The sequence below is a fragment of the Lepisma saccharinum genome, chromosome 14 (assembly GCF_977018435.1).
Source record: "Lepisma saccharinum chromosome 14, izLepSacc3.1, whole genome shotgun sequence".
Lineage (NCBI taxonomy): Eukaryota > Metazoa > Arthropoda > Insecta > Zygentoma > Lepismatidae > Lepisma > Lepisma saccharinum.
Window position 1 is genome coordinate 26,259,148 of NC_139242.1, and position 127,961 is coordinate 26,387,108.

Consider the following 127,961-nt stretch of genomic DNA (forward strand, 5'->3'; position numbering starts at 1 on the left):
AACTTAACACTGTTGATTAAACATGACTAGCCTTAAAATAGTTTCCCAGATTTGTAGCTAAAAGAGAACAATTTTGTGTCACGGGTGAGACGTACGAAACTGCCTCTTCACTTAACAAGAAATTTATTTTAATTCCTGTGAATTATCAAATGATAAAAAATGAATTATTTATGACGATGAGAGAACGTAGCGTAATTGGTCTATGAATATTCTAGTGGAGTTGAGGGGGAAATGTAACAGTTAATGGATAAATTAAGTGTTTTTTGGTGTCGCGGGTGGGACATAATAGAAAACAAAAATAAGTAAAAAAGTTAAAATAAACTAACAATATTTAAAATACCTACTAACTTCTAAGTTAATTATGTATAATGCTTGAATTTTTATGCAAATGACAATCTCACGCACGAGATAGGATAAAGTTACAACATTGCATTTAATTTTAAACATTGAGGTTCATGGACACTTTCACATGCAATGCCCAATATTTATCAATAGTGCTCCCTTCATCCATTGTGTCTTTGCAGTGGTAGCGTCGTTGCCTTTTAATCAAGGGCTCCCGGGTTTGACTTAAAACAATCAATCAAACCATTGTGTCTTTGAAACAACTGAAGAAAAGACCGACAGAAAGCATGAATAGTGTAGCCACGTGTTTTGCGTCAGTCTTATCTGTCAAACCCCAGACTTACTCTCTGGTCAAACTTACATTATCATGCAAGACTAACAAGACGTTACGTGTAGACCAGACCTGACACTCTATATAGCATTCTTAAACCCGAAAGTTTGCACAAACATTTTATGAATGTTAAATAATTCACACCACCTGTCATCCAGATGCGTTGCTTCGGAACGTGACGCATTAACATGCAGGGGTTCCCATCCCCTCCCCAAGACCTATGACGCTAGTAGTAGGTAAATACGATAAGGACTGTTGGTGTTTAATATTCACAATTTATTTGCACGTATTTAGAACTCATTTGCATAATTTAGAATAAATTTGCATATCATTAGAATACTTTACATTTATGTATTTGCATGTTTATAACTTTTATGAATATATAATTATTTATTTTATGAAAAATATGTATATAGAAGGTAGTTAGAGGTACTAAACGCTATGCATATGGTTTTATATTCATTACTGTAAAGTATGTAATGTATAAATCGATAATATTAATGTTTATAGTATTGAAAATAAGGGTTTACGGTTTATGAAACGCTATGAAAGGTGTTAATGGTTCGAAAGAAGACGGTCCCGGTACTCGATCCCGCGATATGCAACTGTAATAAATGGTTTTATTGTACAATGTATGTAATAATCTTATTATTGTATGAAAGACACTAGACAGAATACGGTCTCTGAATCTGAACTCCGCGCAGGTAGACGAGAAAAGAATTTGGGGGATGTGCGATCTAGGTCAAATGACGTCAGAACGCCAGAACAAAGAAATAACCCGATTGACCAATCAGAACCGGTTTTTCCAAGGTAAACTAGAACACAAGAATAGGAGAAAGGTATGCAATGCTGGAGGGCAGGGGAGGGATTGAACCAGACAACAAAGGATGTCTGGGAATGCGCAGCAAGGGTCAAATTTTTGAAACTGTGCGTCGCTTGCATGCTAGAATATCTTTCTGTCAAAGTAGGCCAAGGTTTTCTAGAACACTAGAACAAAGGATGATGGGAAGGGGTTCAAGGTAAACTAGAACGCAAGAACAGGGGAAAGGTATGCAACGCCGTAGGGCAGGGGAGGGATTGAACCAGACAACATAGGATGTCTGGGACTGCGTGATCTAGGTCAAATCTCTGAAGCTATGCGTCGCTTGTAGAACCGGTTTCCGCCGCCAATTAATATTCCGCTCAGGCTTGCCTCCAAGGTACAGGACGCTTTAGCGCGGGGATTAGGCTAGAACGCTTGCATATCAGAACAGGTTTCCGTCTAAGTATTCCAAGTTCTTTTTCACAAATCTTTATTATTTGCAATAAAATACATTACACATTAATATTTTTATTATTGTACCAACATACAAGTCTTTGAACATTTCTGAATGCGCAACCTTGTTCAGCTTGGGGAGAAGTATCAGAATGATACTTGCACAATCCTCCTTGAAACATATACAAATTCTTAAGGGATGGACAGTTTACAGTTTTTAAATCAACAATGTTATCAATATTAAACAAATCTTTGATAATTTGGGATTTTCCTTTGCAGAAAAATGTACCACCTTGACAGTTCAAGTTCCAAACTGCCCTCCGGACATAGTATATTTCACATCCACAAGGAATATCATACATTAATGCATGGAAATTGTCTTTAATCCAGCGCGATTCTTTGTTCTCTTTGAAATAATCTGGAACACTCACAAGCGCATAATACACAGTGGCCAAATTTGTAGAACTCACACATAAATTTTCTGTTATAAATAAATCCTTGTACATCAATAATGTATTGCACCATTTTCGCTGTTATTAGCCAGTCTCTCTTTATTCAACTCTCACAAAAATACTGTGCTACCATAACTAAGCTCTGCTAAGCGTATAGGATCTATAAGAGTTTTCACTAGTTCGATATTGTTTGAAATTTCACATAACACACTATAAAAAGCTTTACCTATTCCGTCTGTACCTCGTGTACCGTCAAAGCATCCGCAACATCCTCATGGTTAGTAATATAAAAATCAAATATATGTTTTGTGTTATCCAAATCCTGTAAATAATACTGGATTCTCTCGCACATCCACTTAACACATCGTTGGCATTTATTCAAACAGCGTTCTCCTTGGCAAATAAAATAACGTTCAGAGAGTAAATCTTCATCTTTACAGCATACGCACTCACACTCGTAGAAATGGTTAACTACACAATCGTGAGCTAGTTGGTTGCCTTGTTTAGAATAACATCCCCAGCATATAATATACTTGCCAGGTGTATACCTCTTCAAAGTCTCCAACACATAATCCTTATAGATATAATTGGAAAAACATGGACATGATGCAATTATTTGACTCATGTCCTTGTCGGTTACTTTGTTGGCGTTATTTCCAGTAATAGATCCTTCCACTCACAGGTACACAAATAAGAACACCTGAAAAATAGAAACATAGTTGTAGTACTTGTTTATATTACGCATATTCATTTCTGTATTTACTTTTTCGTTTCTTTGTTTTCTGGATTTATATCTTATTTCAAAAACTAGTGGAGAAATATACATTCCAGTGGTAAAATCTCTTGCGAGGTACTCACCGCAGTATAGTTAGCCTTGTTTGTGAAGCTTGAAGACGCCATCTTTCACTAATGGTCCCTTTCTGTCACACGAACAAAATTAGAAGCACCTGAAAAATAGAAAAATAGTTGTAGTACTTGTTCACATTGCGCATATTCTTTTTGGTTTGCATTGACGTTTTCTTCGTTTCAATTTTTGCATTTACATATTATTTAAAAACACACTACATAATAAAAATCATTTACCTTAATTATACGTAGCTTCTCTTGAGTTCTTTGTCTGAAACTCACGGCCAATAATCACAGCTTGCTATCTTCTCTGACACAATGCTTCACAAATACTTCTCAAAATAGCTTCTGCTTGCTTTTACGCAGTTTTTATACCTCGTAAGCAAAACTGACGCTTTCTCTGATTGGTTGAAATAAAACCAACGCGTTTTCTATTTGGATGAAATAAAACCGACGCGTTTTCTGATTGGTTCCAATATTCTTAACATTTGTTCATCCAAAAACCTAATAGTTATCATCCAAATGCATTAACAAATACACCCTGAAAATAGTTTGAAATATTATACACACCTTAGAACTTTGTAATATCCTAATATAGAAATACAGAACCAAAAATAGCATAGTGGAAATCCAGGGGCGGCGCGTGCCTTTTCAGGCAGGCAGGGCAAATTTTTCTTTTGGGTGGAGAGGGGGGAGTTAATTTCTATATTCCTCTCTAAGGTTTTTGAGAGGAGTTCCTTGACATGGAGTAAGTAAATTGTTCGAACAATTTGGAATAAAATGTAACATTCTGATCGAGATATCTCTCCAAACAGCATTAAATACTCACTACGTAGGAATACGAAAAATCAGCAACATATGGAACAAATTACATGAATAAAAAAAACTCGAATACTGACGTCGGAACCCTATATGCTTGCAGTAACTAAACTTTGGGTAGATACTGGAATGATTAAGAAAATGTTACACTGCAGTTTCTCTTCCATTGTCAATGAATTGAAAGGCGTAGATATTAAAGTTTCTACATGATTCAATGTCATATTCATCAAGTATCCACTTATATCAATGACTAAGTAGGAAGATGATGCAGCGTTAAGTTCAGTTACAACACTTTACATTGGCCATGTACCCCCCAGAAGTTCGTTTATACTTACGAAGATATTCTGCATGTCAAGTTGCTGGAACACAGACACAATTACACAAATAAATAAACACGTACAGTAACTATAAACTAGCAAAAAACTAATTATTTCATAAGTGACCAATACGCACACAGATGGAACGCAACGCAAACTCACACACTAACTCAAATCCAAATCCGTATTACAATGGGAAGAAAAGAAAGGTGGATCTTTTTGAAAATACTAGGGACTAGTTTGTGCAATAAAAAGTGGTGTCAAATTTTCAGGTCGCCGGAACAAGCGCGAAGAAAAGCATTCGAGGGATTTTTTTCTATGTTATTGCTGCAGGCTGGAAGAACAGATAAACTGCCTGCCAAGCATTGGAAACACTGAACGGTGAACGAGGCAAACATGAATGGGCAGGGCACCTCGTTCTCTGCCCAGAGACGGCTACGAATTTTGCGCTTTTCCATTGTGAGGGGACCGTCCCTTGCCTATGCTGTAAATGTTTGGATCAGTCAGTGACGTCACGTCTCAGGGCAGAGCTGAGATTGGACTCTCTCCAACAGGACGGAGAAATATATTAACCTCGCACAGGATGCATACCCTGTAAGTCTGGTTGCAGCAACGTAGGAGTTGAGGGAGTTAGTTACGCGTATATACCGATCGTCTCTTCAGCTGAAGTTTTTATGTTAAAATTGTTGTGGGGCAGTGCCCTAGTTGCCCTTTATGTAGCATCGCCACTGTGGAAATATGAAAACCGAAAACTATAAAATAACTTAGTTAAAAATACTTTTTTCTTTAGTTTTTAGAAAAAATAAAAAATAAAACTTTACAAATTAGTGAATGTGAGACACAAAACACAATAAATAGAAAATTTAATACAAAGATTTAAAACAAATCTCTTTGTAACTCCAAATTGCAATAAAAAATGTTGCCTGAATAGTTAAAATTGTGTTAATAGAATAAAAAATTACATAAACTTGTGAAATAATAAATTAAAAATTGATACAATGTCTTTGTGAGTAAAATATAACAAACAAAATGTTGCCTGAATAGATGAAATTGTGTTATTTGAGTAATATTAAGCCTAAACTTGTAAAATAAAAGGGTAGAACTTGGCAAAACATACTTTTGCATCCAAAATACAATTGAAAACTTTCTTGAATAGACTAAGTCGGCTTGCTTTGGTAAAATAAACGTAAAATTGAAAAATAAAAGAGTAAAACTTGACGAAACACACTTCGTGTGTACAAAATTTAATTCAAAACACATTTAAAATGTGTTATTTGAGTAAACTTGGAGAATAATCCTGTTAGCTTGGAAAATATATATCTGTGTGTGTGTGTGTTTGTGTGTGTCCAAAATGTAATAAAAAACACGTTCAAATTGTGTTATTTGAGTAAATATTAGGCTAAACATGTGAAATAAACAGATACAAATTGAAAACTCACACTTTGTGTGTCGAAAATGTAACTAAAAGTCTTTCCTAAAGAGATGGAATTGTGTTATTTGAGTAAAAATAGGTATAAACTTGTAAATAATAAGTTAAAAGTTGAAAAAATCTCTTTGTAAATGCAAAATATCCTGAATAGATGAAATTGTGTTATTTGAGTAATAATAAGCCTAAACTTGTGAAATAAACAGATAAAAATTGAAAACTCACTTTGTGTGTCGAAAATGTGACTAAAATACTTTCCTGAACAGATTGAATTGTGTTATTTTGGTAATAATAAGCCTAAGCTTGTGAAATAAACAGATAGAAGTTGAGAACACACACTTTGTGTGTCGAAAATGTAGCTAAAAATCTTTCCTGAACAGATGAAATTGTGTTATTTGAGTAATAATAAGTCTAAACGTGTGAAATAAACAGATAGAAGTTGACTAAGCGCACTTTGTGTGTCAAAAATGTAACTAAAAGTCGTTCCTGAACAGATTCAATTGTGTTATTTTGGTAATAATAAGCCTAAACGTGTGAAATAAACAGATAGAAGTTGAAAACACACACTTTGTGTGTCGAAAATGCAACTAAAAGTCTTTCCTGGACAGATTGAATTGCGTTATTTGAATAAAAATAAGGATAAACTTGGAAAATGTTTAACATAAAGTCAAAGTTTGGTAAAAAGATAAACTCAATATTATGTTAAATAGCACACAGTAACATACATTTACTACCTAAATCAATAATCAAAGGGTCCTAGGTTCGATACCCCGTGATAAAAGCAAATAGTGAAAACTGTAGGCCCAGTCCCTGATAGCTCTCCCTTCTTCATAGTACAGATAAAAAACCCTTACGCTTCGTTCTCCTTGTTCAAAATAAAATTCTCGCTCCAATCTAATTGGGTATCCAAAAATCCTTTTATCTTGTGTTCTGGGCAAACTTGGCCTACTTAGACGGAAACCTGTTCTGACATGCAAGCGTTCTAGCCTAATCCCCGCGCTAAAGCGTCCTGTACCTTGGAGGCAAGCTTGAGCGGAATATTAATTGGCGGCGGAAACCGGTTCTACAAGCGACGCATAGCTTCAGAGATTTGACCTAGATCGCGCAGTCCCAGACATCCTTTGTTGTCTGGTTCAATCCCTCCCCTGCCCTCCAGCATTGCATACCTTTCTCCTATTCTTGTGTTCTAGTTTACCTTGGAAAAACCGGTTCTGATTGGTCAATCGGGTTATTTCTTTGTTCTGGCGTTCTGACGTCATTTGACCTAGATCGCACATCCCCCAAATTCTTTTCTCGTCTACCTGCGCGGAGTTCAGATTCAGAGACCGTATTCTGTCTAGTGTCTTTCATACAATAATAAGATTATTACATACATTGTACAATAAAACCATTTATTACAGTTGCATATCGCGGGATCGAGTACCGGGACCGTCTTCTTTCGAACCATTAACACCTTTCATAGCGTTTCATAAACCGTAAACCCTTATTTTCAATACTATAAACATTAATATTATCGATTTATACATTACATACTTTACAGTAATGAATATAAAACCATATGCATAGCGTTTAGTACCTCTAACTACCTTCTATATACATATTTTTCATAAAATAAATAATTATATATTCATAAAAGTTATAAACATGCAAATACATAAATGTAAAGTATTCTAATGATATGCAAATTTATTCTAAATTATGCAAATGAGTTCTAAATACGTGCAAATAAATTGTGAATATTAAATACCAACAGTCCTTATCGTATTTACCTACTACTGACGCACTCCCCCCAAAATGGTAGAATATACCCCTCCCCGCCTTACAACTAATTATTTACTCAAATTATTTTGGCGAGCCAAAATTTGCGGAACAATATAATAGACATATTTAAACAATATATGTTTACTTTAGGCTTTTTTTACAATATAGACATTTACATGTATATTACTTTGAGTTTTGACATTTATTGAAATGACATTTTACATAAATGATGATAACTTCTGACTTTGAAAAGTTGTTGCAGCAAACTTATTGATACTTTCCTCATTTTGCACAACTTTTAAAATTGTTACTGTGATTCCTTGACTAACCTTGTCACCTTCCCCTTACTTTCCAAACCGATACTAAAGGCATGAGAGGTGAGGTTTCATTTCAACACCATCACCACGGGTAGGTATAAAAACTGCATACAATAACCATAACGAAAAATCAATAACAAGTAAATCAACGAAACGATTGTGAAGAAATTTATAGAATTGGTAGCTAAACTATAAAATTTTGTCCCCCCCAAAATTGCCATGACGCAGGCGCGTCATGAATCCCCCTATGGGCACCCCTGTGAACGTGTAACGTCGTAAACTGATTTCCGACAAAATGTGGGGATACGACAAGTGTCACGTGCCAGTCCCGACAACACAATGAGAAATGCAAGGAAGAAATGTTTCCCGAGAGCGACGATAGATGGCAGCACTCCATATAAGGAAAAACAGAGTTCATTGTAGAAACTAGGAGCGGAGAAGAGCGATGATATATATTATAGTAAATGCAAAATATATAAAGAAAGAGTATAAAAATTATAGAAGGAGTGAATGAAATGTTGTATATAGCCAATTAAGATAATTAAGAATATGCTCGTATATGAAACAATTAGGAAAGTTCATAAGTGAGCAAATGAATCCAGAAATGTATCTCTCTCTCCTTTTTGATCTTCTGACGAGGAGAATATCGTCAGCTTTTGTATTTGTCCGTCCCTCAGTGGCGCTGTGGTCAAATTAGACGCCCCGAAGCACTTACGGTTGCGCTTCTTCTTAGACGCACTGGGCCATAGGCAGCGCTTGCTGTTAGCGATCCTGGGCTATTCCCCTTTGGTCGTTACATAGGAGGTGGCGCTATTGTCAGTTTAGTCGACCCTACTCTTTCTATAAGTATAGCTTGTATCGTTTGCCAAAGAAACTGGGAAAGCGAGCGCATATATGTAATAAATAAGATTACGATTTAAAAGGGGAAGAAATAAATTAGAAGAAGGAAAAGAAGAAGAAGCCTTTTCCCAAAATAGAAGGAAGGAAAGAAGAAGCCTTTTCCAAAAAACAGAAAGAAGGAAAGAAGAAGCCTTTTCCCAAAATAGAAAGAAGAAGCCTTTTCCCAAATCAAATAAGAAAAAGAAGAAGAAGTATTTTCCAAAAACAGAAAGAAGAAGAAGCCTTTTCCCAAATCAAAGAGAAGGAAAAGAAGAAGTCTTTTCCAAAAACAGAAAGAAGAAGAAGTCTTTTCCAAAATAGAAGGAAGAAAAGAAGAAGAAGCCTTTTCCCAAATCAAAAATAGGAAGGAAGAAGAAGCCTTTTTTTCCAGAAATTACGAGGAGAAAGAAGAAGAAGATTTCCTTTTAAGAAGAATATAACCGACGTAAAGCAGCACACACACACACACACACACACACACACACACACACACACACACACACACACATATATATATATATATATATATATATATATATATATATATATATATATATACGAGCTTCGCTATATATTTTCTCTCTATTGTGTATAGTTTCCAGAATATAGATCCGCATTTACTATATCCTCTTGGCTATAAAACGCTTTCTTATTTGGAATTCTCGAATAAATAACCTATCCCCTGAGATTAAGATATCTGTAGCCGTGGTAAATAACATTTAAGTACGTACCCCCAAAGGGCGTACCACAAGCCAGCATTCAGACGGTGAAATAAGCAATACAACATACTTATATATTGCTCTGGATAAGGTGCCATATCAATGAGTATAAAAAACGCAGCATGAATAATGAAAACATATTAAAACTAATAAGAAAAAGTTTACCAAAAATCTGGCCAATTCGTTTTCTTCATAATTTTATTTGTGTAAAGTCTGGAATTGGTTTTCCAATGTCAACAGGTTTCTTTCATTATCTAAGGCAGAATTAATTTACAGAAATAATGGAGTTTAAGAGGATGGCCACCGGGGTGTATTACGTGGGAGTCAACCTCACTTTCACGTAGTAATCGGTTATCAATATGTTTATTCATCATTAAGCATTACACTAATGCAATAGAAGTCGTCATTGGTACAAATATACCGTGCGTTCATTTCGATCTGCAGCCGAGAGATCGGGAGAAGCGTGGCGGGCGGCGCTGACGGAGATGCCGACATTTGCGGCCTGTAATGCCCGCTTATTTTTATAGACATATGCAGACATTTATATAAATATTGCAAAACGATCACTAACCTGTGTTATAACACGCAAAAGTTCTTCTGTAATTCATCCAAGTTCTGCTCTTATATGCACAAATAAATACGCTTTAGAAACGATGTTAAGAGCCACAGATAATAAAACATTTTAATCATAGTTTTGACCAGTAACGTCCTGCTTAAGTTTATATCCTTCAGTGGCGTATCCTGGTTTTAACTAGTGGGTAATCTCCAACACTTGATTCATCCACCCACTCCTGAAGTCTCCCTGCAAATTTACCTCAACATCCATACAGGATTTATGAATATATGTGATAAAAATGTTACCTTATTGTTGCGACCTTTGTCGAATAATTGTTGTGATTGCACTTGCAGTTAATCTACGTTTAGAATTTCAAATAATAAAACAAGAAAATATAATAAATCTATAAGAAAAAACCTGTAACAAAGAATATGAAAGGAATGCGGTAGTGAAATAAAAACCCTCAATATTAATTGAAGTCTAAAATTCAAGTTACCCCAGTTTCCAGTTACTCGTGCATTCCCGATTTTTGTTTGTATACATGGAAGTTTAAGTTCAAGACCTGTGTACAAGAGATGTTACTGGCCTACCTACATTAACTATTTCCAATTTCTCCGGAAAAGATCCCGTTGCAAATATTTTCACACGCAAATATTGTATTATATCCATTGCCTTTAACTTCAGTAAACACAGCACTAGCACGAATACTAAACCACTAACAGCTAAACAAATATTACATTTTCGAATCGCTAATAGGAAGAACAGCACAATGCCACCTACAACACGCATTCAATTCCCTGCGCCAATCTTCTATTGTGGTTCCTTACTCCTTGACTCAGAATTAAATTCCCTATGGATGCTGAAAAATTCCCTTTCCCAGCTTTAAATTCCCTGCGATGCGCAAGGTTTTATAAGTTGGAATCATTGCTTTTTTTGTTTATATATTTTATTCATACATCTTTTATCTTTATGATCATTATTAATCTAAAGGGGGGAAAAACAACTTAAATTAACTAATTTATGTGTACGTATACATATATATAATTTATTTCTGATAGCTTTCCCTTTTAAAAATTATTCATTTCTGTGAAAGAAGTACTCTCACTGGTTTTGAAGGCTACAAAGAAAGTAATCACGCATTTTAAAATACAAAATTGAAAAAAAGTAAGCATATAGTTTAATTACTTCATTAATCCATTGATTAAATTGTTATTTGACGTCGCTTTTCTGCCACTTTTGGTTAATCACTACGAGTGATGATATGACATTGATGAAGGGACATTTACCAAGAACTCCCAGGCCGGTATTCGAACCCTGTAGCTCTGGCGTCGTAGGGAGCTGTGCTAACACTCCGCAACGGAGGTCGGTGTAATTTCTTGAATTTCTAGTTCAAATTTTAATTTATTTAATTACCTTCATTTTCAATATTAAAGTTTTTTTTTCCTTTTACAATATCTGTTGAAATAGCAGAGATCAGTAAGACAGAAGCAAATGTAAAATGAGAATTAACATAGAATTGGTTCGCAAATGTTGTTCAGATTTCCCTGTTTCTCGCGCATTTTCAGATGTATTTTCTCTACTTTCTTTTTCAGTACGCAATTTGTGAACCCAGAATTCTGTTTTTTTCCCGAGAAATTTCCCTGTCGTAAACAACACAGCTCCTACGATACAAAGGCCATCGGGGAAGAATGGCAGAAGAGGGCGCCACTGCCAGCCGAGGGAACGCGGTGGAGAGTGCGACCGATGGACTCTCTCCAGAAGGAGCTTACCCTTGCCACGGAATAACCGCGCCTGAGAAGCAGTGTTTCCTTCCCCTCCCGTCAAGGGATTTAAAGGGAGCCGGTGGAATCTCACCCTGACGTCACCAGATTCCACCAGCTGGAGAAAAAGCCTCACGGACATTCCGCGGCAAACGGTTGAAAACATTTGCGCGCTGGAAGCAAAGACAGTAGCGTACGCAGGATTTCGTCAAGGGGGGGGGTTATTTCTAAAACTTTCTCCAAATTCACATTGCCTCTGATTTATTATACTTTAATTAAATAATAATAATCACAATTAATTAATAATACTTATAATTAATTAATTAGGTGAATTACTACTAATACTACTACTAATACCACTACTACTATTATGTAGTAGAGATCTACATAAATATACCATTTATGAAAACAATAGAAAGAAATTACTTTCTAATCATTCAATTTTTATCAAATCCTGGGAGCATTTTTTTGTTTTTGTTTTTTGTCTGGTCAACGAGGTGAGACATTTTAAGGGTGAAGAAAATCCATAAAACAAGAAAATATATTAAAATAAATTGAAATAATTAAAGTATGGAACTCATCCAAGAAGCTGCGGTGGTCTGGTCGGTAGAGCATCTGACAATCACGCGAGAGATCCGGATTCGATTCCCGAAATTGGTTGGAATTTTTCCGGCTTCTTCCCCGCATAAATGTCCCCGATAATTCACATCTGGATTGTCTCACTGTTCTTACCAACAAAACATTTTCCAATAGTTAAGCTTATTGTCGTTTGAATAATTGTCTAGTCAACAAGGTGAGACATTTTAAAGAGAGACATTCAAACGTGCTGCGGTAAATAATACAATGGAAAGGCAGACTGGTGACTGTATTCTTGTCCGCCTAGCCTTTGTCTATACATTAGCCTCTAACAACGAACCAAGAACTTTCTTTAGTTAATTCTCATTGTTCACACACAAAAAAAAATACATGTTCGTTGAACACTGGCGTGCGTAGAGGCATGGCCGATGGTTAGAGGCACATACTTTTGGTAAATAAAAAAGCAAAATTTCAGTATAAAAACAGAGTCAATTTCGGGTTCAAAAGCTGTAAATAAAATTAAATTTCGCTGTTATAGCGGTGAAAAAGCGGTATATAAAATGACATTTTGGTTTTAAAAATGTGAATATAATCCCAATTGATTTAAAAACTGCACTATTACACAAAATAAACATATCCCTTCTATTAGCACATTAAATCATTACCAGAATATTAAGTTTATTCCTGTATAGAGGAGTCCATTTTTGCTTTTCAAATATTTACAGCAAAATTAATAAATTTTCCGTGAATTGCATAACACACAGGATACTTCAGACTTCAGAAAGTGTCGCGTCGGTATATAAACGGTAAATTTCGTGTTTAAGAGTCTATTTCGCATTTTGCAGTTCATTTCACATCATTTCGTGACAAAACAGGGTACGAAAATGCACCTCACACCTTTCAGAAACCTTAAAAATTAACATTGCAATGTGTTATTTCAAATTTCGTTTTCTTTTTGTCAAAAACGAAATATGCATGCCTCTACCGATGATGCTACAGCCCCTACCAAAATATTGAGAAAATCAGAATTTTCAAATAAAAATCCGTTAAGAACTTTAAAAAATCAAAATGTGTAAATACGAAACCTCTTTTAAAGTGAGTCCCGATTACCATTTTTGTCTTTGAATACAATTTTAATAGACTGAAAAGCTCCAAAAATACGAAATATTTTATTATGCATCCTGCCCTCCTAAACGAAGCCATGTGTTATCCACATTTACTATTCCGGCCCCTCCCCCCCAAAAAAAACTGCGTACGCCAGAGTATTGAACATTGTTGCAACTGAAATACCAAACATTTTATTTCTCTTTTAAATCATAGTTACCCTCATATTTCACTTTCAAGAACTTGTGCTTATTTTCAAGGCATCACTCTGAAAGATGCGTGTGTTTGGAATGCTGTGCTTTTCTCCATGCTACATGGAAATAATAATTCAAATTATTATTATTATTATTATTATTATTATTATTATTATTATTATTAGTGGTAGTAGTAGTAGATGTAGTAATAGTAATAGTATTGTCCCAGATCTTTGACTGTGGTAAATTGGCCATTTAAAATTTTTTCCACAGCATTTTTAATAATATTTCACAAGCTCAAGGGGGGGGTTTAAACCCCGTAACCCCCCCCTTGCGTACGCCACTGAGCAAAGAAATATGTGACGAAGATTGGTTCGGAAAAATATTGTGAAGAAATAAAAAAACAAGTTTTTAAAAAATTATAGCCGGGTCATCTCCGATTACCTAGGTGACCCAGAGTATACGCCGCTGATATCCTTAAAAGATTTTTGTGCCGATGGGGATCGTTTGGAGGTTTTGAATGTGCAACACTGTATCAAGATTACGCTGTAGAAGAAACCGTTAAAAGTCAATAGTGTTCGTGAGCTTCCTTGCAATCCGAAATCTCCGAGCTCGAGTTTTTTGTTCCTTCGCGACTAGATGAAGACAGAGTTGTAAATATAGTGGCGAGCAATGTAAACCAAGAGCGTGTTAATTTCGTACTGTGCGCAAGAGTGTTATTCTTGTTTACTTGCAGTTACTTGTTTGTGTTATTGTAGTGTGTATGTGTGACGTGTCAGTGAGACGATTGGAATGCCAGCCGCAAGATTCACGTTAGAACAAAGATTTTTTTATGTATGACACGTACCTACGTGAAAACAAACTCGTGTCGAGACGTGTGTAGGTAATTTGTACAGAAATTCCCATGCGTTTCAACTCCACACAGAGATACGGTTAGACATCTTGTCCTTAAATTACGAGAAACTGTATCGTTAAATTTTAAAACACCTAAGCAAAAACGACGGATTCTAACCGAAGCAAAACTCGATGATATTGGTGCAGCGTTAGAACGTTCTCCAAACAAACCTCTACGCCGTGTTTCACAAGAGGTGGGCGTGTCAAAATCATCGGCACATACAGTCACTAAGCTACTAAAATTAAAACCATACTCTTATAACACAGGTTAGTGCTCGTTTTGCAATATTTATATAAATGTCTGCATATGTCCATAAAAATAAGCGGGCATTTCAGGCCGCAAATGTCGGCATCTCCGTCAGTGCCGCCCGCCACGCTTCTCCCGATCTCTCGGCTGCAGATCGAAATGGACGCACGGTAAAACATAATACAAGAATAGTATAAACATACACATATAAAACATAATACAAGAATAGTAGAAACATACAAATGTTAAACATACCTAATACAAGAATAGTATAAACATACAAATGTTAAACATACCTAATACAAGAATAGTATATACATACAAATATAAGACATAATACAAGAATAGCATATATATCTAAATATAAAACTCAATACAAGAATAGCATAAACAAGCCTATATAAATAATAAAAACACAGGGTGAGTATGGAGAGGATAGTATTGCACATACTAAAAGTTCTAGAAATTTAAATCTTCTTTTGAGTGCAGAATAAATTCATCTATTGAGTAGAAAACCTTTTCTCTTAGCCAGTCTTGCAGCACTCTTCTAAATTTTTCAAGAGGTGCATGGTGGGCTGTCCCTGGCAGCTGATTGAAGAGTTTTATTCCCATGTGTTTGTAATTATTTTGTACTTTGCTTAGCCTGGTTGGTAGTGTGTCCAACTTATCTTGTGTTGTGTCTGTGTATAGAGTGATGTTGAATTTATGAATATTTTATTTGATAAACGTTAGGCATGGAACAGTAATTATTTTATATTGTTTGAAAAGAGGTTTGCATGAAACAGATTGGTTGAATATTCCAGCCATCTTTCTTACTGCCATTTTCTGCCAAATGAATGCAGACCAACGAGGTTTTGGTGCCTAGAGTCGAAGCCAGTATAATACAGCGTCCGTGTGTGTGTGTGTGGGGGGGGGGGGTTGTTCATCTGTGTTCATCATATCACCATTCATCCCCGTTGTCGCGATTAGGACGATGGAGATAATTATAATAGGTTGTGGAAGAAATGTGACGTTAAATAAACCAAATCAATCAATTTAGAAAAGTAATATATAGGTAAATACTTAAGCAACAAATGTCACAAATGATGAAATTTAAACACATTTTAGTAGGATGCCCCTTTTCATCTCCAAATTTACTTTCCCTCCAAAAACATAAAATTAAAACAAACTTAGGTTATGCCAGAGATGCTGTCCAGAGGCGAGACTTGGCACTTGTCTCATTTTTACGCTCACTTCCATCTTACAGTCTTGAAGAACAAGTCAGTGTCGAATTGATTTATTCACAGACACATCCCCAAAATCCAACATGCCCCTAAAAGTTTTTCACAAAGGACCAATTTATGGTCATTTTGGCTCTACGTAAAGTTAATTTTACACCACAGATGAAAAATTCTGTAAGAAAAATACCTGTGTAAAAGTGTCATAATTATATCGCGTTTTACTGCATTACTTTAGCGGCATATAGAGGTCATCCAGGCAACTTCTCTTTCGTCCAATATCCTCGATCGAGTTCATTGCAGTGTTTGCCTTGTTTGTTACTGTATTTTTGCCTTAATTTTGCCGGAAACTAAGGGTCCCGCGCTGTATGTATAGCCAGTGGCGGCGATTGGGTTCCAAAACCGGGGTGCAAGGTGCCAACAGGGCTGGCGGAAAGGGGGTGGGGGGGCGAACCGTGCCACCGCCCAGAGCAGCAAAAATTGAAGAAAAGAAAAAAATAAGCCTACGGAAAACTTGAAAGTTATAATAATTATATTATATTATATAACTTGGAAGTAAATATATGGCCAACCCACCGTTTTGAAGAAACATATCAGTGGTCTCACTTGAAAACCACTGAGGGGCAAGGGGGCAAGCAGATTCGATGCCTTAACTCCGTTGAGATATCAAGTAGGACAGGTCTATGATGCGCTCCTTCAAATAATTGGCGACAATAAAACTGTCCGAATGGTCGCACATGAGGCTCAGTGTATTGCAAACCAGTTGTGTGGCTTTACATTCCTTTGCTCACTAGTTATCTGGTATGACTTTTTACTCCACGTAATGTAATGAGCAAATGTCTTGAAAACGATGTTAGATGCTGTTATATTTCTTGGAAGTATATCAGCGCTTTGAAAAAGCAGGAGTGATGAAAAATTTCAGTTTCTAAGACGCCACTTGGCAGCCTGGTAGAGCCTCCCTCCCTCCACTCGTGGAGGCGTCGGGGAGCGGCGACCTGTGAGTCCCGGTTGATGAGAAAGAATTGGCTTCGAATTTAGATATAGATGATCCAAAGATAGGCAACATTGTACAGGGCCGAAATCTAAAGAAGAAGCAGATTCAGTAGGACGAAACTTTTGAAGATCCACAAAAAGGGTACAAAGATGATTTTTATGACCAGATCCTAGACGATTATTGTAGCTCTAAGAGGAAGATTTGAGCAGCTTAAACATCATAGTGAATTTTTAATTTCTTTTATGATATTAGTAAGCATAATGACATGCCATCTGATATTTTTTCTGAAAAGTGTAGAAAACTTGCTGGAATGTTAACATATGAAGGCTACTGAACTAAAAGATGAACTAAAAGTGCCTTAAACTGATAGAGGGTCATGATTTTGAACCTAATGTGAGTGTAGAACTTCGAATTTATTAACTTTGTCGGTAACCGTGGCAAGTGGCGACCAAAGTTGTTTTTTTTGGGGGGGGGATAATAAAAATACCATCTTCGGTCAATCATGTCTGAAACACTCCTGTTTCCATTTTATGCAAGATAGCTTTATACGATAAATAATATTACATGCGAAGGTAAAGTTCCCTGTGCATATAGCACCATGTCATGAAGACACATTTAGGGGATGTGGGGCTAGGGCCACACACATTCTCGATCTCGGTAATTTTGGAGGTGATGTGATCAGCACCACTCCCAGGCCGCCTTTGCCCCCAGGTACCCCAGAGCTGCTTTATGCGGGGACAACGCAGGAAAAAATTCAGACAGATCATCCACGCGGGAGATCCGGGAATATTGCATGTAATTATTTTAAGAATCCAATCATATATCACAGACCTACCACGGTAAACATATGAAGTCAAGCCTTCATTTCTTTGCTAATACTGGTTACATTTAAGATAAGTCTGACTACCATGCTCAAGGTCCCGGGTTCGATCCCCGGCCGGTTCAAATCCGGGAACTTTTCTAACGATGGAAGCGGCCCCGGCGCCCACCCAACGTCGAATAACATGGGTACCTGGGGGAAACCCTGGGGGGTAAAGGCGGTCAGGGGCGTGATGCTGATCACATCACCCCCACTCACGACCGGATCAAGAAAGTGTGGGGCGTTACCCCCACACCCCCTATACGCCAAAACTTGGGTGCCAAAACTTGGGAGGGGGGAGGGGGCGAAAGTGGTGAAAAGTGGGGGGCAATTGCCTACCTCCCAATCACCGCCACTGTGTATAGCTGACTGCGAAAAGCTGCAAATCTGAAAAGTCCTTGTTCTTTTGTTAATTTTATAGACATTATCGAAATGAAACCAACTTTCTGATTTCTGTTTTTTATTTATTTATTTATGCAGTTTTCACAGTCAAAAAACGTCTGTGTGTGTTCATGCATTCAACACTTCTGATCTGATAATATATCCCCCACCAACACCCTAACGACGCATCACTATATGCAGATCAGCACCTGAAATGGAAAATATTAGCTGGGGGGATGTTTGGTCGAGTGTTGCTCCTATGGTCACAGCTATGGTTTAATATGGCAACAGCAGTGACGGTGCCAACCTGATATAAGTAGGGGGGCTACAGATTTTCGTCTCAAATTCTCGGGGGCTAACTAACATGGGCGTAACTTGGGGTCAGAATCCTGAAAGTTTTCCATCCCATAAAAATAGTGTCCAACTATTTTGTTAAATAGCTGTTACATTTGAGAAATATTAAAAATTACACTTCATTTCTTTCTTCGTCAGGTCCCAGGGGAATAACAAAAATACCCTCGCCCCCCGTCAAACTACTCCCATGCTGCTAACTAATATCGACTAAATGATACTTATTTAAAATTTAACTACGGTATAAATTTACCAATGACAAATTTTACAGTCAGACGCAAAGATAAATCATATGTAAGATCAGTTCCATCTGCTTCGAAAGTACTTTTACGCGCGAATGTTTTATGCCAAATAAAATACCATAATTATATTGTTTTCTTTTCCTAAGATATTTCTTAGTGCAACAATATCACATACATACTATTCATAACAGTATTAAATACAGCCGGCCCCTGTGGCGGAGTGGTTAGCAAATCGCGCTACGACGCCAGGGCTCCCGGGTTCGAATCCTGGCCTGGGCATGGATGTTTGTGAGTGTCCATTCATCGATTTCATAATATCATCCATCACTCATCTTCGCAATTAGCCAAAAGTGGCAAAAAAAACAAAGTAAAAAAAAGCAAATCAACCCAAAGTACTAGATACACTACAAAACTACATCCACTCTCAACTCTGGAAACACTTGCGAGTGTGAATACTTTTTTGCTGAAATGGGAAACTGAACCACAGCAAGAAACTACCATAAAAATATATAGCTATGTTTATGTAAGCAGATACAAAGTTATCTACAATCTTGTTTCAATTGAAAAAAAAATGCAAGCTTTTTCTCAAAGGTTGGAATAGATAGAGCACTCAACCTCTTGTTACCAATTCGATTACGAAGGTAATACTTGTTTTGCCGCAAACTAGAAAATGTTCTTTCACATCCAGCTGTTTATGAGGTATGCACATTGCAATAACACAAAGCATGCACAGATGCTAATCGGAACAACACCTACAGCCTATAGTAGAATGCAAGCCACCTAATAAAATGTGCTTCCAACAGGACTCGAACCTGGGACTACTTGATTACAAGGCGGCAGTCCTACCGCTAGACTACCGGGCAGGTCCGTAGCTAGAGGGGGCAGGGGGGGCAACTGCCCCCCCTGAGAGCCTGCCTTGCCTACCTATGAAAAATACAGAACATATTCCTACCTGGGATTCTCACTAATCTTTACAATTATATTCTGTATTACTCTAGCATCATAACAAAGACATTTGTTGATTTTGTGATTTATGAAGGTGGATTCCGTATAATGTCATATCACGATTGGGGGGAAAGAATTCCCTTCCTGCTTCAGAATTCGGGAAATGATTTCGCAATTTTCAGTATATAGTAGAACAGTTGTGACATTTTGAATAGTCTTGTATTAAAGGTGCCTAATGTGTTTAGATGTTTTTCTTGGATGTGTTGCTATGAGGTTTGAACTGCATTTTTTTTTTTGTTTCGCAAGTCTACCTTTTGGTAATAGCGATTCATGTGATAAAGAGAGGGAGTGTTTTTGTTACTTAGCGTTGCTTTTCTGCCACATCTAGCTAATCGTGACAATGAGTGATGACGTGAAATTGATGAAGAGACACTCACAAACAGTGTTGCAACCACAGGGGGCAGGGACATTGTCCCCCCAATCTTGGACGGAAGTCCAATCTAGGGGGGGGGCAAACATTGAAGTAAAGAAACATGAGTAGCAGAATCTAAGAATAGCAGGACAAATGGATACTCAAGATGGAATTAGTTTTCAAGTGTTTCTTGCACTTTTCTTCCAGACGGCTAAGGGCACTTGCAGGGGCCACAGAGGGGCAATTGCCCCCTCGATTTCAAATGTTATACAAATTAAAGTACATTTTGTAAAATTTTCTTGCTCGCTTCGCTCGCAATCAAATATCTGCTATTCTTATAGTCCAAGTTCAGAGCTATAGCTAGGGGGCGGCGCAAGTCAGCCTTTGGAGCCAAAACGATCTAAATGGGGGGGGGGGATGTTAAAGAGAATGCCATGGCGTCCGTTATATTAAGCCTGAATCACACGGAACTGGATATCCAGTAGGAATGCTCTAGTTGACGCTGGACTGGCTACCCATTTGCTAGGTTTCGCCTCACACGGTACTTGTTACACCGTACTTGTCGATAGTCTTTCGTTCCCATAATGGCGGCCGCGCGAGATGTAAACAACGTATCACTTCACACTTTTAAAATACGATAACTATTCAACCGAGAGGAATATCGCTTCGTATTAAATGGTTTTAGGTAGAGAAAAATGGCGCTGATAAAATACATACTTTACAACGTTTACTATACACGTATGGAAGAATATTTTAGCTTTTTCAATTGTAAACATGCCTTTCGTGCTGTATGCACTCGGAAACCACAGACAAAAAATGCTACTTTGCGAACTCACAGATTATCTTCACATGGGCAAACTTTGCTCTAATTGGGTGTTCCACAGAATCTAGTCGAAGAAAGTTGTCCTATTCCTCAAAGGTTGGAATTACTACCACAACACTTTTTCCTTGTCTTCTTCTAATACGTAGCGTAAAAGGTAGGCATGCGTATGTGCTAATGCAACGTCATAACAATGACGTCAGACTTGAACTTAAATGTGGATCTTGAATCTTATGGGCCAAACAACACGATTCAGGAGCTCTTGTTTTAAATGGCGGCGTAGCAACATCATTACTTAAAAAATTGAACGAGGAAAGAAGTCATTTATTGTGAAAGACTGCCCTCAAAAATAGACACAATAAAATTGGAAATAATTAATTTAAAACTAAAGATTGCCTCACATTCGGTACATTTTAAAATTGTATCAGAATTCTTAGATGACAGATTAATCAACACACTTGAGCAACAAACTGTTGTGGCAGCAATACATTCAAACCTCTCCTGCAACGAAGTTTTGTGGCAGCAATACATTCAAACCTCTCCTGCAACAAAGTGTTGTGGCAGCAATATATTCAAACCTCTCCTGCAACGAAGTGTTGTGGCAGCAATACATATCTGTTTCGTATCATTCCCACTAAATGCTTGCCACATGTGGAGAAATATTTCATTTTAAACTTTATTTCTACATATTTTCAAGAAGTTCTGCCATGATTTTGTGAAATAATCGTTAATTTTTAAGGAGCGTCTCCCTTCAACCCAGAGTGTTGTGGCAGCAATGCATACTCGTTTATCATCTTTTCCACAACATACATGCCATACGTTTTGCAATACATCTGGTTTAAATTTCGTATCTACACTCTTCAATGACTTCCGTAATTTCTTTTATTTTTTTTGTCGGATAAAATTTATTTTTTGAAACGTCTTCCTACAATGAAGTGTTGTGGCAGCAATACCCTACCCGTTTCGTATCTTTCAAAACTAAATGCATGCCACATGAAGAGAATATTTCATTTGAACATAATTTCTGCTTTTAAATGGATTTTCTCAAGGTATTATGATATCAATTTGTGGAATAACGAATATTTACAAAGAGCGGCTTCCTTCAGACCACTTCAGCAACAAACTGTTGTGGCAGCAATACATCCAAACCTCTCCTGCAACGAAGTGTTGTGGCAGCAATACATATCCGTTTCGTACCATTCCCACTAAATGTTTGCCACATGTGGAGAAATATTTCATTTTAAACTTTATTTCTACATATTTTCAAGGAGTTCTGCCATGATTTTGTGAAATAATCGTTAATTTTTAAGGAGCGTCTCCCTTCAACCCAGAGTGTTGTGGCAGCAATGCATACTCGTTTATCATCTTTTCCACAACATACATGCCATACGTTTTGAAATATATCTGGTTTAAATTTCTTATCTACACTCTTCAATGACTTCCGTAATTTCTTTTATTTTTTTTGTCGGATAAAATTTATTTTTTGAAACGTCTTCCTACAATGAAGTGTTGTGGCAGCAATACCCTACCCGTTTCGTATCTTTCAAAACTAAATGCATGCCACATGAAGAGAATATATTATTTGAACATAATTTCTGCTTTTAAATGGATTTTCTCAAGGTATTATGATATCAATTTGTGGAATAACGAATATTTACAAAGAGCGGCTTCCTTCAGACCACTTCAGCAACAAACTGTTGTGGCAGCAATACATTCAAACCTCTCCTGCAACGAAGTGTTGTGGCAGCAATACATTCAAACCTCTCCTGCAACAAAGTGTTGTGGCAGCAATATATTCAAACCTCTCCTGCAACGAAGTGTTGTGGCAGCATTACATATCCGTTTCTTAGCTTTTCCACTAAATGCATGTCACATTTGGAAAAATATTTTATTTAAACTTCATTTCTACATCTCATAAGGGATTCCTCAAGGAATTCCATAACTACTTTGTGTAATATTGGTAAATTTTATAAAGCTCCTTCCTTCAACCCGAAGTGTTGTGGCAGCAGGTGCATATTTGTCACTTATCTTTCCCACTGCATGCTTGCCGTATGTGAAGAAACCTCTAATTTAATTGTCATTTCTATGCTTTCTAAGCATTTTCACAAGGAATTCTGTCATTATTCTCAAGGAATAATGAATAGATCTTAAGGAGCATCTTTCTTGAAACCACTCCAGCAACAAAGTTTGTGTCAGCAGTTAATAATCATGTCTTACCATTCCCATTGCCAAAATTCCACAAAGCCTCATCGAAATGTAATTTCTATCATTACAAAAGATTCCGTCAGTAGCGTACGCAGGATTTCATCAACGGGGGTGTTATCTCGAAAACTTTCTACAAATTCACATTACCATTGTTTTATTATACTTTAATTAATTAATAATAATAATAAATTAATTAATAATTCTTATAATTAATTAATTAGTTTAATTACTACTAATGCAGCTGCTATTTATGAAAGAAATAGAACAAAATTACAATTCTTTTGTTTCAAAATAATTGTCTAGTCAACGGTTATTTGTATATGATAAGTGAGACATTTTAAGTGTGAAAAAAATCCATAAAAACAAGCAAATATATTAAATTTATTGAAATAATCGAAATATGAAACTCATTCAAGGAGCCGCGCTGGTCTAGTCTGACAACTTCCTGGGATATCCGGGTTCGATTCCCGGAATTGGTTGGAATTTATCCAGCCTTGTCTCCGCACCCAGCCTATGGGTATCTGAGAGCAACCTTGGGGGATGAAGGCTGCCGGAGCATGGTGCTGATCACATCACCTGCAAAATAGTTCGAGATCAAGAATCTTTGGGGCCCACCACACCACTATGTGTGACTTCATGGCACGGTGCTATATACACGGGGGAATTTACATTACCTTTACCTATGGAACTCACCCAGGGTGAAGATGAAGCGTGAGAATACATGTTGCTAAATTCCACTGAGTCTATGTTTTCGTTGTAAAGTAAGTTTATAGACATTCCAACACATTTATCCCTTCTAGGTGATTCACAAAAGACTTCTTCGACATTATTTAATGATGTGGATGTAGACTCAGCATCACTTGAGAGTTCACAAGGGGATGTGAAATCAGTACCGGGAAGAACGTTTGCAATAAGGACGAAGCAAGGAATTTTCACAATTCTCGCAAGAGTCACTGCGCGACTTTTTGCAAAAGAAAATTGCAAAATTGAACTTTGCGGCCGCTTAGATTGTGTTTGGAATGTTGTGTTTCTCTTCATGCTGCATGGGAATAATAATCCAAATTATTATTATTATTATTATTATTATTACTGTCGCAGATCTTTGACTGTGATAAATTAGCCATTTTTAATTTTTTCTACAGCATTTTCCATATTATTTCAAGAGCTCAAGGGGGGGGGGGTTTAAACCCGGTAACCCCCCCTTGCGTACGCCACTGGATTCCGTCATTATTTTGAGTAATTAATGTTTTTAAAGAGCATCTTCTTTCAAATATGGGTAACAACTATTTTAATAGATATTAGAATGAGCAGCCTAAAAAAAAAAAAATCTAGCATATTTTGTATTGCTTTTTGACACTAGTCGTGAAACTAAAGTCTATACTCAGGGCAAGATTTGAAGCAAAAACCTGTAACAACCGCCATATTAGCCAATTTCATTCATTAATTTAATGTCATGAAATATTTTACTTATCACTGTCAATTCTTAATCTGTGCAAATATGTATGTAACCTGTGTGAACAGGTACTAAAATTTTGGACATGTTAATTTAATTTGGACTGATGTGTGCAATTACTGTCGGATTAAAAATTATAAATACTAGAGTTTCGAATCCAATTAAAAATTATCCAGTAGACCAACATAAAAATGAGATATCAAAATTTAGATTATTCAATTGTGTTAATATATGCTAACCACTTCTTTTTTTTTTTCAAGTATGCCTTACATTCTTAATCGTCATGAGAACAAATAAAGTGCATTTTTTTGTTTTGCAAACCATTGCTCTCTTTGAAATTGTATAAATAATCGTGATGAAATTTTAGTACGGTGTAGGCAGAAAGGTTTTAAACAAAATTCTTAATTATCAGATTTTCAAAGTTTGTAAAAATAATGTTCTTATCAATTTTGCGAAACAACTTTTTCTTAGTATTGGGTAGTTGTACAAAGACAATATTGATCTTGTTTGAAATTGTTAACATCTGTTTTTAAAATCCATTATCATTGTCAATTGACAATGCGAAACTGATTTTATACAGTTTTTATTTATTAAATTAGGCACACACAGGAGATGTACTACGTAGATTTTTGAGTGAAAGATGCAGGCTTGACCAGGACTCAAACCCGGGTCTCTGGCATACTGTGCCATTGCTCTACAACTGAGCTACCAAGCCAGCCTGGCATTGCCTGATTTATCACTGTTGCTGTTTTGCCTGTGTACAGTGTTTCAAAGGCAACAGATCCCGTTGCAGTAGCTCTTGCAGAGACGAATACACACAGGTAAAACAGCAAAAAATACAGCGATGCTAGGCCGGTAGAGCAATTGCATGGTATGCCGAAGACAGGGTTCGAGTCCTGATCGAGCCTGCCTTTTTCACTGAAAAATCTACGTAATTTTTATTCAAGATGTACAGTCATGGACACTGCCGGCTTGTAACGATTCCATTGAAAGTCAATGTATTCATTACAAGGCAGCAGTATCCGTGACTGTACATGTAACATTGTAACACCGCTCACAGTGACCCCCACAGTTTTAACAACCCAATCTATCATGGCACCAAGGCAGCCAAACACTAACATAGAACTTCTTGTGGACATACCTAGGTAGCACATGCAATGTAAATTCCGTTAAATTATACAGTTACACCCCCTCTCACTTAATCTTGATGAATGTACAGAACCACTAAGGTTTCTTGGCAATTATATTCTTATATGACAGAAAATTTAATGATGTTTATAATTGAACTTTTGTAAGAGGTGCGCATCATTCTTTTCGCTTTTGCATAAATTATAATCTACTGTGCTGTCATTCATTGTTAATAATGTGCAGTAAACTTGTGAATGAAACAGTATGTAATTGAGATTGTTGAAAATATGTGCATTTGTCACTATTTAAAAAAAATATTAAGTACTTACATACATGACTGAAGTGTGCCACTTATCAAGTTACACAAGCTCCTGTGACCAAGTATTTCCCTGCAGAGGCCTTCACAAAGATTAGCCTTTGTCAGAAAAGTAACAGGATTGATTTTTTTTCAAACTATGATACTGAAAGATGCACAATGGATGTTATTTAGTCACCTTATAGGTGATGTGAATATAAATGCCCTTGGCGAGTTTGGATTTAATGTCTTCAAATTCCATATTTGTATATAAGAATTGGTGTTGCTTGTATAAAAATATCAACACAATGTCTCTGTAAAATTCATGATATTACATTTTGATTTGATCAACTTAAGAGAGTTTTTCTGCTCACAAGTATAACTTTTTAAAAATAAAAGCTGTTTAGTATTCATCAAGATATTCCATCAATCCAAAAGATGGCTGTGTTATCATACATGCTGAGAAGCACGTATTGCTTCTGAAACCTCCAGAAATGCTCGCAGTTGAGTACAGATATTGGAAGGGATTACTTTGACAGGACCAAAGAATCATTAGTTGGAGAGTTCATTATATGTATAATTACTTTACAAAATCAGTCCTGGAACTATTATGGAAAAGGGTATATGTTCCATAAGAAATCACTGCTTGTCAAATGAATGGAATTATTGCACACCTTACTGAGCAGCTGTATTTTAACGTACATTTTAGAAATGGTGACAAAAAATTACTATTATCCCATCATATAGTATATCAAGGATAAATTGTGATAGTGTGTGAATTAATGTGAACAATTTGTAAAACAGGCATTGCTATTGTAGCTCAATTTTAATTATTATCATAATCGGTTTCAGCTGGTACATATGCAGCATGCAGCTTACAAACTCCATAACAACCATGCTTTCATGTGACACTTGTTGCACACATTCGCCGCTCAGTCACTAATATTCAATCAAGTCACTGCACAAATATAACAATAAGCAGAGTTACCCTTGCACCTTGTGTGTCATGAACACACATAGTTGGATGCAGAAGAGTCATATGCTGGTCACATTTAGACCTCACGATACACATTTATTTGAATTTGGGTGAATCACAGAGCTACTTTATGCACCAACAAGGCTGGAAAAACACAGACTTTAGATCACTGTTCCTTGGACTCCTGTTTGGCAACCAGACACCCTAACTGGACCACTATGGCTCGATTTCAGAATAAATGCATGGGAAAGACTGTGGCAACACATTTGTTGCAGAATACACACTTGATAAAGATTTTCATAGCATCTTACTATGTCCTGCACTTTTTTAATTTCATTTGTGAAAAAAATTGTGGAATTTCAATTTTACATTTTTCCACATTTTGTCTCCTTTCACTTTGGTCCCCTGAAAAATGTAAAATCGAGATTCCACCATACATACAAAATGTTTGAAGAGCCACAGTGATGAATAACTTAAGAAGAAACATTTGAATGATAAGAAATCCAACGTTCATTACCAAAATTCAAAGTTGTGTATTACAATGACAGCATTGAAAATGCTAAAAATTCTAGTTTTGTAAAAATGATGTAGTTTCCAAATTCATAAAAGGTATTAGAGAAGTTTTGGGGTATCTCCAAAGAACAGTCTTTCCAAGATATATATCTAACATTTTTCTATTTCTAATAAGAGAAATTCATAATTTATGGGCATTGCAACCATATTTTGAACTATTGGTAATACCAATGACCTACGATTTGTTTCATATTGAATGAGAAAGAATTGATGATGTCAGTCTTTCTCTCACGTTCCTCACCCTGGTATCAATTACAAAGGGCCCTAAGTGGTTCATTAGATCCAGTAGTTGACAACTAACTTAAAATTCCATGTCATTCACATGAAAAATCAGCTTCAATTCTTTGCCCAATACATAGCCCTCGTATGTTACATTGCATTCAGAAATCTGATTAGTCCAGAAACATGTATATTGCAACACACTGTAGATCACAACACCACTTATATCTTAACCACAAAATGATTCCCCGAGCTCTGATAACCACTTTTAGATTAAATATTAATTTACTCATTCATTTGTGAGAAACTGTAATGGCAAGCAAATGAGACGATACAATATTGAATGGAATTATTTCAACAACTTACTTTCATGCTGTATGACATTTATTTTCTTCTTAAAAACAAGTTTGTTTCAAGCATACAGTAGGTGCTATAGGTTTCATCTCTCAAAGTATGTGAATATGAATATCAATTGAATAAGGTTTATAAATAAACAATATTAATAAGATTAACACTACCACCAAGTTTGTGGAACACAAAGGTGTCTCTTAGGAGAAGATACCTGAGTACCTCACGTGTACATTTCCTTAGGGATTCCAGGTCTGCACTTATACATGTCATTCTGCTCTTAAGAACAATCAAACAAATCCTTTAAATTAAGAAATATTAACATTTATTACAATTTTTAAAAAAAAATACTACAAGCAATTTTATAACATGTTAAAAATGTATTCCTCTTCCAAAGATATCTTTGTCGGGTTGTACCAGGAGTATGGTTTGGTGTGAGTGAAATTCTTCATGAACCAATACTGAAATAAAAAGTTAAAATACTTTAAAATCCAAACCACATAAATACATTGTATGTATTTTTTCTTAGAACACATCAACTTATGGCATGTACAGCCACGGACACTTCTGGGTTATAACAATTCCATTAACTTTCAATGGAATCGTTACAACCCAGAAGTGTCCATGACTGTACAAACATAGACACTTGAAGGTTCTATCTATTCGATGAATCAGTATGTACAAATAATTTTGTTGACCTTGGATTCAGAGCTTGAGTTACTTGTCTTTAGAGTGAAATATACAGCAGAGGGAAAGAAACAATACAGGTGGTATGGTGAAATCAAGAACAGCATATGTTTGCGATTGCCGTAACTGCTTCACCATACGGATATTGTATGAATGCAGTAGACGTTATTTCTTGTGAACCCTTATATTTGACGAATACACATGATTGTATACACACAATAACAAATACAACTAAATTGTGTTCGCGCAACACACATGCACGTCTTAGTTGAATGTTTGACTGCAGCTGAATGAGAGTCTTGAGGCAGTGTTGCCAACTGTATACGCTGCTTCACTGGCATGCTGCAAGTCCCACTAAAACCTGAACATAAAAACGCAATATCATCATCATGGCAAGAAATACACTAATATGAAAGTAATACTTTTGATTGATTTATTTAGTTTATTTTACTTCACGTTTTGTGCCTATTGGCTAATTTGCGAAGATGTGGATGAGTAATGAAATTGATATTCAAAAACAACAAAGCCCGAGTGGGATTCGAACCCAGGACCCTTGGCGTTGCAGCGCGAAGTGCTAACCAGTCGGCCACAGGGTCCAGCAGTAATACTTTTGGAAATACTTATGCACAATAATAAAAACATCTCTAGTAGAGCGGGCATGTTTCGGTCTTGAGGGCCTACATCCTTGTCTGGGTGATAATTACAATACAAAAATGTAATATAAGAATATACATTGATTAAATGTAAGCTTAATGGATATGGATTCAATATAAAAATATAAATTCCATTTAAATCTTTGTCTACAATAACAGAAAGGGATTAGCTTCTACAAATGTTGAGGAAGCCCTCTTCAACACAAACTGAATCTCATTTAATTTTATACAAAAAAGAATAAACGGCCTGCCATTACTTTGCCCATCCTCACATAAAACTGCATAGAGAGGAAATCCTTCCATATTTACTTGATAAGTGACATCAACAAATGAAATATCAGAGCACTTTTGACATATTTTTCACACATGAAAGGTGGATGACATTGGTTGGAAATTGCCATCACACCATGCTTTGAGATCTTTTACAAATTCTTCAAAAGACCCAAATTCGGATTCACTTTTGAAACCACTATCACCATTCAAAGGAAAGTCCTTCATTCTACTTTTACATTGTCGGGAATTGTAGATCTTTACTTTAAACTGCCCGCTACAAAGAAACATGTCGGAGAGATCTTTCATTATTTTTAATATCCTTGCAGGTAGCTTTAACAGAGAATTTAGAGCCATATAGAAATACAGCTTGCAGCAAATATGGAAGGAAGACATCAATTTCATTAAACATAAAGACTTCCAGAAATAACAGAAGGAAGCAAGAAATGTTACACAGAAAAGGAAGACAGGATAAAGAAACACAAGAAAAACAAATACTGCATATAGCCACAGGAATAATTAACAACACTACTAATAACAGATCTTCACCTTTGTTAATCCTATATATGGGATACATATATGAAGAGATGAAATCCAATTCTTGAGATATGCGGAGGCAGCTGAGGCTTTGAAACACTATCTTAGTCATAAAATTTATTGTGTGAGGGTTGACTGGGGAGTAATAGAATTCAGTATCATTTGTGTCGAATGAATCATTGGAATAGTTCAAACAGGTAATGAGGGCACCTAGGGAAGCTATATTCATCTGCTTTGCACTAGAAAATATGAGAACAAATTAGGTACATCATTTTATCTCATGGCTCAAGGATTTCAATGAACAGCAAATTATTTACAATGAAACTGATTTGTATGAGTTTCTCAGTATTGCTGTCTTTGTCGTGCAATGCATTTATTCTAGCTGTAGTAACATTTGCACATGAACTTTGTTTTGTTAGAAGTGACCAGAAATTGTTTCAAGATAGCCAGAGGAACATTTAACTCCAAAAATGAATTTTTAGGTTTTGTTCAATTGATCTCCTGAAAAGATCTATTTGGAGTGAGATCAATACCTCCATCTCTTCCACTTACCAGTAGTCATGTATCTACAATTTACTAATTTGACATTGAATACCAATGCGACACAAACTTTTCACAATTTTTCACATGAGTATGACTAATAGAGCTGAGCCAATACCACTTTGAACAGATATCCGCATCCAAACAAAAGTTCTCGGGTTACCAGCTAGGGTAAGCTGATGTTGGCTTCCAACGTTTCAAGCGTATACATTGCTCTCATCATCAGGGAATATAGAAATGGAGGCCAGTGTAGGGTAATCCAAGAACACTCGTTTGAATCACGTCGCCAGGAAAGCTACAATTCCGAGATATCCACATCTATGCCAAAGCTCTTACTGATTCCCAAGATACCAATGCTTTAAAATTGTAGCAATTAAAGGCTATTCAAAATGTTGATCAATATTAGTGGGTTTAGTTTTCCACTCCAATTACAAGCACCAATTTATCAGAGTTTTGTCTAAAATTATTGAAAAATTACATCAGGCTTTCAAGTAATCACAGTTTCCACACAGATTATTGGTGCAGTAAAGTTCATAATTTGCATAATTTTCAAGATAATTAGATAATGGCATAAGTGTTACATGGCATTCTTGCAGAAAACCATGCAAGACCAAATGTTGGAAAAGAATCGGCCAGTATTAGTGAATAAAATACTTTATGATACCGATACCACTGGTATCAGTTGATACCGATACATTAGCATTGGGATTGGCTCAGCAATACTTATTACTTAGCTATAGTTCTTTAGATTGGTGACACTGGTAAAAAGGTAGGCTCCATCCGGAAATCTTCCACCCTCGAATTCTACTACATTTCTAATCTTTTTGTCCAAAATGAAGTTTCTTAAGAAACAGTGTTTTTAACTAGCGCGGAAGGAAATTTTCAGAGATCTACGTGCTACGAAACTTACATTTTTTAAATATTAAAATTCCTTACCTACGTACCGTCATTACGGTTTTCAGGGCTTCCATCATGGATTCAGTCACATATCTTTTTCTTCCTATGACTGACTTGTGGAATGGGATAATTTGCGATATTTAATTTTTTGGTACCTTGAGTGAATTGTCGAAAAATAGTGTTGGGCAGGTTCCAACATGCCTTTAAAGAGACTCTATAGAAAAAGGTGGGGCTGCGGAAGTAGTAGGGGGTGGTAGGTCTATTACCCCAGGGGCGGAGCCTGGAATCTGTGGCCAATTTTTATGGTTTAGGCCTGAAAAAGCGACTGTTATATATATCCATCGATACGGGTGTGGGTGGCTGCTACAAAACTAACATGGCTGCAAGTAGACTTCCACCTCGCAACTTTAAACAGCTTTACACTCGTAAATATTTGTTTCCACGATACACAGAAACAATATGCAACACACAATCTTGCTAAAAAAAAAAATTCACTACCGAAATCGAGGGTGCAGGATTTCCGGATGGACCCAAAAGGTATGTATGGGGTAAAATATGGAATACTGTTGACTTTTGGTCACACATGCAACTACTATGGAAGTTGTGCAAAGTGATCTGAATACGAAGAGCAGAAAATTCAATAAAATATATAAAATTCAAACTATGAATATGAGTTTATTCTTGACATAAGGTAATGTCCTGTGAAGATGGAAATACCATATTCCAACTTAAAGTTGTCTACTGCATGCGGGAGAACACCTGTAAATTATGAAATTTGCATAAGCATTGTTGACAGATTTATTCAAGTGGTATGACATACACATTTGTATGACAAGTTTCATCCATCTTGGCAAACTTTGTATGTGTAACAAACAAAAGATGTAAATTTAACAATCACAGTAAAAATTATTCCTACATACAAATTATATGCTGGATTACACACTAACAGCATTTTATGAAGAAAAACTCATAATGCAGAAAATTGTAAAATTCTGGAAAATATTATGTAATTTATTGCTTTATTGGGATTTAGAAAAATTTCTTCACATGACATAATTTGCAATAGCAACTACATACATCTCATTGCACAATAAAAAAAATCCTCATTTCTATAAAGTAGAACCTTGTACTTACAGCCATTGTAAATTCACAAACTGACAATGGTTCATATATAGTGTCTAGAAGAATAAATACTCAAAGCAAATTCTACATAATTGAAAAAGATAAGCACATTAGTTTATATAAAATTTATTTTCTGAACTGCATATAGGGCCTTCCCGATGGCACAGTGGTAGCATCGTCGCTTTGTAATCAAAGGGTTCGATACCCGGTGGAGGCACATAGTGGTTCGGATCCCACTTTAAACTGTAGGTCAAGTCCCGATTAACCTTACTGTACTTAAAGTGGACTTAAAACACCAAATCAATCAATCAAACTGCCATATAAGGCAACAGATCACTATTTCAAAGCATTTACCTGAATCAGTTAATTGTTATAGCATTGCTTCTGACAAGTAGACTAGATATGGGACAAAATAAAATTTGAAGGAACATAAAAACAAGCATTCAAAGCTTTAACTATTTTTTCTCTCAACAATAACAACCAAGACAAACTCCCCTTCAGTGAGACTGACATTAACTCTAAAAATCCCCCATGAGACAGTTTTGAATTATATTAATGATTAATTAAAAGTTCAGTAGAAATTATTGAAGTTGCACACACAATTCACAGAAAATAATGCTGAACATTTCTATATTGAGCACCCAGCTGTGTTTAAATAAACTTATTTCCTCCTCCCAGAAATTTTACTCATGGACGAGTCGAGGCCTACACTTTCTGTATAGCTAGTTTAGTCTTGCAGTTGTTATCATAGCTACAGAATCTAGCGAAGCAAATTATCTGTTAAGCAGATAAAAACTCAAGTGTACAATACTGTACAGAAAAAAACTTACATTATGAAGCTGTGGGAAAACTGTGTAATGGAAAATTAAAAATAAAACCCAAGAAAAAATCACCACATACTGGGTCCCATGTTACAGTAATATGCTAAAAATGCCACTCAAAAAATGGGTAAGACTGAATTCAAAGCATGTAATGGATGGATGGACATGTTTTGCAAAAATAGACCATTATTGAACAGCATTAATTTGCCTTACAGCAGAATGATTCGGATATGCTTAGTGTGGTTTCTCAGTCTAAAAGCATTTGCGGAAAGTCAAGCAGCCAAGAATCTAAAATGTGTTCAGAAAATCCTGTTTCGCTACTGGTAAGAAATTTGTTGTGTCCTATTCAGTGCAATGTTAGCATACGCGAAAAATTCTGTATGGGAGTACAGCACTTATTTAATGTAATCTCAGTTTTTATACATAAATATATTGGTCCCTTCTGATTCAGTTTAAGGTGTGTTCCACTGTATTTTCAATAAGTAAGGCTAAAGGTAGGCAAACACAAAGAATATATACCACTATATTTTCATGAAACACCAACACATACGAAGTCCAAATATACATGGAATTGCAACTGTCATCAAGCTTAATCCACAATATGAAATAAACAGTTAAAAATTACAAACCCCATGAAATCAAATTAATTTGCAAACATAAAATATCTAAGAACATAAAACTATTAGATCTCATGGTAAAAATTATGCCTAAAAATAAAACCTGATAGTGTTTCAGGATCTTGAGAGGTTCATTAGGTCCAGTTGATTTGCTTTATTTTACTTCACTTATTGTGTCACTTGTGAAGATGGGGATGACTGATGATTTGATGAATGGACACTGACAAACACACATGCCCAGGCCAGGATTTGAACCCCGGACCCCTGGTTTCGTAGTGTGATGTGCTAACCACTCAGCCATGGGGTCCACCCATTAGATCCAGTGGTTGACAACTAGTTTAAATTGTTCTATTTGTCAACAATCCTAGACATAATCGAACTATTACCACAGAGAAATAAAATTTATAAATTTAATTTCTCTGTGCCATTACTCTTCATTATTATACCATGATTTCAAAGGTGCATATCAATTACAGCAAAATAAAAATATTTTTCAGGTGTTTTTGGTATTTTCACCAGGTGGTAAAAGCTAGTTCTTGACCTATTTTCACCAGATTTTAAGCCGCATGTGTATGATCTGCAACCTGGCCTAGCCTGCTGCATGTATGTGTGTATTCTTTAGCTATTGATGTGTGTGAAGTTTACGGCAGTGTGTATTTATTTTTCGTGCAGGTGACAAGTACTTTTTTCTGCATGCCATGGAGTTGGAAAATTACCGCAAGGTGTTCTCATGTGGACTGGTGCCGCTAATATGTCACATGACATAAGTATGAAAGGGTATGATGTTCTTAATGCTTTCATTGCTAGGTTAGGCAGGTTAGGTTTACACCTAATCATGTAATTTCTGATCTTCAGCACTTTCTGCTATTCTCACTACCTGGTGACAGTAGTAGTCACACCCATTTTTAATTTCAAATAAATTCTTAGCAACAAGTTCATCAACACTGCCAATGAATATAATAAAATAAGATGAAAGACAATGATTCAGGTTATTACTTAATTTTCCTGGTGAAAAGAGCAACATATGCTGTTGTCAATACCTGGTGAAATTAGTCCTACATGCTATTCTCACCACCTGGCGAAAATACTTGTGGAAAAAATACGAGGCTGTGTGTTAACCCATAAGTGGTCTAGGGTTCGAGGTAAGTGGGTCATACTCTCAGTAGCTTCTTATCTCCTTCTGCCCTCCACAGTCCCACAGGTGATATTCCGTTTGCGTTTATGTGTCCGCAGGAAAGGTTGTACTTGTGTCACTGTTACCCACCACAACAATTTACGTTTGTGCAAATATACAGTGCTGAACATATGGAAAGAAATTAATTATCACCTATTTCATACGAAAGTGGGTACGAGTTTCATAGATCGGAGACACATTAAAATCGGATATTTTGTGTTTTGCATGGTTCGTACTTACCAATTGTGTATTGCGGAACATAGTTCAAGGTGCCATTATGCTTTTTACACGAAAATACAACACTTTTTCTACTAAAATAATGCATTTTTCTAAGTGCTACCGAACGCAGATAATGTTTTGATATCACTTACTTTGCGAATATTGCTTCTTTTGTTTTCGAATATCAGTGTTTCCAACCTTCTTCACCGAAAAATTCCTACTATCGTGTTCGTCACGTGTGCAAATTGTACATTATGCACGGGTAGCTGACGGATAGCCCCACAAACCATTCCGATAAGGTTAGGTTAGGTTAGGCAAGCACAGTTAAAAAAAAAAGAGGTTGGAAACACTGACATGATTTCCCGGTCAAATAGATACCACGATGAAAGAAAATACCTCGACTAACGTTGGAAACCTTAGAGAAACTCATTTCCGTAAGTAGTTTCTTCTGTAAAAATGAATAAATGTGTGTCCGATGTATGAAACTGTTACCATTATTATTTGAGACAGGCAGAAACGGTGCATTTATTCACATCATCAAACATGGTTGCTATGTTTGTTTATGGGGAATATTCGCGATAATTAACAACGTTGTTTTACAAGTTCTACAACTCAATGTGCAATTTAAACACGCTACCCCCAAATATTATGTGCATATACGTAAGTACGACTGCATATTTAGTGAGTATAACAACTAGTAAAGTAATTACAGAATATCTCTATATTGTAAATTCTTACCAAATATAAATTACCCTTCGAAAACGCGTGAGTGAATAAGTCAAACAGATTAGGATAGATGGAATAGTATATCCGCAATGTACACTAGAAAATAAAACGTTCATATTATACAAAAATAATAATAGTATTACTCACATATATTTGAGGACCTGCAAAGTAAATAAAACTTTGATATAATGCAAAAAAGAATAGTATTACTCGCTTATGTTTTAGGTCCAGCAAGAATTTTATGTTATTTTTTTTCCTGAAGGATCGTTGATTCTTCGTGTAAATTCCTCTTCTCTAAACAACGTGGAGCTCCAATTCCTAAAACGACTTCTTTCTTGTTGCTTGTTACCGGCTCAAACAAAACACAAGTGAAGTTCAAAGATTCATTTACGCTTCCAGCAAGGCAGTACGTCATTAATGCAAAGCAGAACGTCATTAATGTGTCCACCAATGAACAACGAGTACGCGTCAACCAATCGGATGGCTTAAATCTGGTGTGGCAGCAATCACTACCATAAAAATCTGGTGGATTGTAAGGGGGCTGAAGCCCCCCCCCCAGCCCCCTGTAGCGCCGTCTCTGCCTAACAATGAGACAGCAGGGGGTGTGTTTTGCGATATTTTTTTTTTTTGCTAACTGGGGGGATACCATCATCCTGCAACCCCCCTCACTTCGAGCATTTATACAAATGTTATTCCTTTCGTCTCGTTGATTGATACACTAGAGCATTTTGAGGATTTATTGTTAGTTCATACTGACTCTGCCAACTCTGACGATGTTATTAGATTACGTTGTCAATAATCTGTGCAGTCAATATGGCAGCCTCCGTAACATATGTGGGAGAGTCAGAGAGAGAAAATATTTTATTTTCTCCTTGCTCATATTGTTTATGTAAGATGTAGAGACTGGTGATTATAAATAAAACCATAAATATGGATTTGAAGCAAAAATTCAAGTCTTTCATCAACAAGCAGGTAGATAAATGTATTTGACTTTCTCGTCTGCTGGTTTGTTTTCTTTTTAGGGGAGGTAAGTCCACGAAGGTAATTATAGGACGTCCCAAAAATTGTGCGTTCGGTAAATATTTTTCTGGCGTTTCTTGAAGAAGTAGTCAATAACTCCACAAGTACACCATTAAAATGTTGTAAAAAAAGAACATAATATTTGTTTGGGGGAATAAAGTAGAATTTATACATATTTACACCCAGGAAAAAATGAGGGGGTTAAGAAAAACAATTGGACAATACTCGATGTAGCTGTGAATATCTATTCTAATCAGTGATAGAAACATTTAGTAGTTCTGAAAGAATAATACAAATTATAAACAGGGTGGTATTTGGCATGTAAAGTGAGGAGGAAGTCCCTCCTGGATACTGCATCTCCCCCTCTGGTTTGAAATGTTAACCCTTGGGGATGATATATAATATTACGATGCTTCGAAACATGTTATTGGAAGTTTCCCCTTCACTGGAAAATTTTCAAGTACCACACAGGTTTTTATAAAGTGAATATTCCCAGGTTTGAATCCTGGTAAGGTATGGATGTATGTTTGTCCCATCATCTTTTATATAAGATGGCAGCCAAATTTTGACTTACGTTGTCTATCGTCAGCTGATATGCTGTGTCGTCAACTGATATGCAGTGTTCCCAAACTTATGAACCGATAAATGCTGCACAAACTATTCACAAAAGGTTTTTAAGCGAAAATTGATCCACAAACCATTCACGGAAGGTTAGGTTAGGCAAACATAGAAAATTGAATTGGAAAAAAAAACGCTCACACGTCATCTTATAAAACTACTGCGTGGTTGTTACACTAACACTTATTAACCAAAAAATGATTGTTTTTAATCCACAAACCATTCACGGAAGGTTAGGTTAGGCAAACATAGAAAATTAAATTGGAAAAGAAAATCCCGCTCACACGTCATCTTGTAAAACTACCGCGTGGTTGCTACACTGACAGGGGGTTACGTAATCGACTGCATGGAACATGGTAATGGTGGCATGAGCTATCGTGCAACGGAGATACATGAATGTCAAAAAATTCCTTATTTACAGGCCGAGTAACTTGCACAATTCGAAAAAACACTTTTCCCAGCTTCAGAGTCTCCACAAGAACTAAATTCCCGTAAGTACTTTCTCGTCTTTTCTCCTGTAAATTTCAAGAAATGTGTTTCCGTTATATCTAATTGTTTCCCATACTTTATTTCACTAAACAACACTACAGCTTTTTTTTAATGTTTTTGAAACAATTGTTGCTTTCATTCATTTCAGCAAGAAATAGAAAATAATACTAGTTAAGTATATTAACATGGCTGATTATTATTAAAACCACTCTTCTCTTCAGGGAATTCAATTGAAATCTTCTCCCTCGCCAACTTCCGAGGGATATTCCTTCAATGTTGCTGAATCTCAGCCGACTGAACCTGAAGAAAAGGTAGTTGAACCTCAGAAACCTCCAAGACATGTTGAAGAGTCTCTTGCAGATCAAGATATTCTGGAGGATATTGAAGATGTTTATTTCACCAGTGGAGATTTTGATCCCAGTAAATATGAACTCCAGGTATGTGCTAGTGAAGTATTAGCAATCTCTGAACGGTTCTTAAAGGTGTAAAGTTAATGTTCAGGATATATGTATATATTAATGCATCCTCAGACTTTACTCACAGGGTTTTTTTCATGATAAATGGTAAATTGGCAAGGAATGTAAAGAGTATTGTATGTGTGAAATTTCAGCCCTTGCCGACCCATAAGACATGGGCATGACCCATGTCTTGTGCAGGGTACAAGCTGGGACCTGGTAGTTAGCAGAACACCTTATTATTAAGTATTTGATTTTGAATACCCACAAAAAACATATAATAGTGTTTCATTAAATTTGGGCTTTCTAAATTGGACAGCAAGATCTTCGATTCACAGTTGTTAATTTTTTTTTAGAAAAATATATTTCATTTAGATCAGAGATCATGTAAAATTACAAATTAGCCCTATTTTTCACTGGAGAAATGACTTTATTATTATTTTGCAGAAATTGCCAGAGGTTGTTGATCGAAGTGTCATAGAAGATGTGTATCTCAGGCTAAGACAACAGCATAAGGTTGTTTCAAAGAAAGTTTTGGAACTGATTTTGCAAAATCAAACACCATGTACAAAGGAATTTATTAGGTAAATATAGTTCTGTGATTTAGTTATTATCCCATGTACCTTAATTAGCAAGTAATTTCATGAAATGTGTTTTCATTATGATACGCTGGTTTTGATTATATAAGACTATTAATGTACATCTTGAGCTCCTGTTTTTCTTCAGATAATTTATCTTCCACAGAATGCATCAACATTTTGTCCAACCTTTTTCTTTGTAGACTTGCACTTTTCTTGCTTGCTGCTTTCAACATACCAAAGTACTACATTTATATATGTATACCATTTTTACATATTTGATCCTTCAAATATTTAGCAGTTACACATAAGGCACTGCATATTGAATGTCATGTGTGGTCAATACATCAAAGATGTCCAAAAGGTTCACAGCAATGTGTCTAGTAATATTTTACCTTGCTTTTCATGATTGGATTGATTGATTTAGTTTATTTTACTTCACTTTTGTGCCACTTTAAACCAAAGCGGATTGATTTAAATCAATATTTCAATGACATGATTTTTTTAAAAAATACCACTGATTACTATAAATAAATAATTTATAGAATAATGTACATAAGGATTTTGTAGATATCAGAATCACTTTTGGTGTAAGTACATTAATCTCGTACTCATCTAATTGTGTTTATTAAGCTCTGGGAAAGGAAAATAAATGAAATAAAATGCATGTACTGATGGTGTGAAGCTCATATGAAAGGAAATGTAAACACATGTGTGTCTCGATTTAAAATTCAATAATTTTTGTAGACAAAAATAGCAAACATTTTGTGTAGAAAAATATACAAAATACTAATCATGTTAAACCATAAATGGATGGCTCAGTGCCACAGGTGACTAAGTGCCATTAACCAAGTTTCAAATAAACGAAGGGTAAAGTTAAGGTGAAATTTAAAATTCTGTGTGCTTTCATCGAAGTAGATTAATACGTATTCGCCTTCCGAGAGGTCATCTCTCTTTCTTATCACGGAACCTTTCAAAAATTATTGTTATAGTAGTATGTGTAAATTGTTTTTGAAATCACTGAAAAATCATAGTCATGTGTGGCACAATATAACTTTTCATAAATAAGCACATACACAGTCGTTAGTCATGTGTTAGTCGAAGTTCAATGAAATAATGAGGATTTCAGAAAAAAATACATCAGCACTCAAAAGATTTTACAAATGCCTATAAAAAGACTAATAATGGACTTGTAGCCTAAATTTTGTGGTGGAAAAACCAGGTTACGAAAATCCGAATTTTCATCATGTGGGTATGATGGAACCAAAAGCTTTTGATGTTGAAAATCATTGCAAAGACATGCTCTTTCTCTACACAAAATATTTTTTTTTTTTTTTTTACTCTTTCTAATAAAAATGTTACTTTTTTACATAGAGAGAGAGAGAGAGAGAGAGAGAGAGAGAAAGGCCCGGGGGGGGGGGGGGTATAACGTAAAATTTCAGGGTCAATCCATAACAAATGGTCCAGCACTGGTCACTCAAACATTTTTTTAAAATTTTTCATTTGTTTGTCGTTGTAACCCCTGTACAAGGGTAGTTCAAAACAGGCATTATTTTTCTAAAACTAGACTTCGTTTGAAAATGATGGCCATTTTTGTTTCATTACTTGCAACATTTTTGGCCTATGCAGACAGTTGCGATAATTATGATAACTCAGCTAAGAAAAATTATAGAAATCTGGGGTAAAAAACATTGTTTTCAATACATTTCAGGCTATATTTTATGTTTCGTACCTTTTTTCACCATATCTAATGCAAATGGCTGAAATTTAGTTTCAAAACTGACTGATATTGTATTTCTTAATACAGCAAAAGAAAATGGCTTTCACACTAACAGAATAAACCAAATCAAAAAACAAGTTGCAAGAAAACTAAAGGAAAAGAGAAATACAGACAAAGATGAAAAATCTGTTGAAAAGAAATTTGTGTGCATTCCATTCCACAAGGGATTCTCACATAAAATTGCTAAAATTTTTAGATTTAATTTCAACATTGTTTTTAGATCACCAAGAAGTTTGGAATGTACATTTAATGAATTCAAAATTAGAAACTCTCTACCAGGTGTGGAATCCACAGGAATATATAATATAAGTTGTTCATGTTCAAAGGATTATGTAGGACAAACAGCAAGGAAAATGGCAATAAGATGGCATGAACACGATTTGGACATTATAAACCTAAACTCAAGAACAGGTTTGTCAGCTCACATCATCGAAGAGAAGCATTTGATTAAAAAGAGAAGGATTTTAAAAAGATTGATGGGAAACATAGAGTTGAATGTCATGTGTACTACTCAGAGACTATGTGTATGCAGTCTGTCTCCAAGCTACAACCACATTCAAATTCATGGATGCCGATAATTGCAAAAACTTTTCATCTAGGAAATTGGACAATTCGTCCTTTGTTTTTTCATGGGAATTAAGCTTCTGCTTTGGTATAGAGTGTATAACACTTTCAGGTACAATTCGGTAATGGGTTGGCTCAACATTTCCACGACGCTTGAACCTTATGAATTGTTTCAGAGAATCATCAATGTATGTATCAAATATCAAATGGAGACAGCTGTATCCAACATACTTGTTAATTATACAGCTGATGAAACTGTCTGCTAAATCAGACCATGTCTTGATACTTGGCTGTTTAAAGTCAAGAGCTTGTAGCTCTGCCATGCCATCAATAATAGCGACACTACCAAGGACTTCCACATCTGTAATCACATTTGTCGGGATACCTTCATACTGGGACTTATCTGGTATTGCCTCAAGTAGTTCCATTAACTTGCTTTTTTCGGAGCAGTGCAACATTGTCCCATCAGGAGCAAACATTGAACGAGGTACTACAGAAAGTTCACAACTGCTTACTGTATCACGAATGTCTATTCTGAGGGCACATTTGCAGGAAATGGTATGGCATCAATGTGACAGATGGCAGTGTGAAAACAAACACTTAGTTCCTGTAATGTGTTGCAGTCCTACAGCTCCTGAAGCAATACTTTGAACTTGTAAAGTGCAGCTGTGTCAAGAAAATGTAACATCTATCGTTGCAAATGTTCAACATATAATATATACCCTATATACAAATGTGCAGCTGTGCTGGAAATGAAGATTTGTGCGAGAATAGTGGAATTACTGAATCCTTTGTGTTTGAAAGTGATGATGATGAAGAAGAGACTCTAGTGTGAGAAGGAGACAATGTATTATTTGAGGCACATATTTTTGGTAAATAAAAAAGCTAAATTTTGTTACAAAAACAGTCAATTTCGGGTTCAAAAGCAGTAAATAAAATGAAATTTTGCTGTTATAGCGGTGAAAAAGCGGTATATAAAATTACATTTTGGTTCTAAAAATGTGAATATAATCCCAAATTTGTTTTTTAAATTGCACTATTACACAAAATAAACATATCCCTTCTAATAGCACATTAAAACATTACCAGAATATTAAGTTTATTCCTGTATAAAAGGGTCCATTCTTGCTTGTCAAATGTTTTCAATAGAATTAATCAATTTTCCGTGAATTGCATAACTCACAGGATACTTCAGAAAGTGTTGCATCAGTATATAAACAGTAAATTTCGTGTTTAAGAGTCTATTTCACATTTTGCAGTTCATTTTGCATCATTTCGTGACAGAACAGGGTAGGAAAATGAACCTCACACCTTTCCTAAACATTAAAAATTAACATTAGAATGTGTTATTTCACATTTCGTTTTTTCGTCAAAAACGAAATATGCATGCCTCTATGTATTATTATATTCACACACAAAACAAATATTATATGTATAATGCCCCCTCCCTTTGTATAAATGGTCCATGAAAAGATCCAAATTGCCTGTTACAACACAGATGTTACTTCCGAGTTTTTCGTATGTATAAATTTCAATATCTCCTCTTGTGTTTTTGAATTAAATATTTTTAAATTTCCATTATATTATCCTTGTCAGAGAAATGTTTGATTTAAATATGAAAAATCCAATAAAAATAAATGCATAACATTGAATGACAGACAGCTACAATAGATTCTCAAAGAAAGAAGATGAGAAATATAATTTTTCACATTTTACTGAAAAACTATTGACAATACGTGAAAATTTGTAATAATCAAAATTAAGGCGTATCAAATTATCTACCATTTAATAAAAAGATGTTCAAAATTGGAGCAGGGGGATCCGAGATATAGCACATTTTATGAAAGCTGAAGCCGTCATTTTGAAACGACGCCATTTTGAAACAACGCCATGGTGAAAGTGGCACCAAAGCATTCTGGTATCCTGACACATCTAGAAACACATTAAAAGTAGTCCCTTGCTTTCTTCACGAAGGAGCATACAGAATACCCTATTCCCTATTGTCCCTGACTATACAACTCTTTTTAAGTACATTTTCAATTATTTTAGCTGTGTCCTCCCCAATGGTGCAGTGGTAGCATCGTCGCCTTGTAATCAAGGGGTCCCGGGTTCGATACCCGGTGGAGGCACAAGTGGTTCGGATCCCACTTTAAACTGTAGGTCCAGTCCCGATTAGCCTTACTGTGTATAAAATGGACTTAAAACAACATATCAATCAATCAATCTTTTTAGTATATTTAGATCAGTTTTGGTGTAAATTATGCAGTGACAAAAATTGTATATGAATATAGAAGCATAGTAATTCATATGTTTCTCAGCTGCTATTATATGCAACTAAAAATTCTGTGTTTCAGAGTGACAGAATTGCAACACGAACTGCTGACTGCTTTGCAAGTGTGCAGAGAAGGACGCTCTAACTTAAATCTAGCAAAAAGACAGTTCACAACTGCAAGTCTTGGGATTCTGGCTAATTACAGGAAGCGACAAGTAGTGAAAAGCCTCCTGCATTCTCTTAATACAATAAAAACTCTGGTAATCATATATTTTTTAAAGTTTTAATGAATTATGCAATTCACTTTTATTTCATTTGTTACCACAGAATCAATAAACCTACAGAATGCATAAACGCAAGAATACTCTACAATTTAATGTAAGACAATGCCTTACTTTTATGTCATTTCAGGAGTATTTTCTGTATTAATAGTAAGTTATTAGAACATATTCTCCCAATAGTATTTCTGTTATTCTCAATCATCACAGTGCATCTTCCGAAGTAAGTTGTGTGATTTATGTGAGAAAAATTGAAAATTCAGTTTTTGTTTCATGACATTAGGCATAATTGTGTGTTCTTGCTCAGTGCTGATGCACTTGTGTCATCTGCTTTACAGAAAGAAGCTCTTTTGCTGTAGCCGCAAGGTAAAGATTTTTACATGGTGTCTGTACTATATTCACTCTTAATGTTAAAAGGATCGGACAAAAGTCCTAAAGGCATGCTAGTGTTTTGAAGAAATCATTGAAAAGTTAAGAAATCCCTCGTTTGAAGGAGAAGTAAATTAGGTCAGTGTAACCAAACTTGTAGAAATATGTACAGTGGAATCCCATTTTACAGTTTCCTGCTTTATACATTCAATGTTTATGTTCTGTATAAAGCCATATGTTATAAAATTTTCCTGGATTTTGCATTTTTCTACTTTATAAGTTTTCTTTATACTGGTCCTCTTAAAAATCTAAGTCCACTTTCTGCACTGAATTGACATAAAGGTAAGGTGTCACTCATCTTACATCCAATTGTAGACTGTTATTGTGCTTATGCAATCTGTAGGTTTTCATAAAAAAACACAAAGGAGTCTAAACACATTTTGATGTTATTGTTAATAACCAGTGGCATGCCAAGGATTTTTGAAAGAAGGTGGGGGTATGTATACTTTGTTTAGTAGTCAGCACTCATTTTCCTGCCTTTGACATTCCCTTTTTTGAATACTGGGTCAAGCAGAGGGGGATGACCTCCACCAATGCCTCCTTCGGCATGCCACTGTTAATTACCTTTTTCCAACTTAATAATTGGTATAAGTAACTTCTTGCAACTGCGATGGGGAGAAATCCATACTCTAGACTATAACAGAGGCTTTCAGTTTTGACTGCATCAGTGATGTGCCCCGGACGGGAGGGTATACATTTTTTTACTATTCAACCCTCATTTTACCAAAAAAGGGGGTGGGGTGGTTATGACCCTTGACCAATGCCCCCTTCTGCACGCCACTGAGTGCATTGATATAAATATTCATCTGATGTGAAACTGTAACCCATGCTCATAAAATTCCCAATATATATTTTTTTTTCAGTTTCCAAGACTTAAGAGCAATTAATATAATCTTATATTTTGCAGCAACGAACTGAAGAACATCTTCAGGAATTGTTGAGTAAAGAGAACTATGCTGGTGCCATACAGTTGTTGCTAGAGTGCCAGGGTGCGGCTGCAACATACCGCCATTTCACATGTGTTGCAGCCTTAAGTGGGAAGCTACAGGACACATTAGAAATGGCAGAGGAGCAGTTGGATGTTGCCCTTGCCAAAGTAAGTTTGGAATACTCTAGGACACAATTATTTTTTTGAAATTATGCTACGAATCGAGATAAAGCAATTTTTTGTGGCTCACATTGCTTGGTAATATCACTGATAGTAAATTCAGTACAAACCAAAAAGTTTTAACTTTATTTGCAAAACTTTTACCAGGTTTGCTACATGTATATTTGTAATTTAGTGACATCAACATTGTGAATTAGGAAATTTTCTGTTACAAAAATGCAGACAGCAGCAAACTTTCTCCACCCTGCTGTAGAAACTGTTCAAGGTAGACATAATTTTTTACTGTGCAAAATTATGATGCCGTTCTTGAAATTAAATAATAGTTTTAAAGTGTTTCTAACCAAGGCCTAGATGAGCATTAATGTGCCAGTGTATCTGAATGTTATAATTGCTGAATACCTATACTCACAATAATGTCAATGTTAACCATTCAAATTTGTTTTTGCAGTTTTGTCTGGCATGTCACATAAATTTCAACATTTTGTGATTCTTGGTGACATCAATACTTTCAGTGATTTATACACACACTTTCAAACTTTTGCCATTCCCTCCACAAGATAGAAAATTCTGGATAAACTCCTGCACACCTGGCTACTGTAAAGCACTAGGAAAATATGAAACAAAACATTTCTCATGTATGTTCTTCTTAAAGGTTCGCATAATAACAGTGTTAGATTATTTTGCATTTCTCATGTATGTGCAAGTATTACATAAATGTATTTTCTCATAGGTATGTAACCATTTTGATGCTGAACATTACAGTAAGCTGCAGGCAGCTTACAGGCTATTAGGTAAAACGCAAATAGCAATGGACCAGTTACATATGCATTTCACATCAGCTATCCATAATACCGCATTCATTGTTGTCCATGGCTACGTAGAGCTCTGTGCAGGGCCAGGCAGTGCAGAAATTAATTTTCAGAAGAAGCAATACCAGGAACTTTGTAAGGTAAATGTCTCCTTGAATTATACTTACATAATTAAAGTTTTGCTGTAACAGCTAGTATTGCATCATCACTTTAAAATCAGGGTAGTGACAGTTAAAGAATTGGTCAACTAATGGAATTTTCAATAAGTGATACAAACACACTTTTTATTCTGTTTCTGTGTAGCATGTAGCATATTGTCAATGGCTGCGATTGGGTGCCCGAAACTAGAGGGGCTAGGATAATTTGCTCTCTTTTGGTAGACAAGGCTTATCATTAGGAGGCCATAGTGAGTGGTAATGCCCCAACCCCCTTAATCACTACACTGCGTATGGTTGATCAGGAAACTAGTTGTTCATTTTTCTGAGAGGAGACTGTGGTTGATCATTCACTAAGCAAAATTAAATAAAAAATTATATATAATTTTAATGACCTGCTGTTGTAGTTCACAAAAAATATGGTTAATCATTCAGTAAGCACACTAAATGCACAGCCATGAAAATAGGCCACTGGGCAGAATTCTGCTGGTGCCACACATGGGAAAAGCAAAGCAAGAGCGGGACAAAAGTCGCACAATGTGTGACGTCAACCAGGCTGCGTTGCCAAGTTTGAGCATCAGCCTGACCTTTTGAGCAAATACTGTCAGTTTGAATCACATAGATTACAAAGACCAACTCTACAAATATGTGTTTCAGGGTTATGCTCTGCCTTGCCACCAGCACAAACTTCTGCCACCCACCTAATTTCATGGTAGAATGTATACATAATTTCACTGACCCATTCGTGTCATTCACAAACTATTCACCAAGTTATTTGTGATAGTTTGTAGAGGCTGATCTTTCAGTTCTTTACAAACCTTATTCAAAGTCACACCTAGTATTGGCTTTTCATGTGATAATTTTTACAAATAAAGAGTACATCTCTCAGGCATAGCCAACAGTAAGAAGAAAAGCTGTCAGTCAGTGCCTCTCCAATGGCATAGTGATAACGTCATCACCTTGTAACCAGGTTCATTACTCGGTGGAGACACACAGTGGTTCGGATCCCACTTTATACTGTAGGTCCGTCTAGATTATCCTCGCTGTGCATAAAGTGTACTTCTGTTGGTCAACTAATGAACTGCCAAACGGCCTAATCTTAGATAAGGCATAACTTACACCACATGCCATAATTTCACTACGTAATAAAGACTAGTTTTGGCATATACTTACTTTGTACTCTAGCTAGCACATGATGTGGTGAAAGCTAGAGAACATAGTAAGTACATGCCCAAAATGGGTCTTCATTACTTAGGACTAATCTTAATTTGGAACTTCATTCATATAATTGCAGAAGTATGTAGAAATAGGCTGTAATTTATGTACATGAGCAGATGGTGATATTTATAACACAATTCTGAATTGAATGTTATAAACATTTTAATTATAACTTTATTTGACTACAGTTATCTTAATTATGTGCACATTTTTATTTGCACATGTTCCATCTTGAAAAATAATTGCATAATAATTCATATAATCAGTAGCATTTTATTTACTTTTGTTGTGCCTCCCAATAGCATAGTGCTAACGTCGTCACCTTATAATCAAGGGGTCCCAGGTTCGAAACCTGGTGGAGGCCAGTAGTGGTTCGGATCCCACTTTAAACTGTAGGTCCAGTCCCGATTAGCCTATCTGTGCATCAAGTGGGCTTAAAACAACAACTCAACTCAATTTCCTTTTGTTACATCCAATGTATCCACCAAGCCAATGTTTTACTTATACAACTAGCCTAATCATCTTTGAATTTTTTCAACAGCTTAATTTTCATTGTATTTTTCTTCCCATGCAGTGTGTTACACCAGACAGCTTCATTCCATGTCTAGTTGATTTATGCAAAGCACTGTGGGGAATAATGAGAAGTTACTATGAAATTATAAATTGGCATGAGAGGAATGACACCGAGAAGTTGGAAACTGGTATGTTTTTGAGTCCAAAACTCTTATTCAAGGTTTACATAGTTTTTGTGAAGCAAGTATTTTATGTGTATCTTATTTTGTGTGTAGGTACACTCCTGTTCAGAAAAAGTGGCACATTCTTGAACTGTTCAACCATATATAGTGTGCCACTTTATGTAAACAGGAGTCTACCAAGAAGAGGATTAAATGTAGACAGGTTAAAACAAGGTAAAAGTCCATTTAATCCTCCTCCTACCAGACAATCCCCATGGTGGAGTGGTTAGCACAACATGCTACGATGCTAGATGTTCCGGGTTAGAAACCTGGCCTGGGCATGGGTGTTCTTTGTGAGTGTCCCTCCATCTATTTCATCATATCATCAGACATCCTCATCTTCATGATTAGCCAAAAGTGGCAGAAATGCAAAGTAAAATAAATAAATAAACCAATCCTCCTCCCTAATGAATTCAGGTGGGCTTGAAAGTTTAGAAATAGGTACATGTTAAGTCAGTAGTTCTTGTACATTTTATGATATTAGGAACATATGATAGAATATACTACATTTTTAATGAATAATATGATTATGATGAGATGTAGGGATTGGGTAGATTAATCGGTAGTCTATCAGTATCGACCAATATAGGCATAATCAGTTTATTGGCTTATCAGTAAAATTGCCAAAAATTTTACTGATCTGATATATCTATAAATATTGCAAAATGTTGGCATTTTGGTATAATTTTTTTATGAATATAAACATATAATCTACGTGCCTTAAGTTTTTTAAAGTAAATGTCTGAATATGCAGCTTCTCATGCATTGCAGTCAATTTGTAACATGCTTTTATTAAGAAGGTCAACAAACCATTCAGGATCTTCAGGGACCATTTTTAATTTTATAGTGGATCTGGAGAATATCTGTTATCGGTATTGCTAAATTTTATGTTAGTTTATTATCGATATCAGTCAGAATTGCATATCAATACATCCCTAATAGTCTGTATCTAACTGTGTCTTTGATTTTTATGATTATAAGTCAAGTAAATGATACCATTTTTAACTATACTTAAGTCAAATGCTGTACTTTTCATTTTTAACTATAGTTAAGTCAAATGCTGTACTTTTCATTTTTAACTATAGTTAAGTCAAATGCTGTACTTTTCACTGACAAGATGGTGTAAATAAAATTAAAATAAAATTATTAACAACAAAAATGTAATAATGATATTAATAATGTGTCTTTGTCAGTGGAACTTTATTCCAAGTACTTGACATTTTCTTTCAGATGGAATGAGTGAGCCAGTTGACTTTGAAGCGAACGTCAAGAAATATGTGAAACAAAAGTTGGAAAATGGTTTGTCAAGAATTTGGCACGATGTTCAAACAAAGATATGCATGTTTTTATTAGGATCTGATTTGGCAGGGTACAAATTTGAAGAGTTCCTTCAGGTTTTAGATATTGTACATAGGTAAGTTATTTCATTGCATCCAAAATGATTTCTCTGTTGGAGAAGAATGTGACATAATTAGAGGCACATATTTTTGGTAAATAAAAGAGCAAAATTTCGGTACAAAAACAGTCAATTTTGGGTTCAAAATCAGTAAATAAAATGAAATTTTGCTGTTATAGCGGTGAAAAAGTGCCATATAAAATGACATTTTGGTTTTAAAAAATGTGAATATAATCCAAAATTTGATTTAAAAACTGCCCTATTACAGAAAATAAACATATCCCTTCTAATAGCACATTAAATCATTACCAGAATATTAAGTTTATTCATGTATAAAGGGGTCCATTTTTGCTTCTCAAATATTTACAGCAGAATTAATTAATTTTCCGTGAATTGCATAACTCACACGAAACTTCAGACTTCAGAAAGTGTCACATCGGTATATAAACAGTAAATTTCGTGTTTAAGAGTCTATTTCGCATCATTTCGTGACAAAACAGGGTAGGAAAATGCACCTCACACCTTCCAGAAACATGAAAAATTAACATTATAATGTGTTATTTCACATTTCGTGTTTTCGTCAAAAACGAAATATGCATGCCTCTAGACATAATCTATTATTTTAAAGATCATGCCTTAAAATTATACATACTTTTAAGAAAACTTATGAAGTTTTTATCAGCCTGGATGTTAGTAATACTATATTTATCGTTGGTTGGCATTTGGAATGGTAGAAATGTGTTTAAGAAATAAATAAATAAAAATAAAATTTCCATGCAAGTTTAGCATGTTTTAGTCTAAACTTTACATGATGAAACTTTATAATCTTTGCAACCAATGCTAAGTTAAGAATGCAGATTAATTTCCTTTATTTTGTCCTATTTCTTATGTATATTTGTGGTCTTTAGGTTAATGGAAGTGGGGATGGAGTTTTGTGGCAGTAAATCTGAGGACCTCCAGAATTCGATTAGGAAACAAAGTGTAAATTATTTTAAAAGCTACCACCACAGTCGAATGGATGAGTTGCAAATGTTCTTGGAAAATGAAGGTTGGGAAATCTGCCCAGTAAAACCAAACTTCACAATTCTTCAGCTGCAGGTACAGTTACTAATAACAAGCAATGCATCATAAATGTCTCTGTCAAGCTTCCAAAAATGTTGCCTCATTTCATAAAGAAAGCCTTCAAAAAAAGTTTACACTCAATTTGCATTAAGATCAGTTACTCATTCACATTTGATTGATTTATTGAGTTGATGTTTTAAGTCCATTTTATGCACAGCAAGGCTAATCGGGACTGGACCTACAGTTTAAAGTGTTATCCGAACCACTATTTGCCTCCACCGGGAATCGAACACCCATTCACATTTGTAGTATAGTGATGGGACAGGTTAATAGGTACTCTGTTAGTATTGGCTGATATGGGATATTGGTCACAGGTATTATTATGGGCAAGAAGCGATCTGTGTCCTTCCCCCTATACTACAGGAAAATTGGTATATGTAAGACATTGGTGTATTATATAACATGCTTCCCCCTCCCCCTCCTCCAATAATTCAAAGGTAATGAAACTTATGATATCTTTGTTATAGGCTTATTGGTAAAATTGTCAATTTACTACTATGATATTTCTATTAATAGCTTATAATTAAGTGAATAATTCAGTCATTTTGCCATTGTTTTTAATGATCTATGCATGTCATAATTTGGCTTTGGAAAGTAACATTTCCAGATACATATTTTCATTTTCAAATGTGAAACCATAGAAGTTGCATGGTTACATACATTATTTAATGGGGTTGGGTGAATGACCCACTTATGTTCTTCATTGACTTTTTGCCACTGAATATTGCATAATATTATAATTGATAATAGTTATTGGTTATAAGTATTGGTAAATAGTAGGGATGGGACCTATTAATCGGTACTGTATTGGTATCGGCCGATATAGGCATATCGGTTTATCGGTAAAGTTACCGATTATTTTACCGATCCGATATATCAATAAATATCTGATAATTTAGTGCAAAATTCTACCATTTTGTTGTAATTTTTATGGATAATCTCCATGCCCTACTTTCTAAAAAAGTATGTCTAAATAAGAAATTTCTTTTGCACTGCAGTCACCTTGAAACACACATTTATTAAGGAGGTCAGTGAACCATTCAGGTTCTTCAAGGACCATTTCTAATTTTATATCGGATCGGTAGAATATCAGTTATCGGTATCGGTAAATTTTATATCGGTACTTTATCGGTATCGGCAAAAATTTCATATCGGCCCATCCCTAGTAAATAGTATAGGTCCCAGCCAAAATTAAATTTTGCTCCATCCAGAGTATATAAGTGCCAATTGGAGTTCGAAGTGGTAGGAACACAAGGGGATGCCATCCCCCTAGTTAAGAAGTTTTTTGTAAGGCATCCCGCAGCTCAGATAATTTGTGTAATCATCCCCCACCTACTTCATTGTCTCTATGTGGAACCATATGAGCATCCCCTGACTTATACCCAAACTCAACCAAAGATGCCCCCAGCTAGGCTTCCACTTCCAGTACTTGTATCAGTACTTTACAGCTTAATTATATAAATGATGATTGTTTTTTTTTCAGGAATTCAAATCATTACGGTCAGTTTTACAAAATCTGAAGATAGGAGAAAAGTGTAGAACCCAGTCCATTACACCTTACACTGCAAGTCCTGACAGCTCTAGTACGCAGTCTCAGGAAGGAAGTAACAGTTATTTCAGCCAGTACAGTGATTCAGGAACTCCCTTCGATATAAGTTTAGACGAATCGCAAGATGAAGACATTCTTGCAACAAATGGAGTAAGTGTTTATTTTTTATGTATTGCACTTCTGTTTCTTTAAAGTTATTTATGAAAGTAACTTCTATACAAAAATGGTTAATTTACTTTCCAATGCAGAAGTTAAAAATCTTGTAATGATAATGGCTCTCAATTTTATTTGGTTTTTCTCCAGGACGAACCTTCAGGATATTTTAGTGAAGATAGTGATGAGGACATTCCAGAAGAGCTAAAAGGAGATTTTGTAGATGAAAACACTGGGGAGACTGTTACAAAGTTAGTATTTCCTGTTAATGTACATCATACTTCTTTATCACTATTGTATGTGTTACATATTCTGATATATGGTGTGTCTAGAAAAGATCGTACCTATTTCTTCTATTTTGTTGTAAGTAACTAGTGTACGGAGCAGAGAAACAGGTATTAAGCACTGATTGCAACTAGACTGCAGACGTTTCACTTGTAATACCCACCATGCACATGGAAACTGTTTGTGCAAAATGGTTCTGACCAAACAACAGAAAGAGTTGCAAAAATGGCATCTGTGATCACAGTTTAACTCAGTTTTCGGTCTCCATTGAGTTTGATCCATCTGAAAAGGACTCGATTAAGCATTGGTTTATGCAATACCTGGAGAGGAGTTGCCTGTGCAGATGCAAAAGCACTGGTCACAGATCATGTTTGGTGGAGGCAGTGGATAGAGTTCAGCAAGCCTTCCAGCGCAGTCCCAGGAACTCAGTCGAGAAGTTAGCCATGAGTTGGAAATGCCCCACTCTACAGTATAAGCTTTATAAGCATTTGCAAGCGAAGGCTTACAAGGTGCAACTTGTGCATGCACTCATTGAACCAGACAAAGCACTTCACTTGGTCTTCAGTGTGAACATGCAGAAATAACTACTCAGCACCTGTAAACTTGTAATATATGTTAACAGAACTTGGAGAGATTATCTTCTATTTGTTGCAGAAAGCATGCTCAAGCATGGGGCTAAGAATAAATGTTTTGAAAAGGGTACATTCTTTTTCGGACACCAATTATGCATGTGATTATAATAGATTAAATATTCCTTGGGAAGTACATGACAATGATTTAAGCATTAAAAGAAAAATGATGTGTGAATACAGTACATCACACAAGTGGGAATTTCCAAAATTAAAATGGTTTCATTATTTAATTTTATTCAATTTTTGTCATTAATGAAACTAAACAAAATTGTTGTTTAAGAGATGTTAACTCACTTCATATGCCTAGAGCAGGGGTTCCCAAACTTTTTCGTTTCACGGCACCCTTAGTATTTCAAAATTTTCCCACAGTGCCCAAGTCAGAATGTAAGCCTATCTAACACTTGCAATGCTCAGTTAGTGTGGTTACGTTGCTTGCCTTAAGTTAAAAAATAAACACATATTTCAAATTCAGAAACATTTTATGTGTAAAAGGTACTAGATAAGCACATATTTGGAACAATCATATCATTTCAGTGAAAATATTGGAACATTTTGCGGCGCCCCTATAAGCTAGCCATGGCACTGCAGCGCACACTTTGGGAACCACTAGCCTAGAGTGTGAAAGATTTAGGCTGAAATTATTTAATTTTTTTTTATTGTATACAAAAATAAAATCATGGTTGTAGGAAAGATATATATGTTATTTCAGACATTCCAAGACTGGTGGAAGGAAAGACAAGAAAAGGGATTTTCTTTCAACACCAATTTTAACCAACACGACCCTGACTATTTTAAGGTTATGCGGAAAGTACTTGCAGATGATGAGACTGCTAAAGCCAATTGCATTTGATGTTATCTACTGTTTGAGTCAGTTATTCGACTACTACCTTTATGCAGTGTATACTTTCTTTGCTGCAGACTTGGTGAGTAGTGTTGCACTGTTCCTAATGTTATGTACACATAGTGCAAATAGAGCAGAACTTTATGCCAAAAACGTGGAGAGAGTGAGAGGAAATGTGTGTGTGCTTACTTACATGTGTGCATGCATCAGATTCTAATAGGTTATAATTTACCAAAAATAATAAAGTTTAATTAAATTTCATGACAAAAATTACTATGTGATACTATGATCAGAGATGGTTAAAACCATTGACTATAATGCAAATACACAAGCACATGTTCATGGCTGTTTGAATGTCTTTCATTTAATGTGGGAATTTGATATGTGGATTTCAGATTTGAAATAAGCAGGAAGGAAGTTAATTTTAGCACAACTGTTGTCAACATACTAAACAACTTTATTTCATGTGTAAATGCTTCTAACCATTGTGTAAGTTCCATGTAGAGCAGACTGGCTCCTGCCCAGAAAAGTGAAGAATATTCGAAATTTTAAGAGTAAAATAAACAAATTAATATGTACGAAAATTATGCAGGGAATAGAAAGTTGTCTAAAAACATTATTTCTCATTGCTCAGGTAAAATTTGAAAATTTTCTGTTGACTTCCTCTTGCAACCAAAAACTTACATAGACTTGAGGAAGCAAATGCTTAAATATAATGCAGTGTTAAGGGCATCCCTCTGAGTCAGTGTTGCCAACTTAGTTCTCTTGGAACCAGATCTGGCTCTTTCGTGCATTCGTTTGGCTGTGTACTGGGGCACCTGCCCCCATACCCCACTATGATACCATCACTGGTTCTGGCTCACATAGACCAACGTTTGCCATGATTATACATTTTGCACTTCACGTGAGTTGTTATATTGGCTGTGTCCCACCCCTCTTATATCCCCAGCTACTTTTTTTTATAGTGCCGTTTTGACTTGTAATTGGCATAATATTGTTATCAGGGAATGCTTTATTTTCCATTTCATACGACCATGAAATTATCATAAATTTAGAGTTAACGGTAATAACAGCACCCCACCACTTTGACAACTAACATTACTCTAGGAAGCACTTCGTAAATTTAGCTCCTTGAAAGTCAGTTTTAACTCCATTTAAGGTGAAATTTAGCTCTTTTATCTGCACCAGGTTTGGCAACAGTGCCAGGAGGCAAGGAGAAATGCATTGGACATGTTGGAGTATTATTATTATTAACGGGAAGAGGACAGTTTGAAGAAGTGATTTCCAAGCAGAAAAGTCAAAACTCCCATTTGATTAGTTGTAATTTGATATTGAAGTTGATTCCCCATAAGGAATACATGAGATTCCGAAAATTCTTTATTTCATATTTTTCAAATATCGTGTCCAGCTTAATAATCAACATAAGAAAACGCTTCCACTTGCAACATGGAGAGAAATTCATACTCTTGGATACACACATGTTTTATTTTTAGTAGCGGTGCCCATAAAGACGATATTGAAATAAATGCACTGTACCTTCTCCCCTTAAGTAAAAAAAAAATAATATATCACTTATAGGGTAACAGTATGGTATAGAGAAAACACATTTCTTCAAATTTACAGGGGAAATTACTTACGGAACTGAGTTTCTGTAGACTTTTGAAAGCTTGTGGAAGTGTTTTCACCCTTCGTTCAACTTATTCTAGCGGTAAATTATGTATTTTTTGACATTAATGTCTCTCCGATGCACAAACCAGTAGCGAAGCATCCTATGAGGCCAGGAGGCCGGGACTACCCACGCCATTACTCTTTTAAAGGTGTATTTACTTATTTCGTCAAAACATATGTAATGCAATGGAAAACTTTGGAATTTTCATTTATGATAATTACAAAAAAATTCTAACCCTGTCCAGTATACAAACTTTCCAATGAGTGAGGCACATTTGCTGGGGCCTCTTCTCTTCACATTCTGTCCTACGGTCGTATATGCGGGAAGTCTAATCTTACGAGTACTGTACATATGCTTATAACGTGCTCCTGAGGCTGGCCTCACGGTGTTTACTGTACGTATGCTTATAACGTGCTCCTGAGGCTGGCCTCACGGTGTTTACTGTACGTATGCTTATAACGTGCTCCTGAGGCTGGCCTCACGGTGTTACCCACTAGGACGAACAGAATATCAGCAACACTGCATTTCCGCCAGGGTTGGAAATTTGTGGTGTACCAGCATTTTTAATAAACATTAGCCTGTGTTCGTGCAGAGAGACTTCTATTTCATTGCACATTCTCCATATTTTGTACGAAACTTAGGTTTTCCTTCCTTTCATTGACAAGTGTAAGTGAAATTGAAAATTACGGAGTACTGAAATTCTGACTTTGTTGCTGATGGTCTTGTCGATTCACCAGGTGCGGCTCGTGCATTATTTTCCTGGGGGTTCACCGAAGTCATATGACACATATTCAGTTTCCGCAAATAGACTTTCTTCGGGAAACAAAGGGATGGGGGGGGGGGGGGCTTAAAAGATTGGTACATATTCTTTCATGGAATAAGGTTTCATAGTAGAGGTGTGCGTATAAATTTAGGACTAAAACTAAGTACAATAAATTGTGCATCTATGAAAGAAATTTCGGGATTTATGGGCATCAAGGACGTCCTCAGGATTTGTTCCAGGGATGGTAACAAAGATCATTTTTTTCTAGGGGGGACAAACGAGGCACATTTTTCCTTGTAATAATACTGTTCTCTCAAAAAAACACTCCTTCAGTCCCTGCAACGTCTTTATAATAATCATCATAAATTACTGTGACTGAAATGAAATTATATGTGTGTAATAAATAGTTTTAGGTTGACAGTAATTTTCCAGGCGAGTGTGGCCCCTTTTCCCCTTCCGGACTTCCATGCCTGCAATTATAAAACGACTAATCACAATGGTCCTACAATTATTAAAGGGAAATGGCAACCAATGGCATATGCGTACTAGAAACCTGAGAACCTTTCATTGGAATGTTACAGCTTTTTTTTTCTATCTTCAAATTTGGAGTTGGTCGACAAACTCACGCTTTATCTCTAATTTTCTTTCAACATCCGAGAGGGTATGTTTCCGTTAATTGAATGCATTTTAGCAGTCATTTCTTACCTGCGCAGACAGCAACACCTACACTGCATCAAATGACGTAACATACTTTGGAGCATCAATATTTTGCAACAACTATCCAAGCACTTCGAAAACTTACAAACTTGAAACATTGACACCGACAGGGTTTGTCACGTCTTCCTTTCTTGTCTAAGATCGTGGCATTCTTTTACTTTCACATATCCGAAGTGTTTCCATCTTTAAGGAAAATGTCTGAATGCATGCACGAGTTATTTTAGTAATGTATTTCTTTTATTTTAATTCATCGTGTCTAATTCCAGCTTTCATTCATTTCTACTCATCCTTCTCTGTCACAATTTTGCAATAATGCCAAGAAGTTCGGTACAAAAATGATTCAACAGAGAAGATTGAATGTGTAACGAATGCGCTTCAAACTTGAACCTCACAGGGCAACACTAAAAGGTAGAACCAGCTGGGTCTCACTCGCAGCGAGCACGGTGCCTTCTGGCTTCTGCTGCGGCTTCTGAAAGAGCACGAACTGCGCATGACCTTTGGTTGGAGATCGAGGTTCCTCAGTATCCCTTGCCATATATTTTGTCCATATAACTACCCCCAGCTTCTGCCTGCTGCCCGAACCTTCACTATGGCAAGAGCTCTCCTGTGGGGGTTCAGCTGAGGGTCTGCACAAGGGCGGCCGACTCGCGGTTTCTCTTTCTCAGCAAAAGAATTTGCCTTGTTACGGACACAAATACATGACTTCTTGTGGAGAAATTTTAGCGAAAAATTGTCAAAAGGTAAAGACATTGTTTATTGTTCATTCTCGAGGTAAATGACATATATTACTTGGGGTTCACTGATCCTGTGCGCTATAAGGCCAACCGCGCCTGCGATTCACCCAACACCGTAGCGTAAACAGAAAGTCCAAAGAACTTATATTTGTAAAGTAAGTCTTCATACCAAATTACGTAAATTAAAATGATAGTTACGCCTTATATTTACAAATTAGTTTTACTTTCACTGGGAATAGAATAATTTATTTTTATCATGAACGGGGATTTCCTCGCTCGTACCCCCTCTGTGAAAACTTGCCTCCTGCTCACGATGCGAGAAGGGAGCTTGGCTCGGCGCACGAGGTTCATGATGGTAGAGCTTTGTTTTTGATTCGTGTCGTGTGCAGCGATCAGATTTATGCAAAAAGTGCTGGACTGAAATGCAAGACTAACAAGAACAATCGAGTTCTTAATTGAGTGAAGATGTAATCATCAGTAAGGTAGGACCCACTTTTGGTCTTTCATGTTTCCTTCTTATAACAATCATTTCTAAAATGTTTTCAACTATATTTTCTTTTGCAAGTAGCAGTGGCAAGTGACAGCAAAATATTTAAAAAAAAATTCAAAGTTGTTGAAACGTTATTTAATGCGTTAACACTGTCGTTGAATAAATATTACAAGCATATATTTTTTATGCAGCCGACACAAGTGAAGAGGTAGGCAGTTTCGTTTACCCTGAAGGGATAGATAACAAGAGAAGTGGGCGGTCAAGGAGAGTACAATGCAAGGGAAGACTCTTTTGGGTTTAGGACAAAGAGGGTTGTGGGGTTATTGCGTGGGCCATGTCTGTTTCAGGTCTGGCGGAACATGCCAGTGTTGTCACATTGGATTGGCAAGTAAAAAAAAAAAAAAAAAAAAAGGTAAAGTGTTCCCCTGTGCATAGCACCTTGCCATGAAGGCGTATAGGGGGTGTGGGGGTAATTCTCCACACTTTCTTGATCCGGTCATGATGTGATCAGCATCTCGCCCCTGACTGCCTTTACCCCCCAGGGTTTCCCCCAGGTACCCATGTTATTCGTCGCTTGGTGGGCACCGGGGCCGCTTCCACCGTTAGAAAAGTTCCCGGATTTGAACCGGCCGGGGATCGAACCCGGGACCTTGAGCATGGTAGTCAGACGCGTTACCGACTGAAAAGAGCTAAATTGCACCTAAAATTGAAATTCTATTCTCTCAAGCAACTAAATTTATTATAACCTGTTTATATGTTACATAGTAACCTGTCGTGTTGCCGGGTCCCAAACAAGGATCCTATGTTCTATTATCACGTAAAGGTGTCTACTAACACAAGGGGTAGAACAAACTAGGATGCGAACTATACACACTGAATGAGAGAGGTCACCTTTACTTATGTTTTTTTTTCTTGAAAGCCCCGTAGTCGTCATCCTAACACGTTAGGAAGCCAGGTGACCTAATTGTGGTCATGTCAATGTTTCCTGATCATCTTTAATTCATTCTCCATACATTCTCATCGTCACGATTAGCATAGAGCAGAACAAATGAGACGAAAATATTCAAAATTTGAATTATGTTTACTGGCACATACAGGTGTCAGAAATTCATTTATCTAGAAAGCCAAGACTGGAATTAACTACAACCATTCCTTTAGTTAGACAACAGAAAACAATGGTGTTTTCCTCGGTGCGAGGAAGTCTTGCTAAAGAAACTAAGTTGGCAGCAATAGAACATACCAATCTGACAGTCGCTGAAAGTGCGGAATTCTGTCGTCTGCTCATGGCACAAACGTCAGACTGACCCGAAAATTATGGGGTTCTTCTAGCCCTTTTCATCTCAATTGCAAAATAAATAAATAAATTTAGAAAAAAGTGATGAAGAATTGACAACAGGGCTCGAGCACTATTCGTTGGATTTTCGCAATGTCTCATGATTGGTAGTTCTTTCTGGAGGTGTGTGCATAAATCAGGGGTTGAAAAAATACAAACAAATAAAAAACCAGAAGTGAACAAAAATCTAAATCGATGACATCTTGTGGGTGGGAGGAGAACGTCTAAGACATAATTATCGTACTGATTGCCGGTAACAACACTTTTGAAAACGTCACGCCACGCCACTGGCAAGTAAAGAAGCGGTCTGGAGAGACATTGAACCACACATTAGCCCCCCCCCCTCCCTTTCTTTTTACAGATTTAAGCAACTAATGGAAATTATCGCACTTCTGTGCCTACCCTGCTAGGAACTCTATGCTTTGCCACTGGCACAAACGCTCTTGCCTCCATTACATTCGACTACGTGAACCAAATGTTCCGTGCGTTCTATGACGTAACCCCTGGTCAGTGTTTCCAAACTCGCTATTGTTTTACCAGAACATGACAATTTTAACTATGTTTGCCTAACCTAACAGAACCTAACCTTGCGTGCATGGTTCGTGGGACTATTTATGAATGGTTTGTGGGGCTATCCGTGCATAGTTTGGGGGGCTATCCGTGAATGGTTTGTGGGGCTATCCGTGAATGGTTTGTGGGGCTATCCGTGAATGGTGTGTGGGGCTACGCGTGCATGGTTCGTGGGGCTATTTATGAATGGTTCGTGTATTTATGATTGGTTTGTGGGGCTATTCGTGCATGGTTCGTGGGACTATCCATCAATGGTGTGTGGGGCTACACGTGCATGGTTCGTGGGGCTATCCGTGCATGGTTCGTGGGGTTTTCGAACCCAGAAAAAAATACAAGATGAGTAACACAAAAGTTGGTATTTTTCGGTGAAGAAGGTTGCAACACTGCAAACCCACTGATCATTGACAACATTAGTCAAGATTTCTCCGCCATATTGTGTGTGAGAGGAATGAACAATAATTACTCTATATGTGTAAAATTAAAGGTATTTTCGTGAAAGAAGCAAAATCCCACCTTAAACAATGTTTTCGCAGTGTATGTACAAATGTAAAAAATGACTAAATGAAGGAGTGAAATGTGTTTTCTTTATACCATACTGTTACCCACTTATAGTCTGTGACAATACTTTCAAATAATATTTTTGATTGAAAAGTTGTTTGACAAATTGCCTACTAGCTAAAACTATTCCTTTGTAAATAGTGGGACCAAGGTGCAGCTTCTTTGTTTGGTTATTATGCAACATTAAAGAATCAGTTGTACTTAGTTGTGGCTTTAAAATTTAAACTGAATTAAAATTCTTACAACATAAGCTATGTGTCTGCAATATGTGCTGATATTTGACTCTTAAAACCAAAGTATTCTACTTGTATATTGGATGCCCACTCTGATTTTTTTGCACCAGAGAAAAAGTTAAGCTAATTATAAACTGGGCTTCCATGCTTGCTTGTGCTTAAAGTAGAATTATTACACATTTTACTGACATGTACCATGGATAAGGTAATATCAATTCCATGCTATGGTGATTTTTATTGTTGTTAAATTTATAATTTTTGCTATTTGATGGTTTTCATAATTGTTTTTTGTTGTTCCAGCCAGAGATGAGTGATGACTATTTGTACAGTTTTAAGCTCCAAGCAACTTTGAAGAGGATTTATTTGATTTTGCATGAAGATCTTCAAATGGATGAAATCCAGAGTGATGAAGTAAAGCACAAGGTATGTTATATTTGTGAACTCGGGTGAAACTAAAAATTTAAAGAGAGCTGCATTGATCCAGTCATGACTGCCATGTGTGAGACCTTGGTTTGATTCCCAGTGTGGGTGATTTTAGGTGGGGATTTTTCCAGTAATATATCTACATGGATCAGCTCTGGGTTCCACCCAGCCCCTAGTAAATGGGTACCTATGCGAGGAGTAAAGGTTGCTGGAGCATGGTGCTGATGCCATCACCTCCACAAATGGCCGAGATTGTGAATATGTGGCTGTTCCTACTTCCACATCCACCCTTGTGCCTTCATGACATGTTGCAATGTGTTAGGGTAGCTTTAACCTTACCTTTTTTTCCTTTTTTTAGGAATTTGTAAAGTGTAAAAATTCGTTTTTAACTCCTCAGACAGAGTTAAACCTCAAGTGCTATTTAATTTGATCAGCCTTACTATTTTCTGATTATAACAAATTATTGTATTTTTAAAACTAGAAAATATATTGAAATCAAATTTTCAGTTATCCTCCACAATGTCCTCTACCTCGATTGCTGTGAATTTTTGTGGTTATGTTTTTCCATGTATTCTAGTAACAAATGTTAATCACTATGACTCATTGTTGCAGAAATGTACTCCCATGTTTTTCATCTTGAGCTTCATTATTTGCAAAGTGAGTAAATTCTTCTTGAACACATTCGGAACTATTGAAAGCCAATCAAAAGACACACTGCTGCCTTCCCACAAGATTTGTTCCAGTTCTATGTCACTTACCAGTTGCAACAAGGAAGCCATTGTTGTGCAAGTACTTTCCTTACTTCCCTGTAGATGACAGTAAAGACTAACACTCTTATTGTCAACTGGTTAAAACTGCAGATGTATTACACTCCTGAGCCATACCTTCAATAGGAATTAAAATAGACGCCACCCTAGGATGACTTATTCAAGCAGGAGTAAATATTAGTCAAAGTGGCCTCTTCTTTGGGCAATGTTCTGAAATTTGTGGTGCAAATCACTGATTTATACCAAGTTTATTTCTACTGCCAATAGATGGCACCTGACAGCAGTTTGAAGTCAACCATGCATCAAACGCATATGTGTATGTCGAACCGCCATTAGCACAGAATTCTGCAAACGTACACATGTACGTCATCCCACGTTTAGGGGTTAATGGTATGCATCAGTAGTGCCTTAATCTGGTTTGGTTTACTGAGATTTTTTTTTTTTTTTTTGCATTAGTAATCAGTTTCATTCTTGTGAATACTGGTGAAAAACCCACAAAATGATGTTTGTTGTATTATTGTGCTTTTTCCTGGTAATCAACTTGTAAGGGCATGGTGTTTTATCCAGCACATCACATAAGAAATACTTAAGTTGATTTTTTTTTGTGTGTATAAATATTTAACATTTTTTACTTGTTTCTAGGTACCTGAGCCTCATATTTCCTCAGTGGTGGACTTAAGTCAACAGGAAACATTACATGGCCTTGCAGAACGCATTGTAGCTGTAGAATCTCTAGTGTTTCTATCAAAACAGTTTGAATTTTTACAACCATATTTGGAACAACTGATACCGCAAACTAATCGTCCATTCCTACAACAGTTTTATTCTCAGGTAAGCAAGGAACTTGTTATATACACCTTCTTACCTTTGTATCTAACCAAAACTGCAAAGAGCACACACAATTCTCGAAAATGTTGTTGACATTGTAAGATCATTTCACAAGGGGTTTTTACAGAATTTTTAAATTTAGAGCCAAAATGACCATAAATTGGGTCTTTGTGGAAAATTTTAGAGGATGTTAGGGAGGTATTGGGAGTGTGTGGAAAAATCACTGCACATCAACCAAGATGAAGGAAGAATGCAATAGTGTGACATTTGTAGCATACCGCCTGGGGTAGAGAGCAAGTAGATTCGTAAGCAGGTTTAAATGATAACGCATACCATTGATTAAAATACACTCCTCACAAAAAAAGTTTGGAATATTGTTACATTAGGCAATAGGTGATAGGCAAGGCCTTGGAGTCCTACAACATCTGCTGGACGTTCTTGTGTTTTCGCCAACATATGCCACCGTGCCTATCACCTATTGCCTAATATAACAATACAGTGGAACATTGATAACTCGAACCTCAACAACTCGAATAAAACCTTGATAAGACAAATTTTTGTACAGTTTATGGGATGCCGTTCGAGCTCAATAACTCGAAGGTAGACTATGGAAAACCTCTATGAGTCGAAGTTAAATTCTAATCACCTCTATAACTCGAAGTTTTAGTCCCACGGACCGCAATAAGTCGAAGTGTAGTAAACTTAGGCCTCTATAACTAGAAGTTGGCAATTTTGTCCCTCAATAACTCAAACCTTGGTACGAGGGTCACTATTTATATTTTGAGCCTAACAATGAAAAAACAGGAATTTGGCATTGAAAACTGCTTTATTGTTTTTCGAAGTATTCTCCTTTATGGTCAATCACTTTTGCATTCATTCGAACCATTTGTCAAAGCAGTTTTTCCAATCTTCTTGAGACACCTCCATAATATGGTTTTTGAACGCATCAACGGCGTCTTCCGCCAACGAAAATCGTTGTCCACGCAATTTATTCTTGACATTCGGGAACAAGAAGAAGTCATTGGGTGCCAAATCAGGACTGTACGGCGGATGACCCATCGATTCGATTTTTTGACTGTTCATAAAGTCTTTTGTTAGACGAGATGTGTGCAGCTGGCATTGTCTTGATGAAGAATGATCCGACGGCGTTCGTTTGTTTTCCGTATTTGACCGAAGACCTCTGGCAAACAAATTGTTGTGTACCATTCAGAGTTGACCATTCTACGTTCCTCTAAAGGCACAGTTGCCACATGACCAGTTTTCCCGAAAAAAACAGGCAACCATTTGTTTCGATGTGCTTCGAGCGCGAACAACTTTTGTTGGATTGGGTTCATCTTGAAACACCCATACAGTCGAGTGCTGTTTACGTGCCGGCCCATATGCATATATCCATGATTCGTCACCTGTTACAATCTTATATACGTCTTTTGAAGCACCACGATTGTATTTATTGAGCATTTGTTTGCACCAATTGACGCGAGCGTCTTTTTGAGTTTTTGTCAAATTGTGTGGAATCCAACGAGAACATACCTTTCTCACAGCTAAATGATCATGTAATATTTTATATATGCCTATGGTTGCCTCAATCTCACAGTATGTCACATGACGATCTTGCAGTATTAGGTTTTGCACAGCATCAATGTTTTCTTGAACAACAACTGATTTTGGACGACCTTCACGAGTCTCGTCGGTGAGTGAATGGCGGCCACGATTAAATTCGTTATACCAGCGTTTCACAGTGGCAAAGGATGGGGCTTCATCGCCAAATGTGGAAGTAAGTTGATCAATGCACTCTTGTCTTGATATTCCACGTCGAAAATTGTAAAAAATCATCGCACAAAAATGTTCACGAGTTAATTCCATTTTATTGTTGTCGCGCAATCTCCAAGGCAACATAAACAACACAAATGAAGCTATTGACAAAACATTTGAAGTACGTTATGGTCAATAATGCCAAACGATTCCGTGCAAACGTCAAATCGTGCCTAACTTCAATCAGTGTTGCCAAGGCTCAAAATATAAATAGTAGCCCTCGTAAGTCAAAATCCTTGATACCTCGATTTCCCCCCCCCCCCCCTCTAGTTCGAGTTATCAAGGTTCCACTGTATTCCAAACGTTTTGTGCCTAATAACAATATTCCAAACTTTTTGTGCCTAATATAACAACATTCCAAACTTTTGTACCTAATATAAAGATACTCCAAACTTTTTGTGAGGAGTGTATAATTTGTTCCAGCAAATAAGATCTGACAAAACAGCTTTAACACCCCAGTATTGCAGTTTGTCAGTTTTTCATTGTCAGCCATTCATCTACTTAAGAAAGCTTTCATACCAGTGTGACAAGTAACACTTGTAATTTGGAAACAAATCATCAGAAATAGATGCAACCAGAATGACACAAGCTGCACATGTTGCTTGTCACTTGCATACCACCCAAACTAGGTTGTTTTCTCAATAGCATGTGCTTTTCTGGTTAAACCCACATATTTTGTCACTTTGGTGTAAAATCATGGAGGCACATAGTGGTTAGGATCCCACTTTAAACTGTAGGTCCAGTCCCGATTAGCCTTACTGTACATAAAGTGGACTTCAAACACCAAATCAATGGTGTAAAATCAAGGTGCAAAATCATTAAAGACTGGTAGAGGGGGGAGGGGAAGGAAGATCTTCATTTACAAACACACACACAAATATGTGTGTACTTGTATTAACCACTTGCCTGATTAACCCGAGTTAACTCGGAATTTGTTTTTGCTTTACATATTATTTACCCAAGTTATATCGTTAAAATCGTACAACTATAGTGCACTTTTCTGCCTACCCGGACAGTCTCGTTTGAGCTTTAATAGGTGTTAATTCCCATTTTGGCCACTAGGTGGAAGGTGTAGATAGCTTGTCGAGGTACTGCTGCTACCGGATTCCCGTGACACTATGTAGTTGTCGCTTTTCCAGTGATGAGGAAAGAAGATTCGTCGCGAGTCAAGATACTATTGCGATGTTACACTCTGTGTTAGTCCATGCTTTCGGGTTTATCGCACTGTGGGTAACATTTTTATGTGACACAGTATGTGTGATAGTCTGTAAACTTGGACAGCATTAAAATGTGAAGACATTTTATTTTCGACAGTGTATATGCTATTTTCAAACATTGGTAGTACTTTCCTTATAAGTACGAGTTAACTCGGGTTAATAATTATGGAGGATTTTTTAATAGTTTTGTGACCTTATTTGACCCCAAAAATAGAATTTCGTTACTGTTCCTTAATTGCCGATATTGGTACATTACAAACACACAATAAAAAAATGTGTAAAATATGGACCATTGTTGGTAAAATAATGTGTCAGGCAAGTGGTTAATTACATGGTAAACATATTTATTATGTTCTTACATGTAAAAGTAAATTACTAAATATTTAAATACATATTATTAAATATACGAGTGTGATTCAAATGAAAACCTTAATTATTTATTACAAGTCAAATGAGGAAATACAGAATAATTACACACTCGTACATCATTATTTAGACGTAGTCCCCATGACGTGCAATGCACATATTCCAGCACTTCGGAAGTGCATGGATACCTCGTGAGAAGAATTCTTTTGGTTGTTTCGCTTCAGAAACATTTGCCTCCCATGGCCTCTTTGAGCCGTCCAAACACATGAAATTCACTGCAGGCAAATGTCTGGTGAATAAGGTGGGTGTGTGAGTCATTCAAATTTCAATCCTTGATTGTAGCAACCGTTAAACGGGCAGTATGCGGTCAGGCATTGTCATGCATTAACAATACACCTGAAGTCATAAGTCCTTGTCGTTTACTCCTGATTGCAGGACGAAGGTGATTTTGGAGAAGATCTGCATAAGAAGTACTGGTCATTGTTACTCCCTTTTCCATGCAATGTTCAAAAATTAACCCATTTGCATCCCAGAGGAGAGTGAGTATGACTTTTCCTGCTGATGGTTGGATGTGGAATTTTTTTGGGTTTTGGCAACGAGCTATGGTGCCATTCCTTGCTCGATCATTTTGTTTCAGGTTGGTGATAGTGCACCTAGGTTTCATCTCCTGTAACAATTTTTTTCAGAAATCCATCACCTTTGACCTGGAAACAATGCAAAAGTTCCTCACAGGCATCGTTGTGACTGTCTCTCAATTCAGCAGTCAACTGACATGGCACCCATCTCGCCAACACTATTGAATCGCAGCACATCATGGATAATATTGTGTGCTAAACCAAAACTTAATATCCAAAATTGTGGCTATATCCTTCATAGTAATACACCTGTTTTCCTTCACAAGCTCTTCCACTTCAGCGATGTTTTCGTTCGTCACTACACGGTGTGCCTGGCCCAGTTGCAGGGCATCCTCCATAGAAGTTACGCCGCTTTTAAACTTTCTACACCTCTCGTACACTTGCTGCAGGGACACACATGAATCACCGTACTGCGCTTTCATCCTGCGATGAATTTCAACTGGTTTAACATCTTCACTACTCAAAAAACACATCACAGATCGCTGCTCTAACGTGGTGCATGTCGACAATGGGGTGGCTGGCCATGTTTGCACTGACGCTGCTTCCTTCTTCAGTGTTGCAGGGAATTCCAAATGTTTGAAAAGTCTAGATCGATCGTTTGATTGTTTTGGCCTATTTTACTTCACTTTATGTTACTTTTAGCTGATCGCAAATATGAGGATGAAAGATGATATGATGAAATTGATAAAGGTGCATCGATCGTCTCAGCATTGCCTACCTCTTGTATTTTGAAAAACTTCGAACAATGTTTTTGAAAATGAGATACTGATTTTGGTTCCTGAACGTCCTGAACATGTCAGAAGTTTCGGGGGAGGGTGTTTGAACCTTTGAACCTTCAAAATCCCCCTCTAAATACGGGCATGTGCTGTGACACTGAACAAAGATTTTATGTACATAATACACCATACAAGAGTCCATCCTTTGTCACATTAATTCTTATAAACAATAGATGAAGAGGAAAAATAAAGTTCTTGTACTAAATTTGTCTCCAGAAATTTAGGAAAAATGAATTCGGTTTAAGATGAAAATGAAAACAGAATTTCTTGAAATGACAGGATGTGTTTATGTATTTACTTTATGCAATAATAATAATAATAATAAATATTTTTTTTCTGGCAGTACAGAATGATTTTGTTTATTTTACTTCTCTTTTCTGCCACTTTGGCTAATCGCAAATGAGTGATGATCATATGATGAAAGGGACACTAACAAGGAACACCTATGCCCAGACCAACATTCGAATCCTGGACTCAGGCGTCGGAGCGCACTGTACTAAAAGGTGGGCACAACGATATGCCGTACCAGCATCATTTTATAGATGGCAGTTAAATAAAAACTCCATTACGTTGGAAGGGGGCTCAAACACGCATCTAAATCGTAACATTAATCACTCACATACAGCTCCTACTTTATGCGGCAGCGGTAACAAATCATATAAATTACTTTGAATGTCTTATCACTTGAATAATTTTATTCTCGTTCTTTGTCTTTCAGATGTGCATATTTTAAGACTGTTATTGCTTTTATTTTCTGTTACCTACGGAAATCTTTCTAGCACACATGTAGACACTCCAGGAAAGGAAATATGTCTCTCTCCAAGAACTTCAAGTGGCAATAGCATGTGAAATTATACGATTTGGTCTTAATTGATTTCATATTTTAATTTTTGCTCTCAGTGCCATCATCAACCGAGTATTTACTTTCTGAACACATACTACGTGTACCAGTACTGCATACCATATTTTGAGAAACCATGCTCTAGTGGTAGGTTTTACCCCCATCCCTATTGACCAAGAAAATACATTCTTTATGTACACACTTGGAAGTTTTGGTATTTAGTTCCTTTCTTTAATTATACATCTCTCCCAAGATTTACAGTTACTATACATATATAAACATGAGCTTATTGGAGATGAAAGAGAGTTACAATCCTTTACCTGTACTCATTTGGTAGAACGATGCACTAAAATGTTTACATATTTGCCTTATGATAATATAAGTCATGTCATTCCATGTCAGTTCAACCAAAAAAAAGAAGAGGTTTTGGAACCTATGCTCTCACATTTTGATGAAACTTGGCACATTTAATCCTTTCATGGTGGTGAGAAACTACATATTTTTTCTCTCTAACTTGTCTGGTTTCATTTCTCTAGTTTCTCAAACTTTCAGTGATTCATCCTTTCTTCTATTCCCAAAGCCTTCATGTGAGCTGCACTGTCTTGGAAAAATAATTCTATCTCCCTTACAAATTATTCAATCTTTTTGAAATTTCACAACAATGATAGATAACAAATTAATAAGGATTCCAGAAAAACATATTTCAACATATCACACTTATATTTTAGTAGACAATTAAATTAATAAAATAGTATTATTATCTGATTTTTTGGGACCGAAAACTTGGTTTACTAAAATTTCAATTATCATCGAGAGGGCAAGGTGCAACACCAACACAAGTATTTTTGTAATGAACTTATACAGGGTTCCCACACACCTGGAAAACCTGGAAATCTCAGGGAATTTGAAAAAAATACAAATCTCAGGGAAAATCTTGTAATTCATTAATGGTTCCCAATGAAGCAAAACTGAGGGATTATAATATGAGTGTCTGTGGATAATCCAGGCTGTTGTAGCATTTCTCTTTCAGCAAGGAACTCGTATCTATTTGTTTGTCTGTTTCTTGTTTTTAAATGTGATTCCAGGACTGGTGACCAAGTGTATACCCTCATAAATTTTGCACTTTTTAAAATTTAATTAACCGATTTCGATCTTTTACATGCCGTAAAATATATTGCAAGATGTGGAAAACGCATAATAAAGATAACCTGATGTCCAAAGTTAACCAGTGTTCATCTGATTTCCCTTATTAGGGAGTAGTTTTAAGTTTTTTCTCCCTTCTTTTTTTACAAAATAGTAAAAAAATGGAGTGTCCTGTTTAGGAAAATATTTATTTTCTGCCATCTTTTGTGTACAATATTGTTGATTGTGTATATACTGCATTTAGAACAGAATTTTAAATATTTACTTACTAGTGCCATATATGAATTATATACTGTTCATAAATACTTGTAAAAAAAAAAGTGCTCCCCTGTGCATAGCAACACGCCATGAAGGCGTATAGGGGGTGTGGGGGTAACGCTCCACACTTTCTTGATCCGGTCGTGAGTGGGGTTCATATTTTAAGTTTTTGATCATGTTCAACTATTGTTATAGTCATGACATGACATGTGAATTTTTATGTGCCTCAAAAGCTCACATATGTGTAAAATGGAATTACTTGTAGGACCAGCAGATCTACATTAATATCATGTAGTGAAATAGTTTTCTCAACAGATATGCCAGAAATTGAATATCATGAGGTGAAGGCCAGTCGAATGGTGTATACTTAACCCCCCATCAAACTTGCACTTGCAACTGTCACGAACTTACCATTACGTACTAGCATTCCTCACTTCTTCATCTTAGATTAGGCTTGTTTTGGAGCACTGTTAAGTTGGTTTTGATTTTATCACATGGCAAAGCATATGTGGAAAGTGGATTTTCTGTAAATAAGCAGGGTTTAATAGAAAACTTGAAAGAAGAGTCTGTTGTGGCTATTCGGCAAGTTTATGATGCAGTGAAAGTGGCAGGAGATGTGTCAGATGTAGAAGTAAGCAAAGAGATGATCCAGAGTGTTACAGGTGCACGTATTAGATACGAAGAAGCATTGCAGAAGATGAGAAAGAAATGTGATCACAAAGAAGACAAAATGAAAGAAATGAAACGTAAAGCAAGTGAGATCCGTGCTTTACAAGTCAAACAACAAAAGATGCAACAAGAAGCAAAGGCTATTGCAGAACAATTAAAAAAACTTGAAGCTTCTGAGAAGTAAAGTTTCTTAATTTGCTGTATCAGACATTAAGTACATTTCTTGTTTTATATTTCAGTCTCAGTAATTTATTATTCCTTTTTAAATCGGTACTAATAATTGTCACTTCATTTTTATATGTTTTAAAAATTCCAATAATTTGTGTGTCTTATCTATTATTGTATACATTACAGATTAATTGATATTGTATCCATATATAAACATGTATGAAAAGTGTGAAAATATTTCAATGTTCTATATCAGATATGTTAGAAATTGTTTCATAGTTGTTTAAAGTTCTAGAAAACTGGTCATCTTTGTTCTTAATTACATGCAAAGAAGTGTAATTTTATTTTATTATTGAACTAGTTTTGTTATTTGCATCAGAAAACAACAGTAATAAAGAAGGTGAGGATGGTATGGCTATGAGGGGAAATCGAGGAGGCCATTGTAAAATTATAGTAGTCATTTATTGTGCATTCAATACTCTGGAAAAAAATATGAGGATTCTGGAAAACTCAGGGAAAATGGATTTGGAGTTTGCGTGGGAACCCTGTTATATGACCCGGGAGCCCTTGATTACAAGGCAACGATGCTACCATTGTGTGCATAAAGTGGACTTAAAACAACAAATCAATCAATCTAAATCTATTGATTAAAAAATTGACATAATTCATTCTCGAGGGTTATTGTCAGTCAAGGGCCCTGGACATAACCACTTCTAAACCATCCACTCTAATATAACTAATTATAAGGGTATGCTATCAATCAAATAATCAATAATCATGGACATACGCAGATTTTATTTTTGGTTGAGGGGGTGTAACAAGGAATATTCCCCCATAATAGTGCCGCACCCTGAAAGAAACACTCAGTCGATATGAAGCATTGATTGGAAGCAACTAGTTACAAGTAACAGTTGCTTTATGACAATTAAATTGCAAACTTGAAAATTTGTAGCGTGGGAGAAGAGCTACATTTGGCAACTTTTAAAGATTTTCGTGGAATCACCTAAGCCAAAATTTCAAAGCTGACTGAAAGCACAGACGTCAACTATCTCTTTGTTTCCTTGTTAAAAGAGCAGAGAAGGGGGAGAGTTCATTTAATCCTTCCCAGGACCAGAATCTGTGGCCAGGTGTCTTGTCTTGACAAAAATTTCCAGATATCAACTTTCCTCATACTGAGAGAGAATGGAATCTGCTTCAGAAAGTCGCCTAGGGGGTAACAAACAGGTCCACTCGGTTGATAGCTGCACAACAATGGATTGTTTTCTTTAAATTCTAAGCTTGCCGCTGGGAAGCAACAAAAAATATATATTTTAAATGTGTGTAGTGCGAATACAAAAACCTATCCAAAACTGCAATACTTCGTACAAGACACAAAAGAAAGGATTTCCTAAAAGGTTCATAAAATGTTTCTTGGGCGTTAGAAACAGGAACTTTTAAAATTGATTGATTGATTTGGTGTTTTAAGTCCACTTTATGCACAGTAAGGCTAATGAGGACTGGACCTACAGTTTAAGGTGGGATCCGAACCACTTGTGCCTCCACCAGGTATCGAACCCGGAACCCTTTGATTACAAAGCGACGACGCTACCACTGCGCCATTGGGGAGGCCCTAGGAACTTTTTTAAAAGAATAAGCAAATAATACATATATATATTTTTAAAGAAGCAAAGCCCTCAATTTTCTTTATGCAGTTTACAATATTATCTTGAACTGCCCATTCCCTATCACAATTCTTTTCACAAAAACTGAATCTGTATTGTATGAATTGCATTTGTATTTGGAGTTTTAACACAACATACAATTAATAACCTTGAATAAATTGAAAAATGGAAATAACGATGGGTTACTTCCCATTATTAAAGAATATTAAAAAAAAAGTTTAGATATTCGTTCCCGGGTTTGATCCCCGGCCGGTTCAAATCTGGGAACTTTTCTAATGTGGGAAGCGGCCCCGGTGCCCACCCAGTGTCGAATAACATGGGTACCTGGGGGAAACCCTGGGGGGTAAAGGCAGTCAGGGGCATGATGCTGATCACATCACCCCCACTCACGACCGGATCAAGAAAGTGTGGGGTGTTACCCCCCACCCCCTATACACGTTCATGGCGTGGTGCTATGCACAGGGGAGCACTTTACCTTTCTACCTTCATTACTCTTTGTACGTTATCCTTTTTTAAACGTAATAAACGCTGATCTGGGTTTCCAAGGAAACTACGTTTTTCCAAGTAAATAAATATTTGCAAATGTTTAATGTTTTTTGTTTGTAATTCTTCTAGTTTCTAGATGGGACGAGACTTTTCACGAGCCATCTTGTATTGTCTCGTGTCTCATCTCAAGTTACAATGAGACGAGACAGGCACTCAGTTTCATCTCGAATTTCAAAAAGCCTATCCCGTATCGTGTCTCATTTTGTGAGCAACACTATATATAGATCATGTATATATTTTAGTTATCGCAATTGCAAAGTTAATCCATCAGTGGCAGCCATGGCCTTGAGCAGGGCAGTTTTAAAATTCAGGATAAAATTATCAAGGTAGAGACAATAAAAATGTCATTTCTCACCACCATGAAAGGATTAAATGCGTCAAATTTCATCAAACTTTGAGATCATGTGTAGCATGGTCTGACTGAATTGACATGAAATGACCCATAAACCTTTCAAATTTACTCAGAAGGAACACAGATTTCTAAGCACATTTAAAACACGGATTTTAAAAGATGAAACAAATTTGAAGAAGAAAAATAATAAAACGAAGACGTGTGTTTTTTCAACATTGAATATTTTTGTTTCGAAATCATGGCTAGAAGTTATTTGGTACCTGTGTGTGGTTTTACTTTACATATGGATTCAAATATCTCCGAATATTACTACCCATCCATTAAGGGCATTAATTGTACTGGATTGTTCTTTCTATGTCTAAATAAAGACCTTCTAGTGAAGTGAAAATATCTGCCAAAAAATAAAGTACCAGCAGTCTTTCCTTCCCGCGGACGCTTTCGTATGAATCATCCAGCGCATTCTTCATGGTTCCATAGGCACGCACACAATCTACCAGCAGGGTGGAATGTGCAGATAATTCTTGGAATTAGGCTTCAATTCCATTAATGCCTTAATGCCTCAGAAATAGCCATTTGACGCTCATAGAAATTTGTACAAGATCATCACGAATAAATCGTAATATCTCTTTTTGTAAGTTACAATGGGAACAAAATAGTATCGAAAAATGTGTATATTATATTGGGGAAGGAAATAATTATTCTTGAAAACAAAAATAAATTAAATTTAATCCTATCTCCTCGTGTCTCAATCTGGGCTCGCCATAACCCTCAGGCTCCATCGCCCTCCACCACCCTCCACATGCTCTCACCCTCCACACAGCCTCACCCTCCAAGATTGCAGTCACCCTCACCCTCCACGATTGCAGTCACCCTCGCCTTCCACCACCCTCACCATCCGACATCGCAGTCACCCTCGCCCTCCACCACCCTCACCCACCGACATTGGAGTCACCCTTGTCCTCCACTGCCCTTACCCTCTGAGATCACAGTCACCCTCACCCTCCAAGATCACAGTCACCCTTGCGCTCCACCACCCTCTGAGATCACAGTTGTCCTCGCCCTCCACCGCCCTCACCTCCGAGATCGCTCTCACCCTCCACCGCCCTCACCCTCTGACATTGGAGTTGACCTTGCCCTCACCCTCCGAGATCGCTCTCACCCTTGCCCTCCACCGCCCTCACCATCCACTGCCCTCACCCTCTGAGATCGAAGCCCTCACCCTCCACTGCCCTCACCCTCACAAGTCTTTCGGAGTGTGAGGGTGAGGTCTGCCCTCACAAGGGTAGCCCTCCGGAGGGTGAACACCTGAACGTGACAGGTCTAAGATAGCCTCAGTGCCGACGCACCCAAAATTTTAAATTCAAATCAAATCAAATCTTGAACACACACAGAGACAGATATCATCCTTTGTTCTTTTTATGTTTTATTTATTTCCTAGTGAAGTATATTTGAAGTTAAAACTAATTGCATGTCTTCATTCTTGTAACAAAAAATTCTTGATGGGTGGGATATTTTAGTACAAGATTGTTGAGGGGAATCCCCCTGCCCCCCTCCTTCACCCCAGGATTTTGCACCTCATCTGAAAGCTCTCCAAAATTGGGTGAATCACTGGGATATGTGACAGCAAACATAGTTTTTTCTAAATGTGCTTTTTATATTTCAGGAATTGCATTTTGTGACAAATACTTATTTACTTTTTCTTTCCTCTCCTATAATCAAACTCTTTTCTGTACTTCAGACGGTGTCAGTAACAGTAGAACTTCGTCGTCCTGTTTACATGTGTGTAGCAGCACATGCAGTGGACTACAAGTACATTTTGACTTTAATGGTAAACAAGGTGAATTGGGAAGTACGTGAAGTAATGAGTCAGCATAGTCAATATGTGGATATTCTCCTCAGGGTGAGTTCATTATTTAAATAAGCTACACTTCTTGATGTGCTGTGCAAATCAGTTGACTAAGAGGGTTTTCATACAATCACAAATTAATGTATTTTAGTTTTGAGTTTTCATGTAAAACTAATCACAGTTCTAATTTAATAATTAAAACATGTGTTGTGCATTGTTTCTTCTTCTTTTATTTTTAAAACTCCATGAAAATATTTTCTTAAGCTGCATAGCATATTTTAACGTGAAAAATGTATCCAAAATGTCCAGGAGAAGGTTGCATTAATGCTCAGCTCGACCTTTGCCCAAGACCAGCAAAGCCTTTTTCAAAATTTCTGCTCTTTTTTAGAAATTGCTATGATATTCCAAAATCTGAAAAATTGTGTTTGCTTAGAATTCCTTCTAGAGCATTCATGTGGTTTGCTTTTGTCTAGATATTATCATGTGACTGCGGTAAGTCTATTAAACTATTGATAATATCTAGACAACATGAAGATTCATGTAAATGCTCTAGAACAATGTAATTTTTCAGATTTTGAATGGTAAAAGTGTTTTTTTCAAAAAGAGTAGAAATTTCAAAAAGGCTTCACTGGCATTGGTTAAAAGGTCAGTCGAGCTCTAATAAAGCCTTTTGGATTCTTCATGCCTGAAATGTAAGGAAACTGAATATGTTCTGCAAAAAACTGCAAGTGATATTATGTTAATAATTCCAAAAATATGAAGGAAAGTAAACCTAATGGTTAATAAATCTGAAGAGAGAAAATATTAACAAGTTTAGTTCTAGCTTTCCTGTTCATTGGAAGTACAGTCAGATATATTACTCTATGCATGCTATTCATAATTCTTTATAATCACACAGTATTGTTCAAAAGATTATCTCGGGCTATCGACCAGGTGAGTTGTGGAAAGGATTCCAAGCTTTCGAGAGCTAACATCACTCTCATCTTCTACCCTGAAGATGATAGCCGATATTACAGTCAGTAGCCCGAGATAATCTTTTCATTCATTATTCGTCGCCAGGAAAGCTTCAAGACTTAATCACACAGTAGTTTAGAAATTTACATTCTTTGTCTTTTATGTAGGAACTTCAAATATTTAGCATGAGAATGGAAGAAGTCAGTGGTCATGTGCCAATTCCACATGAAGTTCACAATATATTGTGGGAGCATGTGATATACCTTGTATCACAAACCTTTGTAGAAGGGTAATTATATCATTTTTCTGAAATTCATAATTATTGCTTAGAGTACATATAATTTGAAAAAAATGTATAGATAACATACTGTATTGTACTATTGTAATATTTAAAAAGGTGCAAAAATAATGTGCCAGATCTGTTGTAAGCTTTACATGCAGGTAAATTTTGCTATTTTACATGACATACACATGAATTCATGATGAATTGATGAATACGGTAAACGCAGTTTAAGTATTACCTGTGTGAAGCCTACATGAAATTTCGAGTTTCCGCTCCAGATGCTGTACCCTTAGTGAATGAAGGCAGAGAGAGCCTTCAAAATTAATCAGAAATAACTATCCAATTGTGCAATGTGGAAACTCAAAATTTCATGAATATCGGTTGAAGTTAGCTCACTCTCAGTTGCAAGCTACTTATATATATGATCAGAACAGTAAAATTATATAAAATTTTACCAATATGTTATATCAACTGATATCAATATAGTACCTATTAGGTTTGTCAAAATCCATGAGTGGGGGATGGAGGCATGCATTGTGATGAGAAGAAGGGAGGGTTAGGAATGGGGATGATGGAGCGGAGATGGCAGTTGGTTAGAAAAGTTACAGTTACTGAGTGGCCTTATTTGGATCAGGGGGGTGGGCCCTCTTCCATCTTTTCCATACTGATGTGTTGGTAGAGTGAAGTAAGGAGTAGATCATCACTACCTGGAAGCAGTCATTGAAAGGTATATTGTGATTGTTGGTATTGAAGTTTTGGTTTTGGGTAGAGGGAGAAGTTGTTGACCCTGAGATTGAGGGCTGATGGTGTTTCTCCCTGTAAAAGTCACCATAGATGTTGTAGGTAAGGCTATACATGATGTTTCAGGTGTGACAGGTTCTTTTGGAGTGGAGGGTTAATTTGCCAGTGGCAGCGTGGATTTGGAGGGTACATGAAGGGATGAAAATTGATCAGGTTTGGGTACGTTTGTGAGCAAGGGGGATCTAAGGATATGGCATGTAATTTAATCAACTAGAAATATAATGGAAGGATTCTTATTTGTTTGATTTTGTATACCATATTTCTCAAACCAAGTTTACACCATCAATGAGAGTGGATGATTGACAAAATCATACATTCAAATTGTACAGTGTCTCGCAGTTATGTAGATAACATTGAGTGTACTTGTTATGACAAATGACTTGTACTGTTTCAGATTTTCAAGTGCCAAGAAGTGTTCCAATGGTGGTCGAGGCTTAATGCAGTTAGACTTCACTCAATTTTTGTCAAAACTTGAGAAAATAATGGACCTTAGGCCGATTCCAAATAGAGAATATGTTGAAAATTATGTGAAAGCTTATTATTATCCAGAAGACACTTTGGAAAAGTGGCTGAAGGAACACCCGGTAAGTAGAATGGTTGCATACAATATATTACTAAAATCCAAACATTACAGAAGGGACATTCTAAGACGATTCATATTTGGGGCACTCTGGAATCTTTTGGCAATTGCAGGTAAATAAGGTTCTGGCTACTAAAACTGCAGTTTTATTTTTTATGCCTTTCCCTATTGTTGTATACCCAGGAATTTTGCAAAAGTTGTGGAAGACATATGATTTTCTCTTTCTGAACTGACACTCTTTTCAATTTCCACCGACGACACTGATGCTTGAAAATTGTAAGTTATTCAAATTATTATTATTATTATGTAAGTACTCCACTCTGCATAAGCTGCTTTTCAAATCATTATTTCTTTGGTAAATAATGTTTAGTGAAGCTTTGAACTTACTTCCCCAATCATTAGTATTATAAAGCACTTCCTAATACCCCTATAAAACTTGCGAAAATTCATTATTAAACATTCGAAACTGTTTGTTGTTATATATTCATAATTTCAAATGAGGTTTTCATCTAATCATGAAATTCATTTCTCCCAGTAATGCTGTTGTAAAAGTAATGAAAATTATGCATTTGGCATAATTCTCAGGATATTTATAATACTCAAAAGTGTCATGTGAAAATTTTGCAAATCTTGCTGGGCGTATTATCCCATGTTATCTGAATTACGCCACTGAAATATTGTGTAAAACCCAACTCCAGAAAAAATATCAGCCAGTGTCATTGATTAAATTCCAATCAATACCTTCCAGTTCTGACATCGCTGGTATCGGCCAACACCAATAACATCATTGTTGAAAAACACACAAAACAAACGGACAGCTTGAAATGAAAGTCCGAGCTTTCGACTCAATTCAACAGTCATCATGAGGGCTTGTCAAGAGACTGTGAAGAAGTTGCACTCGAGGTTCCAATGATGAGGTTCCAGGTTCTGATTGTACGACACATAAACAGAAAAATACATCCTCTTCAGTCATCAATCGGATCGGAACAACCTGGAACTTAACAACACTGCAAGACCACAATGACATTCTGGCAGACACAGCAAGTAGCATCATTGGAACCTCGAATGCATCTTCTTCGCAGTATCTCGACAAGCCCTGATGATGACTATTGAAATGGCATCGAAAGCTTGTCACGTATTGTGCTGTTTATTTGTTTTGTGTGGTTTTATAAACAAGAATGTTGCCGGCACGTGAGGTAAGAAGTTTTTTAATGTCATACCAATAACATCAGTTTGAGCTCAGCCGTAAAGTAAGATATTTGCCAATGCCCTAAGATTGGCTCGTATCCTGACATGCTGTTACCTTTTCGTTAACAGGAATACTCACCAAGACACCTCATAGCTTTGGTGAACTGCACTTGTCAAAACAACAAGAAGACAAGACAAAGACTTATTACTTTCATAGAAGAAATGGATAAAGCAGGAAGATAGTAGAGAGTGACGATTGATGTATAGCTGTGATGAAGTCTTAATGCCACCGTGTGGCCTCTTCATGATGACTGGTACGAATTGCATTGTTAATAACATTCCAGTGCTCACATAGTTGATATGAAATGTAAATGTTCATTCAAGATGGAAACAAGGCCAACAAATTTTATCTTCATCCGTATGTGTAAATGTAAGACGAAATCTTAAAATGTACATCCTTGAAGGATGATTTTCTAAATAGAGTAAATATTAGCTTCACTGATTAACACTTGTTTAATTAGTAACGAAGTGATACTTCATTGTAGTATATGTGAGAATTGTACTTTCATTTTAAAGCTTCAGTTTAAGCTGCATCAGTGATTGAAGTAGTAGTAATGTAAGCTCTGTTACTCTTTGTTAATACTGTAAAAATATTATTTTTGTATTACTGTAGTTTTTCAGTATGTAAATTCAAACAAATATTTGACACAGATTTTTACTATGTAACAGCACTTTACATGTTGCAGAGTCTAACATTTGTGAATGAATCTAGGAAAAATTATGCAATTGTGACAAAGAATCATACTTATGAGTATTTGCTATTTTTTATTTCACATTGTGTGTAAAATATTTCTTGGAACATGATATTTATGTCATTGCAAAAAATGAAAGAAACTCCGGAAAGCCACATTGTACCAGTTAGTATGAAATTTTAATGTGCACCTTATTATTTATAAGAAACATCCTCACATGAATAAATGCTATCCAGTTTGTTTTTAGTGTTAAATAGTTGAACAAAAGTGTTACACCAATATCAACTTGTAACTTGCAAATGTCTTGGTTTGACGTGAAGGAGTGAAACAGGCAGAGTTGGCTCCATCAGTTCTATTAAATAATCATAAGTAAATGATATCATTGCGGAGCAATCGAAGTATCCATCATGTGGTCACTTCTATGCTTGCTCACCAACACACACACACAATGGATTCCAAGGTTTTATGGTTGAAACCTACATGTGGCATCTTCTCCCTACGATCTAGTGAGGAATTATTGCATTATTAAACAATAGTGAAATAATAAATTTAGCATGACATTAATTTTCTGTAAGGTGTACAGATCATAAACATCCTTTATATTTTCCTAAATTTAAATAGTTATTGATTGATAGCATCATAATATGTGTGTTGCAGTGATTTATCTACACCCGAACACCCCCTACAATTTTTCAAAAGGCCCTATTTTTAGAAACTTTGGCTTTAAATTTACCCTTACGCCATCCTAACTATGAACTTACAACCCAAGTCATGGATGTCCACAGAATTTTACCCAGGAAGGGATAAGCAATGTATTTTATCCACGGGTGATGGGGGCAAACAAGGCACATATTCTCCTGTAATAGTGATGTCCCCCCTCATAAAATCATTGCTTCAGTTATGTTCCTGCAATTCCCTTTCAATACATATAACTATGGCTGAAATGAAATTGTGTGTGAAGTATATAATTTTTGATTGACTTTCATTGCCCCCCCCCCATCCCCCTTCTAGACATCCATGCCCCAGATGGAAAATTCTGGATAAAGCCCCTGTAGTGTTGTGTTGTTCCTAAAATTCTCTCATTGTTAAGTTTCCCACGTGTGCAATAAATCAAGTATAGTATAGTAATTCCAAAATTATTACTAATTTTTGCGAGCAAGATAGAATCCATTTCAGTCCACAACAGAAATAAACAGCATGATGAAAAACACATTAAAACCAGTGCCTTAAGTGGAAAATGTTAGCTGAAAGGATGTTTGGTTGAGCGTTGGAGTTAGCCTTGGAAATGCTCCTATGATTGAACATGGTGACAGTGAAACAGCTGGGGGGATACCAATCCTCTGCACTTCAACCATAGATTGAAACTATGTCACTGCTTTTTGTGTCAGCTTTGTTGGATTTTCTGCTTCTTGCCTTCCATCTCTCAACCAACCTTGATGATGGCTTCAAGATGGAGTCGAAAACTTGGACATGTTTTTAACACATTCGGGTCTGGCCTCATAATACAGCATTTTTACCTCTGGTCTGCGGTTTTTGGTTGTTTTTCAAAAAATGATAGAAAAAAATATTTTTAATTTGTTTTTATTTACCACACATTTCTTAAATCTACAAAACTTACTCTTTTCAATGAACAAAAATTTGTTAAATTTTCTTTTCATTTTCAGACATTTTTGAATATTTTTTCAGCAATGTTTTGTGAAAAAAAAGTACATTGTAACAAATGTTAATATAGAGATATTTTAAGTTCGTAATCTGGAAATTTCAATAATTAACAATGCAAAAACTACATAAACTATCAATACATCTTTTGAATCTTGCATAAGAATACTTCTTATGTGCACATAACAAAAAATAATTACAAATTACAGGTAATTAGCTTTTGTATAAAAAAGTTCGAAACATTCAGGAACACAGAGAGCAACGTCACAGCTGGGGCAATAAAATGTTGTGTCTTTTCTTGCCCACTTGCCAGTTTCTTTTTTGTGCCTGTCTCCACAAACTTTACATGACCTACAGGGCCTTGACTTTTTCTCTGTAAAGGGGGAGGGGGGGGGATTTTCCTTGGAAAATGGTGGCCTATTAGCCTATCTGCTGTACTTGACATTGATGTTTGACCTTGAATATCTTTGCCTGCTTTGATCAGTAGTGCTTCTCCTACTTTAATGATGAACTCTTCCATAGACATATTATGATTTTCCCTGTTTACTTTCTTCTAAATTACATACGCATTCACCACTGATCTAATGAACAAACGGAAAAACATCTTTTTCCACCATTTCAATGATTTTCATTTGAAAGGATAGTAGCTCACAAGTTGATCATTCCGATCAACTCCAGTCTTATTCTGATTATAATCCAATACAGCATCTGGCTTTATTTTCTGCTCTCGACCTCCCTTACATTTTGCCGACACTTCTGAAACAGTAGCTCCATGTTTTGTGCTAAGTATCAATACATCACGAGTGTCCCTCCATTGGCAGAACATGAGTTCATTACTGTGATAGAAAGTCATTTCTCCCTTTTTTAGCTTGATTTCCTTCAGTTTTTTGGGCAAATGTTTTCTGTTTCCTTGTATTGTTCCCACAGCAAGAGTCTCCTTTTTCCAAAGATATGAATGCACTAATGAACTTGAATAATACCTATCCATGTATACTGTGTGACCCTTGCCATAGTAAGGAGCAAGAAGGCAGTCAAAGAGTGCAATTATTGAATTATCCAAGTCTCCTTTGCCCGTGTAAGTTTCGACCCCCAATACGTAACCAGAGTGAGACTCAGTCAGAATATACAGGGTGACTCAATAAGTCACTTAACACCCCCAGTACAAGGCCACTGTGGCATGGAACGTGAAAATGGTGATGACCAATCGTTGCCTGGCCAAGGGGGGAACCACATTGACGTGACCCGCATGGTCGGCAGCCATCTTGAATTCAACTTCAGAATTTTAAATGGGAAGGGGGTGATATGATATATCAAATCAGGCTAGAATTTCACGAGAAATGCAATGGTGAAGGTTTTTTTCAACGTATCTTTAACCAGTAAAAAGTTATGACTGAATTCTTGTACCAATTTGCTCCTTTTCGAGGTGTTACAAAAATGCCTAAAAATTTGTCTAGCGCATCGGTAATGCATCAAGATTGAAGTGATGTCTAGGGACAGAAGTTCGCATGCCATTGCACACGATTTTAATCGGATACATCCACAAAGAGCTGCGCATTATGAATGGTTGTCGAGAACAATTTACAGTGTGATGCTTCCATTGAATTAAAAGTCCTTCACAGTGACAAGGCTAATGTTTATGTTCATAAGGAAGTTCATAAACAGAATATGCGACCCTTGTCATCTGATAACTAGCTTTGGACAGAAACTGCTTCACAACATTCACATAGTGTTCTGGTGTTCCTCCCTATTGAAAAAAAACTCTGTAAAAAGTACCTTCTTCCATAAGCAAGGATCAAAAAAACAGTTTATTTAACAAATCCAACTATCCCTAAGCATTGAAGGTTCCGTTGATGGAAAATTGACTAAACAAACGTGTTCCACACAGCATGCCACACCATTAACTTACCAGCACTAACCACTAATATGCGACCCTTGTCATCTAATAACTAACTTTGAACAGAAACTGCTTCACAACATTCCCATAGTGTTCTGGTGTTCCTCCCTATTGAAAAAAAACTCTGTAAAAAGTACCTTCTTCCATAAGCAAGGATGAAAAAACCTGTTTATTTAACAAATCCAAGTAGCCCTAAGCATTTAAGGTTCTGTTGATGGAAAATTTACTAACCAATCGTGTTCCACACAGCATGCCACACCATTGACTTACCAGCACTAACCATTCAGCTTTTATCTGTCGAAAATTAGTTATCAGATAAAAAAAACATCAAATATTCTGTTTATGAACTTCCTTATGAACATAAGCCTTGTCACTGTGAAGGACTTTTCATTTAATGGAAGCATCACACTGTAATTGTTCGTGACAACCATTCATAATGCACAGCTCTTCATGGATGTATACGATTAAAATCTTGTACAATGGCATGCGAACTTCTCTCCCTAGACGTCACTTTGATCTCGATGCAATACCGATGTGCTAAACAAATTTTAAGGCATTTTTGTAACACCTCGAAAAGGAGCAAATTGGTAAAATAATTCAGTCATAACTTTTTACTGGTTAAAGATACGTTGAAAAAACCTTCACCATTGCATTTCTCGTGAAATTCTATCCTGATTTGATATATCATATCACCCCCTTCCCATTTAAAATTCTGAAGTTGAATTCAAGATGGCGGACATCAAGATGGCTGCCGACCATGCAGGTGATGTCAGAGTGGTTTCCCCTTGGCCAGGCAACGATTGGATCGCCATTTTCACGTTCCATGTCGCAGTGGCCTTGTACTGGGGGTGTTAAGTGACTTATTGAGCCATAACTTTGTGGTATTGTTAACTCTGCAACAATTAAAGTTAGTTGAAAACAAATGTCACAATTGTTTTCCTGGTGAAATTCTAGCCCATTTTGATAAGTCGCACGACAACCTTCCCATTTAAATTTCTGAAGTTGATTTCAAGATGGCGGACATCAAGATGGCTGCCGACCATGCGGCCAGGTCCAGGTTAAGTTCGTGTGTAGGAACCGGTGACCAACAGTGCATAGTAATTAGCCGTATTGAATAAAAAAAACATATATACTTTCAAATTACCACCTCTTTACCTGTAGCCGGGAAGCGGCTAGCTGCATACCTGAAAATCACGGGTAGTGACATGCGTACGAAATGATATAGCCCAAAAATTAACATGAAAATAAAAAGTATATTCTATTCATAACAAAACAAGAATCAATTTACTACATCTCCCCCTCTTTCACACACTGACATTCATTCACACATTCAGTTCTCACGGGGTCATCGACACAAAGAATGATACATGACATGTACAGGTTTTATGACGATAAGCCCTAATGATTGCATTCATATTTAAATTTACCTTAATTTTTGTCTAACCAGGTCATTTGTGATTTTGCTCCAGTGCTACTCAAATCCTAGCCAGCCCTTACTTAAGTTCACCCTTTTTTTAAAAAGAAACTAGGTCGGCACGGTGACCATACATTACGTGTCCGGCATAAACAAAGGCGTCTCAACTGCAATTACATTCACGTGGGCGGTCGTTTTCCTTTTTACAAGACCTCACGTGGTTCCAAACATAACAAATAACCTCCGTTGAGTGACGCAAACATATACTCTCTAGCAGGCGGGACTTAAACACTTCGCCGCGACGAGCAATTCATATTACCAGGCAAATGCTTTAACAAATAATCACATATGCGACCTGACGTAGCTAGCAGCGACACAGCACTGACACATAAAAATGAACAAACCTCAAGTAGATTAAACAACTAAGTGGGCGGCGCTTTACTCTAATAGTAAGCACTTTAAACAAATACAAAGGAGCACAAACAACAATGAATTTAAGGTCATTAAAAAAAATATCACAAGGAATAAGAAAAATTGACCTGAGACGAATAAATTACAGATGACAAGCGCGACGGGAGTTTTGATATGAAGTTTCGAGTTGTGTGGGCATTTTCAAAATGTTGACGAATTTCAAGGGTGTTCTCTAAATCAATCGGGCCATCACGTGCTGACAATCACACAGATGAATACATTACCATCTCTCAGCTTCCAAGGTGCATCCTGGCGTCTTTATGGGCGATTGAAAACACATAGTATTCACACGAAAGATTTCCTTGGTCGCGACGATGAAGATGCGAAGGGCGTTCATACGTCAGGTTCCTCGGCTTCTCTTCCTCTCGGAGTCAGTGAACATCTCCGTGGGCTGGTAGGCGTCGTCGGCATGTCGGGGCATCGACAGGGCGGCGTTCAACATCTCTCTCTCTGTGGTGGCTGGTAGGCGTCGTCGGGGCATCGACAGGGTGGCGTTCAACATCTCTCTCTCTGTGGCGGCTGGTAGGCGTCGTCGGCGTAGCTCGTCGTTTCTTGGCATGTTGTAGGCATGGCTCGTCGTTTCTTTTGACATCGGGCGAATCGAGGGTAACGCCCTCATCTCTCTTCTTCCTCTAGCCCACCATAATTTCCGGTGTTCCTCGTTTCACAAAAACTATAAACGGCGTAAGGTAATCACGGAAACACTGTGTCGCTTCAACTTCGCCCAGAGGTTGATCACACACTGGTGTTCGCAAAACACAACAAAGTCCGCTGTATACGAAGAGGTAGCACGAAGGCGCTGTCGCTACAAGAATCGCGGCAAAACTGTATACGGAGAGGTAGCACGGAGGTGCTCTTGCTACAAGGATCGCGGTAAGACTGTGTATCGAAAAACCATGTCCTTTGTTTTATTTGGATTTTGAAAAAGGACGCTAGGCGCTCGTTGAAGTGATGCTTCCGGAGAGGTCATTCCACTTCACTCTATTGTCTCCCAACTTGGACGGGCCGTGCTCGAAGTTCGGTATGTGCGGATTAAGCTTCCGCCTGGCCGTCGCCCATAGCTCAATTGCAACCGGTGTCCACAAACTGATCAATTACAACCGATTTGATCTGGCGTCCGTAATTGTTGCTTGATTGCGACGAAACTCCACACATCCGTCCTTGCACACATGCTGCTGCGCTGGTATAAGTTTCACATGAATCAGACTGCTGGAAACCGAGATATTTAAATGTTTGACATTACGGTCGAATTTCCTAAGGTTTAGACGCATAACGTGACCCTTCAGGTAATCACCCTTAAGACACGCGAACGTCTCGTTCCTCCCGTCGGCTTGGCAAAAATCAAATATGTATTCTTACAAATTAAAACACTCAACACTTTGAATCAACACATCTTTTTACCGCTACAGACATGAATAATAATAATAATAATAATAATGACTGTAAATCTGACTGTCACAACTTCGCCCCCCTTCTTCTTCCAAGGATTTCGTAAGCGTAAAAAATTCGCTCTACACAGGGACAGAAATTTTTTGGTTACAAATCCTTGAACACTCTGTATATAAAAATTGGCAAACAAATACATGAACACCCTGTATACAAAATTTACTCTCCGAACTGCACGGACACTGCGACCTTCCAGATACATAACACCCTGAATATAAACATAATATGGAGAGTATATATACAAAACCAGTACAAGATGTGAGCATTTACGTGTCAGCTTGCATTCTTACGTCGCTCTCTCTCTCGTACCTGGGCGAACCGTGTCTCGAATTTGGCCTGTTCATGTCTCTCGCTGGGCTCCATGGCATTCTCGCTCCACGGCGTCCTGCATCTCCTCGATCTGACTCCGGGCTGACCGATCTGCTATGTGCGTTTTGCTGATAAAATCCATCCCGGACTTGGCCGTTTTGAAAAAAGCCGTCGTTTCTCCTTGGCGACGCATGAGTTGGGCCCCCTCGCCGTCTCCTGCCCCTGAACGGGCGTCTCCGTCGCGGCGAAGGTGGATCTTGCAGCTGGCGGTTCCTTTCAGCCCCTGGAGCGTAGTGCAGTCCTCTCCATCCCTGCTGGACTAGATGAACGCGCGGGTGTTTATTCCGGTGCGACGAATCATCTTCCGGTCGCCGCAGCTTGCTAAACTTCTCACCTCTGGTTTATTGCCTCTCCTCCTCGCACTGAAACAGGTTTTCCAGTGTGAGGGACATTGCATCGGTGTCAAACACGCATGCTCCATTGAGGTGACAACGAATTTCGTGTGGAAAATGGTACACCAGAGCGGCTATTATCTCTGCCGTAGTCATCTGGGGTTGCAGAGACTTGAACTCATTGTACCGTTTCCAAAAGTACTGGGCATACGTGAGTCCTCCGCTCCTGTCGTATCGTTCGTTTCGCACCTGCATCAGCATCCTCTCGACCTGCAGGGGACGTTGGAAATAAGTGAGAAACGCTTCTTTGAACTCCTCATATGAATTGAAGTTCCCCTCGTTCCTATCCATCCAGTTCTTAGCCCGGTCCTGCATTAAACCTTTCAGAATCAGAAGCCTATCCTCGTCCGTCAGACCTAACTCTCGGGTGGTAGAATTAAATTCCTCGAGGTACGTGGAGGGAAGAATTCTGTCAGCACCCGAAAATTTTTTGAAGTGCTTCCGGTACTCATGCGGAAACAGAGCCCTCCTGGCAGCCGGTGGTTCAAACTGTAAGTCTTCGTCCCTCTGCTCGCGGCGCGGACTCAACCGTGGTGACGCAGTGTTTTCTCTTCGAAGGGGGCGGGGTGTTTCTGGAGCACGCTGGTCGCTTTCCCCGTTCGAGCAAGTGGCGATGTCGGCTGCCGGTGGTGACGTCACTCGGCGCTCCCGCGACGGTTGTGAAGTGCCGCTGCTAGTTATGCTCAGTTTACGCACTTTCATCTCGAGGTCCACAATCCGTTCGGAATTTCCTTCGGCTCGAACTGAAATTTCCCTCACTTGTCGCCCCAGGGTGTCTATGCCACGGTCACATGTCGCTTCCAGCTGCACGCATTGTCGGGCCATCTGCTGCATACCTTCCTCTTGGTCGCGCACGCTCTGAGACAGTGTTGCCATCTGGTTTTCTTGCCGCTCGATCCGAACGTTGGTTTCGGCGATCTTGGCTTCGACTCGGGATTCGCATTCCTGTACCCGCGTGACGAGTTCCTGCGTAATCACCTCACCGGAAGTAAGTATGGTCTCCTGGAGGCGGTCTTTCGTCACTTGCATCTGGGTGCTGATGACCTCTATCTAGGCTTCCAGTGAGGCTTCAATTCCGCTTCGCGTGGCTTCCATCTTAGCTTCGATTCCGCTTCGCGTGGCCTCCATCTTGGCTTCCATCCGCAGTAGCATCTTGATGATCTGTTGGGAGTTGGTACCACTGAGGCTAGCTGCTTCGTTGACCCGTTCTGCTTCTCCCAGGGATACCTGTTGCACGCTGGTCTCATTGGCTTGCCCCCCGCTGTTCGGTAGACTGGTTTCGTCACGTGGACCTAACGGGACACGCACCGGGAACAAACCTGCCTAGCTGTGCCGACGTTTTCACTTTCTGGGAACTCCTCGCTGCAGACATCGCAAATCACCCTTACGTCACTCATGTTTAAGTTCTCGATGCGGCGGTTGCGCAATTTCATGAAAGCAAATATTCAACCCTCGGTCGATTCTCAATGCTCGCTGACAAGCGTAAACGTGAGCGCTCACAATATATATAAAAATATATATATATTTAAACAATTCACAACGAAAAAAGAAAAGGGCGGTCGATTCCCCCTTTGCCAGAACTCAACTTAACACCTAATGCCATATGCCAAACAAAAAAATAATTAAAATGCCTAACGCCTTAAGTAGCTGCTCTACTACCTTAACAAAATAAACGCCTAATATCTCAATTACCACGTCACGTCAAAAATAAAACAATAAAATCTCACAATGAAACACAGTTACATGACACCAAAATACGCCTGATGTAGCCCTTACAAAAACGACATATACCTCTGCACTTAGGGTGCTTTCGATTTAAAATATACCGGTCCCTGTGTTCGCGGTGCCAAAAATGTGAAACGCCCTCCCTTGCCCGGGAAAACAAATGCTACCACTACCTAGATAGAGGCGGCAAAATCTCCCTCGGACAAGCGAAATAGCGTTACGGTCCAGGTTAAGTTCGTGTGTAGGAACCGGTGACCAACAGTGCATAGTAATTAGCCGTATCGAATAAAAAATAAAACATATATACTTTCAAATTACCACCTCTTTACCTGTAGCCGGGAAGCGGCTAGCTGCATACCTGAAAATCACGGGTAGTGACATGCGTACGAAATGATATAGCCCAAAAATTAACATGAAAATAAAAAGTATATTCTATTCATAACAAAACAAGAATTTACTACATCTCCCCCTCTTTCACGCTCTCACATTCATTCACACATTCAGTTCTCACGGGGTCATCGACACAAAGAGTGATACATGACATGTACAGGTTTTATGACGATAAGCCCTAATGATTGCATTCATATTTAAATTTACCTTAATTTTTGTCTAACCAGGTCATTTGTGATTTTGCTCCAGTGCTACTCAAATCCTAGCCAGCCCTTACTTAAGTTCACCCTTTTTTTAAAAAGAAACTAGGTCGGCGCGGTGACCATACATTACGTGTCCGGCATAAACAAAGGCATCTCAACTGCAATTACTTTCACGTGGGCGGACGTTTTCCTTTTTACAAGACCTCACGTGGTTCCAAACATAACAAATAACCTCCGTTGAGTGACGCAAACATATACTCTCTAGCAGGCGGGACTTAAACACTTCGCCGCGACGAGCAATTCATATTACCAGGCAAATGCTTTAACAAATAATCACATATGCGACCTGACGTAGCTAGCAGCGACACAGCACTGACACATAAAAATGAACAAACCTCAAGTAGATTAAACAACTAAGTGGGCGGCGCTTTACTCTAATAGTAAGCACTTTAAACAAATACAAAGGAGCACAAACAACAATGAATTTAAGGTCATTAAAAAAAAATATCACAAGGAATACGAAAAATTGACCTGAGACGAATAAATTACAGATGACAAGCGCGACGGGAGTTTTGATATGAAGTTTCGAGTTGTGTGGGCATTTTCAAAATGTTGACGAATTTCAAGGGTGTTCTCTAAATCAATAGGGCCATCACGTGCTGACAATCACACAGATGAATACATTACCATCTCTCAGCTTCCAAGGTGCATCCTGGCGTCTTTATGGGCGATTGAAAACACATAGTATTCACACGAAAGATTTCCTTGGTCGCGACGATGAAGATGCGAAGGGTGTTCATACGTCAGGTTCCTCGGCTTCTCTTCCTCTTGGGGTCAGTGAACATCTCCGTGGGCTGGTAGGCGTCGTCGGCGCGTCGACAGGGCGGCGTTCAACATCTCTCTCTCTGTGGCGGCTTGTAGGCATCGTCGGCGTAGCTCGTCGTTTCTTGGCATGCTCTAGGCATGGCTCCTCGTTTCTTCTGACATCGGGCGTATCGAGGGTAACGCCCTCATCTCTCTTCTTCCTCTAGCCCGCCATAATTTCCGGTGTTCCTCGTTTCACAAAAACTATAAACGGCGTAAGGTAATCACGGAAACACGGTGTCGCTTCAACTTCGCCCAGAGGTTGATCACACACTGGTGTTCGCAAAACACAACAAAGTCCACTGTATACGAAGAGGTAGCACGAAGGCGCTGTCGCTACAAGAATCACGGCAAAACTGTATACGGAGAGGTAGCACGGAGGTGCTCTTGCTACAAGGATCGCGGTAAGACTGTGTATCGAAAAACCATGTCCTTTGTTTTATTTGGATTTTGAAAAAGGATGCTAGGCGCTCGTTGAAGTGACGCTTCCGGAGAGGTCATTCCACTTCGCTCTATTGTCTCCCAACTTGGACGGGCCGTGCTCGAAGTTCGGTATGTGCGGATTAAGCTTCCGCCTGGCCGTCGCCCATAGCTCAATTGCAACCGGTGTCCACAAACTGATCAATTACAACCGATTTGATCTGGCATCTGTAATTGTTGCTTGATTGCGACGAAACTCCACACATCCGTCCTTGCACACATGCTGCTGCGCTGGTATAAGTTTCACATGAATCTGACCACTGGAAACCGAGATATTTAAATGTTTGACATTACGGTCGAATTTCCTAAGGTTTAGACGCATAACGTGACCCTTCAGGTAATCACCCTTAAGACACGCGAACGTCTCGTTCCTCCCGTCGGCTTGGCAAAAATCAAATATGTATTCTTACAAATTAAAACACTCAACACTTTGAATCAACACATCTTTTTACCGCTACAGACATGAATAATAATAATAATAATAATAATAATAATAATGACGGTAAATCTGACTGTCACAAGGCAAGATAAATAGACCCAAAAAGAATTACCTCTTCTCACTTCATTCATAAAATACTAGAGTTTGCAACACTGTTTATATTGTCAACAATTAATTATTACGAATATAACCTACCTTTCAAATCTTCAAATTCATCTGCATCATCAAAATCCTCGCTAACTTCAAACTCTGAGGCGGAATCCTCATGCAGAATTTCCGCTATGTGGTCTGGATCTAACGACCCCATTCTAAACAATGCAACATACATCAACCCGACAACAAACAGTCACAGGTGTGAGACAAAAATAGCACATGAGTCACCTATAAGTTGGAATTTCAACAAAGAGGCTTGAATAAACATGCACATGAGACGAAGTACGAATATAGCCTGTAGTTCAATTGGCTATGCCCGTCGTAAGACCCCAATGTGTTAATGTTATTTTTTATCATGCTATTTATTTGTGTTGTTTACCAGCACGTAGTGTAAGGAGTTTTATATTGTCAAACAGGATGAAATTTATTACATATTAATTAAAAACCTGGACAATTATTATTTCCAAAACTTTCTCTCTATCTTTATATTTCTTTTAAAAAAAATTACACCAGTTTCCGAGTTTCATAGTAGAATTTAATGAAAACATTCATTTATTTGTAGTTTCCTTGTAGAATTATAGAACCTGCCTCATAAAACGTACTAGATTATAGAATGTATTCAGAGTTGTTAAATGTTCTGTTACAATATGGTATTACTGTTATTACATTTCCCCGCATCAGTGGAAAATTAAACATGATACACACCATGAGACATTTCGAATAACAGAACCTTATTTTGGCATAAACATTATGAAGTTGTAGATGTTCAAAATTGGTCTATATTGTAAGCTGTATGAATATAGCATTTTTCCCTGTTATTCTTTTGTAGTAAAGTTGAATTTTACCACATGTTGCAATGAGTTTCTCGTGTGTTTATGAATAACATACACTCATTTCTAGATTTTTGACACATTGTAACTATTTGAGGTTTAAAGTGAAATTTCAGGTTGTTTATGACAAATCACATTGTTTTCAAGCTGAGGATGGATGGAAATTACTAACATTGATTGGTTTCCATTAAATTGTGCAATGCGGAAATATGAAATTTCAAAATTTCACATTAGTAATTGATTGGTTTGTTGCAATTACTGAGCTGTAACATCAAATATTGCTTAGAGATATAAATATTGCACTAGTTTATTGAGATAAGAATTATTCAATTGTTTTTGGTTATTTGTCCCATTCCTATATGACGCACTAAGGTGGAAATTCTGGATATCCAACAAACATGTTCATGCAGGAGATATCTACTAGTAAATCCTCGTGGATCTGTAATGTAACATTTGTAGATCATATTTTGGATATGCTTTGGGCATTTTTACTTGCATAAGGGAATATTTTCAGGACTAGAAGTGGATCATATATGAACACTCATTAAACATAAGGGTCTTCATTTAGACATTTAACATTATGCAGATATTTTTCACATTCCTGGAACTTTGTTTGGGCATATCAAAGGCCTCATCTGATCTGAAATGTTTTAAAAATAGTATGGTACACAGTTATATCACACACATATACACACCTCTTGCAAAAATTATTTTCATATACAAACACATGCATACATTACCTTATAATTTGACACACACAGGAGGTGTATTACGTACAAATTCCAGCAAAAAATTGCAGGCTCGACCAGGACTTGAATCCAGGTCTCTGGGATAAAAGCTATTGCTTACGGACTGAGCTACCAAGCCAGCCTTGGCTTTGCCTGATTTTTTGATGTCGCTATTTTACCTGTGTGAAATTGTCTCTTGTCAGTAATAACACAACGGAATCTGTTGCCTCAGCAGCTCAGAGTTGGTAAAACAGTGCCATGGTATGCCAGAGAAGACCGGGTTCGAGTCCTGGTCGAGACTGCATTTTTCACTGAAATTTCTACACATATATATATTAACAATAAGAATGCAGCACAAATTAGGTTAGGTCCTTGATATGCAGGGAATGTAGCTATCATGAATGCACAATGCAAATGAGACTTTGGACACACAGGCACGTGCAGACCCTCTGATTAGGGGGCAAAAGCCTTGATTAAAGTTCAGTCGGGAAAGAAAAATCTCATTTTATCTCACTGTTTTAGTCTTATTGCATTGATGGGTATATATATGTGTGTGTGTGTGTGTGTATTATTTAAATACATCATACATAATCAATTCATCCGCCCCATAACAAACCAAATGCAAAAATGATATAAATTATCTTTGAAATGTGCGCACTCCTTTTCCTCAAAACCAAACTGTTATAACAGCAACTGTCTGAAGTACTTAGTTGTTCTTACTTGCCCCTCTGGCAATTCACAATGCATTACAGAAAAGCATTAAAATTGCGAGCGAAGAGAGCAAGACAATTTTTTGATCGAAATTTATATAAATTGAAAACGGTATTGATTTAATAGCGTGCAAAAAAATTTCATGGGATGCCATGGCATTCTCGTTTACAATTTTTCTCATTCAGATCATTCGGCATAGAGGGACAACTCTTGCAGCCCTCTAGCTACTACTGCTCTGAACTTTGATTGATTTGGTGTTTTAAGTCCACTTTAAGCACAGTAAGTCAAATCGGGACTGGACCTACAGTTTAAAGTGGGATCCGAAACACTATGTGCCTCCACCAGGTATTGAACCCGGGACCCATTGATTACAAAGCGATGACACTGCGCCATCAAGGAGGCTGCCGCTCTGAACTTGACAAAATTACAAGACTGTAAGAAAAGCAGATATTGAGAGCGAAGCGAGCAAGAAAATTTTACGAAATGAATTTTTATTGTATAAAATTTGAAGTCGAGGGGGCAATTTTTCCCCTGCAGGTGCTCCTGGCCGTCTGGAAGAAATAATGCAAGAAAGACGTGAAAACTAATTCCATCTTCAGTATTCTTTAGACTTGCTACTCTTAGATTCTGCTACTCTTGCGTTCCTTTACTTCAATGTTTGCCCCCCCCCCCTCCCGAATTGATTTCCGTCCAAGGTTGGGAAAAGGCAATGCTCCCCTGCCCTCTTATGGTTGTGCCACTGAACCCCCTTCCCCGTAGATGCTTCAAACTTTCATCGGCTTGAAAATACTTTATTTTCTTTAAGAATATAATATCGTTTAATAACAGCAATAAGATTCCTCTACATTAAATTTCTAAGTGAAAGTATAATAATAAAGGGGCATGGAACATCTGGAAAGGAGGGGGGGCAAGGATAGCCACATCTCCCTCCCCCTTCGAAAACGAATGTCAACCTAAAAGTATATATTTTGCACGTAAAATTTGATTTCGGTCATAGTAATTTAAAGTAATTATTATGCGATAATTTCAAATTCAAGTGGTGTTTCTTGAGGGGGCAACACTATTATCGGGGTAATATGCCGCATGGAAAAATACCTTGTTTGTCCTTTCGTGGAAGAAAATCTGCGAACATCTGTGATTAGGGGGGATTAACTTCCCCCTCCCCCGTGTGCACGCCTATGCTTGGACACATGACAGTAACTGAAATAAGGAATGCAAAATGTCAACTTTCTCCCTGTTGCACATATGCATGTGATCTGCTAGATTCCAAACAGTGCACGATGCTATTGACACAAGTTATTTGACTCATCTTTGTATCACATAACAAAACATGAATGAACATGATTTAGGTAAATTGAACTGTTTTCTTTTTAAAAAATCATATTTAGAATATACAAATTGGAAATTTAATTTTGCATTCCTCTTAATACAACAAAATACAGTTTGGAAGTATTTTCCAGACTATGCATTTTTGTACATTTGAAGTTTTTCATCCATGAGCTCCTAAGAAATGTATAATCGAGGTTCCACTACATTTCATATTTTAGATAGTGAAATATTTCAGTAAAAACAAGGAGTGAATGTGGATAGGTATTTTCTTGCAATAATTAAATTCAAACCACATCCATTTTTACTGAATGCATAAGAAACAATGGATGTTCATTTCACAAAAATGTGGGATATATATTAGATATCTAAGATTGGGTGGGTTTTAGATAACCTTTGATATCCAAAAGACATCCCATGGATATATAGAGAAATAGATATCCATAATAAGCTTCCAATAGGTATCCACAGTGTCCGTGGATCTGCACTGGGCATATGAATATACCTTGGAGTGTTGTACTGTATGGGATGCTACTTTGTTTAATATTGATTGTAAGATTAAGGAACTAGTACAAAGAGTATGATACAGTATTGTATGAAATATAAATTAATTTTCGACTTTGTATCTATTAAAATGTGTATATTAGACAATCTGCAATGTATAAAAGTGTACTTTATTTGCTTTTTTATTTTGCATGTACAAATAAATAATTGTTTTTTATTGTTTCTTTTTAATTTTGTGAGTACTCAAATTTAATAACTTGATGTGGTTCTTTTTGTTGAAGAACTTTCCACTGTACGATTTTCCAAGGCAATTGAAATGAATGGTTTATATCATCCTGACTCCACTGGTGGATCCAGATTTTTTTAGGGGGAGTAGGTGGTGGGGCTTGGGGGACTCCAGCCCCCCCCCCCCAATGTTAACGATGTGGGGACAGAGCCCCCCAAATAATTTTGCTTAAGAGGATCTAATGTATTATTTTGCTTCTCTTGTAAAGTTTACTCTGAATTGTGCCACATGAACTCAACTTTAAATACACATTTGAAATGTTCTAGACCATCAACTTTGGGGGCTGAGACCGCTAAACCATCAACTTTGGGGGGGCTATGGTCGAAGACAGGGTCATAATGAATTTAGCGAACGACTTGTTAAATACTGTTTGGGAATCTCCTAAAAGAATGCAAATATTTAGGAATATTATTGATGTGAATGAGAAGGCTGGCCATACTGGACTGCGACCACTTTGCCCTCGTCGGTGGACGGTGAGAGCCTCCAGTATGCAACAGATCTTATGGAACTATGAAAACCTCAATTTTTTTGAGAATTTTTGTGAAGAAGATTCTACTGACGCAGCATCAAAATGTGCTGGATACCTGGAGACAATGCTTCACTTCAAGACATTTTTCTTTCTCTTCCTCTACTGCCATGTGATGGGTCCAATAGAAGAAGTAAACTGTAAGATTCAGTCTCCAAGCATTGGTGCTACAGAAGTGCAATCAAAACTGAAGTACTTGATTGACATCTTTCAAGAAAAGCGAATGGGTTTTGATCAGTTCTGGCAGAAATGCACAGAGGGCAAACCCAGCCTCCTTGATGAGCCAGAATTGCCCCGGCAATGTCACGTCCCTAAGAGACTTGAAAATCCTGATGCTGCCAAACCTCACAAGTTCTACACTCCAAAATAGTATTATAAATCAATATACACTGACGTGTGTGACACAGCAAAATCATGTGTTAAACAAGGACATGAATCTACAGGACTACAAAAAGTAACAGCCGTAGAGAAAGAATGCATCTCAGCTGTGAACAGTTGCACAATAAACTTTCAGCAAACGTGAGAATTCTTTCGCCAAGATTTGGATGCCGATAGGCTCTCCTTTCACATGTCCATGCTTGGTGATATCGCCAAACAGAAGAAAGTGGTTCTAACTACCATGCGTAACATAAGGAAGTTTCTTTTGGAAGACAGCACCCTCAAGGAGCTTCTGCCTGAAGTTGCCAAATTCATGATGGTCCTCCGCACTGTGCCAGTGACAACAGTCACAGCTGAAAGGTCATTCAGTGCTATTCGCCGACTAAAGACATACAAGAGCTGCAATGGGGCAGAAGAGACTAAGCAGTTTAGCGGTAGTCCACATACATCAAACTGTGCTTGATAATTTGGACCTGAGACCGCTCGTTAATGAGTTCATAAAAAAATAACCCAGTGTGTAGAGCAACATTTGCTTTATTTTCAAATCATGTTCATATGTTGTTGTTGTGTATGTCACTTTATATCTTAGTGTGCATGCTATTTTTTTTTTAATTATTGCAAAATTAAATTTCAAAAGTAAAATATTGTAGCAAGAACAAATAAGTAAAACTATTTTCCTGCGATTTGTGTTAGCATTTATGTAAATAATTTTAAAAAAACTGTTAAATATTGTAAACATTCGTTATTTTATGGGTACGTCAACACTAAGGTTATTTGAACCCGTCACATGTCTGTTGCGTACATTAAAACACACCCATGCCCCCGCAGGGACTCGAACCCGAGACCTCTGGATCAAAGCGAGTTGAGTCGACCACCCAACACGCTCGGCTACCGAGGCAGGCATAAAACTGTTAGGTTGGCCTCTTAATGTAAATACATACTTTTCAATAAAAATGTTAATTATGAAAAAAACAAATGAGCAGACACAAAAGACATAAAGAGACTTTGAAACATTTTCTAAACGTTTTTCATGTTACATTTCATTTTCATGAGGAATATAATAACTGCTCAAAAACTGCTATACGAAGACGTAATTTTGTTTTTAAAAAAGGGAGTGAGTGAGTCATTCATTCATTTATTTCAGTGATCAGAGCTCCCCCCCCCCCCAATAATTTTGACAAGTCGGCACCCCTGCACATATCTGTCTATTGGTGCTTACGTATACACATAGGAAGGGGAGCTTGTACATGTGATGTTGCCCTACATTTCCGATAAACTGAAGATGAACAACTTGACATTGTGCTCATTTCGGTCCTCCCCATTGTAGGTGTACAACAATAGCTGCTAGCCATTGAAGGCAATAAAATTCCAGAATATGAGGTCACCCCACCAAATGTCTGGTAATGATGCAAAATGGTTTTTCAATACATATTGGCCCAAATTTCATTTCATAACGTGTTTTAAGACATTAACATGAACCAGGAAACATACTGTGTTTGGTTCATACTTAGCATAAATCTGTGGTAAGATCAGTGAGGATGGAGCATTTAAGCGCCACTCCCCTTAAAAAAGTGGATTGTCGCTGTAGGTTCGGGAACTTCAACTGAAAGCAATCTACTGAATTTCAACTTGGAATCTCAACATGATGATGCATGTTATTTAAATCAGCCAATAACCGCAAGGGTATTACATAAGTGTCTTACACCTTTCAGTGTGCTGTTTCTGCAGTACTCGTGGTTCAGTACTTTTCAGCCCTCAATGTACAATCACCGGCAATAAAAAATGGGTCAGATATCCTGAAATTCTCTCTGCTCTACAATGTGATATGTGTGTTGTCTAACTCATGGTCGGTGACAGAATTCCCATTCCCGTGGGGGATTCCCCCCACCAACAATCTTTGCCAAAAAATTCTGGGGTGAGAGTTTTTATTATATCAAACAAAATATAAGCAATACTTTTGATTTCAAATATACTTTACTAAGTAAACCACACTAAACCCTCTCCCTCTCTCCCTCTCCCCCCTCTCTCTCTCTCTCCCCACACACACACACTCACACACTCACTCACTCACTCTCTCTCTCTCGCTCTCACAGATCTACATCAATATGCACAATAAAAGTAAAACAAGAATGCATGACAATAATAACTATGAAATCTAATTCATTTATATTAACATAAAGCAAAAAGTTAATAAAAACCTATACATAATAAAACCACTACAATTTTTTCATAATTTATTTAAATCTTTAATCAGTTAGTAAAGGAATTAGTTTGCTGCTTTTAGATACCTGATAATAATAATAATGTAGTTTTAATTATTTAGTAATTTTTACATTTAATAACATTATAAATATGTATATAGAATAATTTATATATTAAATTAAGATATTTCTCCCTCCCACCAGTCTTCAATGATTTCGCACCCTGATGGTAACACTTATAATCCCTGGATTCATCCTCGGTTGAGGCAAATTGCAGTGGTTCAGATTCCACTTGTACCTGTAAGTTCAGTCCTGTTAGCCTATCTGAGCGTAAAGTGGGCCTAGAAACAAATTTTGATAATCAAGGGATCCCAGTGGAGGCACATTGCCAAGTGGTCCAAATCCCACTTTAAACTGTGGATCCACTTCTCATTAGCATGTGAGCATAAAGTAGATTTAATACAAAGTTTGACTTTCTGATTTGCTCATTATGATGCTCTAACTCCTCTAAAAATGACATTTTCTATACTAAGTGTATATAACTCTATGGCAAAGTATCACGGTTACCATTGACATTAGTTGTATCACTTCAATAGTGACAATTTTTTTAGTACGATATGATAGTGTAAATATCCCTTAGATTTTGTTATTTTATGCAAACTCATTGTATACATTGAGCGACATATGTGTGTGCAGTGATAAATGCATTATCTGAAAGAAAAGAGTAAAATCAGTGACTTAACAGCACATTTGCTGCGCCACATTGTTTCCATAGCATACTGTTGCTTTTAGAACGTTATCCGACAGTAATCATAAATTCCTGTTGCAACCACAAACCTATGGGTTACATACTAAGATATATATATCTTGTATGTCTGAAGAATTTGCATAGTAAAGTAAATTTGATGTTTTTTTTTCAATATTGTACCAAAGTCTCCAACAAGATCCAGTGATGTTGCACTGATTTTCCAGAGGTTTATCTTGATGAATGTCTTTTCATTGTGTTTACTATAGTGGAACGCACATGCAAAAGTTTGCAGACCTGCAACTCCTGTGCATCGTACTCCTGCATGGAGGAAAAGGACAGAGTGGAGCATGCTACCTTATGCCCGAGCTGAACAGGTAAAGGGAAAGGTGCACAAAGACTTTTGGCCGAAGGTTATTTTGTTTGTCGTAGCTCTATACAAGCCAATCTCGGTCTTGTCTTGATTGTGATGAGCCTGTCTCAGTTCCATCCCTACTCATCACAAAATGTTCCATGTTTCACTCCTGACATAGTCATGACTGTTCCTTTGTGAATGTCCTTTCATTAATTTCACCTAATCATCAGCCCTTGAAATGGGAATTGTTAGGTGGAGGATGTTTACTTGAACCTTGGGGATAGCTGGGGACATGTTTCTGTGGTTAACATGGTTGAAATATGAGAGCTGGGTACACTTAAGTTTTCCTGGATTGGGGGAGGGGCATGATATCCTCCTTCCTCTGCTTCCAATTGCAGTGGATAGCCAAAAAGAAGCAGAAAAGCGATCCAATAGAAAAGGAATACTAAATTAGCACACTTCCTCATACTTTCTATTAGCGGAATGGACAGAGAATTGACGTAAATTAAGAAAAACACAAATTTGCGAAATATGCAAATTAAAGGAAAGTGTCGTTTTCTACAGGAAATTCAATAACAACGTACATTTTACCTTAACACTACTTGGAGGCAGTGGCGGATCCAGAAATTACTGTTGTGAGGGGCGAATCTCGGAGTCTGGTACAGAACCGAATCTACAATTGCCTGTTTTATATGAACAATATATGGTTATTTTAGCAGGAGACAGCTGTGCTCTACGGATTAGCTTTTTTAAGGGGTCCAGAGTGAAATAGATGGTTATTTTAAGTAGTCTACTCAGATTGGTCCATCGAAAGAAAGAATCAAGTTGTAGATTATGAATATGTATGGGTTTATAAGCGACATAGGGAGTCTGAATGTATTTGAACCTATTGCTACCAATTTGTTAATTACACACTTAGCTTTTGAAGTTACATAATCCATGTCATCGTTGCATTTCTTGTAATTTCACACCTAGATATTTAGCTTCATTTACTCTTCTAAAAGTTCTCTCCGAGTTTCATCTGTGGGTGTTTATTAGCATTCTGCTTACCCCGTAGGATTATAAAGTCTCTCTCCTGGGTGGCAATCATCAATTTCGCTGTATCACACAAGTCCTCAAAAAAGTTTATCGGAATGCTGGACTTCCTTTCCAACTCTGTTCTTGAATTATCTTAATTATGTTTGCAATTATTATGTCGTCCGTATAGTCTATTTATACTTTTGATCCCGATATATTTCCTAATTTTTCTAGAGATGGCTCCAGGTTTAGATTCCATAATTCTGGACCTAGAATTCATCTCTGTGAACATCCTTGTGTTGTTGATTTTGAGGCCGTGAATTTAGGATATCTGATATGCTTTCCTGTCAGTGCAATAGCTTCCATAATTCTTTTGAGAGTTCCTGGGCAATTCCTATAAGTCTCTTAAGATCCTGAAAAGATACAGCTTGGTTGGTACAGGTAGATGTCAGTTGAAAGCCTCACAACGCCGTCAACGTCTGTATCATCTGTGAGGACCTCTTTTTTTTTTTTTTCAGTTGGATGAGGGATGCAAAGCCATTTGTACCTTACAGCCTTGCGCCAGAGAACCAACTGCAATCGACTTGATATATCGCATGCAAATACACTTGATACAAATGTCAATTGCATCTGTGTATGACAAGATCTCGCTTTCATGTCCACAGTGAACTCTTGTAATACACCATTCTTCCATTTGAGTCTGCAATACTGACATGGTTAAATCTAAGGTAATAAAAATCACACAAAGCACTTGAAATACCTATCACTCAACCTAACCTGAAAGCTTAAGGAATTACTTCACAGACCCAAAAGGAAAAACCGTTAGTGGTCTTACATTGCATACCTACTATTTGCACACCTACACGCACACACACACACACACACTGGCTATCAAGACTTATTTCATTACATAGCTACATTTTCCTGAAGTAACATGGAAGATCTGAGGGATTACTGCTATTACTGTAATTGTACCATGGTAAGCTGGCCAAGTTTACCCCAGCATAACAACAGTGGATGCTGAGCCACACTAGGACCTTCCCAACCTAGCAATATTCCAGAGCTGACGAACTCGTACAGCTCGGAAAACGTCATGTACTATCACACCTAGTATAGGACCACCAATGCAGGGGCAGGCCCATTGTCCTAGGTGGAACTTCCACGACATCTCCTACCAAACGGTAGGGAAAAACCTTATCGGGAGAGGTCCTACAGTTTTACTTGCCATCCAAATAACAGGAATCCATGAGATATAGGGTAGAAACTTAACGTGTATAGTGCTTTTAATTTTTAAAAAAACTGCCTTCATTAGCAAAGTGTGTTTAATATGAAAACAAGGCATAATCGTGTTATAGCAAGAATCCAAGTTACTTCAGGAAAATCCTGTGTGTTATATTTTGTTGGCAGGAAATATAACACACAGGATATAACTAGCAGATAAAGAGAATAACTAGCATTCATTCTGCAATCTAATCTACCAAGCTGCACACAGCAGAGGTGATGGGGCTCTATGAGTTCACTAGGTGCCATATAACTGAAATCTGGTTGACAGGCTTTGGATCTGTTGGCCATAGGGGGTATCTATTTTACAGACAAACAGCTTTGAACATATATAGCATTAATAAGGCTCCCGGTTCAAATGATGGCCTGGGAATGGGAATTCTTTGTGACTGTCCCATCTTCATCTTCGAGAGTAGCCAAAAGTGGCAGAAAAGTGAAGAAAAAAAGCCAAATCAATGTAGCATTAACAACATAAACACACCGGTTCCGTGACCGAGTGTGTTAAGTGGCCGACTTTCGATCTTGCCACAGGAGTTCCGGTGTTCTAATCTCGATCTGGTATGGGTGTCCTTGTAGGTAAGTGCCTTTTTTTTAATTCAATTAAATCGTCACTCATCCGCATTGTCCCTATTAGCCAGAAATTACAGAAAAACAACTGAAAAATAATAAAATTCAAAAACAGGCAAGAGTTTCAATCTTCCTTGCATACAGCGCCACCACCATTCGTGCGATTTCGTGCAGTTTAAAACTTCGTAACAAGTTTGAACATGCAGGCGCGCTCCCCGTCAAGTGGAATGCTGGCATAGATATTTTGTAGGACTATCGCCTATCTATCAGCTTGTTCAAAAGGGCAAGGTGAAGGAACTTAGTTCCGATCTGAAGGATGTTATTATAAATTTGGCCCTTAGAGGTTATTCGTTAAGAAAACTTGGACAAACAGTCAATCACGTAAATCACACTCCACAGTTCAATAGAAAGTATACAAATTTAAAGAGGAAGGTTCAACACAGAATGTGCCGAGAAAACTAGAAGAGAGACGGTTGAATAAATGGATGAACGCTTTTTTTAAAAAAGAGTGCGAGGAAATACCCGACTAACTTTTCCTCAGTTACGACCGTTAGTAGAAAATGTTGCTGGCAAGATGACGTTCGATCAAACTGTCCGACGTGCCTTGTGGAAGCATGGATATCATGGCAGAATACCACGAAAGAGGACGTATGTAAATATGGTGAATCGCAGGAATAGACTTTCATTCGCGAAAGAGCACATCCACAAGGACCAGGAATTTTGGGATAGTGTCATATGGTCAGACGAGTCCAAGATTAATATATACTGGTCAGATGGGATAAATAGGGTGTGGAGAAAATCCAATAAAGACAACGATCACATTAGCACAGTTCCAACAGTTAAACACGGTGGTGGGTCATTAATGATTTGGGGCTGTATGTCGTCCAAAGGTGTTGGTACCATGACCATCCAGTTTATTGATGGTATCATGGATGCATATGTCCATTAGGACATATTGAAGAACAATGTAAAGCAGAGTGCCCCAAAAGTGGACATGCCTCCTATCTACAGATTCCAACAAGACAATGACAGTAAGCTTAAGACGCGAGTTAACATGAATTGGCTAATATGGAATGTGCCCAAACTACTACAAACACCAGCTCAAAGTCCAGACTTAAATCCCATTGAACATTTATGGGCAATTTTGAAGATGCGAGTCCATAAAGCAGGCGTCAAGTCCAAACAAGAGTTGAAAACTGTTGTGCAAGCCGAGTGGAATAAAATAAGCTCTGAAACATGTCGGAAACTGGTTAATTCTATGAAGAACAGGTGTCAAACAGTAATTAAAGCCAAAGGATACGCATCAAAGTATTAGAACTGTCAGTAAATTTGCTCTGAATATACTTTTTTTCTTTTATATTATTAAGTGTACGAATAGAAAAGTTGTACAAAAAATGGCATGTTTCTCTTTCAGTTTCATGTAATTTATTATTGTCATTGGTTCTACAGAATTTGGGTAAGATCTTATGTTCCTAATGGTCAGTGGCGTGGCGTGGAATTTTTAAAAGTGTTACCGGTTATCAGTAGGACATTTAAGGGAGGAGCAGTAAGACTTGGGAGCCTCCCCCCCCATGTCTTCCAAGTAGTTCATCTATTATTATTCTGGTACGACTGCGATTCGATACTAGATTTTGGTAAAGTTATTAATCAGGGGAAAAAATGTTGGCTTAAGCACTGAAGTGAAATCGCAAACATTGGTTGTTGACACAATAAACATTAGCCTAATAAAGAAATGCGTAATTTGATACTACAGAAATATCTTCTATCGCACAATTACACACACTGTTCAGATAGGACGAACCCGCCACCTCGGAACTCGGAGCAAGCTCCATTCCGCTTGTTAATTAATTGACAATGCCAGAAAATAACATAAAGACGAAAGACACCACTCACAAATCTCGCACTGCACAGACACTCCCGCCAACAGTTGTTTACTTTTGTAACACGGGAAGCACCCCCCCCCCCTTCCTTGCACCCTCCCCTCTCAGCATCGGCGCTTCCCCAATAGCCAATATTTCCTTCGGAACCATACACTGCAAGAAGTCCAGTTGTACTACTGTTGCCATCTTAGTTCTTTTGAAACCAGATTTGCCCAAATCGCGAAACTTTTCGTTTCAAATAAGACGTATGTATAGTAGATTTAGTCTTCATCTGTTTCCTAACTACTACCATGTTTCGCTAAATCCACAGAAATCTCATTTCTGACACCACTTCTATTTCGTATATTTTACGTCCCTTGCTACCTTTAAGGCTTTCGTGACGATGAGGATGCATAGTGAATTATTGAAATAAAATTATTATTTCTTTGTGTATGTAATTATTATTTTTTATAATTATGTAAGTAAAATAATAACAACAAACATTGAAATAACCATTTCTTGCTGAGGATTCGAACCTGAGACACCTGACACTTCAGAGCGTGCTAAGATGACAATCGGGAAATTATGCTTGTAAGTAATGTTTTCACCCAAAAACAGTTCTGCTACCTCAAAAACATTGCTTCAATCCGAATTTATCGCATTCCTGCGACAACGTATGTCAATCTCAATCGGCCCTTTCAAAAATTATCAGAAATTCCTGTAACAGAAATAATATTATATGTGTGAAATATTGAATTTTAGGTTGACATTTTTAGAAGGACAGCGAACCCCTTGACCAGCCGCCTCCCCCTTCTCTCCTTCTCGCCCATGATGTCGAAAAAGGACAAAGAGGAATTTTCGTAATAGCTAATATTTAGTGTAAGTACAAAATATCACTTGGTAGTTTGCTTTTCCCCAGTGTGATTTGATTTTTTTTAAATTTTGATTTGGCGTTTTATGTCCACTTTATGCACAGTAAGGCTAATCGGGACTGGATCTACAGTTTAAAGTGGGATCCGAACCACTTGTGCCTCCATCGGGTATCAAACCTGGAACCCCTTGATTACAAGACAGCGCTGCAACCACTGCGCCATCGTTCCCCAGTGTGAGTGGACATCTTCAAAGATAGACCAGATTAGGCGACTTAGCTCTTTTCTGTCAATTGAATATGGCAACATTGATCTGTATCCGGTAAGGATGACCGGCAACTGTGGCGGCTAAACAGGCATACAAATAACCCGCCTCCTCCTCCCGTGGTCAGTCTTTGCCGCAACGCGAAGTCTTCCTTGAGTGGGCTCAAGACCCTTTCCTCATGTTGCCTGAGGAGGGTACCGGATCAGTTCTCCTCTTCGCTTTTGCCGGTGTCAAAAAAAATGTCAGTCTGCAATATTTACTTTACGACAATATTACCAGTTTATGTATGTAATAATATTTTAAGACAGGTTCTGGGTTGAAGTCCCGTGCAGGCATGACTTTCTTGTTCTTGCCCTTTTATCTGCTTTATTTCATCATAAATCGTCGTTATGGTTTACCTACAGGGGAAGAATAATGACAATTGCCAATACAAAGCCAATAACGAACAGAACATCAACTCAATTAGGGAGATGTTAAGAAAGAAACAAGACTTTACAGTGTCTCCGTCTCTCGGTTTCTCGAATTGAAAATTGCTCTCCCGTTCTCGGTCTCTGCTAGTTAAATATATAAATCGAAAAAGTATGTGAAGATACATATATTTCATATATCCCGGTTTTATAGGAGATTTCGTGAGAGATGAAATAAGTAGGCCTACTCTTCGATCATGTTTATTTTTATTAGTTTTGTTACGTAACATCACTTTTCTTCCTAGTCGCGGACGAGTGACCATTACATGAAATTAATGACGAAATACTCAAACACCTGTGACAAGGACGGTACTCAAATCCGTGAACTTTGGTGACGAGATCGAAGGTTGACCACTTAATGAGCTTGCCCACAGAGTCTGCTTAATGTTGCTTGTGTCAGGTAATTCGAAATAACTGTCAATATCCCACATTCATTATCATTTGTTTAATAATTTATCTTATTGATGTTATTAACCTGAAGTCGAAGAAATAGTTGAAAGGCAATAATGCAAAATTGAATGTCTCTGATGTTACTTCGTGCCGAATAATATGACGTGATATTATGATATGAATATATTAATAATATAATACGCCTAGTCATTCCAGTGATTGATCCCAATTGCGCACACAAAATATGGTATAATGTCCACTCCTAACCAACCTCCGTGGCGGAGTGGTTAGCACAGCGCGCTACGACAGCATGGGTCCCTGGTTCGAATCTCGGCTTGGCCATGGGTGTTCTTGGTGAGTGTCCGTTAATCAATGTCATCATATCATCACTCATTACTCATCTTCATCGTCGCTATTTGCAAAACGTGAAAGAATAGCGACACTGAATAAGAAAAATCCAATCAAAGGAACATCTTCACCGATTTAATTCTATACCGTACCAAATTCCCAGTTTATTACTGCATCTTGCTTCTTTTTACAGCATCTCAATTGTTTCCCGAATCGAAAAAAATTGGAATGTTCAGCAGTTGATTGTGCATTGTTTCGTTGTTTGGATTGTTTAATTAACGTCGCATTAATTAGTTTTAGACCAATCGTGACAGAGGGAATCGAGAGCACAAAGGAAGGGGAAAAGACAAGTTAGAGACCACGGCTCTCTTTAAAGGTAGCATTCCTTGAACACGACTGAAGTGACTGCAGAATATTATGGATAAAATTTGTTTCGCTTTTTCATTTTATTTTTGTTTCAGTTATTTTACTTCGCCTGTCTTCTACCACTCGTTTTAATCGTGTTGCTGAGGAAGATTATAAACTCGTGAAATGGACGATGGGACAAAAAAAAATCTATGCCTCTTTCACGGTTCGAAACTGTGACCACAAAATATTGTCTTATTTTTAAAATTTACGAAAAATATGGTTTCACTCGTGTCTTTCTCAAGGCGTTCCATTGCATCTGCGATGGCGTAGTGGTAATGTCTTCGACATGTAATCAAAGGCTTCCGAATTCAATACCAGATAGAGGAACATTTGGTTCGGATCCCACTTTAATCTCTAGGTCCAGTGCATAAACTGGACTTGAACAATTAGCGTGTGGCAGATCTTGTTAAGAAAACAGTTGCTGAAATGTTCTTCTTGAGGTCACGTAGCACCCAGCTGTTGTTTGTTGTTGCTGGGGCATGAGTCATGTGACTCATGCTATCAATGCTCAATCCTTCCCGAGAACTCAGATCCACCAGACAAACTTAAGCGAATAATTTGTTATAAACAAAAATCGCAATGATTCCAACCTATAGAACCTCAAACATCGCAGGGAATATAAAGCTGGGAAAGGGAATTTTTCAGCATCCGTATAGGGAATTTAATTCTGTGTCAAGCAGGAAGGAACCACAATAGAAGATTGGCGCAGGGAATTGAATGCGTGTTGTAGCGATTCGAGAATTTAATATTTGTTTAGCTGTTAGTGCTTTAGTATTCGTGCTAGTGCTGTGTTTACTGAAGTTAAAGTCAATGGATATAATACAATATTTGCGTGTGAAAAATATTTGGAACGGGATCTTTTCCGGAGAAATTGGAAATAGTTAATGTAGGTAGGCCAGTAGCATCTCTTGTATCACAGGTCTTCCGTGTATAAAAACAAAAAATCGGGAATGCATGAGTAACTGGGTACTGGGGTAACTTGAATTTTACACTTCAATTGATATTGAGGGTTTTTATTTCACTACCGCATTCCTTTCATATTCTTTGTTACAGGTTTTTTCTTATAGATTTATTATATTTTTTGTTTTATTATTTGAAATTCTAAACGTAGATTAACTGCAAGTGCAATCACAACAATTATTTGACAGTGGTCGCAACAATAAGGTAACATTTTTAACACATATATTCATAAATCCTGTATGGATGTTGAGGTAAATTTTCAGGGAGACTTCAGGAGTGGGTGAATGAATCAAGTGTCGGAGATTACCCACTAGTTAAAACCAGCATACGCCACTGCAGTGCAGTGCACTTTGTTTTGTACGATTCAATTGTTTCACTTATGTGCAAGTGTTAAGTTGTTTACTTTACAGAGAAAAGAGAAGTAGTTTTATGCATCGATAAATTAGCCTGCACTCATGGTTCTTGCAACCAGAGTGTTCCAAACCTCAGTGGAAATCTCAACATTTAATAACGAGAAAGGCTAAGGTGATTGATAAATTACAATATTTATTTTTTCATCAATCACGCTTCACTCTAATCTCATTTAGTCGTTCGTAACTTTAAAAATAAACATCGGCCATATAATTTTGTCCCCCCTAGAAATTCCCATGATGCAGGCGCTTCATGAATCCCCCCTGTGGGCACCCCTGCCTAGATCTATATGACTTTCTTATTTCCATTTGCAAAACATGGAGGTAGTTTATGATTGTCAGGGAAAAATGGAAAGTTTGTCCTGGAAAAGTTAGGGAATTTCATTTCTGCTTGTTTGTAACCACCCTGATAAACTGGACCTAAAACACCAACTCAATCAAAACCCAACTGAACTCAGCCGTGAAGGAATAACCTGGCAGTGACGTCACTCCCTGCTAAGTCAGCGTTGCCAACTAGGTACTATGAAATAAATCATGGCATGAGTAAGGGTACGAGGAGTATAGATCGCGGTGCAAACTACCAATCTTCAATTTAATGTTAGCACTGCTAGATTTTTATTTTATGTTTGTTTGTTTTAATTATTTCATATAATTCGGCTTTCAGCAAACCTTCTGCATGCGGAATATTGTGAGATGACAGCCACGACTTCATTTCATCCTTCCTGCTGTTTGATGGAATTTTCTCCATTAACTTGTTGTGGTACGGAGCATTGTCACACACAATAACAGAGTTTGTGGCAGATTGGGAAAGCTATTCTTCGAACCACAACATAAAATTGTTAGTGTTCATCTCCCCATGATAGTCCTCAGAAGTTGTTTTTGAAAGGAACACCAACTTCGCCCCCTCCACAAATCCACTTTCACCACCGGCATGCACAATAATAAACCTGGGACCCTTTCCTGTTGGCACTTTTACACCCCCCCCCCCCCCGGAATCTTTGGAATCCAGCCAAACTTTGGGGACAGTGTGGTGTGTGTTTACGAAACTTTCATCCATGTAAATGAAAGCTTGGTGGGGTTGCTCTCTGCGCAGTTCGTTAACTTCACGCAAAAATGGTCGCCGCAACGCAACAATCCTGTTTCGTTCAAGGAGTAGCTTCTTGCTGCTTACGCTGTGCTTTTTAAATCTGAACCCTAATTATCTTATGATCATACGCAACGACCAACGCGAACCCTTAAAATTAATATTTTCTTGTAGTTCCTTCGTCAGTTTATGTACGGTGATAACAATGCCTTTCGTCTATAAATCATGGATTGTTCGGCGCACGACTGCTTAATCAAAATAATACAGATTTGTGACACGTTGCTCGGAGTTCGGTCGGTTTTTGCCCGGTGTCGAAAAAGGTTTCCCGCTCGCACTCCCAACACTTTTGTCTTTGTCCCTCAAAATTCTCCACACAGATCTTTCAATATTATAACACCTGTCGCCACAGACGTTCTGTGAACAGCTGTGGTTTTGTTTTCATCGCAATCAAAGTACTTCTACACAGTGGCGTCTCGTCCCTTGGGGCTTCCGCGGCTTAGCCCCTAAAGAAAAACGAATGTATTGACGTAATTATCAATGACCATAACGCATAACTATCACAGAGTCTTTTAAAAGGCGATTTTTACCCACGTAAATTCATCGTCTGTTGCAATGGATACGATAGCGCTCCTAGCGGCATTGATGTCAATTATCGTTTTCCGGGGCACGTCGCAAAGGAAGGCGTGGCCTACACCCACGTACGCTACAGTGAAGGTCACGTGCTAGCAGAGAGAAAAGGGGAGAGTCCAATGGATTTGAGTGCTGATTCGGGGCTATTTCCTTCGCGTCGCGTTCGTTCTCGCGTGTTGTTCTGTAGTGTTTTGGTGGCTTTCATTCGCTTTGTTTGAGTGAGTTTGGCAGGGTTGATGTTCGAACACAAATTGATGAAGGACGTAGGCTGTCAATTACAAGACACAATGAATTTGTCCGGAAAAATAGGTATATATTAAATAGAATTATCGATTGCTTAAAATTCTGTGGTCGACATGAACTTGCTCTACGAGGACATAATGAAAGAGAACAATCTTTAAACAGAGGTATCTTCCCAGATTTATTATGCCTTCATAGAAGAAGGAAAACTAAAGAGGGAACTTCGTGTTCTTTATTGTAGTGAAGAGTTGAAAAACATAAACTCTATCAGTAGATTGCATTCATTATTTATTTAAAATAATTTACAGGGTACCTTTTCAGAAACAGTAAAAATGACAAACATAGTTTTAATAACTCCAGTGGCAACAGCTTAATCTGAACGATGTTTCAGCACATTGAAGCGTATTAAAACCTGCTTAAGAAATGCAATGGGACAAGACAGACCAAATGCCTTGGCACTTGCTTACAATAGAGAAAGTATACATTTCAAACATAGAGGGCTTCAACGAAAAAGTAATAACAAAATTTGCTGAGCAGAAGAACAGGAGTCAACGTTCGTAGAAAGGTATGTTTCACAACAATACCTGTTTCTTTTGTAATCATGTGAATTGTCATTATATTAAATTATAAGTCCAGTTTTGTAGCCTAGAAGAAAAAAATACCTATTTTTTGTAATTCATGTGAATTGTCATTATATTTTAAATTCTTTAAAAAATAAGCCCCGGCCAAATTTGAGGCCACTGCTTATACACATTGAAAACTATTTCTCTTGCATCGCTGTGCAAGGGCTTTTCTTTACGCCACTGCTCATTTGTACAACAATGACAAAACCAGCAAAAAAAAACTCACTAACAAAGAAACAAAATAGCCTGCAATCACTCGCTCGCAGCGGCGTATACTCTGGGTCATCTAGGTAATCGCAGATGACCCGGCTATATTTCTTTTTCTTTTTTTTTAAATATATATATATATATATATATATATATATATATATACACATTTCTTCGCAATATTCTTCCAAACCAATTTCGATGCATACATTTCTTTGCTTCCAGCGCGCGAATGCTTCCAACCGTTTGCCGCTGAATGTCCGGGAACCTTTCTCCAGCCGGTGGAATGACGTTAGGGCATCTCACCCTGACGTCATTCAACCCGCTTCCCTTACAACCCTTGGCGAGGAGGGAAGAGAAAGGAAAGAGGGGGAGGAAACTGCTTCTCAGGCGCGGTGATTCCGTGCCCAGAGGGCTGCACAACGGCCAGAATCGCTTACTAGGCCCGCCTGGCTGGTCGGGCGGGCGAGTAAAACTATATACCTGGGTTTTGACCCGTCAAGCATCGAAAGCCCACAGGTAACTGGAAGGCCTTGCAAGACGAAGCACGCTTATCTTCAGCGAACGCTCATTCCGGTTTTGCACCGTCTCCAGATACATGAGTCACGCAGTCACCGTTGCCAACTTTTAGATTCTAAACTGTTCTAGGAGCACTGAAAATGTTCATCACTTTTATCAATTTGAAATTGCAGACATTTATTCCCTGCCAGAAAACATTTGTATCGCTCACACCCAGTGGCGGCGATTGGGTTCCAAAACTAGAGGTCCAAAGTGCAAATGTACGGGGGGGGGGGGGGCAAGGATAATTTAATTTCCCTTGGTACATGAGGTTAGCGTGGTGCAAAAGTAGCAAAACGTGGGGGGGGGGGGGCTACTGCACTCTCTCGGCCTCGCCCCTAATTGCTGCCACTGCTGACACCAGTACAGGAGTACGAACCAAGTTTCGCAAAAAGTGCCATCGTAAATACTTTGGAACTTTGTGTGACTGGTGGTTGTTCTACATTATACTTTTTTGGGGGTGCTCCCCTATGGTGCAGTGGTAGTGTCGTCGCCTTGTAATCAAAGGGTACCAGGTTCGATACCCGGTGGAAGCACATGATGGTTCGGATCCCACTTGAAACTATAGGTCCAGTCCCGATTAGCCTTATTGTGCATAAATTGACCATGATAAATGAATCAATCAATCAAACAGATTTTCTCTCTGGTGTAATTTTGTCAATTCAATATCCGAATTAGTTGCTCAAGAACCCCCTCCTGGACACTAAGGTACGATGATCCATAAAATGGAACATGAAATCAGAATTTGCATTATAAAAGGTTTTTGAATATTGTCATCTCTTTCAACAAATCGTCGTTCGCTCATGTTGTTGCTAGTTATCTTGTTCTCAGACCGCATTGATAGTAATACGATACAAAATATAATTGTTAGCTTGTATTTTTACACGGGTGCAAATAACAGGCAATGCTATTTACACATTTCAACAAACAAACAACGTAAAAATGAAACCGAGAGAAGATTTACGATTTCAAGACCAGAAAGGTGACATAAAATGAACAAGACACACAAACCTATTTCAAGACCATCGAAACAAATTTAGAAAATATGTGGTAGTTGGTTTGACATAATAATGACACTAATTTGAGAAGTTTCAAAATCTTAGGTGCAGTGGCTTAGCAACATATCGCGAGGTCCTGGGCGAGATTTGAATGCAAGGCCCCATCGTTCTTTAAGTTTGAAATATCAATGTAAATCGATACACAGTCATCAAGGAAACGTCAGCAAATTATCATATTTATATAAGAGCCTACAATAATAATTAATTTCTGACGAAAATTATATTTAATAGTACGCGACAGAGAAATTTACACTTGGCAGAGCTACAGTAACACGCTGCTGGAATTTTCATTAACCAAAGTAGTAGTAATAGTACGTTTTTTAAGATGTTCTTTAGGCAGTAAGATAACTGAAATATCCTTAAATGTGCTAAACTTCTTTTAAAAAAATCAGAAATACAAAGTAAGAATCTTGAAATATAACCTATATATTATTTAATGAGTCGTTCTTTGTTTCCTCATTTCGAAGTTTGTAGGATGTAAATGTCACAAACCATGGCTTAAGTAGAAAATATGGAAGGACGCACATAAAATGTCAGTGCTTGATAGAGCGGGGGGAAGGGAGTGCGCTAAACCACAATCCTGTCTAGGGGCCCAATGTATCTACCTACAAGCTCTTCTACACAATCGGTTTCAACATCAGCAAATCTTAAAACGATAGTCATTTGCACAATAAATGTGAAGTCTTTGGTGTAATCAACTGATAAAGCTAATTTGACTTTTTTTTTTAAATTAGCAATTTTGACTTTTTTTAATTAGCAATTTTGACTTTGTTGCACATAAATTGTACCAGTTAACTTTGAATTTTATGACTTTGATGATAATAATAACTGTGAATCTCATTTTGTTGTTACGTCTTAATGTTCTTGTAATATTAAATATTTGACGCAGTGGCGTAACAAAATCGTAAAGTACGTATCCGCAAGAAATAAACTTGGGTCCCTCAAGTACAGTCAGCTTCTTCCAGGAAATTTACGTAATTGCTTAGAATGGCTGGTTGTGGCTGCACTTACATTAATAACTATACAAATCGATGCTCTAACTCTGAATTTTCACATATTACAACATAGCTTTCTTTGACATTTATGTATTCAAAATAAAAAAATACAAATACTTACTTAACCCTTCCCCCAAACAGAAGGCGGTACAGGATACAGAGAACACTGGAAGCTAGTGTAGAGCTATCAAGGAGAAGAAACTTTCCTAAACCACTTGATTTCAGATTTAAGCACATTCCTGAAACATAGAACTTGATCAGGAAATTCGGAAGATAAATCATCTTCGCGCCCGTTACAGAGAGCAATAGCTGCGTCTGAAGTTGTAGGAACGAAGGAAGAACTGCTAATATTATCCATACCCTTCTTCAGTTTAAAACACCAGAAGCATTTAAATGCCCCCATACTTTGCTCCGTGGCAGTTTGAGGTGTTTTACCATTAACATATTAAAATCGGGTAGGCTATGCAAGGTCACGAGACAGAAGAAAAATGGATAAAAATGTCCAAGCAATTTTTGCGTTGATGTTTCACATGAGAAATGAGAATTATTTTTACTTTTTCGGGGCCCCTTAGGCTTAGAGCTCCCGCCCGCCTCTGATTTGACGTATTCATTCAAATTATAACGTTAAACTAGAATATAAAGCCAGATAAAAAGTTCTAAATTTTATTGCTCACAAAAATTAGCCTTTTCTATCTTTCTCACTTCCATTTATTACGTTTTTCGTATCAACCTCATAGGACGCGAGACCCCTATATGCGCGAGGCCCAGGGTGGTCGCCCACTTCGCTCACCCCTTGCTACGCCAATGATTCTACAACCTCAAGGCACCTGCGCCTAGCAGAAATTCGAATATTTCCATGCGTAGTGAAATATAATGGCCGTTGGCAACACTGACAGTAGTGCTCGCCGTCTACTTGCAAGAACTACATCGAGTCTCACGGGTCTTCTTAAGACCCGGGTAATAGAAAAACCTGGCAGGCATCGATGCCTGTGCAAAACTGTGACGTGAAGCTCGCTTGCGCGAAGTCGAACACCTGGGCTTGATGTGCGTGTTGCATATTATTGTAGGCGCGCCTCCTCGCAGACGGGTTTTCTCCGGGTCTTGTGCAGGCCTCTGTCCGTGCCCAGGGTAAGCTCCTTGTGAGAGTCCACCGGTCGCACTCTGCTTTTGTGTCGTCGCTAAACATAGAAGCAGTGTTTTTATGGCAGGGAAATTTCTCAGGAACGGGAATTTTGGGTTCACAAATTGCCTTCTCTAAGAGAAATAGGGAAAACGTACCCGGTAGAGTGCGAAGAACAGGAAAATATGAATAACATGGGCAAACCAATTCTACGCTAATTTTCAATTTACATTTGCTTCTGTCTTGCTGATGTCTGAACATAAATTTATCAAAAGGAAAAAGCTTAAATATTGAAGATGAAGCAAACTAAATTAAAATTCAAATCTTAAGCAATTAAAGCACCTATATGTTGACTCCCCCCATTCTTGTATTTACAAAAATAGTGATTGTTTCTTCTCTCTAATCTTCAAAAGCGAGAATACTTCTTTCACGGAACTGAATATTTTTTAAAGGGAAAGATATCAGAAATAAATTATATATTAGTTAATTTAAGTTGCTATATTCCGCCTCTTTAGATTAATAGTGATGAAGATGACCGAATTAAACATAAAAGGAACAAACACATCAGGCACGTAGCCAGGTGGAGAACTCGGGGGGTGCTGAAACCCCCATCCCCGAAATCCTACAAATATCTAATTTAAAAAGTGTATTCGCGATTAAAATTAACCGATATGCCATCTGCCGGGATTTTCAGGAAGTACTCTAAGTAGGATACGTTGTGTTGAAGTCGTTTAAAGCATGGTGAATATGCGAGAAAGTAAGGTCTACTGTTCAGGTTTTTTTTTTTTGTTGTTGCTCTAAATAGTTTTATGGGTCAGAACAAATTAAAAGTTTTCATGTGTTTCCACCCCGTGGAATCAACAAAATGAAATTTGTTAATAAATCAGGAAAAACGTAATTGACAGAAGATTGGTATGGGGGATATAACACTGTAATTCGGCAAGGAAATTACGAAGAATGCACGAGTCTGCTTACTTTATTTATCGAGAGATAAATATATATTTCCATGAAAGTAAAGTTTTAAATTGTACTTTATAAATAAAGCTTTTTTTTCCGAAAAATCATGAAGCGTCTTAACCAATGCGTCCATGTATTACCGGTGTTACGTATGTGTGAAATTTGGAACAGGTGCAAGTCGATTAAGAGGGAAGATGAAAATAGTTCGAGAATGAATTAATGTCAAATGTAACCAGAAAAAAAGTGGATATGCTAATGTTACTGTTTCATTCAGTACGATGTCCTTTTTCAGTGAGTATAGCCTGGTCATGAAATCGTGAATATTATTACTAAACCAGCCTTTCTCTTTCGAGAAAGAACTGCAACGATATGATCGCAATTTTCTCCTGTCCCAGCTTTTCAAGTACAGGTCAATTTCAATTCCTTTATTTTCAAATAATTTCCGAGAACCCCAGTTACACGACGTGCAGATGATACAGCACTGCTTTGGACAACCAGTGCGTATACATAGTTTCGTCTGCATTTTCCGTGTTATTTTTGCCTATCATAATTAAATGCTTCGTTCTCAGTACAGCTTCACGTTTGTTAGAGTACCTGGAATTCACATCGCATTCGCAATATTTAAAAATAATGCGTAATTTAAACGTTTTCTATCATACCAGTCATGACAACACGCTGCTCTTTTGTACTACTGCTGAATGTAAACAAAGATCTATCCTACTTAGAGCGGCCATATTGGAAGCGACACTAGCGCTCAGGTGGTAATTTTAATCGGGAATAGTGGTAATTAATTTTACTTCATTAGCAGGATTAAACACCTTGCATAATACGTTGTAATAATCTGAGATTCATCTTCAGGACTTCTAACCCCACTGTTTCAACTTTATGTGGCGGCTGCTAATAAGGGATGATCCCCACCCCCGCCTCGAAATAAAATTCTGGCTCTGGCCTGCAATGATTCGAACTTTTAAAACCTGTCATTGCAGGTAATTTCGAGCTAGGAAAGGGATTTTTTTATCATTCATAGGGAATTTCATTCTGAGCCAGGAACACAGCAACAGAAGTTTGGCACGTGAATCTGAATGCGTGTAGTCGTTGGCTTTGTGCTGTGCTTCAAGTTTATTATTTATTTAGGTGTTAGTGTTTGTCGTGATAGTGCTGTGTTAAAGGATAATGGATGTGATACAAGATTTGCTGGTGAAACCTTTTGGAACAAGATCTTTTCAGGAGAAGTTGCAAATTGTTAATACAGGTAGGCCAGTGCCATCGCTTGAAGTTATTTCTACACACAAAGACAAAAATCGGGAATATGTGAGGCATTTTCGCAAGCAAATTGACAAAACACCATGGTTGACAGGAAGTATAAGTATAAGTGTTAATAAGCTTTTTTGTTGGCCGTGCTTACTTTTCAGGGCTGAAAAGAATGTATGGACGAGTGGCGGATACTGTAATCTAAACAATCTTTGCAACGCTTGTGCCAAACATGAAAAATCAAAAAGTCACATAACTTCCTTTGTTAAGCTGCAATCCTTCGCACAGACAAACACCGTGCTTTGGATGTGGTACGGCCCAAGTAATCGGGTCCTGGAGTAAGTTGAACTTTGCACTTAAATTAATATTGCGGGTTTTTATTTCACTAGTGCACGTATTTTATTTTATATTTCACAGGTGTTTTTTATAGCTATAATACTGTCTTGTTTTATTATTTGAAATTCTACACGTATATTAAACTGCAATAACGAGAATTAATTGATTGTGATCGTAGCAATAAGACAAACATTCCCACACAATATTCCTAAATCCAATATGGATCCTGACATAAATTGCACGAAAACGTTTGGAGTTTGAGGATCAAGGTTCGGAGATTACCCACTCGTTCGAACCAGCATACGCCACTGCTCGCTCGTAGCTGCGGTTTGTTTGGAAAGACTAATAGCAGTGTGAGGGTTTGCACGCCTGCATCATCTCTCTCGGAATGATTTCGATTGGCTTGCACGTCACCTTGTCGTCCGCTCTAGCGAATAAGCCTTCGCTTCTGGAAGGAGGGAGATGACGTCACTGCCAAGTTATTCCTTCTGCGCTTTTTTTGTAGATTACCTTAGAAATAAATTTGACATCCACCTTGGTGTCATCATAGAGAAGTTAGGGAGTAGAGGATTACCCCACATTTAAACCTCGCTGCGCTTTGAAATTGCATTTCCATCGGTGGCCAGTAGATGGCGCGGCCGTCTTCTTTTGCTGTTTCCAGCACAAATTGGGGGGAGAGCTCTTTCGGTGACAGTCACGTGGGTTTCAAACGTCCTTATTGGTCAGATCTCTTGTATCCCAGCAAGGCTGTTACCAATGGCAAGGGCTTTTTCGCTGGTTCCCTTCCAAGCACCGCTGTTAGGGGTGGGGTGAAGAGATGGGATGGGTGATGCTTGCGTTTCCGCCACCGCAAAGTTCTTCGGAATCTTTTACTCGAAAGTAAGGTTGCCTTTCCTATGCAATTGTTAACAGATTCTTTGAGTGTTTATTTGAAGGCGAAATTGGGAATGTAAAATGTAGACATTTTCAACTGTCGCCTGAATTTTCAAATTCAGTTCTCAAAAAATATATAATTTTCGCTTGTTGAAATAACGAGTACAGTGTGTGTTTTTTCTATATCGTGTATCATTAAATCAGAATAACAACCATACCAATAAATTCTTCAGATTTACTTGAAAGAGGCCTCCCCGATGGCGCAGTGGTAACGTCGCCTTGTAATCAAGGTGTTCGGGGTTCGATACCCGGTGGAAGCACATAGTGGTTCGGATCCCACTTTAAACTGTAGGTCCTGTCCCGATTAGCTTTACAGTGCATAAAATGGACTTAAAACACCAAATCAATCAATTAATTTAAAGTAAGACTTCGACCATATCGCTAACACTAAACCTCATGGTTTCAAGTGCCGGACCCAGTGGCCGAGTGGTTGCCAGACCCTGTGGCCGAGTGGTTGTCGGACCCTGTGGCCGAGTGGTTAGCAGAGCGCGCTGCAACACCAGGGGTTCCGGGTTCGAGTCCCGGGTAAGGCATGGGTATTTGTGTCCGTCCAGATAATAAGAAATGAAAATTGAGCTAAAATGAGAAATGAAACACAGTGAATAAAAGTGAAAAACAGCGAAAACTACCGCTTAGGGATATTCCTTCAAAAAAAAAAGTGGTTATCTCATCGCGCTGCAATGCTAGGGGTCCCGAGTTCGAATCCCGCTCAGGTTTGGATGTTTGTGTTTGTCCGAATAATGAGAACCAATGTGAATACAGTGAAACTTGACATGTGTAAAAGATTGTGAAAAATGTGTGAATGACGGGGGATACTGCCGATTAGGGGCATTCCTTTTTTTAAAAAAAAGAAAATGAATAGCACATCGCGCTGCGACGCCAAGGGTCCCGCGTCCGAATCCCGCTCGGGCATGGTTGTTTGTAAATGTCCATTCATCAATTTCATAATTTTATCCCTCATCCCCATCTTCGTAAATTAGCCAAGAGGCACAAAACGCGAAGTAAAATTTAAAAAAAAAACAAATGAATCAAATCAACCATGGTTTAAAGTGCATCGCCATTATTTTAATTTATCAGTCGTGGCGAAGTCTGAAACGTTATTAAAGGTAGTAACAGTTTTTTGAAGACACCCTTCTGACTTTTTAAAACATATATCTTTTTTCCTTTTCTTCTAGCCTTTCGGAATCCCGATTCAAATTTACGAAATGTCCTTCGTTCCCTAGATATTTAATTTCTTCATATAATTCCGATTCTACGCATTCGCACACACTACTGTCTCAAACAAGAATGACTCGAAAATTGTTGGCACTCTGGCATAGTTGTAAAATGTGGCAAAATGTCCCTTCCCCGTCTGCAGGAAACTTCATTCTCCTAACCAAGTAATTTGCACTGGAATTCCAAATGATGAAGGCCCTCAGCAGCACTGAGCAAAAGGAAAAAAATGACGATAACTCATAACTGAAGTACAAACTGGTGGCGGCCACCTCTTTCACCGGCGGAACAATCATTTATTGACTGCAACAATCTTTACTCGCCCCCGCCGCACAAGAAATGAAATTGAAATGAATAACGTGATTCACATAATTTTTGTCTCACTTTGCTCGAAATAAAATTATTTCTTTAAGATAGGGTGACCATTCGTCTCGTTTTGACCGGGTCAGTCCCGTTTCATAGGCGTGTCCCAGTTGTCCCGTCAATAAAAAAAAACACTATTTATCCCCGTTTTATAAAAGTAAAGGAGTTAGCTTGAAAACCAAGTCTAAAGTTGAGAGACATTCTTGAAAAGAATGAATTCCTGTGTCTTGACAGAAATTCAAAAGACAAATCCTGCGTTTTGTGTTAGATGTTGATATGTGATGCAACTTTTTCGGGGAGTTCTGCAAAATACTTCTGGCACTCGTCTACTTCAGCGTAGGACTAACATCAAAGGTTGATCAGAAGAGTCCAGAAACACTATGTAGTCAAACCGGGATTATAAAAATTAATAGCTCTAGACAACGAGAGATCATATTTTACATATATATTGTTCATGATGTATCATTTATGTGATACATACTATAATAAATAATAAAAAAGGTAAAGTGCTCCCCTGTGCTTTACACCATGCCATGAATGCGTATAGGGGAAGTGGAATTAGGGCCCCACACTTTCTTGATCTCGGCCGAAGCTTGGAGTGATGTGATCAGCACCACACCCCTGGCCGCCTTTACCCCCCAGAGTTTCCTCCAGGTTTCCACTCTATACAACGCTGGGTGATCGCCGGAGCCTCATGAACAGGTGGAAAAAGTCCCGGTTATCCCCCACCGGGGATCGACCCCGGGCCTCTCGCATGGTAGTCAGACGCCATACGGACTTTTTTATACGCGTATATAATAAGGGAATACCCCTATTCGGTAGTCTCCCTCGTCATTCACACACTTTTTCTCAACATTCATACATATCAGTTTTTCCCTTAATTCTCGGTTTCTCTCAAACATGCAAGTCCTAGCCGAGATTCGAACCTGGGACCCATGGCTTCGTAGCGTGCTATGCTAACCACTCCGCGAATACCGACTGAGCTACCGCGGCTACTATAATAAATTATAATTATAATGATACGTTAATGACAATTAATGACAATAATTTTATAATTAGTCCTAACCAATTTTTCAGGAGGGGGTAAAGTGACCGCCTTGGAATGTCTCGTTCTTGGGTCAAAATATTACGGTAACCCTACTTTAAGAGCAACATCAAAACGTAGTTGACCATGTTTTTATGTTTAAATTTTTGCAGCTTTTAAAAATTACGATATACCTACTATTGATGAAATCCTATGAGCAATACTTGTAGTTTCCTCGACCACTATAAATTTTTAATTCACCATACTCCTAAAAACGTGTAAAATTATTGCTTTTTTATTTTATGTTATTTATTTTATTTTCTTGAAGAGTGTCAATTGTCAATTCAACCTGTATGTGGAGTGAGTTGACTATATGTTTAGGGTCGGTTGACAATAGTTGTCAACTTACCTTTGAAATGCCTTAAAATTACAGATTGCAAAAATGTGATCTAATGAACAGCATAAATGTTCCAAACCAGGGTTCGAAATCCGGGAGGACGGGGTGGGGGAATTTCCCCCACCAACGATCTTGTCCTGAAATTTCCCCCAATTAGTTTGAGATTCGAATATACATGACTGGAATAATATCGAGAACATACAAAAAGAACTGACAACAAAGAGCCTTATCTCTAAGGACACTGAACCCAGCAATCCCCAGAACACAGAAATTGGACCGACTTGTTACTTCTTCTCCATTTCTCATCGTCTTTCGTTAGCAACCACGAAGTATATAGATATATTAATAAGACACGTAATAGCATTTATATGTGAATTTTATACAGGAAACTATTATCTTCTTAATATCTCTTAATTCTTGTCCTTCCTCCCTTACGCAAATCATTGTTCGTCAATTTGCAATTACATTTTGAATGAAAGACAGTATATTTTATAATATAATTTGATTACTTAATAATTGACACACATTTAATGACATTATATAGTATATTGTGTGTGTGTGTCTGTTTGTCTGTCTGCTCCTTCCCCCCCACCAATCTGCAGTGATTTCACACCCTGTTCCAAACTAAAGAAAAAAATAGCGATTACTACTCAATTTTTTACCCAGTGTTTTGACGCATATTCACAGAAATCTGCAATGTTGCCCATTCTCGTCTGGTAGGAAAAGGACACAATTTGGAAACTCACCCCAGTCTCCCCCACCCCCTACCTACTGATTGATTTCATTTTTGATTTTGATTTGCTTTATTTTTCTTCGCTTTTTGTGCCACTTTTGGCTAATTTGCGAAGATGGAGATGAGTGATGACATGATGAAATTCATGAATGGACACACTGACTTATAGAAAACACTAGAAGTGATAATTAAATGAATGAGCATTTTCTGCAAAGGCAAAACTGTGAAATAATTGGTAATCATTTTTATGAAGTTGTTTCCTGCTATAGCTGTATTTATTACGAGACAAGAAGTATTCTCATCATTGATTATTATAGTGTCAGTTATTAAATAATACCTCGCTGTCGTATCAAAACAACTCACAAAGAAAACATTACAGGAAAAGTTGTTCTCCTTGATGTTGCCTACGAGTTGAGAGAGTTCAGTTATGTTGTATTCTGCATACGTCGCTTAAACGTAACTTTAAAACTAAACTAAACTTCGCGACGCAACAGCCCTGTACCCGGTGGAGTAACATAGTGGTTCGGATATATCTTTAAACTGTAGGTCCAGTCCCGATTAGCCTACCTGTGTATAAAGTGGAGTTACTCAAACTCAATCAACAGTCCTGCTTGGGCTATGGCTGCCAGAGCGTTCTTCTGTTCATTCGCTGATGCGTGGTCAGCTCATCGAGTCCCATCCCCGCTGTTTTCTGTTATATTATTATTAATAGAAAGCAATAGTTAAATAAAATCTAATTCTTATTAAAAACATTTAACCTATCATTTGATTTCTTGACATTTTAAACCAGTTGCTAAAGAAATAATATTACTGATTTACATGAATAAATGTACGAAATTAATTTCTTTATAAATATTTAATTATTTAATAATTGATGTATTACATGACTATACCTGTAATATACATAGTTTCTGGCTTGGCCCACCTCCTAAAAAATCCTGGATACGGGCCTGACGTAATAAATCATGGGCACGCCACTATTCTTTACATTATGAAACCAAGATTCCTCAATGACTGCAATACGAAACCAACCATATAAGGGGGGGGGGGGCAGTTAGCGTTCCACCCGCACCGCAAGGTCTGGTCCCTTTTCGCCACCACTGAGCAGAAGGACAAAAAGACTTTGATTTCTTTCTCCAACATCGGGCTTTTCTGCAACTGATGTAGGTCCAGCCAGTCAATGTCTCAGGCTTAATGAATGTCTTAGGCTAAACCCCATGGTTTCAATTGCCGGACCCTGTGGCCGAGTGGTTGCCGGACCCTGTAATTGTAAACAGGAGAATCCACTTCACAGCAGAATCGTTGCTAGGTCTTTTGCCAAAATATTGCCTGAAGTACTTTTAACAGATAGTGTTATTTGTCCAAAACAATCAAGATTTTTTTTATTTTTATTTTAAAATTTTGGGTGCGTCAGCACTAAGGCTATTTTGCACCCGTCACACTGTACGGGGTCCAGTCCCTTACCGTTTCACATAACAACTCTAACGTTGCTTAAAGAAAATCATAAAATATTAAAATGTTCTGACTTTCGTTAAAAGCCGAGACTGCAAGGAACACTCAGCACAAATAAGGACAAAACACAGGACAACACAAACAACATTATACTGGCCATGGGGCCAGTCGCCAGAGCCTCGTTAGTCTTCAGTCCAGGGTGTACTAACGTGGAAGTGAGGTTGACATTTGGGTGTACTACGTGGAAGGTCACCCCTTACACCCCAAAACACTCAAGAAATTAAGTGTAATATGATTAAAGAGATTCTGTCAATCGGAATATATTTTACTGCTACTTTTCTTCATTTCTATTTGTACTTGTCTTGATCATAAATACACACGGGGTGCGACCGTACAACAGTGACAACTTTCACAGCGTGTAGAGGATATGAAGGTGAAACAATTCTGAAAATGGCATTTTGTATCCCCCATGCATGCAATCCCATTCAATAGCTTCTTGGTTGCCACTGTCATTTATTTTTACTGTAGAATTAGATTCTAAAAGCGAAAATACACCATGAAACGTTATTATGCCAACGCACACACTGCCAGAAAAATTCATTTACAGGGGTCGCACTGGCCTGAAAATCCTGGATAACTGGAGAAGACAGGAAAACAAGGCTAGGAATGAGATGATCATTGGAAACACAGAAAATTTATTATAAGCGTTCGAAACCTGGACTCGGGGGAATTTTTATTGCCATATTTGGTAACCGAAAATACATTTCGTTTTATCTTACATAGTGATTAATATATTTACAACATTAATGAACATAATGTCCTTCTCCAGAGAAAATTTTTAAATTCCACCTATGGGTCTGCCCCCTCCCTCCAAAAAATCTTGGGTACGAGCCTGACCCGTGCCGTACCTACCAACCGACTGCTGGCCTCACTCCCACCAGAAGTTGGATATCATCCAACCAGTTACGGGGTGAGGTGTGAATTGAAATTGAAATCGTAATTTTGGGTGCGTCAGCACTTAGGTTATTTTGCACCTATCACATTATACGAAGCCCAGCCCCTTACCATATATAAAATATAACTAACATAACAATACTATAATGTCAGAGGACTAAAATATTCTTACTTGAGTTAAAAAAGGGCAACACAGGATTTATACTGGCTGTAGGTCAGCAAAATGCGGTCCAGGGTATATTACGTGAAAGTGAGGTTGGCAATTGGGTGTACTACGTAGAAGGGGTGACGTGTGGTCAGCACGACCAACCCCAGTCATTATCGTAGGTTTTAATGACCAGGTTACACTACTCGTTCGTTCAATTTCCTCACGATTCTGGGTGGGTGACCACCTGCCACGACCGAAGGAGATGCGTCCAGCTCCAGACGCGTGCTCAATGGGGAAGGGGGCTTGGTGTTGGTGGATGTCAAAATATAGTGCAGAACTACTAAAAAAATAAGATGAAACACCTTTCGAAAACCCTGGGCACAGTGGCGCAGGAACGGGGGGGTACAAGGGTACATTGTACCCCCTAAATTTTTGAAGGGGGGTACTGTACCCCCTAAATCCGTAAATCGAGTTGTACCCCTTGTACCCCCCATGTTAAAAGAACCTATTTTCAGTTCGCCCAATAAAAAAGTGTATATTGTTTATAACAAATAAACGTTATCTTCCTTAACACAGAAATTCAAACCATTCTAAACTTATTCTACTATGGTGCGACCACAAGGAAAAAACCCTGGACGAAAAGTCCCCGCTTTCCCTTCTTCCGTTCAGCTCGGGCCATAAGCAAGCATGGTCCACTCTCCCCCGCCTCTCCTCGCAGGAGTACGGTGTACAGGAGTCGCGGGTGTGCGCAGGTTGTTTTGCTTATGGTTCCACTATACATTGTGGTTGCTACTAGTTAGCTCATTGACCTAAGTTCTTGGGAACCTCTTTAAGGAGATGAAAATTGTTTAAAATGTGAATGGAACGATGGAATCAGATTTGCTCTCAGAAAATCACGCTGCAGACGAATGCACATTTTCTAAAGAAATCTTCGAAGATAAGATACAAATCTTCATCAGAAGGGTATATGACTGATCCATTTTCTTTTGAATATTTCAAATGGAATTTTCCAAAACGAAATACTTACACGAACGAGACGAGACACTACAGACCAACTTGGGGGGTACAATGTACTGCTGTAACTCACCCATATTTTTGATAACTTTGAAAGAGGGTGTTCGGAAACTATACTTAAACCTATATATTAAGAGATTTTGAAAATAGAGTCCCGATTAGCCTATCTGAGCATGAAGTGAATCTAGAATAAGTTTTAATGACTTCCGAGTGGAAACCGAAACAAAAATTAACACAAACAAGAACAAGAAGGACCTCGCCACACAGGAGACGAGATGAGGCTGTGACAATTTTCTACTCATAAAATGAAATTTTTCCCAGACATTCAAACAAGGTGCAATTTGCGATATTATCAGAGGGGGGAATTATTTTTACCTATGTATTAGATATACTTATAATTGGACATTAATTGCTTAAAATCTAATTTTGGTATCAAATGCCACACAAA

General features: G+C 37.6%; 1 protein-coding gene across 1 annotated transcript; it reads left to right on the forward strand.

Annotated features, from left to right (window-relative positions):
• The first annotated feature begins 37,289 nt into the window (after positions 1 to 37,289).
• On the forward strand, positions 37,290 to 81,886 carry Vps50 (vacuolar protein sorting 50). The gene is made up of 18 exons (XM_083135284.1): positions 37,290 to 37,448; positions 38,825 to 39,040; positions 39,506 to 39,642; positions 44,335 to 44,512; positions 45,867 to 46,055; positions 46,798 to 47,016; positions 48,824 to 48,950; positions 50,214 to 50,397; positions 51,288 to 51,477; positions 52,985 to 53,200; positions 53,354 to 53,454; positions 54,830 to 55,043; positions 62,329 to 62,451; positions 63,861 to 64,049; positions 76,229 to 76,390; positions 77,458 to 77,579; positions 78,769 to 78,958; positions 80,272 to 81,886. Exons 1-18 carry the CDS (start codon positions 37,407 to 37,409, stop codon positions 80,383 to 80,385), a joined length of 2,913 nt encoding a protein of 970 aa, XP_082991410.1. The 5' UTR covers positions 37,290 to 37,406; the 3' UTR covers positions 80,386 to 81,886.
• Positions 81,887 to 127,961: the final 46,075 nt, after the last annotated feature.

Coding starts and splice junctions, on each gene's coding strand:
- Vps50 (XM_083135284.1), top strand. CDS start 37,407: ATGGATTTGAAGCAAAAATTCAAGTCTTTCATCAACAAGCAG. Junction 39,041..39,505: donor CCAGTAAATATGAACTCCAG/GTATGTGCTAGT, acceptor ATTATTTTGCAG/AAATTGCCAGAGGTTGTTGA. Junction 44,513..45,866: donor TTAATACAATAAAAACTCTG/GTAATCATATAT, acceptor TATATTTTGCAG/CAACGAACTGAAGAACATCT.